Consider the following 144,179-nt stretch of genomic DNA (forward strand, 5'->3'; position numbering starts at 1 on the left):
AAAGTGGTGTTCTTTCATCTGAACTGGGAGTAAAATAGTTGTATCTCAGCATGGATTTCTTGGGTTTATCCTAGTTGGGATTTGTGTAGCTTATTAAATCTGTAGCTTATGTCTTTTGCCAGATTTTGGGATTTTTCAGCCATTATTTTCTCTATTACATTCTGGCTCCAAACTCTCCTCCCCTTCGGACCTTAGAATAAATAAAATGCAGTCTCACCTTAAACACAAGATAATAGTCAGAAGGAGTTTGTTCTCCAAGACTGCAGGTTGATAATACATATTACTTTAGGGAGATTTTAAATAAATTCATGTGTATTAGGTGTTGAGGGAGACAGGAACTTTCGTATGTGGAAAACCACTGGGATGCCTGTGAGATACTGCTATCTGCCTAGCAGTAGGGGCTTGGAGGGCAGTGGATTGAATTTGACCTAAGCTGACATATTTGGGGTAATTTCTAATTACTTTTAAAGCTTAGTTTTAGAAGTGCTATACTAAAATACATTTGTTGAAAATAAAAATTGATTATTCCTTTGAAAGATGCCAACTTTGACCATAAATTTACAGAATTTGAACCCATCTTTACAGTTTTGGCCCCTGTTGTGTTTCACTGTTTTATGTATATTGTGGGGCTAGGTTCTACAGTGGCATTTTAAAAGAAATAAGTTGCAGGAAGAATATAATGTACTAGAGGCCCAGTGGACGAAAATCATGCATAGGGGAGGGGGTGGTCCCTCATCCCAGCCTGCACCCTCTTGCAGTCCACGAGTCCTTGGGAGAAGTCAGCAGTCGGACATCCTTAGCGCTGACACGGAAGCAAGAGAGGCTCCCACCACCTCTACTGTGCTCACCAGCTGTGAGGCTGGTTTCTAGGTGAGCGGTGCTCCCCCTGTGGGAGCACACTGACCACCAGGGGAAAGCTCCTGCACCCAAGTGGTCAGTGTGCATCATAGTGTCCAGTCGTTCCACCGTTTGGTCAATTTGCATATTAGGCTTTTATTATGTAGGATGGGCCTTGAAGAAGATGGAAGCCTGTATCTGAGCTGTTGCCTTGTCTGTCTGAGGGGCAGGTAAGGGGCTATGCGTGAAATGCTCTGACAAGGTCACGTGTCCTAAAAGGTCATTTGTACCCGAAATTTCACTGACTTTTCTGATCAATCCAGTTCAGTTCAGATGTATCTCACTTAATGTAATTTATTACTAGTGTAAAGATCTGAGTCTGGGTTCATTTTATTAGTTCCTTTTCTGTTTTATAAATAAGTCCTGTAAAATTTGTTTTTGTTAATCATTTTTAAAGTGATATATGTACTTGATATTTTTTTTGGCATTGCCTAAATGTCCTTGCCTTTATTTTTAATTATTAGTTAAGGTATTACAAATGTGTCCTCACCCCCCCCCCATTAAACCCCAACCTCCCCCCCTGTCTCCCCCCCCCCTCCCCGCACACTCATGCTCCCATCCCCCTGTTGTCCATGTCCATTGGTTTGGCTTATATGCCTGTATACAAGTCCTTCGGTTGATCTCTTCCCCATACCCCCTCCCTCCCCAACTTTCCTTCTGGGGATTGATAGCCTGATCGCTGTTTCTCAGTCTTTGGATCTGTCCCTTTTCATCAGTCTATGTTGTTCTCTATAATCCACAAATGAGTGAGATCATGTGGTATTTATCTTTATCTGACTGGCTTATTTCACTTAGCATAATGCTTCCAGTTCCATCCATGCTGTTGCAAATGGCAAGAGTCCCTTCCTTTTTACAGCAGCATAGTATTCCATTGTGTAGATGTACCACAGTTTTCTAATCCACTCATCTCCTGATGGGTACTTAGGCTGTTTCCAAATCTTAGATATGGTGAATTGTGCTGCTATGAACATAGGGTGCATATATCCTTTCTGATTGGCGTTTCTGGTTTGTTGGGATATATTCCTAGTAGTGGGATCACTGGGTCAAATGGGAGTTCCATTTTTAGTTTTTTGAGGAAGCTCCATACTGTTCTCCTATGTACTTGATATTAAACGAAAAGGAATCACAGAATTGCACAGAGAAAGAAGTCAAAGACCCTTCTCCCCCTGCCCCAGACAGCATAGTCCCTGTTAACTGTTTGGGGTGTTGAGGTTTCCTGGTGTTTCAGAGAGTTTCCTACATGCTTCAAATGGGAAAATATCATTTCCGGTTCTGAGCATCATTTGTGCAGTCAGAGCCACATGGCAGCCTAGAAAGCCCATGGACCTTTCTCCCCAGGTGAGTCATCTGCTGAATGAATGCAATGGAAGGTGAACTTCTCTTATCTGTCAGTTGATAGGCAATTAATTTCTAAGGCGAGAATGTAAAGTGTATTTCTGAAATGGCATGGTTATGTTTAGAAAATATGGGGTCAGATTCAAATCTTTAGATTATTTAATGTTCTTTGAAGATGTAGATAAAAATTACTCACGTTATTGACTCAGCAAAGTCATAATTCCTATGAATCATCTCATTCAATGCTTTTCAGGGTTCAAGTCTAAGAAATCCCCTCTGATGAAAACAGAAAAATGACATTTCGGAGGTGTTTTTCAAAGATGAAAGCTATGCTTTCTTCAGATAAAATCAAGGTTGACGCCTAAGTCCTGGGACATCATGCCCAGGGACTGTTAATACAGGGATGAAGGGACTGGAGTGAGACGTGGTGGTTTCCAACCCCTGAGTCAGCACTGCATGGCAGCAATGAAGATGAAGGTGTCGGTGCTCTTTTGATAAGATTAGTTTTCTGTGGTTTATTTTACTTTATTTTCTCTTCCCTCACATTTTCATTGCTTTAGTATGTACTTCCCTGCCACACTAGTTCCCGTGTGTCCCTGCACCCTAAGAACCTTCATTAACTCCCTCTTATGGCATCAAAAGACCTTAAAGCAGGATAGTGGTTCAGTGAGAGGGCACCAGGTGTGGCAGAGGTGCCTGCACGCCCTGTGCTGTGTGTGCACACGTGTCTGGAGCACAATTCCTGAAAGGCCCTGTGATCCTCTAAGCTTCCTCCTGCTGATATTTTGGCACAACACTTCATAGTCCTATTGTGGCATGTCTGTGTATGTGAAGTGTTTGGAGTAGAGTTTTCTAATGTTTTCTCAGACATAGAGGTGAATTGTTTGGAAGGATAAGTATGTTGAATGAAATTAAGCATCTGTGAGGTACAAGGCACTCTTCCTAGATATTGAGGGAACTTACATGGTATTAGGGAAGAAACCTATGCACACATAATTAAACACCTGTGTTTATGGAGCTCTAACCATGTGCATTATCTCATGGAATCCTTAGAGCACCCTATGGGGTGGGTACTGTTAGAACTGTCTCAATGGCAGAATGCAGCAGTTATGAGCCCCCTGTGCTGTGGAAGCACAGAGGTGGGAGAACTAGACCTTGAAGGATGGTAGGGTTTTATTGGCAGGAAAGAGGTATGTGGTCGTCCCAGGAGCGGGAGGAGAATGAGCAAAGGGAAATTCACAGGGCTCACATACCAATGTGTGTATGAAGTCTTTAATTTTAGCTCTGTTCACAAGGAACTGTGGCTAGTATAAAGATCTTATATGTGCAAATGACATCCATCACACCTCTGGGCGTGTAGGTGTAGTACTTGTTTTATTTAGCCTCTCTAAGGAAAGGGTAAGTGAACGTAAAGTTATTTCCCTTTAACACAAAGTTAAAGTTTTACATTTCAAATCATTGGTTCAGATCAGACCAGTGCATCTGCTTTTTGTTTCCTGTACGAGACCTTTACTGTGCTACAAGGTCATGAAACATTTACAAGTGAATAGAGCTGAACACTCCCCGCCCCATTTTAATTTTTATTAGTGACTTTAATTTTTTCATTGTTTCAGGTTACTGGCACCTTGCCATGCTTGCTTGATGGTGATTGTTTCATCAGGTCAAATCCTTCATCTCCAGATCTTGGGATATTATTTGACCTTAGAATTTCTTATATTCCCAATGTATGTCAGTTGAAAGTTAAAGCTTTCTAATGTATTAGTTAAAAGAGAAGGTTTCAAAAAAAGCTTGTATTAACAAGTAAAATACTTGATGTTTTTAGTGTAGTAGAATTGTAACCCTTGAGGAATGGGGATGGCAGTGGTTTCACTTTTACATATAGTGCTGCCTATTCTGTAGCATTTAAAATCAAATTATAAGGTCACTAATCACAGGGAAAATGCAAATAAGAACCACAAAATGTCACCTCCCAACTGCCAGAAAGACCATTATCAAGAAGACAAGAAGGGACAAGTGTTTTGAGGAAGTGGGGAAAAGGGAACCCTTAGGCACTGTTGGTAGGATTATAAATTGGTGCAACCACTAGGGAAAAAAAGTATGAAAGTTCCTCAAAAAATTAAAAATAGAACTATGATACGACCCAGCAATTTCACTTATGGTTCTATGAGGAAATCCCAAACACTAATTCAAAAGGATGTATGTGCCTCTGTGTTTATTGCAACATTACTTACAAGAGCACAGCTATGGAAGCAGCCTAAGTGTCCACCCATAGACAACTGGATAAAGAAGATGTGGGGCATATACACAGGAGAGTGTTATTCAGTCATAAAAAGGAATGAAATCTTGCCATTTGCAACAACATAGATGGTCTTCAGGGCATGATGCTAAGTGAACTAAGTTGGACAGAGAAAGACAAATACCATATGATCTGGCTTATATGTGGAATTAAAAACAAAACACCCTCATAGATGCAGAGGACAGACTAGTGGCTGCCATGGTTGGGGGACGGTAAAAATGGTTAAAGGGGTAAAAAGGAAAAACAACATGGTGCATTACTGAGCAACACCAGAAAACCCTACTATTGGCTAGCGATTGGTGACAACAAGCAAACAAAACAACAAATACCATTTTTTTTAAAAAAGAAAAACAATCTCAAATCAGATGTCAGCTACATGTGTTCTGTAACTAAACAAAGCCAGACCTCAGGTTCTAAAGGTTATGTGCCAGGTAATGGACAATTTATACCTTGGGGTTTCTCTCTGTCCTGGAGATAGAGGGAAGTTAACCTTGTGAATGTGGATTCTAATTAAGGGATCTGGCCAAGTGGTGATTTTTTAAAGGGAACACCAGAAACTTGGATTAGCTGAACATCATGTGAAGTATTGAGCCAGCGGGTGTGGGTCTGTGATAGTAGTTAAACCTCTCCATAGTCTAATAGCTTGAAAGATGTGGTATATATTGTGGGCCTCATGGCATCCCAGGGAGCCCACAGTTCTTACATGGATGGTTGTACACCGTCCTTTCATTTCTCTTAGGGAAATTCACCCATCTGTGTAGTGTAGGCAGGACGGGGGGGGGGGGGCGCGGGGGGGGAGCAGGACTCCCAAGTGGGTCCCAGTGGCCTGTCAGTTGACACTTGGACAACGTTCTGAACAGGAAAAGCCCATGAACTGTTGAACTTGCTCTTTTCTCTGTTTCTCTGTCAGGGACACAAGGCTTCCTGAGCCCAGGTGCTGTGGGTGGGATTTGAGCTCATCCTATCGCATTGTCACTCAGGGAACTTGAGGACCAGCTGCCACCTCATCATTCAGGTGCAGGGAGTTTCAGGAGCAATTTAACTGGATGGGGTTTGCGCATGACCTTCAGCTCTGCAAGTACCATACACAGGGACTCCGCTGTGCTTCTGTTTATTTCTTGTGAAGAGTGTTTTATTCTACAGTGAACACTAACGTTGTTCCTTTAAAAGGACCTGGTCTGTGCTTATAAACTGAACTGCTTCAGACTGTCTCGTCTAGGTTTTTATTTCCTAGTCAGCCCGTGAAAGAGGAGAATTAAGCGGTGGCTGTTTCTGAAACATTTTGATGCCAGTGGTATTCCTAATCCCGCAAAGTAAGTTGGTGATATATTCCTTCCAAGGGGGTAACTTTTCAGAAATTCAGTTTTTAGGATCAAGATAACTCAGGTTTTCAGAATGTATGTCCTGTTAGCATTTCAATAACTTGTGGGGAGAGGGCTTTGATTGTTGATTTTCTGTTCCTTTAGGGAGTGTGTGAAAGCAGCATGTACAGTCTCATGCCAGGGAAGGAAGTGACGCAAAGAAAAGGGATTTTGGCAGATGTTTGCACCACTGTCTGCTTAGAATGTTCTTCAGTGGTTTCCTGTGGGATTAGCAGTCATCACGGTGCTGCACCAGCCCAGTTCCCTCCACTGAGGGGGAAGGTGAGTCCTGGTCCCGGGTCCTCAGTGACTCTGCCTTTCCTCTGGAGGTGGGACAGGGACACAGGCCTGGCAGCCACTGTGAGCAGATGTAACCCCTGAGACTGACAGGCACACTGGTACGAGTGTGTGCAAGATGTACCTAACAGAGGGTTCCTATCTTTGATATAAAAAGAGCCCTTAAAATTTGAGAACACAATCTAAATTCTAAAATGAGCACACACACAGAAATCTAACTGTAAAATGGGCACACACACAGAAATCAAACTGTAAAATGGGCACACACCCAGAAATCTAACTGTAAAATGGGCACACACACAGAAATCGAACTGTAAAATGGGCACACACACAGAAATAGAACTGTAAAATGGGCACACACACAGAAATAGAACTGTAAAATGGGCACACACACAGAAATCTAACTATAAAATGGGCACACACACAGAAATCTAACTGTAAAATGGGCACACACACAGAAATCTAACTGTAAAATGGGCACACACACAGAAATCGAACTATAAAATGGGCACACACAGAAATCTAACTATAAAGTGGGCACACACACAGATATCTAACTATAAAGTGGGCACGCACACAGAAATCTAACTATAAAGTGGGCACACACACAGAAATCTAACTATAAAGTGGGCACACACACAGAAATCTAATTGTAAAGTGGGCACACACACAGAAATCTAACTGTAAAGTGGGCACACACACACAGAAATCTGAGTCTAGGATATAAGCAGGAAGTTCACAGAGAGATACAGTTGGGCAGTCAGGAAGAGGATGATGAAGATCCCAGGTTTATAAAAAATTCAGGGCTCTAGTCCCCCTGTGTCTGTGTAACTCAGTTTCCATGTTGCAGAATCCCCCAATTTTAGAACGGGGGATTATCATATTTTCTAACCCCAAAGCTATAACTCAGGTCATACCACCACCCCTCTCCTCCCCTCCCCTGCTCTCCACCTCCTCTGCTGACACCACCAGGTGGATAGGACTTCCTACCACATAAACCCACCCTCGTATGCGCACAAACACAGCTCTGGGTGAACCAAAGTGGACTCACAGTCTGCATACTACCCTGCTATTAGCTTTTTCATGTAATAATACACATTGGATAAGTGCTGACTGCATTAGTCCTCTGACATCATGGGCAGAAGAGGGGGGGCACTTCGTTGTGTCCATCTGTCCTGCCCCCAATACATATCCAAGCCCAGACTTCTTAGGATTTGGTGGTTTTAATAATAATGTTCAGGGGTTTTGTTGTTCTTAGTTGGAGGGAAAGATGTATATTCGATCTTTCCTAAAGTGAAGTCACAGCTGCTTTATTAAAAATTAATCTTAGAGAGAGGAAAGGAGAGAAAAACATTGATGTGAGAGAGAAACTTTGATGGTTTCCTCCCCCATGAGTCCGACCAAGGATCAAACCTGCAACCTAGGTATGTGCCCTGACCAGGAAGCGAACCCACAACCTAGTGGTATGCCCTGACTGGGGGGGCGAACCCGAAACCTTTTGGTGTATGGGAAGATGCTCCAACTAACTGAGCCTCTGGGCGAGGGCAGTCACAGCTATTTTGTTTTAATGAGGTGAAGGCCTGTGCATTGATACAGAAACACTTCCCATGTATATTATTATATAAACAAGGGAAGTAGAGGATAGGATGTGTACTGTGACTCCACTTTGGTCCATGAAGAGCTGCGTTTGTGCACCTTCATGGGTGGGTTTATGTGAACTGTTCCCAAGGCTGCCCCGAGGAGCGGGAGTGGGGACTGGCAGCAGGATTAGAGAGGCCTTCTACCTCCTGCTTCTACACCTCGGCAGTTTGCAACTTTCAAAGAAAAGGTCTTCCTTTTGAGATTCATTGTGGAATGTATTTGTTCGCATTTGCATAGAACAAGATAGGGCAAGGGACTACCAAACTAGAGGGGAGGAAGGTGGCTGTCACTTTTTCCTTATTTCTAGTCATTCAAACTTTTTACAACACTCTACAGGTTACTTTTATATTTTAAAAATAATAAAGTCTTAATTGCTTTATTTCAAATGATGATTTGAAACAACTTAAAAATACTTCTCAAATAAGTCCTTAGAGGCAAAATACTCTAATGACATCAGTAATCTTTCTCACATTATTGTGGGAAAATGTATTTCTACGGTACACAGGTAAGAAAGAGACTTATGCCGTCACTGGTTTGGCTCAGTGGATAGAGCGTCCGCCTGCGGACTGAAGGGTACCAAGTTTGATTCTGGTCAAGGGCATGTACTTTGGTTGCGGGCACATCCCCAGTAGGGGTTTTCAGGAGGCAGCTGATTGATGTTTCTCTCTCATGGATGTTTCTAACTCTCTATCCCTCTTCCTTCCTCTCTGTAAAAAATCAATAAAATATATTTTAAAAAAGAAGAGAAAAGAGACTTATTTACTGAGCTGATGCCCCCACAGAAGGGTCAGCTTCCATTCTCACTCATCAGTGACATAGAAATGAATGCAAAGGTATCTGTGCTGAAAGGGATTGACTCAGGTGTCCACCGCAAATCTAGGTCACAGCACACCCTGCTTTTGTAGGACTTAGGAGCTCCCCCTGAACGGCGGCGCCCCTTGTGGAAAAGGTGTGGAAGTGGATCTTTCAGTCTCCAGAAGGGGTATAGCTTCCAAGGTGCACCTCCCTTCTTGGCCTTAGAGATCAAGCAAACAGGAGGCATCTGAGAAGATGGCCCTGTTCTAACACAAATAGGAAATTCACGTGTTAAAAATGTTTTGCTCGATGCTGAAGTCTTGGTCACTTTATCTGAGTGCTTCTTTTCTTGCCAGCACACCTGAGCCTCTCCTGAAGGAAATGAGCAAGTGTGAGGAGCCTGTCTTTGCTCCTTCTCATTGAGCACTCGGCTAAACTCATAACCAAGTTAATCCAGAGACTATCTATCCCTCGTCCAAGGGTGTAGACGTGCAGTTGTGTTGTATCGGACAAATTGCCCTCCAGAAATATGGAGCACCTTCCAATATGTTCCCTGGCCAGGCCCTGCCGTGGGCAGTGGGCATGGAGAGTCAGACAGGGGTGGTCGTTGCCTCCTGCAGCTCTGAGCCTGACTGCCTTGGACCTTCCCCTCACTCCTTACGCCTCCCCACTGCTGCTGCCTCGGCCGTGCCAGGCCCTCTTCTTGGGACAGAAAGGAGTTTGGGGTCTGGCATGCAGGTGGTTGGACCTAAGGTCAGATATTCTTTTTAAAAAATACTTTAGGGTAATTATTTATTTTTAAAATATTTTTCAATGTATTTTTATTGAATTTAGAGAGAGAGGAAGGGAGAGATAGAAACATCAATGAGAGAGAAACATCCATTGCCTGCATGCCTCCTGCTGGGGATGGAGGCGGAAACTCCAGCATATGCCCTCTTGGTGCAAGGGTCCATGCTCTAGCTACTAAGCCAAAAAAACACCCACAATATCTTTTTCATTGATTTCAGGGAAAGGAAGGAAGAGGAGAGAGAGAGAGAGAGAGAGAGAGAGAGAGAGAGAGAGAGAGAGAGAGAGAGAAGAGAGAGAGAGAAACATCAGTGATGATAAAGAAACATCATCCTGCACACCCCCTATTGGGGATCAAGCCCACAACCCAGGCATGTGCCCTGACTGGGAATGGAAAGGTGACCTCCTGGTTCATGGGTTGACCCTCAAGCCATGAGCTACACTGGCCAGGCCAGATATGCTTTTTAAACTCCCCTCCCCCCACCCGTTTTTTTTGTTTTGTTTTGTTTTCTTTTTTTTTGTTTTGGTTTGTTTTGTTTTTTGTAATCTGGCAACAATGATGAAGCTGCCAGGGATGGCACTGGTGCTGAAAAGACTTTGTTGTGTTATAGCAAAATACCTTGTTTTTTAATTAAAATGAAAATACTTGGTTGCGTTTTACTTAAAGTTGTGACATTTATTAACTTTTTTAAGCACATGGCAGTGCTTTCCCTCAGATGATGAGGAGGCAGCCAGCAGCTTCTGGTAACACTGAGGTCTTTGAACAGAGGATCAAGAGACTTGTGAAGCTGGTGCGGCTCCTGCCTGTCTGGGAGCTCAGGTCACTCAACATGTGGGCCATCTCTGCTCCCAGCTTCCCTGCTTGTCACCTTTTGTTGGTTATTTTTTCCTCATTAACTCATCTGCCCAAGATCGCTAAGGAAATGGAATGGTAATAAAGTTCAGATTAGCTTACTCTTCTACTTACTACTTCGCACAAAGGATAGATTTGGTCAGAAATAGTGTGGAGAACTTCTAAGTGGGCTTACCAATCCATGAGCCTATCTTCAGAGAACTTTTTTAATCCTCACCTGAGGATATTTTTCCCATTGATTTTTAGAAAGAGTGGAATGGAGGGAAGGAAGGCAGGGGAGAGAGAGACAGAAACACTGATGTGAGAGAGACACATTGATTGGTTGCCTCCCATACGTGCCCCAACCAGGGCCCGGATTGAACCTGTAACCCAGGTATGTGCCCTTGACCAGGAATCAGACCCATGACCTTGGGTGCGTAGGCTAACACTGAGCACATGGGCAAGGGCAGATAACATATATATATATGATTTATTTCAGACAGAAAGGGAGAGGGAAAGAGATACAAAAACTTCAATGATGAGAATCATTGATTAGCTGCCTTCTGCATGCTCCCTACTGGGGATCAAGCCTGAAATCCAGGCATATGCCCTTGACCGGAATCGAATCGGAGACCCTTCAGTCTGCAGGCCAATGCTCTACCCACTGAGCAAAACCAGCTAGGGCCAGGTAACTTTTTAATGTTAAGTTTGTTGAGTTTTGACAAATGTATACAGTCATGTAACTGTCCACACAGTCAGATAGAGAATGTGTCCATCACCCAAGCAGCACCTCTGCCTCTTTGTCATCAGTGCCCCAGCCCAGCCTCAGCCCCAGGCAATCACTCCTGTTTTCTTTCCCAATACTTTTGCCTTTTCCAGAATGTCTTATACATCAGATCAAACAGTATGTGGCCTTGTGAGTCAAGCTTTCACTCAGCCTAATGCTTCCAAGATTCATCCATGCCGATGCACATATTAGAAGTTTGTTCTTTTTCATTCTAAACAGTGCAGGCACACCTTGGGGATACTGTGAGCTCGGTATTTATGTCTAGAAAACAATGTATAAACCTTAATTTAAAGTGGACACCTGGCTGGTGTGGCTCAGTTGGGTGGGTGTCATCTCATGCACCAGAAGGTTGCTGGTTCAATTCCCATTCAGGGCACATTGCCTGGGTTTCAGGCTTGATCCTCGTCAGCAGGAGGCATGCAGGAGGCAGCCAATCGATGTTCTGTTCTCACACCAATGTTTCTCTTTCTCTCTCCCTTTCCCTTCCTCTCTCTCTAAAAATCAATATAAATATTAATTTAAAAATGCTTAACATTATATGAGCCTGTAGGAAAAATGGCCAATATACTTTCTCAGTGCAGGGTTGCCACAAATCTTCAATTTGTAAAAAATTCAGTATCTGCGATGCACAATAAAGTGAGGTGGGCCTGTGTTCCATTGGCAGGATGCACCATAGAGTGCTTATCCATACATTAGTTGATGGACATCTGGGTTGTTTCTAAGTTTGGACAATTATGGATAAAACTGTGCTGAGTAGTTGCGTATAAGTTTTTTTTAAGGTGGACATATGTTTGTATTTCTCATGGGTATAGACACCTGGGAGTGGGATTGCTGGGGCATCTGGTGTTTGTTTTTACGAAGCTACCAAACTGTTTTCCAAAATGACCGCACCATTTTACGCGCTCACCAGTCGTGTATGAGCGTTCCAGTTATTCTTGACAACACTTGGGATTCTCCAGGGTTTGGGTTTTTGAGTGGCATTTTCTGCAGGGAGCCTTTATACTAGAAGAATCCAGGTCTATCCATTTCTAACTCAGGAACCTCTTGGACAAGTGAAAGCACTGCCTCCCTGGGGTCTCAATGTCTATATCTTTAAAACGGGCACAGCAGAAATATAACCCCATCAGATATAATGAGCTTTAATGAGAAAATACACATACGACACTTAGCTACTATTTATAGTGCATGGCACACATTAACACACTGAAAGTGTGAGCTCTAAGTATTGACTGCTGTTGTAATTATATCCTATATAATAAAGAGCTATTACCCTAAATAGACCGAACAGCACAACGACCACCTGGACGACCTTCCAGACAAAGCCGGGGAAGAAAGGGCCAGCCGAGACTATGAGGGGCTGCGAGGGCCAAGCCCCTACACAAATTTCATGCATCCGGCCTCTAGTGTGTAAATAAATGCAAATGTAATGACAGGTAGCTGGTGCAGTATGTCATAGCATTCATCTAAGGCAGCGGTTTTCAACCTGTGGGTCGCGACCCCTTTGAGAGTCGAATGACCCTTTCACAGGTGTCACCTAAATACATCCTGCATATCAGATATTTACGTTATGATTCATAACAGTAGCAAAATTACAGTTATGAAGTAGCAACGAAGATAATTTTATGGTTGGGGATCACCACAACATGAGGAACTGTATTAAAGGGTCGCGGCATTAGGAAGGTTGAGAACCACTGATCTAAGTGAAGATGTGTGAGTTGGCTTGTAAGACAAGGGGCGTTTGAAATGGGATTTGAAGGATTGGAGATGTGCCCTGTGAAGACGTCAGGAAAGGGCCTTTCTACAGAGGTGCACGGTGGACGGGTAGAGGGGGCACACAGCACGGGACATGACTGGGACACACCCTGACTGTCCAGCAGTACATGCTCGCTGTGTCAGATTGTCCAGAAGTAGGAAGCCCTGGCCGGTGTGGCTCAGTTGGTTGAGCGTGATCCTGTGTACCAAAATGTCACCAGTTCGATTTCGGTCAGGGCGCATGCCCGGGTTGCAGACTCCATCCCCAGTAGGGGGAGGGCTTCACATCCATCAATGTTTCTCTCTCTCTATCTCTCTCTTCCTCTCCCGTCCTCTCTCTCTAAAATCAATAAAAACATATATTTTTAAAAGTTACAATTTAAAAAAGAAGCAGAGTAATAATGAATGAGAACTTGTCCTACCTCTCTGAGTGGTTGTTTTTGTCATTCTAGAGTCTAGACCATGCTCTGAGTTGAACTTGACCTTGTTCTTAATCTCCAATACTGAAATGTGTCTTGTAATTATAGTATTAACAGTTAAATCTTTCAATCAGTGCAGGTGTTACAGAAGACTGGAGAAAAACCAAGCAACGCTTAGAGAGATGGAGTTACATTTATTATTACACACGGGCCCAGAGAAAAATGACTCTAGAATTCTGGGCGAAGTCACTCAGAAAGTTTCCTGTATTTGTATGTTTTTACCCTCTTTGTCTCTGAAAAATGGGGTTTTCTGGTCCCCTTTGTGAGTCTTAAAAAGCCCCTATGTGCTGGGTCTTTGGCTAAGTCTTGGCCTGGTGCCAGCACTGAAAAGTTTGTCTGGGGAAGACGGATACTTCATTCCCCACTGGTTTTCTATACAGGAGTCAAATCATTGACTCTTTTGGGTCATTGTTGGGGAGGGAGTTATATTGACACCTGAGGACTATAAGCTTAATAGAATTAATTCTCTGCCAAATAAAGTCAGTGGGCTTGCTTATAAGGGCCTGGAATGAGGGCCAGGAATAATCTCTAGAGGGTCCGAAGAGTCCTGGACTCTCTATTTTCCATGGCTGTCTTAAGCCGGGTGTGATGAAGACACTTCAGGATCCCGTCGACCTTGATTGCCGTGGGGGTGGTCCTTTTCATGTAGGAGTCAGTCCTTAAGTGGCAGATTTCTTTATCTAAACGGAGTCACCAGGTTGGAAGGGATGGACCAGATCAGAATTTGGTACAGGCAGAGCAAATTGGACGTGCTTCTGGACTGCTTTCTGGATGGACTGTAAAGCCTGCAAGAACTCGAGAAAAGATTGGTTATGGATTTCAGCTTTTCTAGATTGGGCAGGTCAGCATCTGAAAGAGTCACTAGAATCTGTAGAGGCCCCACTGGTTTTAGGACAGCCTCCCAGGCCGCTTTGTCTGTGGCCCGGTTCCCTCTTGCTTCTGTGGAGTCTCCTTACCTTGTAAATAGCATTATGTACATGAGCCATTGCAAATGAGTACCTGCTATCATTATAAATTGTTACTGATTTTTCTTTTGCCCGCTGGAGCACCTGAAACTGGGTGACTCGAGCGTTTGACATCTAGCACTCCAGTGTGTTCTGTAGTAAAGCCTTGACTGCATGTGGGCCATTAGTTCCTGCCTATGGTTAACTTACTTGCTTTTTTGATAAGCATAGCTATGGCTGCTACTGCCCAGAGGCAAGTAGGTCACCCAAATGTAAAGGGGCCAAGTCTTTTGGACAAATAGCTTACTGGCTTTTTCTAGGGGATGAGACTTTGGGTGAGTACCACTTTGGCTATGCCCCTTGTCTTACATACCCATAATGAAGTGTAACATTGGCACTGCGGCCACTTCTGACAGCTAAATCTTTTGCTACTAAACATGACACATGGTAGAGCTATACAGACATCTTAGGGAGGTGACCTTCTATTTTTGACCTTCTCATACAAATCAAAACTGTCCTTGTCTCTCTGGAGTCAGGTCCATGAAGATGCAGGCATGATTGAGGTCTATTATACAGTTTTCTGGAGGCTACTGTCAGGGATGTGTATGGTGGCCAGTTCCTTTTTTTTCCAGCCACAAACACTGTCTGTCCAATTTCCCTAAAATGTATTCTGAGTTGTTTTGCTATACACAGGCAGCTTAACCACTATACAACTGGGCTTGGACCTCTGTCTAGCAAACTGTAGTTTATAAGTTCAATATGCAAACTCCGGTTCTCCTAACCCAATGGGGTCCCAGCCAGTCTCTCAGTCAGACTCCTCCTCTCTTGGAGAATCTCAAAGTCCTGAAGGTTCCACAGTCCAGGGAGAGTGTCTTTCCTTTGCCCTTAGATTTTAAGCTGCCAGTCCAAAACAGCCAGAGTTGCAGTTAGAAACAGCTTTGCATATTGCAAAACACTCCTGTGGAAGTGACTTGGGTATTAGGCCGCTTCTCTTCCTACCAGTCCCCTTTGTGGCATAGCCGCAAACAGGCCTCTCCCAAGGGAGTGCACTATAAGGGGATATCAGCCCCTCTTCTTCCAGCAGCAACAGGTACTGAACCCTTTCAGTACATTTGCAAACAGGGAACTTTCACTAGCTCTATCTGCTGATTTCACAGATCCTGAGCTCACTGCTCTATTCCTGGGGCTCCAGGAAGGCTAGTGACAGTCACTGGCTTCTGGTTTAAGTGCTGTAGCCAGCAAGCCAAAGGGCTAAGTCTTGTATTGCTTGTTGTAAAACACTCATTACTCATTGGGCAGCAGTGGGGCAGCTCTAGAGTCAGGTAAAATGTCTGCTGTGCCCCACTTTTCTAGCTGCTGCTGCTTCTTCTAGGGCTACTGCAGGCAGCTCACGAATCCAGCCCCTAGCCCCAGTTCTTTCACCAGGATAATCATGTACACCATACCCAGTTTGCCTTATTACTAATATCTTACTTATGTATGGGGCAAATGTAACATGAAGTGATTCATCAGTGAAACACTTAGAATGAAACCTCATTTCTCCAGTATCTCAAATATCCAGCAATGATGTTCTGGACCAAGTTGGTAAAGGAAAAACTGGACCTGATGTGGCATAAAACTTCAGATCTTGAGCTGACCATCCTTTCAATAGTTTAACAATATTCAATATTCTACCATGTAGAAAGGAAATCAAATGAATTATTATACACTGCCAGCACTAACACAACACCCTATTCCTCATGACTGCGACCACCATCCATACCACCCACCCAATCCAAACCTAAATTAAACATCAGCTTCTTGTTTCCTTCCCAGTATTCGAAAGTGCTGAGAAAAAAATCCCCATTCAGACTTCTCCTTGTCCTTATCCAAAGTGTCTGGCTCAGTATGCAACGGCTTGTCTGGTGCCTCAACTAAAGAAATCTACATGACTCCCTTCTCACATGCCTGCCCCCTCCTTAGATCCCTCCGCATCAGTGAAACAGAGTCAACCCTCACTTCTCTAGTATCTCAAATATCCAACAATGCTGTTATAGACCATGATGTTATAGGAAAAGCTATACCAGTTGTGGGATAAAACTTCACATCTTGAGCTGACCATCCTTTCAATAGTTTAACAATATTCAATAGTCTGCCATGTAAAAAGGAAATCAAATTCTTTATTATACATTGCCAGCATTAACACAACACTCTGTTCCTCATGAATGCGACCACCACCATCCATCCCAACCCCCCCCCCACAATACAAACATAAATTCACTTTTGTACTTGCAGTTTCTTCATCCATTCTTCTGTGTAGAGTCTTATTCCTTATCTCTACTAGTCTTCAATATCATCTTATTAATTTTAGCTATCTTTAGGCAATAGACACTACTGAAAGGGTCCTGTCCTCTACATATTCTCTTTAGGTTAAGGAGGAGGCAATCACTTCAGCTCTGTTTGCCCAAATTCAGTGGTTGCCATGGTGTGGCTTGACATCACAAAGCCTCAGATTGACCATCCAGAAGGGGTGGGGGTGGCAGAGGGTTCAGGAATCTCAGACCCTCTGGTTATAGAACAGAGACCTTCATCTTCACTGCTAAAATTTTTTCCTAAACTAACCTCTCCCTCTCAATTCCTCTAGTTCGATTATAGTCCAGCATATGGCAGGGAGGTGGTGTTTCCTCTAAGACAATTCCCATACTCCCCCGTCATTTCAGTCGTACATTCCACTATGTTCAGCTGCAACCATTTCCTAGGATTTTGAGTGTTGTTTTAATGGATGTTTTATTTTAGAATAGTTCCAGATTTACAGAGAAATTGTGAAGATAATAACCATGTACACCATACCCAATTTCCCTTATTAATAATATCTTACTTATGCATGGGGCAAATGTAACATAAAGTGAGTCATCAGTGAAACAGAGTGAAACCTCACTTCTCTAGCTTCTCAAATATCCAGCAATGATGTTCAGGACCAAGTTGTTAAAGGAAAAACTGGACCTGATGTGGCATAAAACTTCAGATCTTGAGCTGACCATCCTATCAATAGTTTACCAATATTCAATAGTCTACCATGTAAAAAGGAAATCACATTCATTATTATACACTGCCAGCACTAACACAACACCCTGTTCCTCATGACTGCGACCACCCTGTTCCTCATGACTGCGACCACCATCCATACCACCCCCCCAATCCAAACCTAAATTTAACATCAGCCTCTTTTTTCCTTGCCAGTATTAGAAAGTGTTGAGAAAAAAAATCCCCATTCATACTTCTCCTTGTCCTTATTCACATTGTTGGCTCAGTATGCAATTGCTTGTCTGGTGCCCCAACTAAAGAAATGTACATTACTCCCTTCTCACATGCCTGGCCCCTCCTTAGATCCCTCCCCATCAGTGAAACAGAGTCAGACCTCACTTCTCTAGTTTCTCAAATATCCAACAATGCTGTTCTAGACCATGATGTTAAAGGAAAAACTATACCAGTTGTGGGATAAAACTTCACATCTTGAGCTGGCCATCCTTTCAATAGTTTAACAATATTCAATAGTCTTCCTTGTAAAAAGGAAATCAAATAATTTATTATACACTACCAGCATTAACACAACACTCTGTTCCTCATGACTGCGACAACCACCATCCATCCCCTCCCCCCCCCAATAAAAACATATATTCACTTTTGTACTTGCAGTTTCTTCATCCATCCATGAGTGTGGAGTCTTATTCCTTATCTCTACTAGTCTTCAATATCATCTTATTAATTTTAGCTATCTTTTTTTTAAATCTTTATTGTTCAGATTATTACATTTGTTCCTCTTCCCCCCCCCCATAACTCCCCTCCTCTCAGTTCCCGCCCCACCCTCCGCCCTCACTCCCCACCCACTGTCCTCATCCATAGGTGCACGATTTTTGTCCAGTCTCTTCCCGCATCTCCCACACCACTTTCCCCCCCAAGAATAGTCAGTCCATTCCCTTTCTATGTCCCTGATTCTATTATAATCACCAGTTCATTCTGTTCATCAGATTATTTATTCACTTGATTCTTAGATTCACTTGTTGATAGATGCATATTTGTTGTTCATAATTTGTATCTTTCCCTTTTTCTTCCTCTTCCTCTTCTTAAAGGATACCTTTCAGCATTTCATATAATCCTGGTTTGGTGGTGATGAACTCCTTTAGCTTTTCCTTATCTGTGAAGCTCTTTATCTGACCTTCAATTCTGAATGATAGCTTTGCTGGATAAAGTAATCTTGGTTGTAGGTTCTTGGTATTCATCACTTTGAATATTTCTTGCCACTCCCTTCTGGCCTGCAAAGTTTCTGTTGAGAAATCAGCTGACAGTCATATGGGTATTCCCTTGTAGGTAACTGGGTTTCTTTCTCTTGCTGCTTTTAAGATTCTCTCTTTGTCTTTTGCTCTTGGCATTTTAATTATGATGTGTCTTGGTGTGGTCCTCTTTGGATTCCTTTTGTTTGGGGTTCTCCGCGCTTCTTGGACCTGTAAGTCCATATCTTTCACCAGGTGGGGGAAGTTTTCTGTCATTATTTCTTCAAATAGGTTTTCAATATCTTGGTCTCTCTCATCTTCTGGCACCCCTATAATTCTGATGTTGGTACGCTTGAAGCTGTCCCAGAGGCTCCTTACACTATCCTCGCATTTTTGGATTCTTTTTTCATTTTGCTTTTCCCATTGGGTGTTTTTTGCTTCCTCGCATTTCAAATCATTGACTTGATTCTTGCGCTCCTCTGGTCTGCTGTCGGGAGTCTGTATAATATTCGTTATTTCAGTCCGTGTATGCTTAATTTCTAGTTGGTTCCCCAATATAACATCGAGGGTCTCATTAGATTTCTTGAGGATCTCACAACATTTATCGGCGGTCTCACCAGTCTTTTCGAGGGCCTTACTAAGTTTATCGGCAGCTTCTAGACAGTTCTTAAGAGACCTTAAAAGTGTGGTTCTGAACTCAATATCCTCCATTGACAGTTTTGTCCTGTTTCTTTGTCTCCGCTTTTTTTATGCTTTCTTGGTACACCCCCTAGTGGTCTTTGTGTGCAATCTTGTTGCCTTTATGCCTTGATTGATGTCGGCAATACTGGGGGTGAGTTGACCTCCAGACTAACTGGCTATGAGAGTCCCCTGGGTCTGCAGTGGGAGTGCTTCTGTGCTGGATCTCTAAGGCAGTGCTAATCTAGCCTTTGCCTGAGGCTATCCAGCAAATGGTTCTGCGCAGGGCTTGGGCGGGGCGGGTCCCAGGGGATCTACAGGGTGGGCCAGAGCGAGCAGTTATGGCTGCTCTCAGTTCCTTCCCCAGGGGCTCTGCCTCTCAGAGTCCCAGCAATGGCTGCAAACCTCGGAGAGAAAGCTGCCTTCGAGTTCCGACCGAAGCCAGACAGTCCCGCTTCTCCCGTTTGAGTCTTGCTCCCCAGAGACTCGCCCGGATCTGGAGCTCAGAGTCTGAAACTCCCTCCAGATTGAAAACAACAACCGCGCCCTCCAACGCCAGCCCGCTCCGCAATCGCACTCCGCACCTGAGTACTTCACTTCAGCACTGCGCTTCCTCTGAGTCTGGGTATGATATTCTCTTTCCTCCTAGTTGTAGAATTTCCACTCAGCCAGCCTTTCTGTGTTTTTTTTTTTTTTAATTTTAGCTATCTTAAGGCAACAGACACTATTGAAAGGGTCCTAGCCTCTATATATTCTTTTTAGGTTAAGGAGAAGCCAATCACTTCATCTCTGTGTGACCAAAATCTGTGGTTGCCATGGTGTGGCTTGACATCACAAAGCCTCAGATTGACCATCCAGAAGGGGTGGGGGTGGCAGAGGATTCAGAAATCTCAGACCCTCTGGTTATACAACAGAGACCTTCCTCTTCACTCCTAAAATTTTTTCCTAAACTGACCTCTCTTTCGCAATTCCTCTAGTTCGATTATAGTCCAGCATATGGCAGGGAGGTGGTGTTTCCTCTAAGACAATTCTCATACTCCTCCGTCATTTCAGTGGTACATTCCACTATGTTCAGTTGCTACCATTTCCTAGGATTTTGAGTGTTGTTTTAATGGGTGTTTTATTTTAGAATAGTTCCCGCTTTACAGAAAAATTGTGAAGATAATAACCATGTACACCATACCCAATTTCCCTTATTACTAATATGTTACTTATGTATGGGGCAAATGTAACATAAAGTGAATCATCAGTGAAACAGTTGAGTGAAACCTCACTTCTCTAGCTTCTCAAATATCCAGCACTGATGTTCTAGACCAAGTTGTTAAAGGAAAAACTGGACCTGATGTGTAGTAAAACTTCAGATCTTGAGCTGACCATCCTTTCAATAGTTTACCAATATTCCATAGTCTACCATGTAAAAAGGACATCAAATTCATTATTATACACTGGCAGCACTAACACAACACCCTGTTCCTCATGACAGCGACCACCCTGTTCCTCATGACTGCGACCACCATCCATACCATCCCCTCAATCCAAACCTAAATTTAACATCAGCCTCTTTTTTCCTTGCCAGTATTAGAAAGTGTTGAGAAAAAAATCCCCATTCAGACTTCTCTTTGTCCTTATTCAAAGTGTTGGCTCAGTATGCAATGGCTTCTCTGGTGCCCCAACTAAAGAAATCTACATGACTCCCATCTCACATGCCTGGCCCCTCCTTACATCCCTTCCCATCAGTGAAACAGCGTCAAACCTCACTTCTCTAGTATCTCAAATATCGAACAATGCTGTTCTAGACCATGATGTTAAAGGAAAAACTATACAAGTTGTGGGATAAAACTTCACATCTTGAGCTGACCTTCCTTTTAATAGTTTAACAATATTCAGTAGTTTGCCATGTAAAAAGGAAATCAAATAATTTATTATACACTGCCAGCATTAACACAACACTCTGTTCCTCATGACTGCGACAACCACCATCCATCCCACCCCACCCCCCCAATACAAACATAAATTCACTTTTGTACTTGCAGTTTCTTCATCCATCCTTCTTCATCCATCCTTCTGTGTGGAGTCTATATCCTTATCTCTACTAGTCTTCAATATCATCTTATTAATTTTAGCTATCTTAAGGCAACAGACACTGCTGAAAGGGTCCTGTCCTCTACATATTCTCTTTAGGTTAAGGAGGAGCCAATCACTTCAGCTCTGTTTGCCCAAATTCAGTGGTTGCCATGGTGTGGCTTGACATCACAAAAAAGGGGTGGGGGTGGCAGAGGATTCAGAAATCTCAGACACTCTGGTTATAGAACAGAGACCTTCCTCTTCACTGCTAAAATTTTTTCCTAAACTGACCTCTCCCTCTCAATTTCTCTAGTTTGATTATAGTCCAGCATATGGCAGGGAGGTGGTGTTTCCTCTAAGACAATTCCCATACTCCCCCTTCATTTCAGTGGTACTGAAGGGACAGAACGGAACTTGAAAGAACTAAGCAGAACTAAGCAGAAATGCACCCTCCTCCCTCTTCAAGGACGAAGCAGGGACATACTCTTCTCCCTCTCCTCTATCTTGTCTTGAAAGGCTGGGCCCTCAGCCCAAGCCGCGCCCCCCCCCCCCCCCCGAGAGTGACCACAAGAATGCTGGTATTGTCCTAACTCTCCAAACCAACCACCTGAGTGGACCAATGAAGCTGCAGAAATGTAGCTAAGGTCCTAATAAGGCTACAGTGGAGGACGGCTCCAACCTTCAGAATGTGATGGTCACTTCCTGACCCTTATGCTGTAAAACCCTGACCAATCTCTGTAACTCACGCCACCGCTCAAGCCCACCCCAAATAGCTAGCCCTATATAACCTTTGTTCTCCTGGGACACTCTCTCTCGCCTCACTGCTGCGCCGGATAGAGGCTGGGAGCCAATTCTAGAATTGATCATTAAAGACTCATTGCTTTTGCATCGGAGGAGGCTCCCTGGTGGTGGATTATTGGGGACCCCGAGCTCTGGGCATAACGTTTTGGGGGCGCGTCCGGGATACCCAAGTAAAACCCACGAGGGACCCCACTCCGAGAGTCTGCTGTCCGCGGTAAGTGTCTATGTGTTATCTGTTCTGTCTTATGCGAGCTCGCTTCTGCAATCTGGCCTGATAAAGATCTAAGTGGACGCACTGGCGTGTCTCGGGCAGGAGGAGGCAAGGGACGCCTTGCACCTCCATCTGGCGGGGTGTAAAAGCCCCCATCTGGTTTTTTTTTTTTTTTTCAGTTTTTCTTCCGCGGGGTCGGAAGGCTGTTCTTAGGTGTCTTTGTTTGTTTGGAGTCTGTGTTCTTTTGTTTGATTTTGTGGACTCACTGGACGGACGCTATGGGACAGACTCAAACTACTCCTTTAAGCATTATGGTTGATCATTTTAAAGAGGTTAAGGGAAGGGCTAATAACCTCAGTGCAGAAGTGAAGAAGGGTCAATGGCAGACTTTCTGTTCCAGCGAGTGGCCGGCTCTCAATGCCGGGTGGCTGCCGGAGGGGACGTTCGACCTCCCCACCATTCGCCAGGTCAGGGAAGTCATATCTCGGCCGAAGGGGGGTCATCCCAATCAACTCCCTTACATTATTACTTGGCAGGACCTCGTGGAGGACCCTCCCTCCTGGCTCAGGCCCTTCCTGGCTCCACGCCCTCCGGAGCTGGCACCCATACTTGCCTTGCAGGACGCAGGAAAGAAGAAGGTGGTTCCCGGCGTAGATGGGAATCCAACTACCAACCAGGCCCAGATAGATGTCTCTTTCCCCTTAACTAGGCTTGAATGGGACTTCAACACGGCAGAAGGTAAGGAGAGGCTCAAAATCTACCGTCAGACTCTGATGGGGGGTCTTCGTATGGCTGCTAGGAAGCCTACCAATTTGGCCAAGGTAGGGAACGTACAACAGGAAAGGGATGAATCTCCAGCTGCCTTTCTAGAATGGATCATGGAGGCGTATCGCACCTATACCCCCATGGATCCAGAAGCTCCTGAAAATAAGGCGGCTGTGGTCATGAGCTTTATAAACCAGTCAGCCACAGACATTAGAAAGAAACTGCAGAGGATAGATAGATTAGGGGAAAAGAGTTTTCGGGACTTGTTGGAGGTGGCTGAAAAGGTGTATAACAACCGAGAATCTCCTGAGGATAGGCAAGCCCGTGCCATGGTGGCTGCCAGTGACAAGCAGACCCGAAACTTGGCCACCACCACGGAGAACCCTGAGGAGCGGACCCGCCACCTTCGCCAGCTTGCCGATGACCAAGAGGGAGGTAAGGGGACCGCCCGGGGCGGGAAGAAGAAGCTGCAACGGAACCAGTGTGCTTACTGCAAGGAGATAGGACACTGGGCCCGGGAATGCCCAAAGAAGGCCGGTAAAAAAGGAAACAAGACAGATCGGGTGGAGGTCTTGGAGCTGGGAGGACTGAGTGATTAGGGGAGTCGGGGTTCGGACCCCCTCCCCGAGCCCAGGGTAACAGAGTGGAGGGGACGCCTATTAACTTCCTTGTCGACACTGGGGCACAACATTCGGTCCTACGCACACCTCAAGGGAAGCTAGCCAGCAAGAAGTCCTGGGTGCAAGGGGCAACTGGCATAAGCCAGTATTCATGGACTACCCGAAGAACAGTAGATCTAGGAACGGGCCGGGTATCCCATTCCTTCATGGTAATACCGGAGTGCCCCTACCCCCTATTAGGACGGGACTTGCTGACCAAGATCGGAGCCCAAATAACTTTCAGACAAGGGGGGCCCCAGGTCACTGATGGCAAAGGCCATCCAATCCAGGTTCTGACTCTGAGACTGGAGGATGAATATCGCCTCCACCAGGGGGCGCCCCCAGGAGAGAACAATATGGACAGATGGCTACAAGAATTCCCCACCGCTTGGGCAGAGACGGAGGGGGGGGTCGGGAAACCAGGGGAAAGTCCGATAAGAGTCAAACAGTATCCAATGCCCCAGGAGGCCCGGGAGGGGATTCAGCCTCATATCCGAAGACTGCGAAGCCTAGGGATACTGGTTCCATGCCAATCTGCCTGGAACACCCCCCTCCTGCCAGTCAGAAAGCCCCACACGAATGACTACCGACCAGTCCAGGACCTCTGAGAAGTAAATGAAAGAGTTATGGATATACACCCAACCGTTCCTAACCCGTACACTCTCCTAAGCTCTTTAACACCCACTAGAGTCTGGTACACTGTATTGGATTTGAAGGATGCTTTTTTCAGCCTGCCGCTCGCGCCTCAAAGCCAACCCCTGTTCGCCTTCGAATGGCACGATCCAGAGGGCGGCTACAGTGGACAATTAACCTGGACGCGGTTACCCCAAGGGTTCAAGAATTCGCCCACCATCTTTGATGAGGCACTGCACGAGGATCTCGGTGAGTACAGGAGAGAACACCCCAGTCTCACCCTCCTTCAGTATGTAGATGACATCCTGGTTGCTGCAGACACTGCCGAGGACTGTGAGCAGGGGACCAAAGACTTATTGACCACCCTAGGGACCTTAGGGTACCGGGCCTCTGCAAAGAAAGCTCAGATATGCCTAGAAAGGGTGAGTTACCTGGGGTACATACTGGAGGGCGGACAGCGGCGGTTGTCGGACGCTAGGAAGGAGACAGTCCTGAAAATCCCTATTCCCACCACCCGGAGGGAAGTAAGGGAATTCCTAGGATCAGCTGGCTATTGCTGCCTCTGGATCCCAAGTTTTGCTGAGATTGCCAGGCCCCTATATGAAGCTACCAAAGAGGGAAAGGCCTTTGAATGGACTGAGACAGAGGAAATTGCCTTTAATCAGATAGAGAGAGCTCTTTTGGCTGCTCCAGCCCTGGGCCTGCCAGACAATACAGAACCCTTCCGCCTCTTTGTAGACGAGCGCAAGGGAATAGCAAAAGGGGTTTTAACTCAGGCTTTAGGCCCCTGGAGCCGCCCGGTAGCGTATTTGTCCAAAAAGCTGGACCCCGTAGCCGCCAGATGGCCACCGTGCCTAAGAATCATTGCAGCAACCGCGCTCTTAGTCAAGGATGCCAACAAATTGACCCTGGAACAGGAAATCTGGATAACAACCCCGCATGCCATTGAGGGAGTCCTAAAACAACCTCCTGACCGATGGATGAGCAATGCACGCATGACCCACTATCAGAGCTTATTGCTCAACCCTCCTAGAGTGCGGTTCCATCCCAGCGCGGCTCTCAACCCCGCTACCCTGCTGCCTGACCCCGACCTAGATGCCCCGCTGCACGACTGTGCGGGGACCCTGGAGCAGGTACATGGACTTCGGAAGGACTTGACCGACCGGCCCCTCCCTGATGCAGAGGCCACCTGGTTCACGGATGGAAGCAGCTTCGTGCGGGACGGATGCAGGTACGCGGGTGCAGCGGTGGTCACCGACATAGACACTGTGTGGGCAGAAGCACTGCCCCCTGGGACATCAGCCCAGCGAGCAGAACTCATTGCTCTCACCAAGGCACTGACACTGAGGGCGGGGAAGCGGCTCAACATTTACACAGACAGCCGTTATGCATTTGCTACGGCTCATGTTCACGGGGCGATTTACCAGGAAAGAGGGCTGTTGACAGCAGCAGGACGAACAGTGAAAAACAAACAGGAGATTCTTGACCTGCTTGCGGGCCTATGGCTTCCCACGAAGCTAGCCATTATCCACTGTCAAGGGCACCAGAAGGCAGATGACCCAGTAGCAAAAGGTAACCAAAAGGCTAATCAGGCAGCCAAGGCAGCGGCCTTCACCTCGGTCCCTGCAATGGCCATACAACCACCAGACCCCGGGGACCCAGTTCTACCAGATCAGCCTAAATACTCTCAGGAAGAGCTGCAGCAGATCAGAAAGCTCCCCCTCGCTAAGGAAGTGAAAGGGTGGTGGTACACCTCAGATGGGAAACTCATACTACCGGACTGGCTTGGGGTCACAGTATTAGAACGCATGCATCAGTCCACCCACTTGGGAGCCCGGAAGTTAAAGGACTTAATTCAGCATGCCAAAATCAAGATTCACCAACAAGACTCAAAAATTAATCAAATTATAACCTCCTATAAAAACTGCCAACTCACAAACGCAAGAGCTGGGTCAGGTGGACAAAGAACCAGGCTCAGAGGCACCAAACCAGGAGCACACTGGGAGGTTGATTTCACTGAAGTCAAACCAGGAAAGTATGGTTATAAATATCTTTTAGTGTTCATAGATACCTTCTCTGGCTGGGTAGAGGCATACCCAACCAAGCATGAGACGGCCCAGACGGTGGCCAAGAAGCTGCTGGAAAACATCTTACCCAGGTATGGTTTTCCTGCTGTGATAGGCTCCGACAACGGGCCAGCCTTTATTTCGCAGGTAACACAGGCAGTAGCCAAAGTCATAGGGGCGGATTGGAAATTGCATTGTGCTTACAGGCCCCAGAGTTCAGGGCAGGTAGAAAGAATGAATAGAACTCTAAAAGAGACCCTTACCAAATTAACCATGGAGACTGGCGGGGATTGGGTGGCTCTCCTTCCATATGCCCTTTACCGGGTGAGGAACTCTCCTTACACCCTGGGACTCACCCCTTACGAGATCATGTTTGGTAGGCCCCCCCTCCTATCATCCCTAACCTAAAAGCTGAACTTCTTATTGAGTTTGAAAATCAGGAGATATCTTCTTTCCTAAGAGAATTGCAGAGGGCACATGAGGACATTTGGCCGCGCCTCCGCGCCATCTACGAGGCTGGCCCCACCCCGACGCCTCATCAGTACAAGCCAGGTGACTGGGTGTTCATCAGAAGACACCGCCGGGAGACCCTCGAACCACGCTGGAAAGGCCCCTACATCGTCGTGCTGACTACACTCACCGCTCTCAAGGTAGACGGCATCGCGACTTGGGTCCATCACTCCCACGTTCGCCCAGCTGACCCCTCGGCAATCCAGGAAGACTTCATCACACAATGGAGCATCGACCAAGACCAGCACAACCCGCTCAAGCTCAAGCTGCAGCGCACTCGACCTACCTGATGTTGGTAACTTTACTCGTGAACACTCCTGCCACCGGCAGCCCGCACACTCCTTATAATATCACCTGGCAGATCATAGACACTAACTCAGGGGTGATCCTTAATCAGACTTCTCAAATCCATCCCAAAGACACCTGATTCCCTGAACTGCGAGTAGACCTCCTAACTCTCCTTCCCAACCCACTCGACACCAGCGATTACTGCCTGGGTGCGGCAATACGCCAGGCTTTTGAGGACTCAAAACCAAGGAGAACCCTCTATTTTTATGTCTTCCCCGGACACTCACAAGCTCGGTCCTGGGGAAATGACCCTTGTGGAAGTGCTGGAGACTACTTCTGTGCTTCCTGGTCATGTGTGTCAACCGGACACATCTGGTGGAAGGCCCCCAAGAAGGGTGACCTAATCACCGTTGGGCGACCGGCTGCTACACCGTGTCCCCAGAGTGGCCGTGTCTACTGCAACCCCGTGAGCATTTCCTTCACAAAAGAGGGGAGAAAGGCTACAGGATGGGACACCGGAAAGACTTGGGGATTCCGAATCTATTCTTGCAGGGGGGCTTTGCGTAGGGCGGACCCTGGGATGTTGTTCACCCTCCGGGTTCAAAATACCCGCCCCCTTCACTATCATTCCCCTGTGGGAATGGGGCCCAACAAAGTACTAGCTCCTCAACCTCAGCTGACCACTCCCCGGGTATCTACAACTGAAGGAGCATGGGCCCCGGCATCGCTACCTAACACCCTACACGCACCTACCATGAAGAACCTGACTGAGTCATACCCCCCCCCCCCCCGCCTGAAGTAGACCCACTTATAAGCATGGTTATAGGAGCTTATTATGTTTTAAACGCCTCCAGGCCTGACCTGACCAAATCTTGCTGGCTCTGTCTAGACGTTGAGCCACCGTATTATGAGGGTATCGCGGTTAAGGGTAACTATACAACCGCCATGATTGTCAGCTCCTGCAGGTGGCAGCAAACTGTTGCAAGGCTAACCCTCCAGGCAGTAATGGGGCAGGGGGCCTGCGTAGGCAACGTACCCCCTGAGCAGTTGCATCTCTGCAACGAAACTCTGACTATCCGTGAAGAGGCAGTATACCTTTTGCCTCCCAAGAATGCATGGTGGGCCTGCTCCAGTGGCCTCGCTCCTTGTGTCCACTCCCTGGTCCTTAATTCCCAGAAGGAGGGCTTTTGCATGCTTGTGCAGTTAATTCCCAAGTTAATATACCATTCAGAGAAAGAGGTCCTTAACAAATTTGGCGCTGCCAATCCCCGAAATAAAAGAGAGCCCATCACAGCCTTAACTATGGCCGCCCTCTTGGGATTGGGACTAGCGGGAGCAGGGACTGGAATATCCTCACTTGTCATACAAGACAAGAATTATGGAGCCCTAAGAGCAGCCATTGACCTAGACACAGAAAGAATTGAAAAATCTATTACCCATTTACAGGATTCTCTCACCTCCTTATCTGAGGTAGTGCTCCAAAACAGAAGAGGACTAGACTTGCTATTCCTGCAGCAGGGGGGCTTATGTGCAGCTTTGGGAGAGGAATGTTGTTTTTATGTTGACCACTCAGGTGTTGTTAAAGAGTCTATGGCCCTCATAAGGGAAGGATTGCAGAAGCGGAAGTTGGAAAAAGAGCGGTCTCAGTCTTGGTATGAATCCCTGTTTAATTGGTCCCCATGGTTAACCACTCTCATTTCTGCCCTCTTTGGCCCCTTGTAATCCTCCTAATGTTGCTAACTTTTGGCCCCTGCATTATTAACAAGCTAGTTCAATTTGTCAAGGAACGCATAGGGGTAGTTAATGGTCTTACAAGCTCAATACCGGCCTCTAGCGATAGAGGGAGAGGTAGAAATGCAGTCCCTCTTGTGATTGAGCCGTGAGTTCCAAGACAAGGGGGGAATGAAGGGACAGAACGGAACTTGAAAGAACTAAGCAGCACTAAACAGAAATTCACCCTCCTCCCTCTTCAAGGACGAAGCAGGGACATAATCTTCACCCTCTCCTCTATCTTGTCTTGCAAGGCTGGGCCCTCAGCCCAAGCCGCCCCCCCCCCCCCCCCGAGAGTGACCACAAGAATGCTAGTATTGTCCTAACTCTCCGAAACATCCACCTGAGTGGACCAATGAAGCTCCAGAAATGTAGCTACGGTTCTAATAAGGCTACAGTGGAGGACGGCTCCAACCTTCAGAATGTGATGGTCACTTCCTGACCCTTATGCTGTAAAACCCTGACCAATCTCTGTAACTCACGCCACCCCTAAAGCCCACCCCAAATAGCTAGCCCTATATAACCTTTGTTCTCCTGGGACACTCTCTCTCTCCCCTCACCGCTGCGCCAGATAGAGGCTGGGAGCCAATTCTAGAATTGATCAATAAAGACTCATTGTTTTTGCATCGGAGGAGGCTCCCTGGTGGTGGATTATTGGGGACCCCGAGCTCTGGGCATAACAGTACATTCCACTATGTTCAGTTGATACCATTTCCTAGGATTTTGAGTGTTGTTTTAATGGATGTTTTATTTTAGAATAGTTCCAGATTTACAGAAAAATTGTGAAGATAATAACCATGTACACCATACCCAATTTCCCTTTTTACTAATATCTAACTTATGTATGGGGCAAATGTAACATAAAGTGAATCATCAGTGAAACAGTTAGAGTGAAACCTCACTTCTCTAGTATCTCAAAAATCCAGCAATGATGTTCTAGACCAAGTTGTTAAAGGAAAAACTGGACCTGATGTGTCGTAAAACTGCAGATCTTGAGCTGACCATCCTTTCAATAGTTTAACAATATTGAATAGTCTACCATGTAAAAAGGAAATCAAAGTCATTATTATACACTGCCAGCTCTAACACAACACCCTGTTCCTCATGACTGCGACCACCCTGTTCCTCATGACTGCGACCACCATCCATACCATCCACCCAATCCAAACATATATTTAACATCAGCTTCTTTGTTTCTTGCCAGTATTAGAAAGTGTTGAGAAAAAAATCCCCATTCAGACTTCTCTTTGTCCTTATTCAAAGTGTTGGCTCAGTATGCAATGGATTCTCTGGTGCCCCAATTAAAGAAATCTACATTACTCACGTCTCACATGCCTGCCCCCTCCGTAGATCCCTCCCCATCAGTGAAACAGAGTGAAACCTCACTTCTCTAGTATCTCAAATATCCAACAATGCTGTTCTAGACCATGATGTTAAAGGAAAAACTATACAAGTTGTGGGATAAAATTTCACATCTTGAGCTGACCATCCTTTCAATAGTTTAACAATATGCAATTGTCTACCATGTAAAAAGGAAACAAAATTCTTTATTATAAACTGCCAGCATTAACAAAACACTCTGTTCCTCATGACTTCGACAACCAACATCCATCCCAGCCCCCCCCAATACAAACATAAATTCACTTTTGTACTTGCAGTTTCCTCATCCATCCTGTGTGTGGAGTCTTATTCCTTATCTCTACTAGTCTTCAATATCATCTTATTAATTTTAGCTATCTTAAGGCAACAGACACTACTGAAAGGGTCCTGTCCTCTACATATTCTCTTTTGGTTAAGGAAGAGCCAATCACTTCAGCACTGTTTGCCCAAATTCAGTGGTTGCCATGGTGTGGCTTGACATCACAAAGCCTCAGCTTGACCATACAGAAGGGGTGAGGGTGGCAGAGGATTCAGAAATCTCAGACCCTCTGGTTATGGAACAGAGACCTTACCCTTCACTCCTAAAATTTTTTCCTAAACTGACCTCTCTCTCTCAATTCCTCTAGTTCGATTATAGTCCAGCATATGGCAGGGAGGTGGTGTTTCCTCTAAGACAATTCCCATACTCCCCTGTCATTTCAGTGGTACATTCCACTATGTTCAGTTGCTACCATTTCCTATTTTGAGTATTGTTTTAATGGATGTTTTATTTTAGAATAGTTCCAGATTTACAGAAAAATTGTGAAGATAATAACCATGTACACCATACCAAATTTCCCTTATTACTAATATGTTACTTATGTATGGGGAAAATGTAACATAAAGTGAATCATCAGTAAAACAGTTAGAGTGAAACCTCACTTCTCTAGCTTCTCAAATATCCAGCAATGATGTTCTAGACCAAGTTGTTAAAGGAAAAACTGGACCTGATGTGGCATAAACTTCAGATCTTGAGCTGAACATCCTTTTAATAGTTTACCAATATTCAATAGTCTACCATGTAAAAAGGAAATCAAATTCATTATTATACACTGGCAGCACTAACACAACATGCTGTTCCCCATGACTGCGACCACCATCGATATCACCCCCCCAAACCAAACCTAAATTTAACATCAGTGTCTTTTTTCCTTGCCAGTATTAGAAAGTGTTGAGAAAAAAATCCCCATTCAGACATCTTCTTGTCCTTATTCAAAGTGTTGGGTCAGTATGCAATGGCTAGTCTGGTGCCCCAACAAAAGAAACCTACATTACTCCCTTCTCACATGCCTGGCCCCTCCTTTGATCCCTCCCCATCAGTGAAACAGAGTCAGACCTGATGTCTCTAGTATCTCAAATATCCAACAATGCTGTTCTGGACCACGATGTTAAAGGAAAAACTGGACCTGATGTGGCATAAAACTTCAGATCTTGAGCTGACCATCCTTTGAATAGTTTAACAATATTGAATAGTCTACCATGTAAAAGGTAAATCAAATTCATTATTACACACTGCCAGCACTAACACAACACCCTGTTCCTCATGACTGTGACCACCCTATTCCTCATGACTGCGACCACCATCCATACTACCCCCCCAATCCAAACCTAAATTTAACATCAGCTTCTTTTTTCCTTGCCAGTATTAGAAAGTGTTGAGAAAAAAATCCCCATTCAGACTTCTCCTTGTCCTTATTCACATTGTTGGCTCAGTATGCAATGGCTTGTCTGGTGCCCAAACTAAAGAAATCTACATTACTCCCTTCTCCCATGCCTGGCCCCTCCTTAGATCCCTCCCCATCAGTGAAACGGAGTCAGACCTCACTTCTCTAGTTTCTCAAATATCCAACAATGCTGTTCTAGACCATGATGTTAAAGGAAAAACTATACCAGTTGAGGGATAAAACTTCACATCTTGAGCTGGCCATCCTTTCAATAGTTTAACAATATTCAATAGTCTTCCTTGTAAAAAGGAAATCAAATAATTTATTATACACTACCAGCATTAACAGAACACTCTGTTCCTCATGACTGCGACAAACACCATCCATCCCAACCCCCCACCCCCAATAAAAACATATATTCAATTTTGTACTTGCAATTTATTCATCCATCCATGTGTGTGGAGTCTTATTCCTTATATCTACTAGTCTTCAATATCATCTTGTTAATTTTAGCTATCTTAAGGCAAGAGACACTACTGAAATTGTCCTGGCCTCTATATATTCTCTTTAGGTTAAGGAGGAGCCAATCACTTTAGCTCTGTTTGCCCAAAATCTGTGGTTGCCATGGTGTGGCTTGACATCACAAAGCCTCAGCTTGACCATCCAGGAGGGGCCGGGGTGGCAGAGGATGCAGAAATCTCAGACACACTGGTTATAGAACAAACCTTCCTCTTCAATCCTACAATTTTTTCCTAAACTGACCTCTCTCTCTCTCAATTCCTCTAGTTCCATTATAGTCCAGCATATGGCAGGGAGGTGGTGTTTCCTCTAAGACAATTCCCATACTCCCCCGTCATTTCAGTGGTCCACTCCACTACGTTCAGTTGCTACCATTTCCTAGGATTTTGAGTGTTGTTTTAATGGATGTTTTGTTTTAGAATAGATCCAGATTTACAGAAAAACTGTGAAGATAATAACCTTGTACACCATACCCAATTTCCCTTATTACTAGTATCTTACCTATGTAAGGAGCAAATGTAACATGAAGTGAATCATCAAAGAAACAGAGTGAAACCTCACTTCTATAGCATCTCAAATATACAGCAATGATGTTCTAGGCCAAGTTCTTAAAGGAACAACTGGACGTGATGTGGCATAAAACTTCAGATATTGAGCTGACCATCCTTTCAATAGTTTAACTATATTCAATAGTCTACCAGGTAAAAGGGAAATCAAAGTCATATTTATACACTGCTAGCACTAACACAACACCCTGTTCCTCAAGACTGCGACCATCCTGTTCCTCATGTCTGCAACCACCATCCATACACGCCCCCCCCCCCCAATCCTAACTTAAATTTAACATCAGCTTCTTCTTTCCTTGCCAGTATTAGAAAGATTTGAGAAAAAAAATCCCAAGTCAGACTTCTCCTTGTCCTTATTCAAAGTGTTGGCTCACTATACAATGGCTTGTCTGGTGCCCCAACTAAAGAAATCTACACTATTCCCTTCTCACATGCCTGCCCCCTCCTTACATCCCTCCCCATCAGTGAAACAGCATCAAAACTCACTTCAGTAGTAACTCAAATATCTGACAATGCTGTTCTAGGCCATGATGTTAAAGGAAAAACTATACCAATTGTGGGATAAAACTTCACATCTTGAGCTGACCATCCTTTCAATAGTTTAACAATATTCAATAGCCTGCCATGTAAAAAGGAAATCAAACAATTTATTATACACTGCCGGCATTAACACAACACTCTGTTCCTCATGGCTGCGACCACCACCATCCATCCCCCCTCCCCCCCAATACACACATAAATTCACTTTTGTACTTGCAGTTTCTTCATCCATCCTTGTGTGTAGAGTCTTTTTCCTTATCTCTACTAGTCTTCAATATCATCTTACTAATTTTAGCTAATTTAAGGCAAGAGACACTACTTAAAGGATCCTGGCCTCTATATATTCTCTTTAGGTTATGGAGGAGCCAATCACTTTAGCTCTGTTTGCCCAAAATCTGTGGTTGCCATGGTGTGGCTTGACATCACAAAGCCTCAGCTTGACCATCCAAGAGGGGCCGGGGTGGCAGAGGATGCAGAAATCTCAGACACACTGGTTATAAAACAGAGACCTTCCTCTTCACTCCTAAAATTGTTTCCTAAACTGACCTCTCTCTCTCTCAATTCCTCTAGTTCCATTATAGTCCAGCATATGGCAGGGAGGTGGTGTTTCCTCTAAGACAATTCCCATACTCCCCCGTCATTTCAGTGGTCCATTCTACTATGTTCAGTTGCTACCATTTCCTAGGATTTTGAGTGTTGTTTTAATGGATGTTTTGTTTTAGAATAGTTCCAGATTTACAGAAAAACTGTGAAGATAATAACCATGTACACCATACCCAATTTCCCTTATTACTAATATCTTACCTATGTAAGGGGCAAATGTAACATGAAGTGAATCATCAAAGAAACAGAGTGAAACCTCACTTCTATAGCATCTCAAATATACAGCAATGATGTTCTAGGCCAAGTTGTTAGAGGAACAACTGGACCTGATGTGGCATAAAACTTCACATCTTGAGCTGACCATCCTTTCAATAGTTTAACAATATTCAAAAGGCTGCCATGTAAAAAGGAAATCAAAGAATTTATTATACACTGCCGGCATTAACACAACACTCTGTTACTCATGGCTGCGACCACCACCATCTATCCCCCCCACCCTCCAATACAAACATAAATTCACTTTTGTACTTGCAGTTTCTTCATCCAACCATGTGTGTAGAGTCTTTTTCCTTATCTCTACTAGTCTTCAATATCATCTTAATTATTTTAGCTAATTTAAGGCAAGAGACACTACTTAAAGGATCCTGGCCTCTATATATACTCTTTAGGTTAAGGAGGAGCCAATCACTTCAGCTCTGTTTGCCCAAAATCTGTGGTTGTCATGGTGTGGCTTGACATCACAAAGCCTCTGCTTGACCATCCAGGAGGGCTCGGGGTGGCAGAGGATGCAGAAATCTCAGACACACTGGTTATAGAACAGAGACCTTCCTCTTCACTCCAAAAATTTTTTCCTAAACTGACCTCTCTCTCTCATTTCCTCTAGTTCCATTATAGTCCAGAATATGGTAGGTTTTTGGTGTTTCCTCTAAGACAATTACCATACTCCACCGTCATTTAAGTGGTACATTCCACTATGTTCAGTTGCTACCATTTCCTAGGATTTTCAGTATTGTTTTAATGTATGTTTCATTTTAGAATAGTTCCAGATTTACAGAAAAATTGTGAAGATAATAACCATGTACACCATACCCAATTTCCCTTATTACCAATATCTTACTTATGTATGGGGCAAATGTAACATGAAGTGAATCATCAGTGAAACAGAGAGAAACCTCACTTCTCTAGCATCTCAAATATCCAGCAATGATGTTCTAGACCAAGTTGTTTAAGGAAAAACTGGACCTGATGTGGCAAAAAACTTCAGATCTTGAGCTGACCATCCTTTCAATCGTTTAACAACATTCAATAGTCTACCATGTAAAAAGGAAATCAAATTCATTATTATACACTGCCAGCAGTAACACAATACCAATATTCAATAGTCTACCATGTAAAAAGGAAATCAAATTCATTATTATATACTGCCAGCACTAACACAACACCCTGTTCCTCCTCACTGCGACCACTCTGTTCCTCATCACTGCGACCACCAGCCAAACCACCCCCCGAATACAAACATAAATTAAACATCAGCGTCTTTTTTCCTTGCCAGTATTATAAAGTGCTGAGAAAAAAATTCCCATTCAGACTTCTCCTTGTCCCTATTCAAAGTGTTAGGCTCAGAATGCAATGGCTTGTCTGGTCCTCCAACTTAAGAAATCTACATGACACCCTTCTCACATGCCTGCTGCTTCCATAGATCCCTCCCCATCAGTGAAACCGAGTCAAATTTATTTCTCTAGTATCTCAAATATCCAACAATGCTGTTCTAGACCATGATGTTAAAGGAAAAACTATACCAGTTGTGGGATAAAACTTCACATCTTGATCTGACCATCTTTTCAATAGTTTAACAATATTCAATAGTCTGCCATGTTAAAAGGAAATCAAATAACTTATTATACACTGCCAGCATTAACACAACACTCTGTTCCTCATGACTTCGACCACCACCATCCATCCCACCCCCCCCATACAAACATAAATTCACTTTTGTACTTGCAGTTTCCGCATCCATCCTTGTGTGTGGAGTCTTATTCCTTATCTCTACTAGTCTTCAATATCATCTTATTAATTTTAGCTATCTTAAGGCAACAGACACTACTGAAAGGGTCCTGTCCTGTACATATTCTCTTTAGGTTAAGGAGAAGCCAATCACTTCAGCTCTGTTTGCCCAAATTCAGTGCTTGCCATGGTGTGGCTTGACATCACAAAGCCTCAGCTTGACCATCCAGGAGGCGCAGGGGTGGCAGACGATGCAGAAACCTCAGACACTCTGGTTATACAAGATAAACCTCCCTTCTAACTCCTAAAATTTTTTCCTAAACTGACCTCTCTAAATTCCTCTAGTTCTATTATAGTCCAGCATATGGCAGGGAGGTGGTGTTTCCTCTAAGACAATTCCCATACTCCCCCGTCATTTCAGTGGTCCATTCCACTATGTTCAGTTGCTACCATTTCCTAGGATTTTGAGTGTTGTTTTAATGGATGTTTTGTTTTAGAATAGTTCCAGATTTACAGAAAAACTGTGAAGATAATAACCATGTACACCATACCCAATTTCCCTTACTACTAATATCTTTCCTACGTAAGGGGCAAATGTAACATGAAGTGAATCATCAAAGAAACAGAGTGAAACCTCACTTCTATAGCATCTCAAATATACAGCAATGATGTTCTAGGCCAAGTTGTTAGAGGAACAACTGGACCTGATGTGGCATAAAACTTCAGATATTGAGCTGACCATCCTTTCAATAGTTTAACTATATTCAATAGTCTACCAGGGAAAAGGGAAATGAAAGTCATATTTCTACACTGCTAGCACTAACACAACACCCTGTTCCTCATGACTGCGACCATCCTGTTCCTCATGTCTGCGACCACCATCCATACACGGCCCCCCCCCCCAATCCTAACTTAAATTTAACATCAGCTTCTTTTTTCCTTGCCAGTATTAGAAAGATTTGAGAAAAAAAATCCCAAGTCAGACTTCTCCTTGTCCTTATTCAAAGATTTAGCTCAGTATACAATGGCTTGTCTGGTGCCCCAACTAAAGAAATCTAAAGTATTCCCTTCTCACATGCCTGCCCCCTCCTTACATCCCTCCCCATCAGTGAAACAGCGTCAAACCTCACTTCTCTAGTATCTCAAATATCCGACAATGCTGTTCTAGACCATGATGTTAAAGGGAAAACTATACCAGTTGTGGGATAAAACTTCACATCTTGAGCTGACCATCCTTTCAATAGTTTAACAATATTCAAAGGCCTGCCATGTAAAAAGGAAATCAAAGAATTTATTATACACTGCCGGCATTAACACAACACTCTGTTTCTCATGGCTGCGACCACCACCATCCATCCCCCACCACCCCACAATACAAACATAAATTCACTTTTGTACTTGCAGTTTCTTCATCCATCCATGTGTTTAGAGTCTTTTTCCTTATCTCTACTAGTCTTCAATATCATCTTAATTATTTTAGCTAATTTAAGGCAAGAGACACTACTTAAAGGATCCTGGCCTCTATATATTCACTTTAGGTTAAAGAGGAGCCAATCACTTCAGCTCTGTTTGCCCAAAATCTGTGGTTGTCATGGTGTGGCTTGACATCACAAAGCCTCTGCTTGACCATCCAGGAGGGCTTGGGGTAGCAGAGGATGCAGAAATCTCAGACACACTGGTTATAGAACAGAGACCTTCCTCTTCACTCCAAAAATTTTTTCCTAAACTGACCTCTCTCTCTCATTTCCTCTAGTTCCATTATAGTCCAGAATATGGTAGGTTGGTGGTTTTTCCTCTAAGACAATTTCCATACTCCACCGTCATTTAAGTGGTACATTCCACTATGTTCAGTTGCTACCATTTCCTAGGATTTTGAGTGTTGTTTTAATGTATGTTTCATTTTAGAATAGTTCCAGATTTACAGAAAAATTGTGAAGATAATAACCATGTACACCATACCCAATTTCCCTTATTACTAATATCTTACTTATGTATGGGGCAAATGTAACATGAAGTAAGTCATCAGTGAAACAGAGAGAAACCTCACTTCTCTAGCATCTCAAATATCCAGCAATGATGTTCTAGACCAAGTTGTTTAAGGAAACACTGGACCTGATGTGGCAAAAAACTTCAGATCTTGAGCTGACCATCCTTTCAATCGTATAACAACATTCAATAGTCTACCATGTAAAAAGGAAATCAAATTCATTATTATACACTGCCAGCAGTAACACAATACCAATATTCAATAGTATACCATGTAAAAAGGAAATCAAATTCATTATTATATACTGCCAACACTAACACAACACCCTGTTCCTCCTCACTGCGACCACCCTGTTCCTCATCACTGCGACCACCAGCCAAACCACCCCCCGAATACAAACATAAATTAAACATCAGCGTCTTTTTTCCTTGCCAGTATTATAAAGTGCTGAGAAAAAATTCCCATTCAGACTTCTCCTTGTCCCTATTCAAAGTGTTAGGCTCAGAATGCAATGGCTTGTCTGGTCCTCCAACTTAAGAAATCTACATGACTCCCTTCTCACATGCCTGCTGCTTCCATAGATCCCTCCCCATCAGTGAAACAGAGTCAAACCTCACTTCTCTAGTATCTCAAATATCCAATAATGCTGTTCTAGACCATGATGTTAAAGGAAAAACTATACCAGTTGTGGGATAAACCTTCACATCTTGAGCTGACCATCTTTTCAATAGTTTAACAATATTCAATAGTCTGCCATGTTAAAAGGAAATGAAATAACTTATTATACACTGCCAGCATTAACACAACACTCTGTTCCTCATGACTTCGACCACCACCATCCATCCCACCCCCCCCATACAAACATAAATTGACTTTTGTACTTGCAGTTTCCTCATCCATCCTTGTGTGTGTAGTTTTATTCCTTATCTCTACTAGTCTTCAATATCATCTTATTAATTTTAGCTATCTTAAGGCAACAGACACTACTGAAAGGGTCCTGTCCTCTACATATTCTCTTTAGGTTAAGGAGAAGCCAATCACTTCAGCTCTGTTTCCCCAAATTCAGTGGTTGCCATGGTGTGGCTTGACATCACAAAGACCAGATTGACCATTCAGAAGGGGTGGGGGTGGCATAGGATTCAGAAATCTCAGAACCTCTGGTTATAGAATAGAGACCTTCCTCTTCACTCCTAAAATTTTTCCGTAAACTGACATCTCTCTCTCAGTTCCTCTAGTTCCATTATAGTCCAGCATATGGCAGGGAGGTGGTGGTGTTTGCTCTTAGACAGTTCCCATACTCCCCCATCTTTTCAGTGGTCCATTCCTCTATGTTCAGTTGCTACCATTTCCTAGGTGTTTGAGTGTTGTTTTAATTGATGTTTTATTGTAGAATAGTTCCAGATTTACAGGTAAATTGTGAAGACAATAACCATGTATACCATACCCAATTTACCAAATTACTAATATCTTACTTATGTACGGGGCAAATGTAACATGAAGTGAATCATCAGTGAAACAGTGAGTGTGAAACCTCACTTCTCTAGCACCTCAAATATCCAGCAATTATGTTCTAGACCAAGGTGTTAAAGGAAAAACTGGACCTGATGTGGCATAAACTTCAGATCTTGAGCTGACCATCCTTTCAATAGTTTAAGAATATTCAATAGTCTACCATGTAAGAAGGAAATCAAATTCATTATTATACACTGCCAGCACTAACACAACACCGTGTTCCTCATGACTGTGGCCACCATGTTCCTCATGACTGTGACCACTATCCATACCACCCACCCAATCCAAACCTAAATTACACATCAGCTTCTTTTTTCCTTGCCAGCATTAGAAAGTGTTGAGAGAAAAATCCCCATTCAGACTTCCCCTTGTCCTTATCCAAAGTGTCTGGCTCAGTATGCAACCGCTTGCCTGGTCCCTCAACTAAAGAAATCTACATGACTCACTTCTCAAATGCCTGCCCCCTCCTTAGATCCCTCCACATCAGTGAAACAGAGTCAAACCTCACTTCTCTAGTATCTCAAATATCCAACAATGCTGTTCTAGACCATGGTCCCTCAAGTAAAGAAATCTACATGACTCATTTCTCAAATGCCTGCCCCCTCCTTAGATCCCTCCAGATCAGTGAAACAGAGTCAAACCTCACTTCTCTAGTATCTCAAATATCCAACAATGCTGTTCTAGACCATGATGTTAAAGGAAAACTACCAGTTGTGGGACAAAACTTCACATCTTGAGCTGACCATCCTTTCAATAGGGTAACAATATTCAATAGTCTGCCTTTTAAAAAGGAAATCAAATTCTTTATTATACACTGCCAGCATGAACACAACACTCTGTCCATCATGACTGCGGCCACCACCATACAACCCAGCCTACCCAATACAAACATTAATTCACTTTTGTACTTGCAGTTTCTTCATCCATCCTTGTGTGTGGAGTCTTATTCCTTCTCTCTACTAGACTTCAATATCGTCTTATTAATTTTATCTATCTTAAGGCAACAGACACTACTGAAAGGGTCCTGTCCTCTACATATACTATTTAGGTTAATGAGGAGCCACTCACTTCAGCTCTGTTTGCCCAAAATCAGCGCTTGCCATGGTGTGGCTTGACATCACAAAGCCTCAGCTTGACCATCCAGGAGGCGCAGGGGTGGCAGACGATGCAGAAATCTCAGACACTCTGGTTATACAAGATAAACCTTCCTCCTAACTCCTAAAATTTTTTCCTAAACTGACCTCTCTAAATTCCTCTAGTTCTATTATAGTCCAGCATATGGCAGGGAGGTGGTGTTTCCTCTAAGACAATTCCCGCACTCCCCCATCTTTTCAGTGGTCCATTCCACTATGTTCAGTTGCTACCATTTCCTAGGATTTTGAGTGTTGTTTTAATGGATGTTTTATTTTAGAATAGTTCCAGATTTACCGAAAAATTGTGAAGATAATAACCTTGTACACCATACCCAATTTCCCTTATTACTAATATCTTATGTATGGGGCAAATGTAACATGAAGTGCATCATCAGTGAAACAGTTAGAGTGAATCCTCACTTCTCTAGCATCTCAAATATACAGCAATGATGTTCTAGCCAGTTGTTAAAGGACAAACTGGACCTGATGTGGCATAAAACTTCAGATCTTGAGTTGACCATCCTTTCAATAGTTTAACAATATTCAATAGTCTACCACGTAAAAAGGAAATCATATTCATTATTACACACTGCCAACACTAACACAACACCCTGTTCCTCATGACTGCAATCACCCTGTTCCTCATGACTGCGACCACCATCCATACCACCACCTCCAATCCAAACCTAAAGTAAACATCAACTTCTTTTTTCCTTGCCAGTATTAGAATGTGTTGAGAAAAAAAATCCCCATTCGGACATCTCCTGTCCTTATCCAAAGTGTCTGGCTCAGTATGCAATGGCTTGTCTGGTGCCCCAATTAATGAAATCTACATGACTCACGTCTCACATGCCTGCCCCCTCCGTAGATCCCTCCCCATCAGGAAACAGAGTCAAACCTCACTTCTCTAGTATCTCAAATATCCAACAATGCTGTTCTAGAACATGATGTTAAAGGAAAAATTATACCAGTTGTGGGAAAAAACTTCACATCTTGAGCTGACCATCCTTTCAATAGTTTAATATTCAATAGTCTGCCATGTAAAAAGGAAATCATATTCTTTATTATACATTGCCAGCATTAACAAAACACTCTGTTCCTCATGACCATGACCACCACCATCCATCTCCCCTCCCCCACAATACAAACATAAATTCACTTTTGTACTTGCAGTTTCTTCATCCATCCTTGTGTGTGGAGTCTTATTCCTTATCTCTACTAGTCTTCAATATCGTCTTATTAATTTTATCTATCTTAAGGCAACAGACACTACTGAAAGGGTCCTGACCACTATATACACTCTTTAGGTTAATGAGGAGCTACTCACTTCAGCTCTGTTTGCCCTAAATCAGTGGTTGCCATGGTGTGGCTTGACATCACAAAGCCTCATCTTGTAGATCCAGGAGGCGCAGTTGTGTCTGAGGATGCAGAAATCTCAGACCCTCTGGTTGTAGAACAGAGACCTTCCTCTTAACTACTAAAATTTTTTCCTAAACTGACCTCTCTCAATTCCTCTAGTTCCATTATAGTCCAGCATATGGCAGGGAGGTGGTGTTTCCTCTAAGGCAATTCCCATACTCCCAGGTCATTTCAGTGGTCCATTCCACTATGTTCAGTTGCTACCATTTCCTAGGATTTTGAGTGTTGTTTTAATGGATTTTTTTTGTTTTTGTTTTTGTTTTTCCTGATCAAGCCTCCAACTTTATTCTCACTGCGGCAGAATATATGCTGTTTTAGGAAAAGGGGGTGGGTAAAGCGGTCTATGGGCAGTAACCTATTACTAGGGATTTACTAGGCTCCTGTTTGCTGTGCTTATCAGCGGTGATTTAGCAGGCTACAAATGGCTATGCGCTTATCAGTGGAGATCTGTGATTTAGCTGCTGTGTGAGGGTAGTTTGTCTTTAACTGCTGACCACTTTGCAAGACACAGGTGGTTTCTGGTAATTAGGAGTTTCTGGAGGAACCAGAAATTTACAGTTCTTAAGATGGCTTTGTCTAAGCCAATATCTCTAATGGCTCCCAACATTGAATCCTAAAATTTTTTCCTAAACTGACCTCTCTCTCTCTCAATTCCTCTAGTTCCATTATAGTCCAGCATATGGCAGGGAGGTGGTGTTTCCTCTAAGACAATTCCCATACTCCCCGTCATTTCAGTGGTCCATTCCACTATGTTCAGTTGCTACAATTTCCTAGGATTTTGAGTGTTGTTTTAATTGATGTTTTATTGTAGAACAGTTCCAGATTTACAGGTAAATTGTGAAGACAATAACCATGTATACCATACCCAATTTACCATATTACTAATATCTTACTTATGTACGGGGCTAATGTAACATGAAGTGAATCATCAGTGAAACAGTGAGAGTGAAACCTCACTTCTCTAGCATCTCAAATATCCAGCAATGATGTTCTAGACCAAGGTGTTAAAGGAAAAACTGGACCTGATGTGGCATAAAACTTCAGATCTTGAGCTGACCATCCTTTCAATCGTATAACAATATTCAATATTCTAACATGTAAAAAGGAAATCAAATTCATTATTATACACTGCCAGCAGTAACACAACACCAATATTCAATAGTGTACCATGTAAAAAGGAAATCAAATTCATTATTATACACTCCCAGCACTAACACAACACCATGTTCCTCATCACTGCGACCACCCTGTTCCTCATCACTGCGACCACAAGCCAAACCACCCCCCGAATACAAACATAAATTAAACATCAGCATCTTTTTTCCTTGCCAGTATTATAAAGTGTTGAGAGAAAAATTCCCATTCAGACTTCTCCTTGTCCCTATTCATAGTGTCTGGCTCAGAATGCAATGGCTTGTCTGGTCCTCCAACTTAAGAAATCTACATGACTCCCTTCTCACATGCCTGCTGCCTCCATAGATCCCTCCCCATCAGTGAAACCGAGTCAAACATTATTTCTCTAGTATCTCAAATATCCAACAATGCTGTTCTAGACCATGATGTTAAAGGAAAAACTATACCAGTTGTGGGGTAAAACTTCACATCTTGAGCTGACCATCTTTTCAATAGTTTAACAATATTCAATAGTCTGCCCTGTAAAAATGAAATGAAATAATATATTATACACTGCCAGCACTAACACAACACCCTGTTCCTCATGACTGCGACCACCCTGTTCCTCATGACTGCGACCACCATCCAAAACGCCCCCTCAATACAAACATAAATTTAACATCACCTTCTTTTATCCTTGCCAGCATTAGAAAGTGTTGAGAAAAAAAATCCCCATTCAGACTTCTCTTTGTCCAAATTTAAAGTGTTGGCTCAGTATGCAATGGCTTGTCTGGTGCCCCAACTAAAGCAATCTACATTATTCCCTTCTCACATGCCTGCTGCCTTCATAGATCCCTCCCCATAAGTGAAGCAAAGTCAAACATCATTTCTCTAGTATCTCAAATATCCAACAATGCTCTTCTAGCCCTTGATGTTAAAGGAAAAACTATACCTGTTGTGGGATAAATCTTCCTACCTTCAGCTAACATTTCCTAGGATTTTAAGTGTTGTTTTAAGGGATGTTTTACTTTAGAATAGTTCCAGATTTACAGAAAAATTGTTGGAAAAATACCATGTAAGGAAAAATATCCTGTAACTAAAATTGCATCTAGAAAATTTTCTTTTTCATTTTGTGATGCTAACTGCAAGACACCCATGAAAAACATATGTTGTGTCAAAATAAGCCAAAGGAAAATCATTTGGGCAAATATAAAAAGAAAAGACTCCAAGTAAAATTTCAATTATTAACCTTTGGTCAAGAATATGTTTGTATACTTTCAGAGAACAACTCCAAGACCATGTGGATTCCTGCAACAAGGGATCCAGGAGAGAAACTGAACAGATTGCTCCAGCCACAAAGACAGGAGAGACAGTTCAGAGATGGAGATGGTGAAGAAGCCTTGCCATGCTAGCAGTCAGCAGCTGTGCGGCGCTGCAGGTTGCCCAGGACCAGACCAGAGAGGACCGGACCTGCATTTGTCCACCATCCAGAACCAGCATTTCATTGCTGGCATGTACACATGAACTGTCAGACATTGAAACTTGGACTCAGAAGTGTTGGACATGGATTTTGGGACTTAAACATTTTTTGTTCTTATATGTTTATTTCTGGTTTTATAAGGAAAAAATAAGGGGGAGATGTGGGAAACTGTTTATTGCCTTCACTATCTGATAAGCATAGACAGAGAACCCCCGAAGGCTGGGTGCCTTTGAAGCCCTCCAAAAGGTCGGAGCTAGGCGCCACCTCTGTTTGTCCATACAGTGGTAGGTGAAACTACTCCCCCATTTATTATTATGTAAATCCTTGCTGATGGGCTAGTCTGCCTGTTGCAGGGGGGCACTTGCCTAGGGCTATGCTATGGGTGCATCCCAGATCAATAAAAGCTTGGTGAGGCCTGAGCACAGGGAGGAAGTCCTTCGGGACTTGCCGCCTGGTCCCCCAATATTGCAAAATTATCTCGTGTCTTTTTCTCTCATTTGTTGTGCAGCTCCTCTTTCAGATACCGAACCCTACTCCACGCGAGTCTTGGAAGGAAACACTCAACAATTGTGAAGATAATAACCATGTACACCATACCCAATTTCCCTTATTACCAATATCTTACTTATTTATGGGGCAAATGTAACATGAAGTGAATCATCAGTGAAACAGAGTGAAACCTCACTTCTCTAGCATCTCAAATATCCAGCAATGATGTTCTAGACCAAGTTGTTAAAGGAAAAACGGGACCTGATGTGGCATAAAACTTCAGACCTTGAGCTGACCATCCTTTCAATAGTTTAACTATATTCAATAGTCTACCATATGAAAAGGAAATCAAATTCATTATTATACACTGCCAGCACTAACACAACACCCTGTTCCTCATGACTGCGACCACCGTGTCCTCATGACAGCGACCACCATCCATACCACCCCTCCAATCCAAACCTAAATTTAACATCAGCTTCTCTTATCCTTGCCAGTATTAGAAAGTGTTGAGAAAAAAATCCCCATTCAGACTTCTCATTGTCCTTATTCAAAGTGTTGGTTCAGTATGCAATGGATTGTCTGGTGCCCCAACTAAAGAAATCTACATTATTCCCTTCTCACATGCCTGCCCCCTCCTTAGATCCCTCCCCATCAGTGAAACAGAGTCAAACCTCACTTCTCTAGTATCTCAAATATCCAACAATGCTGTTCTAGACCATGATGTTAAAGGAAAAACTATACCAGTTGTGGGATAAAACTTCACATCTTGAGCTGACCATCCTTTCAATAGTTTAACAGAATTCAATAGTCTTCCATGTAAAAAGGAAATCAAATAATTTATTATACACTGCCAGCATTAACACAACACTCTGATCCTCATGACTGCGAACACTACCATCCCTCCCACCCCCCTCCAACCCCCAGTACAAACATAAATTCACTTTTGTACTTGCAGTTTCTTCATCCATCCTTGTGTGTGGAGTCTTATTCCTTATCTCTACTAGACTTCAATATCATCTTATTAATTTTAGCTATCTTAAGGCAACAGAAACTACTGAAAGTGTCCTGGCCTCTATATATTCTCTTTAGGTTAAGGAGGAGCCAATCACTTCAGCTCTGTTTGCCCATAATCAGTGGTTGCCATGGTGCGGCTTGACATCACACAGCCTCACCTTGACAATCCAGGAGGGGCGGGGGTGGCAGTGGATGCAGAAATCTCAGACACTCTTGTTACAGAACAGAGCCCTTCCTCTTCACTCCTACAATTTTTTCCTAAACTGACCTCTCTCTCTCAATTCCTCTAGTTCCATTATAGTCCAGCATATGGCAGGGAGGTGGTCTTTCCTCTAAGACAATTCCCATACTCCCCTGTCATTTCAGTGGTCCATTCCACTATGTTCAGTTGCTACCATTTCCTAGGATTTTGAGTGTTGTTTTAATGGATGTTTTACTTTAGAATAGTTCCAGATTTACAGAAAAATTGTTGGAAAAATACCATGTAAGGAAAAATATCCTGTAACTAAAATTGCATCTAGAAAATTTTCTTTTTCATTTTGTGATGCTAACTGCAAGACACCCATGAAAAACATATGTGGTGTCAAAATAAGCCAAAGGAAAATCATTTGGGCAAATATAAAAAGAAAAGACTCCAAGTAAAATTTCAATTATTAACCTTTGGTCGAGAATATGTTTGTATACTTTCAGAGAACAACTCCAAGACCATGTGGATTCCTGCAACAAGGGATCCAGGAGAGAAACTGAACAGATTGCTCCAGCCACAAAGACAGGAGAGACAGTTCAGAGATGGAGATGGTGAAGACGCCTTGCCATGCTAGCAGTCAGCAGCTGTGCGGTGCTGCAGGTTGCCCAGGACCAGACCAAAGAGGACCGGACCTGCATTTGTCCACCATCCAGAACCAGCATTTCATTGCTGGCATGTACACATGAACTGTCAGACATTGAAACTTGGACTCAGAACTGTTGGACATTGATTTTGGGACTTAAACATTTTTTGTTCTTATATGTTTATTTCTGGTTTTATAAGGAAAAAATAAGGGGGAGATGTGGGAAACTGTTTATTGCCTTCACTATCTGATAAGCATAGACAGAGAACCCCCGAAGGCTGGGTGCCTTTGAAGCCCGCCCAAAGGTCAGAGCTAGGCACCACCTCTGTTTGTCCAGACAGTGGTAGGTGAAACTACTCCCCCATTTATTATCATGTAAATCCTTGCTGATAGGCTAGTCTGCCTGTTGCAGGGGGTCACCTGCCTAGGGCTATGCTATGGGTGCATCCCAGATCAATAAAAGCTTGGTGAGGCCTGAGCACAGGGAGGAAGTCCTTCGGGACTTGCCGCCTGGTCCCCCAATATTGCAAAATTATCTCGTGTCTTTTTCTCTCATTTGTTGTGCGGCTCCTCTTTCAGATACCGAACCCTACTCCACGTGAGTCTTGGAAGGAAACACTCAACAATTGTGAAGATAATAACCATGTACACCATACCCAATTTCCCTTATTACCAATATCTTACTTATGTATGGGGCAAATGTAACATGAAGTGAATCATCAGTGAAACAGTTAGAGTGAAACCTCCCGTCTCTGGCATCTCAAATATCCAGCAATGATGTTCTAGACCAAGTTGTTAAAGGAAAAACTGGACCTGATGTGGCATAAAACTTCAGACCTTGAGCTGACCATCCTTTCAATAGTTTAACTATATTCAATAGTCTACCATATGAAAAGGAAATCAAATTCATTATTATACACTGCCAGCACTAACACAACACCCTGTTCCTCATGACTGCGACCACCCTGTTCCTCATGATGGGGACCACCATCAATACCACCACCCCCAATCCAAACCTAATTTAACATCAGCTTCTCTTATCCTTGCCAGTATTAGAAAGTGTTGAGAAAAAAATCCCCATTCAGACTTCTCATTGTCGTTATTCAAAGTGTTGGTTCAGTATGCAATGGATTGTCTGGTGCCGCAACTAAAGAAATCTACATTATTCCCTTCTCACATGCCTGCCCCCTCCTTAGATCCCTCCCCATCAGTGAAACAGAGTCAAACCTCACTTCTCTAGTATCTCAAATATCCAACAATGCTGTTCTAGACCATGATGTTAAAGGAAAAACTATACCAGTTGTGGGATAAAACTTCACATCTTGAGCTGACCATCCTTTCAATAGTTTAACAGAATTCAATAGTCTTCCATGTAAAAAGGAAATCAAATAATTTATTATACACTGCCAGCATTAACACAACACTCTGATCCTCATGACTGCGAACACTACCATCCATCCCACCCCCCTCCAACCCCCAGTACAAACATAAATTCACTTTTGTACTTGCAGTTTCTTCATCCATCCTTGTGTGTGGAGTCTTATTCCTTATCTCTACTAGACTTCAATATCATCTTATTAATTTTAGCTATCTTAAGGCAACAGAAACTACTGAAAGTGTCCTGGCCTCTATATATTCTCTTTAGGTTAAGGAGGAGCCAATCACTTCAGCTCTGTTTGCCCATAATCAGTGGTTGCCATGGTGCGGCTTGACATCACACAGCCTCACCTTGACAATCCAGGAGGGGCGGGGGTGGCAGTGGATGCAGAAATCTCAGACACTCTTGTTACAGAACAGAGCCCTTCCTCTTCACTCCTACAATTTTTTCCTAAACTGACCTCTCTCTCTCAATTCCTCTAGTTCCATTATAGTCCAGCATATGGCAGGGAGGTGGTCTTTCCTCTAAGACAATTCCCATACTCCCCTGTCATTTCAGTGGTCCATTCCACTATGTTCAGTTGCTACCATTTCCTAGGATTTTGAGTGTTGTTTTAATGGATGTTTTACTTTAGAATAGTTCCAGGTTTACAGAAAAATTGTTGGAAAAATACCATGTAAGGAAAAATATCCTGTAACTAAAATTGCATCTAGAAAATTTTCTTTTTCATTTTGTGATGCTAACTGCAAGACACCCATGAAAAACATATGTGGTGTCAAAATAAGTCAAAGGAAAATCATTTGGGCAAATATAAAAAGAAAAGACTCCAAGTAAAATTTCAATTATTAACCTTTGGTCGAGAATATGTTTGTATACTTTCAGAGAACAACTCCAAGACCATGTGGATTCCTGCAACAAGGGATCCAGGAGAGAAACTGAACAGATTGCTCCAGCCACAAAGACAGGAGAGACAGTTCAGAGATGGAGATGGTGAAGACGCCTTGCCATGCTAGCAGTCAGCAGCTGTGCGGTGCTGCAGGTTGCCCAGGACCAGACCAAAGAGGACCGGACCTGCATTTGTCCACCATCCAGAACCAGCATTTCATTGCTGGCATGTACACATGAACTGTCAGACATTGAAACTTGGACTCAGAACTGTTGGACATTGATTTTGGGACTTAAACATTTTTTGTTCTTATATGTTTATTTCTGGTTTTATAAGGAAAAAATAAGGGGGAGATGTGGGAAACTGTTTATTGCCTTCACTATCTGATAAGCATAGACAGAGAACCCCCGAAGGCTGGGTGCCTTTGAAGCCCTCCCAAAGGTCAGAGCTAGGCACCACCTCTGTTTGTCCAGACAGTGGTAGCTGAAACTACTCCCCCATTTATTATCATGTAAATCCTTGCTGATAGGCTAGTCTGCCTGTTGCAGGGGGTCACCTGCCTAGGGCTATGCTATGGGTGCATCCCAGATCAATAAAAGCTTGGTGAGGCCTGAGCACAGGGAGGAAGTCCTTCGGGACTTGCCGCCTGGTCCCCCAATATTGCAAAATTATCTCGTGTCTTTTTCTCTCATTTGTTGTGCGGCTCCTCTTTCAGATACCGAACCCTACTCCACGTGAGTCTTGGAAGGAAACACTCAACAATTGTGAAGATAATAACCATGTACACCATACCCAATTTCCCTTATTACCAATATCTTACTTATGTATGGGGCAAATGTAACATGAAGTGAATCATCAGTGAAACAGTTAGAGTGAAACCTCCCGTCTCTGGCATCTCAAATATCCAGCAATGATGTTCTAGACCAAGTTGTTAAAGGAAAAACGGGACCTGATGTGGCATAAAACTTCAGACCTTGAGCTGACCATCCTTTCAATAGTTTAACTATATTCAATAGTCTACCATATGAAAAGGAAATCAAATTCATTATTATACACTGCCAGCACTAACACAACACCCTGTTCCTCATGACTGCGACCACTCTGTTCCTCATGATGGGGACCACCATCAATGCCACCACCCCCAATCCAAACCTAAATTTAACATCAGCTTCTCTTATCCTTGCCAGTATTAGAAAGTGTTGAGAAAAAAATCCCCATTCAGACTTCTCATTGTCCTTATTCAAAGTGTTGGTTCAGTATGCAATGGATTGTCTGGTGCCCCAACTAAAGAAATCTACATTATTCCCTTCTCACATGCCTGCCCCCTCCTTAGATCCCTCCCCATCAGTGAAACAGAGTCAAACCTCACTTCTCTAGTATCTCAAATATCCAACAATGCTGTTCTAGACCATGATGTTAAAGGAAAAACTATACCAGTTGTGGGATAAAACTTCACATCTTGAGCTGACCATCCTTTCAATAGTTTAACAGAATTCAATAGTCTTCCATGTAAAAAGGAAATCAAATAATTTATTATACACTGCAGGCATTAACACAACACTCTGTTCCTCATGACTGCAACCACCACAATCCATCCCACCCCCCCCACCCCCACCCCCAGTACAAACATAAATTCACTTTTGTACTTGCAGTTTCTTCATCCATCCTTGTGTGTGGAGTCTTATTCCTTATCTCTACTAGACTTCAATATCATCTAATTAATTTTAGCTATCTTAAGCCAACAGAAACTACTGAAAGCGTCCAGGCCTCTATATATTCTCTTTAGGTTAAGGAGGAGCCAATCACTTCAGCTCTGTTTGCCCAAAATCAGTGGTTGCCATGGAGTAGCTTGACATCACAAAGCCTCAGCTTGACCATCCAGATGGGACGGGGGTGGCAGATTCTTCAGAAATCTCAGACACTCTAGTTATAGAACAGAGACCTTTCTCTTCACTCCTAATTTTTTTTCCTATACTGACCTCTCTCTCTCAATTCCTCTAGTTCCATTATAGTCCACCATATGGCAGGGAGGTGGTGTTTCCTCTAAGACAATTCCCATACTCCCCCGTCATTTCAGTGGTCCTTTCCACTATGTTCAGTTGTTCCCATTTCCTAGGATTTTGAGTGTTCTTTTAATGGATGTTTTAATATAGAATAGTTCCAGATTTACAGAAAAATTGTGAAGGTAATAACCATGTACACCATACCCAATTCCCCTTTCCCCTATTACCAATATCTTACTTATGTATGGGGCAAATGTAACATGAAGTGAGTCATCAGAGAAACAGATTGAAACCTCACTTCTCTAGATTCTCAAATATCCAGCAATGATGTTCTAGACCAAGTTGTTAAAGGAAAAACTGGACCTGATGTGGCATAAAACTTCAGACCTTGAGCTGACCATCCTTTCAATAGTTTAACTATATTCTATAGTCTACCATATGAAAAGGAAATCAAATTCATTATTATACACTGCCAGCACTAACACAACACCCTGTTCCTCATGACTGCGACCACCCTGTTCCTCATGACTGCGAGCACCATCCATACCACCCCCCCCCAATTCAAACCTAAATTTAACATCAGCTTCTTTTATCCTTGCCAGAATTAGAAAGTGTTGAGAAAAAAACCCCCATTCACACTTCTCCTTGTCCTTATTCAAAGTGTTGGTTCAGTATGCAATGGCTTGTCTGGTGCCCCAACTAAAGAAATCTACATTATTCCCTTCTCACATACCTGCCCCCTCCTTAGATCCCTCCTCAGTGAAACAGAGTCAAACCTCACTTCTCTAGTATCTCAAATATCCAACAATGCTGTTCTAGACCATGATGTTAAAGGAAAAACTATACCAGTTGTGGGATAAAACTTCACATCTTGAGCTGACCATCCTTTCAATAGTTAAACAATATTCAATAGTCTGCCATGTAAAAAGGAAATCAAATTCTTTCTTATACACTGCCAGCATTAACACAACACTCTGTCCCTCATGACTGCAACCACCACCATCCATCCCACCCCCCCAACCCCCAGTACAAACATAAATTCACTTTTGTACTTTCAGTTTCTTCATCCATCCTTGTGTGTGGAGTCTTATTCCTTATCTCTACTAGTCTTCAATATCACCTTATTAATTTTAGCTATCTTAAGGCAACAGAAACTACTGAAAGTGTCCTGGCCTCAATATATTCTCTTTAGGTTAAGGAGGAGCCAATCACTTCAGGTCTGTTTGCCCAAAATCAGTGGTTGCCATGGTGTGGCTTGACATCACAAAGCCTCAGCTTGACCATTCAGGTGGGGGTGGGGGGGTGGCAGAGCATGCATAAATCTCAGACACTCTGGTTATCGAACAGAGACCTTCCTCTTCACTCCTAAATTTTTTTCCTAAACTGACCTCTCTCTCTCAATTCCTCTAGTTCCATTATAGTCCAGCATATGGCAGGGAGGTGGTGTTTCCTCTAAGGCAATTCCCATACTCCCAGGTCATTTCAGTGGTCCATTCCACTATGTTTAGTTGCTCCCATTTCCTAGGATTTTGAGTGTTGTTTTAAGGGATGTTTTACTTTAGAATAGTTCCAGATTTACAGAAAAAATTGTGAAGATAATAACCATGTACACCATACCCAATTTCCCTTATTACCAATATCTTACTTATGTATGAGGAAATGTAACATGAAGTGAAACATCAATGAAACAGTTAGAGTGAAACCGCACTTCTCTAGCATCTCAAATATCCAGCAATGATGTTCTAGACCAAGTTGTTAAAGGAAAAACTGGACCTGATGTGGCATAAAACTTCAGACCTTGATCTGACCATCCTTTCAATAGTTTAACTATATTCAATAGTCTACCATATGAAAAGGAAATCAAATTCATTATTATACACTGCCAGCACTAACACAACACCCTGTTCCCCATGACGGCGACCACCATCAATACCACCCCCCCAATCCAAACCTAAATTTAACATCAGCTTCTCTTATCCTTGCCAGTATTAGAAAGTGTTGAGAAAAAAATCCCCATTCAGACTTCTCATTGTCCTTATTCAAAGTGTTGGTTCAGTATGCAATGGATTGTCTGGTGCTGCAACTAAAGAAATCTACATTATTCCCTTCTCACATGCCTGCCCCCTCCTTAGTTCCCTCCCCATCAGTGAAACAGAGTCAAACCTCACTTCTCTAGTATCTCAAATATCCAACAATGCTGTTCTAGACCATGATGTTAAAGGAAAAACTATACCAGTTGTGGGATAAAACTTCACATCTTGAGCTGACCATCCTTTCAATAGTTTAACAATATTCAATTGCCTGCCATGTAAAAAGGAAATCAAACAATTTATTATACACTGCCAGCATTAACACAACACTCTGTTCCTCATGACTGCAAACACCACCATCCATCCCACCCCCCCACCCCCAGTACAAACATAAATTCACTTTTGTACTTGCAGTTTCTTCATCCATCCTTGTGTGTGGAGTCTTATTCCGTATCTCTACTAGACTTCAATATCATCTTATTAATTTTAGCTATCTGAAGGCAACAGAAACTACTGAAAGGGTCCTGGCCTCTATATATTCTCTTTAGGTTATGGAGGAGCCAATCACTTCAGCTCTGTTTACCCATAATCAGTGGTTGCCATGGTGTGGCTTGGAGGGGCGGGGGTGGCAGTGGATGCAGAAATCTCAGACACTCTTGTTATAGAACAGAGCCCTTCCTCTTCACTCCTGCAATTTTTTCCTAAACTGACCTCTCTCTCTCAATTCCTCTAGTTCCATTATAGTCCAGCATATGGCAGGGAGGTGGTCTTTCCTCTAAGACAATTCCCATACTCCCCTGTCATTTCAGTGGTCCATTCTACTATGTTCAGTTGCTCCCATTTCCTAGGATTTTGAGTGTTGTTTTAAGGGATGTTTTACTTTAGAATAGTTCCAGATTTACAGAAAAATTGTGAAGATAATAACTATGTACACCATACCCAATTTCCCTTATTACCAATATCTTACTTATGTATGGGGCAAATGTAACATGAATTGAATCATCAGTGAAACAGTTAGAGTGAAACCTCACTTCTCTAGTGTTTCAAATGTCAAGCAATGATGTTCTAGACCAAATTCTTAAAGGAAAAAATGGACCAGATGTGGCATAAAACTTCAGATCTTGAGCTGACCATCCTTTCAATCGTTTAACAATCCTATCTAATAAAAGATAAAATGGTTATTGGCGTAGGACGATACCCTTTTCATTGGCTCATCAGGGCTATATGCAAATTAACTGCCAACTAAGACTGGCAGTTAACTGCCAACATAGGCGCAATGCTGGGAGGCGAAAGGCGAAGGAGGGAAGAAGCTGCCTGCTGCTGACTGCAATCGGAAACCCAGGCGGCACCCAAGAGCCAGAGAACCAAGCTGCCTTTGCTAGGAGAAGCCAGGCCTCCTTTGCCGGCTTCTGTGATAAGAGAACCTGGCCACCTTTGCCGGCCCTGGGCCAGTAATGGGAGAAGCTGGGTGGGGCAGGGAAGAGGCGGATGTCTGCCTGGCTTCTCAGATCACTGATCACCAGTGATGGGAGAACACCCAGAGGCGGGGCCAGAGGCCAGGCTGCATAGCTGCCTGGGGACACCATCTGGACCCCAGGGGCAATGCAGCCAGGCCCCAGAAGGAGACCCATGCGCCGGGGCTGTTTTTGCCGCTGGGGCACGAAATCCGGTGCCCAGGTTGTGGAGACCCAGGGCCCGGGGCTGCGTAGCAGCTGGGGCACGCCATCCCGTCTGGGGGCGATACAGCCAGGCCCCAGATGGAGACCCAGGCACCAGGGCTGTATCGCTGCTGGGGCACGGGATCCAGTACCTGGGCTGAGGAGACCCAGAAGGAGCCCCAGGGGCCTCGCAAGAGGAGAGTCTCCATGGTCAGATGGCGTGGTGTCGGGACAGGAATAAAGACCCGAGGTGACTCAGATGCCTGGCCACAGGGTTAGACCAGCCAGCAGGGCCTTTCAGTTGGGACTGGGGTGGGGGTGGGGCGAGGGAGGTAAGCCGGAAATAGAGAACTACAACTCCCAGGAGGCTTAGCGGCCAGGGCCTGGGTGCCTGGCTGTGAAATCTGATGGGCTGTAGTTTCGCAAGCCACTTTAAACTAGAGGCTTGCAAGGTTGGAAGTTCTGCATCGGGAGCCAGGGAGAAATGGAGCTGGAGCAGAGAGAGGGGTCCATGGCAGCTGTGGGCTTTGAGGAGTTCTCAGCACCTCCCGGCTGGGAGCTGGCGCTGCCTCCGCTGAAGGTGGTCACATCCTGGAGAGCGAGCTTGAGACAGAAGTGGAGTTCCTGTCTGGGGGTCTGGGCAGCTCCAGCCTCCAGGAGCGAGACAAAGAGGAGGAGGCAGCCTAAGTCCAGCAAGGGCGGTGCCAATGGGAACTCAATCGCAGGAAGTACCAGGCACTGGATCGGCGCTGCAGGGAGATTGAGCAGGCGAAGGAGCGGGTCCTGATCAGGCTCCATCAGATATAGAGGATAACATGGAGACTCCAGCAGGAGCAGAGGTTCCTCATGAAGGTGCTGGACTCCTACGGTGACAACTACCGGGCCAGCCAGTTCACCATCTTACTGGAGGACGAGGGCAGCCAGGGCAGAGACGCCCCCCAACCCAGGCAACGCTGAGAACGAGCCTCCAGAGAAAGAGGGGCTGTCCCCGCCCAGGAGGACGCCAGCGCCCACAGAAGCCAGCAGCCCAGCCCCTGGCGAGGGGCCCAGCAGTTGGAAGAGGTGGCGAGTGCCATAGGAAGGGCACTGGGCAGGAGTCCCGCTGACACCGGAGCTGGCCCCTGTGCAGATAAAGGTGGAGGAAGACTTTGGCTTCTAAGCCCTCGAGGCTCTGGACTTAAGTTGGGTTTCTCGGGGGCCAGACAAGCTGCTGCCCTACCCCACCCTAGCCAGCTCCCCCTTTGACTGACCCCCCAATAAATGGACCCGATGCAAAAAAAAAAAAAAAAAGCTTACAGAGGCATGTTTATAGGATCAAATAGTATAAATATAGATGTAACAGGACAATAAAAAGAGAACCTGGCTATGATGATAACCTGAATGCTGCCTCTGTGTCATTCCTTCTTTGGGAACCCCTGGACCTGCTGGGGCTGGACCCCAACATTCCTCTTCTTATAAGGACTTCAGTGAGATGGGCTAAGGGTCCCACTGGAACTGCCACAATTAAATGTGATCCCCTCTTTAAAGATCTTATCTCCATATACAGGTACATTCTGAGGTTCTGGGGATTAGGATTTTAACATATATTTTGTTGATTACCCAAATCAGCCCTTAACAACCAGCATGTTTCAGAAAGTAGATTCCTACAGGGTTATTTACCAAACATTCAGAAGTATTTTTAAAAGAGCTAAGCCCCTCGCCCACCGTGTGGGCCCCTCCCAGCGAAGAGCAAAGGCCTGGGTTCCGGGCACCAGAGGAAAACTGGTGCCAGCAGCCAGGGGAAGGGGCCCCCAAGGTGCTCCATATTGCGAGAGGGCACAGGGTGGGCTGAGGGACCCACCCGAGTGCACAAATTTTTGTGCACCGGGCCTCTAGTATTCAATAGGCTACCATGTAAAAAGGAAATCAAATTCATTATTATACACTGCCAGCACTAACACAACACCCTGTTCCTCATGACTGCGACCACCCTGTTCCTCATGACTGCGACCACCATCCATACCGCCCCCTCAATACAAACATAAATTTAACATCAGCTTCTTTTATCCTTGCCAGCATTAGAAAGTGTTGAGAAAAAAAATCCCCATTCAGACTTCTCCTTGTCCAAATTTAAAGGGTTGGCTCAGTATGCAATGGCTTGTCTGGTGCCCCAACTAAAGAAATCTACATTATTCCCTTCTCACATGCCTGCTGCCTCCATAGATCCCTCCCCATCAGTGAAACAAAGTCAAACATCATTTCTCTAGTATCTCAAATATCCAACAATGCTCTTCTAGCCCATGATGTTAAAGGAAAAACTATACCTGTTGTGGGATAAATCTTCCTACCTTCAGCTAACATTTCCTAGGATTTTAAGTGTTGTTTTAAGGGATGTTTTACTTTAGAATAGTTCCAGATTTACAGAAAAATTGTTGGAAAAATACCATGTGAGGAAAAATATCCTGTAACTAAAATTGCATCTAGAAAATTTTCTTTTTCATTTTGTGATGCTAACTGCAAGACACCCATGAAAAACATATGTGGTGTCAAAATAAGCCAAAGGAAAATCATTTGGGCAAATATAAAAAGACTCCAAGTAAAATTTCAATTATTAACCTTTGGTCGAGAATATGTTTGTATACTTTCAGAGAACAACTCCAAGACCATGTGGATTCCTGCAACAAGGGATCCAGGAGAGAAACTGAACAGATTGCTCCAGCCACAAAGACAGGAGAGACAGTTCAGAGATGGAGATGGTGAAGACGCCTTGCCATGCTAGCAGTCAGCAGCTGTGTGGCGCTGCAGGTTGCCCAGGACCAGACCAGAGAGGACCGGACCTGCATTTGTCCACCATCCAGAACCAGCATTTCATTGCTGGCATGTACACATGAACTGTCAGACATTGAAACTTGGACTCAGAACTGTTGGACATTGATTTGGGGACTTAAACATTTTTTGTTCTTATATGTTTATTTCTGGTTTTATAAGGAAAAAATAAGGGGGAGATGTGGGAAACTGTTTATTGCCTTCACTATCTGATAAGCATAGACAGAGAACCCCCGAAGGCTAGGTGCCTTTGAAGCCCTCCAAAAGGTCGGAGCTAGGCGCCACTTCTGTTTGTCCAGACAGTGGTAGCTGAAACTACTCCCCCATTTATTATTATGTAAATCCTTGATGATGGGCTAGTCTGCCTGTTGCAGGGGGGCACTTGCCTAGGGCTATGCTATGGGTGCATCCCAGATCAATAAAAGCTTGGTGAGGCCTGAGCACAGGGAGGAAGTCCTTCGGGACTTGCCGCCTGGTCCCCCAATATTGCAAAATTATCTCGTGTCTTTTTCTCTCATTTGTTGTGTGGCTCCTCTTTCAGATACTGAACCCTACTCCACGCGAGTCTTGGAAGGAAACATTCAACAATTGTGAAGATAATAACCATGTACACCATACCCAATTTCCCTTATTACCAATATCTTACTTATGTATGGGGCAAATGTAACATGAAGTGAATCATCAGTGAAACAGTTAGAGTGAAACCTCCCGTCTCTGGCATCTCAAATATCCAGCAATGATGTTCTAGACCAAGTTGTTAAAGGAAAAACTGGACCTGATGTGGCATAAAACTTCAGACCTTGAGCTGACCATCCTTTCAATAGTTTAACTATATTCAATAGTCTACCATATGAAAAGGAAATCAAATTCATTATTATACACTGCCAGCACTAACACAACACCCTGTTCCTCATGACTGCGACCACCCTGTTCCTCATGATGGGGACCACCATCAATACCACCACCCCCAATCCAAACCTAAATTTAACATCAGCTTCTCTTATCCTTGCCAGTATTAGAAAGTGTTGAGAAAAAAATCCCCATTCAGACTTCTCATTGTCCTTATTCAAAGTGTTGGTTCAGTATGCAATGGATTGTCTGGTGCCCCAACTAAAGAAATCTACATTATTCCCTTCTCACATGCCTGCCCCCTCCTTAGATCCCTCCCCATCAGTGAAACAGAGTCAAACCTCACTTCTCTAGTATCTCAAATATCCAACAATGCTGTTCTAGACCATGATGTTAAAGGAAAAACTATACCAGTTGTGGGATAAAACTTCACATCTTGAGCTGACCATCCTTTCAATAGTTAAACAATATTCAGTAGTCTGCCATGTAAAAAGGAAATCAAATTCTTACTTATACACTGCCAGCATTAACACAACACTCTGTCCCTCATGACTGCAACCACCACAATCCATCCCACCCCCCCCACCCCCACCCCCAGTACAAACATAAATTCACTTTTGTACTTGCAGTTTCTTCATCCATCCTTGTGTGTGGAGTCTTATTCCTTATCTCTACTAGACTTCAATATCATCTAATTAATTTTAGCTATCTTAAGCCAACAGAAACTACTGAAAGCGTCCAGGCCTCTATATATTCTCTTTAGGTTAAGGAGGAGCCAATCACTTCAGCTCTGTTTGCCCAAAATCAGTGGTTGCCATGGAGTGGCTTGACATCACAAAGCCTCAGCTTGACCATCCAGATGGGACGGGGGTGGCAGATTCTTCAGAAATCTCAGACACTCTAGTTATAGAACAGAGACCTTTCTCTTCACTCCTAATTTTTTTTCCTATACTGACCTCTCTCTCTCTCAATTCCTCTAGTTCCATTATAGTCCACCATATGGCAGGGAGGTGGTGTTTCCTCTAAGACAATTCCCATACTCCCCCGTCATTTCAGTGGTCCTTTCCACTATGTTCAGTTGTTCCCATTTCCTAGGATTTTGAGTGTTCTTTTAATGGATGTTTTAATATAGAATAGTTCCAGATTTACAGAAAAATTGTGAAGGTAATAACCATGTACACCATACCCAATTCCGCTTTCCCCTATTACCAATATCTTACTTATGTATGGGGCAAATGTAACATGAAGTGAGTCATCAGAGAAACAGAGTGAAACCTCACTTCTCTAGATTCTCAAATATCCAGCAATGATGTTCTAGACCAAGTTGTTAAAGCAAAAACAGGACCTGATGTGGCATAAAACTTCAGACCTTGAGCTGACCATCCTTTCAATAGTTTAACTATATTCAATAGTCTACCATATGAAAAGGAAATCAAATTCATTATTATACACTGCCAGCACTAACACAACACCCTGTTCCTCATGACTGCGACCACCCTGTTCCTCAGGACGGCGACCAACATCAATAACACCCCCCCGCCCAATCCAAACCTAAATTTAACATCAGCTTCTTTCATCCTTGCCAGTATTAGAAAGTGTTGAGAAAAAAATCCCGATTCAGATTTCTCCTTGTCCATATTCAAAGTGTCTGGCTAAGTATGCAATGGCTTGTCTGGTGCCCCAACTAAAGAAATCTACATTATTCCCTTCTCACATGCCTGCTGCCTCCATAGATCCCTCCCCATCAGTGAAACAAAGTCAAACATCATTTCTCTAGTATCTCAAATATCCAACAATGCTCTTCTAGCCCATGATGTTAAAGGAAAAACTATACCTGTTGTGGGATAAATCTTCCTACCTTCAGCTAACATTTCCTAGGATTTTAAGTGTTGTTTTAAGGGATGTTTTACTTTAGAATAGTTCCAGATTTACAGAAAAATTGTTGGAAAAATACCATGTGAGGAAAAATATCCTGTAACTAAAATTGCATCTAGAAAATTTTCTTTTTCATTTTGTGATGCTAACTGCAAGACACCCATGAAAAACATATGTGGTGTCAAAATAAGCCAAAGGAAAATCATTTGGGCAAATATAAAAAGACTCCAAGTAAAATTTCAATTATTAACCTTTGGTCGAGAATATGTTTGTATACTTTCAGAGAACAACTCCAAGACCATGTGGATTCCTGCAACAAGGGATCCAGGAGAGAAACTGAACAGATTGCTCCAGCCACAAAGACAGGAGAGACAGTTCAGAGATGGAGATGGTGAAGACGCCTTGCCATGCTAGCAGTCAGCAGCTGTGTGGCGCTGCAGGTTGCCCAGGACCAGACCAGAGAGGACCGGACCTGCATTTGTCCACCATCCAGAACCAGCATTTCATTGCTGGCATGTACACATGAACTGTCAGACATTGAAACTTGGACTCAGAACTGTTGGACATTGATTTGGGGACTTAAACATTTTTTGTTCTTATATGTTTATTTCTGGTTTTATAAGGAAAAAATAAGGGGGAGATGTGGGAAACTGTTTATTGCCTTCACTATCTGATAAGCATAGACAGAGAACCCCCGAAGGCTAGGTGCCTTTGAAGCCCTCCAAAAGGTCGGAGCTAGGCGCCACTTCTGTTTGTCCAGACAGTGGTAGCTGAAACTACTCCCCCATTTATTATTATGTAAATCCTTGATGATGGGCTAGTCTGCCTGTTGCAGGGGGGCACTTGCCTAGGGCTATGCTATGGGTGCATCCCAGATCAATAAAAGCTTGGTGAGGCCTGAGCACAGGGAGGAAGTCCTTCGGGACTTGCCGCCTGGTCCCCCAATATTGCAAAATTATCTCGTGTCTTTTTCTCTCATTTGTTGTGTGGCTCCTCTTTCAGATACTGAACCCTACTCCACGCGAGTCTTGGAAGGAAACATTCAACAATTGTGAAGATAATAACCATGTACACCATACCCAATTTCCCTTATTACCAATATCTTACTTATGTATGGGGCAAATGTAACATGAAGTGAATCATCAGTGAAACAGTTAGAGTGAAACCTCCCGTCTCTGGCATCTCAAATATCCAGCAATGATGTTCTAGACCAAGTTGTTAAAGGAAAAACTGGACCTGATGTGGCATAAAACTTCAGACCTTGAGCTGACCATCCTTTCAATAGTTTAACTATATTCAATAGTCTACCATATGAAAAGGAAATCAAATTCATTATTATACACTGCCAGCACTAACACAACACCCTGTTCCTCATGACTGCGACCACCCTGTTCCTCATGATGGGGACCACCATCAATACCACCACCCCCAATCCAAACCTAAATTTAACATCAGCTTCTCTTATCCTTGCCAGTATTAGAAAGTGTTGAGAAAAAAATCCCCATTCAGACTTCTCATTGTCCTTATTCAAAGTGTTGGTTCAGTATGCAATGGATTGTCTGGTGCCCCAACTAAAGAAATCTACATTATTCCCTTCTCACATGCCTGCCCCCTCCTTAGATCCCTCCCCATCAGTGAAACAGAGTCAAACCTCACTTCTCTAGTATCTCAAATATCCAACAATGCTGTTCTAGACCATGATGTTAAAGGAAAAACTATACCAGTTGTGGGATAAAACTTCACATCTTGAGCTGACCATCCTTTCAATAGTTAAACAATATTCAGTAGTCTGCCATGTAAAAAGGAAATCAAATTCTTACTTATACACTGCCAGCATTAACACAACACTCTGTCCCTCATGACTGCAACCACCACAATCCATCCCACCCCCCCCACCCCCACCCCCAGTACAAACATAAATTCACTTTTGTACTTGCAGTTTCTTCATCCATCCTTGTGTGTGGAGTCTTATTCCTTATCTCTACTAGACTTCAATATCATCTAATTAATTTTAGCTATCTTAAGCCAACAGAAACTACTGAAAGCGTCCAGGCCTCTATATATTCTCTTTAGGTTAAGGAGGAGCCAATCACTTCAGCTCTGTTTGCCCAAAATCAGTGGTTGCCATGGAGTGGCTTGACATCACAAAGCCTCAGCTTGACCATCCAGATGGGACGGGGGTGGCAGATTCTTCAGAAATCTCAGACACTCTAGTTATAGAACAGAGACCTTTCTCTTCACTCCTAATTTTTTTTCCTATACTGACCTCTCTCTCTCTCAATTCCTCTAGTTCCATTATAGTCCACCATATGGCAGGGAGGTGGTGTTTCCTCTAAGACAATTCCCATACTCCCCCGTCATTTCAGTGGTCCTTTCCACTATGTTCAGTTGTTCCCATTTCCTAGGATTTTGAGTGTTCTTTTAATGGATGTTTTAATATAGAATAGTTCCAGATTTACAGAAAAATTGTGAAGGTAATAACCATGTACACCATACCCAATTCCGCTTTCCCCTATTACCAATATCTTACTTATGTATGGGGCAAATGTAACATGAAGTGAGTCATCAGAGAAACAGAGTGAAACCTCACTTCTCTAGATTCTCAAATATCCAGCAATGATGTTCTAGACCAAGTTGTTAAAGCAAAAACAGGACCTGATGTGGCATAAAACTTCAGACCTTGAGCTGACCATCCTTTCAATAGTTTAACTATATTCAATAGTCTACCATATGAAAAGGAAATCAAATTCATTATTATACACTGCCAGCACTAACACAACACCCTGTTCCTCATGACTGCGACCACCCTGTTCCTCAGGACGGCGACCAACATCAATAACACCCCCCCGCCCAATCCAAACCTAAATTTAACATCAGCTTCTTTCATCCTTGCCAGTATTAGAAAGTGTTGAGAAAAAAATCCCGATTCAGATTTCTCCTTGTCCATATTCAAAGTGTCTGGCTAAGTATGCAATGGCTTGTCTGGTGCCCCAACTAAAGAAATCTACATTATTCCCTTCTCACATGCCTGCTGCCTCCATAGATCCCTCCCCATCAGTGAAACAAAGTCAAACATCATTTCTCTAGTATCTCAAATATCCAACAATGCTCTTCTAGCCCATGATGTTAAAGGAAAAACTATACCTGTTGTGGGATAAATCTTCCTACCTTCAGCTAACATTTCCTAGGATTTTAAGTGTTGTTTTAAGGGATGTTTTACTTTAGAATAGTTCCAGATTTACAGAAAAATTGTTGGAAAAATACCATGTAAGGAAAAATATCCTGTAACTAAAATTGCATCTAGAAAATTTTCTTTTTCATTTTGTGATGCTAACTGCAAGACACCCATGAAAAACATATGTGGTGTCAAAATAAGCCAAAGGAAAATCATTTGGGCAAATATAAAAAGACTCCAAGTAAAATTTCAATTATTAACCTTTGGTCGAGAATATGTTTGTATACTTTCAGAGAACAACTCCAAGACCATGTGGATTCCTGCAACAAGGGATCCAGGAGAGAAACTGAACAGATTGCTCCAGCCACAAAGACAGGAGAGACAGTTCAGAGATGGAGATGGTGAAGACGCCTTGCCATGCTAGCAGTCAGCAGCTGTGTGGCGCTGCAGGTTGCCCAGGACCAGACCAGAGAGGACCGGACCTGCATTTGTCCACCATCCAGAACCAGCATTTCATTGCTGGCATGTACACATGAACTGTCAGACATTGAAACTTGGACTCAGAACTGTTGGACATTGATTTGGGGACTTAAACATTTTTTGTTCTTATATGTTTATTTCTGGTTTTATAAGGAAAAAATAAGGGGGAGATGTGGGAAACTGTTTATTGCCTTCACTATCTGATAAGCATAGACAGAGAACCCCCGAAGGCTAGGTGCCTTTGAAGCCCTCCAAAAGGTCGGAGCTAGGCGCCACTTCTGTTTGTCCAGACAGTGGTAGCTGAAACTACTCCCCCATTTATTATTATGTAAATCCTTGATGATGGGCTAGTCTGCCTGTTGCAGGGGGGCACTTGCCTAGGGCTATGCTATGGGTGAATCCCAGATCAATAAAAGCTTGGTGAGGCCTGAGCACAGGGAGGAAGTCCTTCGGGACTTGCCGCCTGGTCCCCCAATATTGCAAAATTATCTCGTGTCTTTTTCTCTCATTTGTTGTGTGGCTCCTCTTTCAGATACTGAACCCTACTCCACGCGAGTCTTGGAAGGAAACATTCAACAATTGTGAAGATAATAACCATGTACACCATACCCAATTTCCCTTATTACCAATATCTTACTTATGTATGGGGCAAATGTAACATGAAGTGAATCATCAGTGAAACAGTTAGAGTGAAACCTCCCGTCTCTGGCATCTCAAATATCCAGCAATGATGTTCTAGACCAAGTTGTTAAAGGAAAAACTGGACCTGATGTGGCATAAAACTTCAGACCTTGAGCTGACCATCCTTTCAATAGTTTAACTATATTCAATAGTCTACCATATGAAAAGGAAATCAAATTCATTATTATACACTGCCAGCACTAACACAACACCCTGTTCCTCATGACTGCGACCACCCTGTTCCTCATGATGGGGACCACCATCAATACCACCACCCCCAATCCAAACCTAAATTTAACATCAGCTTCTCTTATCCTTGCCAGTATTAGAAAGTGTTGAGAAAAAAATCCCCATTCAGACTTCTCATTGTCCTTATTCAAAGTGTTGGTTCAGTATGCAATGGATTGTCTGGTGCCCCAACTAAAGAAATCTACATTATTCCCTTCTCACATGCCTGCCCCCTCCTTAGATCCCTCCCCATCAGTGAAACAGAGTCAAACCTCACTTCTCTAGTATCTCAAATATCCAACAATGCTGTTCTAGACCATGATGTTAAAGGAAAAACTATACCAGTTGTGGGATAAAACTTCACATCTTGAGCTGACCATCCTTTCAATAGTTAAACAATATTCAGTAGTCTGCCATGTAAAAAGGAAATCAAATTCTTACTTATACACTGCCAGCATTAACACAACACTCTGTCCCTCATGACTGCAACCACCACAATCCATCCCACCCCCCCCACCCCCACCCCCAGTACAAACATAAATTCACTTTTGTACTTGCAGTTTCTTCATCCATCCTTGTGTGTGGAGTCTTATTCCTTATCTCTACTAGACTTCAATATCATCTAATTAATTTTAGCTATCTTAAGCCAACAGAAACTACTGAAAGCGTCCAGGCCTCTATATATTCTCTTTAGGTTAAGGAGGAGCCAATCACTTCAGCTCTGTTTGCCCAAAATCAGTGGTTGCCATGGAGTGGCTTGACATCACAAAGCCTCAGCTTGACCATCCAGATGGGACGGGGGTGGCAGATTCTTCAGAAATCTCAGACACTCTAGTTATAGAACAGAGACCTTTCTCTTCACTCCTAATTTTTTTTCCTATACTGACCTCTCTCTCTCTCAATTCCTCTAGTTCCATTATAGTCCACCATATGGCAGGGAGGTGGTGTTTCCTCTAAGACAATTCCCATACTCCCCCGTCATTTCAGTGGTCCTTTCCACTATGTTCAGTTGTTCCCATTTCCTAGGATTTTGAGTGTTCTTTTAATGGATGTTTTAATATAGAATAGTTCCAGATTTACAGAAAAATTGTGAAGGTAATAACCATGTACACCATACCCAATTCCGCTTTCCCCTATTACCAATATCTTACTTATGTATGGGGCAAATGTAACATGAAGTGAGTCATCAGAGAAACAGAGTGAAACCTCACTTCTCTAGATTCTCAAATATCCAGCAATGATGTTCTAGACCAAGTTGTTAAAGCAAAAACAGGACCTGATGTGGCATAAAACTTCAGACCTTGAGCTGACCATCCTTTCAATAGTTTAACTATATTCAATAGTCTACCATATGAAAAGGAAATCAAATTCATTATTATACACTGCCAGCACTAACACAACACCCTGTTCCTCATGACTGCGACCACCCTGTTCCTCAGGACGGCGACCAACATCAATAACACCCCCCCGCCCAATCCAAACCTAAATTTAACATCAGCTTCTTTCATCCTTGCCAGTATTAGAAAGTGTTGAGAAAAAAATCCCGATTCAGATTTCTCCTTGTCCATATTCAAAGTGTCTGGCTAAGTATGCAATGGCTTGTCTGGTGCCCCAACTAAAGAAATCTACATTATTCCCTTCTCACATGCCTGCTGCCTCCATAGATCCCTCCCCATCAGTGAAACAAAGTCAAACATCATTTCTCTAGTATCTCAAATATCCAACAATGCTCTTCTAGCCCATGATGTTAAAGGAAAAACTATACCTGTTGTGGGATAAATCTTCCTACCTTCAGCTAACATTTCCTAGGATTTTAAGTGTTGTTTTAAGGGATGTTTTACTTTAGAATAGTTCCAGATTTACAGAAAAATTGTTGGAAAAATACCATGTAAGGAAAAATATCCTGTAACTAAAATTGCATCTAGAAAATTTTCTTTTTCATTTTGTGATGCTAACTGCAAGACACCCATGAAAAACATATGTGGTGTCAAAATAAGCCAAAGGAAAATCATTTGGGCAAATATAAAAAGACTCCAAGTAAAATTTCAATTATTAACCTTTGGTCGAGAATATGTTTGTATACTTTCAGAGAACAACTCCAAGACCATGTGGATTCCTGCAACAAGGGATCCAGGAGAGAAACTGAACAGATTGCTCCAGCCACAAAGACAGGAGAGACAGTTCAGAGATGGAGATGGTGAAGACGCCTTGCCATGCTAGCAGTCAGCAGCTGTGTGGCGCTGCAGGTTGCCCAGGACCAGACCAGAGAGGACCGGACCTGCATTTGTCCACCATCCAGAACCAGCATTTCATTGCTGGCATGTACACATGAACTGTCAGACATTGAAACTTGGACTCAGAACTGTTGGACATTGATTTGGGGACTTAAACATTTTTTGTTCTTATATGTTTATTTCTGGTTTTATAAGGAAAAAATAAGGGGGAGATGTGGGAAACTGTTTATTGCCTTCACTATCTGATAAGCATAGACAGAGAACCCCCGAAGGCTAGGTGCCTTTGAAGCCCTCCAAAAGGTCGGAGCTAGGCGCCACTTCTGTTTGTCCAGACAGTGGTAGCTGAAACTACTCCCCCATTTATTATTATGTAAATCCTTGATGATGGGCTAGTCTGCCTGTTGCAGGGGGGCACTTGCCTAGGGCTATGCTATGGGTGCATCCCAGATCAATAAAAGCTTGGTGAGGCCTGAGCACAGGGAGGAAGTCCTTCGGGACTTGCCGCCTGGTCCCCCAATATTGCAAAATTATCTCGTGTCTTTTTCTCTCATTTGTTGTGTGGCTCCTCTTTCAGATACTGAACCCTACTCCACGCGAGTCTTGGAAGGAAACATTCAACAATTGTGAAGATAATAACCATGTACACCATACCCAATTTCCCTTATTACCAATATCTTACTTATGTATGGGGCAAATGTAACATGAAGTGAATCATCAGTGAAACAGTTAGAGTGAAACCTCCCGTCTCTGGCATCTCAAATATCCAGCAATGATGTTCTAGACCAAGTTGTTAAAGGAAAAACTGGACCTGATGTGGCATAAAACTTCAGACCTTGAGCTGACCATCCTTTCAATAGTTTAACTATATTCAATAGTCTACCATATGAAAAGGAAATCAAATTCATTATTATACACTGCCAGCACTAACACAACACCCTGTTCCTCATGACTGCGACCACCCTGTTCCTCATGATGGGGACCACCATCAATACCACCACCCCCAATCCAAACCTAAATTTAACATCAGCTTCTCTTATCCTTGCCAGTATTAGAAAGTGTTGAGAAAAAAATCCCCATTCAGACTTCTCATTGTCCTTATTCAAAGTGTTGGTTCAGTATGCAATGGATTGTCTGGTGCCCCAACTAAAGAAATCTACATTATTCCCTTCTCACATGCCTGCCCCCTCCTTAGATCCCTCCCCATCAGTGAAACAGAGTCAAACCTCACTTCTCTAGTATCTCAAATATCCAACAATGCTGTTCTAGACCATGATGTTAAAGGAAAAACTATACCAGTTGTGGGATAAAACTTCACATCTTGAGCTGACCATCCTTTCAATAGTTAAACAATATTCAGTAGTCTGCCATGTAAAAAGGAAATCAAATTCTTACTTATACACTGCCAGCATTAACACAACACTCTGTCCCTCATGACTGCAACCACCACAATCCATCCCACCCCCCCCACCCCCACCCCCAGTACAAACATAAATTCACTTTTGTACTTGCAGTTTCTTCATCCATCCTTGTGTGTGGAGTCTTATTCCTTATCTCTACTAGACTTCAATATCATCTAATTAATTTTAGCTATCTTAAGCCAACAGAAACTACTGAAAGCGTCCAGGCCTCTATATATTCTCTTTAGGTTAAGGAGGAGCCAATCACTTCAGCTCTGTTTGCCCAAAATCAGTGGTTGCCATGGAGTGGCTTGACATCACAAAGCCTCAGCTTGACCATCCAGATGGGACGGGGGTGGCAGATTCTTCAGAAATCTCAGACACTCTAGTTATAGAACAGAGACCTTTCTCTTCACTCCTAATTTTTTTTCCTATACTGACCTCTCTCTCTCTCAATTCCTCTAGTTCCATTATAGTCCACCATATGGCAGGGAGGTGGTGTTTCCTCTAAGACAATTCCCATACTCCCCCGTCATTTCAGTGGTCCTTTCCACTATGTTCAGTTGTTCCCATTTCCTAGGATTTTGAGTGTTCTTTTAATGGATGTTTTAATATAGAATAGTTCCAGATTTACAGAAAAATTGTGAAGGTAATAACCATGTACACCATACCCAATTCCGCTTTCCCCTATTACCAATATCTTACTTATGTATGGGGCAAATGTAACATGAAGTGAGTCATCAGAGAAACAGAGTGAAACCTCACTTCTCTAGATTCTCAAATATCCAGCAATGATGTTCTAGACCAAGTTGTTAAAGCAAAAACAGGACCTGATGTGGCATAAAACTTCAGACCTTGAGCTGACCATCCTTTCAATAGTTTAACTATATTCAATAGTCTACCATATGAAAAGGAAATCAAATTCATTATTATACACTGCCAGCACTAACACAACACCCTGTTCCTCATGACTGCGACCACCCTGTTCCTCAGGACGGCGACCAACATCAATAACACCCCCCCGCCCAATCCAAACCTAAATTTAACATCAGCTTCTTTCATCCTTGCCAGTATTAGAAAGTGTTGAGAAAAAAATCCCGATTCAGATTTCTCCTTGTCCATATTCAAAGTGTCTGGCTAAGTATGCAATGGCTTGTCTGGTGCCCCAACTAAAGAAATCTACATTATTCCCTTCTCACATGCCTGCTGCCTCCATAGATCCCTCCCCATCAGTGAAACAAAGTCAAACATCATTTCTCTAGTATCTCAAATATCCAACAATGCTCTTCTAGCCCATGATGTTAAAGGAAAAACTATACCTGTTGTGGGATAAATCTTCCTACCTTCAGCTAACATTTCCTAGGATTTTAAGTGTTGTTTTAAGGGATGTTTTACTTTAGAATAGTTCCAGATTTACAGAAAAATTGTTGGAAAAATACCATGTAAGGAAAAATATCCTGTAACTAAAATTGCATCTAGAAAATTTTCTTTTTCATTTTGTGATGCTAACTGCAAGACACCCATGAAAAACATATGTGGTGTCAAAATAAGCCAAAGGAAAATCATTTGGGCAAATATAAAAAGACTCCAAGTAAAATTTCAATTATTAACCTTTGGTCGAGAATATGTTTGTATACTTTCAGAGAACAACTCCAAGACCATGTGGATTCCTGCAACAAGGGATCCAGGAGAGAAACTGAACAGATTGCTCCAGCCACAAAGACAGGAGAGACAGTTCAGAGATGGAGATGGTGAAGACGCCTTGCCATGCTAGCAGTCAGCAGCTGTGTGGCGCTGCAGGTTGCCCAGGACCAGACCAGAGAGGACCGGACCTGCATTTGTCCACCATCCAGAACCAGCATTTCATTGCTGGCATGTACACATGAACTGTCAGACATTGAAACTTGGACTCAGAACTGTTGGACATTGATTTGGGGACTTAAACATTTTTTGTTCTTATATGTTTATTTCTGGTTTTATAAGGAAAAAATAAGGGGGAGATGTGGGAAACTGTTTATTGCCTTCACTATCTGATAAGCATAGACAGAGAACCCCCGAAGGCTAGGTGCCTTTGAAGCCCTCCAAAAGGTCGGAGCTAGGCGCCACTTCTGTTTGTCCAGACAGTGGTAGCTGAAACTACTCCCCCATTTATTATTATGTAAATCCTTGATGATGGGCTAGTCTGCCTGTTGCAGGGGGGCACTTGCCTAGGGCTATGCTATGGGTGAATCCCAGATCAATAAAAGCTTGGTGAGGCCTGAGCACAGGGAGGAAGTCCTTCGGGACTTGCCGCCTGGTCCCCCAATATTGCAAAATTATCTCGTGTCTTTTTCTCTCATTTGTTGTGTGGCTCCTCTTTCAGATACTGAACCCTACTCCACGCGAGTCTTGGAAGGAAACATTCAACAATTGTGAAGATAATAACCATGTACACCATACCCAATTTCCCTTATTACCAATATCTTACTTATGTATGGGGCAAATGTAACATGAAGTGAATCATCAGTGAAACAGTTAGAGTGAAACCTCCCGTCTCTGGCATCTCAAATATCCAGCAATGATGTTCTAGACCAAGTTGTTAAAGGAAAAACTGGACCTGATGTGGCATAAAACTTCAGACCTTGAGCTGACCATCCTTTCAATAGTTTAACTATATTCAATAGTCTACCATATGAAAAGGAAATCAAATTCATTATTATACACTGCCAGCACTAACACAACACCCTGTTCCTCATGACTGCGACCACCCTGTTCCTCATGATGGGGACCACCATCAATACCACCACCCCCAATCCAAACCTAAATTTAACATCAGCTTCTCTTATCCTTGCCAGTATTAGAAAGTGTTGAGAAAAAAATCCCCATTCAGACTTCTCATTGTCCTTATTCAAAGTGTTGGTTCAGTATGCAATGGATTGTCTGGTGCCCCAACTAAAGAAATCTACATTATTCCCTTCTCACATGCCTGCCCCCTCCTTAGATCCCTCCCCATCAGTGAAACAGAGTCAAACCTCACTTCTCTAGTATCTCAAATATCCAACAATGCTGTTCTAGACCATGATGTTAAAGGAAAAACTATACCAGTTGTGGGATAAAACTTCACATCTTGAGCTGACCATCCTTTCAATAGTTAAACAATATTCAGTAGTCTGCCATGTAAAAAGGAAATCAAATTCTTACTTATACACTGCCAGCATTAACACAACACTCTGTCCCTCATGACTGCAACCACCACAATCCATCCCACCCCCCCCACCCCCACCCCCAGTACAAACATAAATTCACTTTTGTACTTGCAGTTTCTTCATCCATCCTTGTGTGTGGAGTCTTATTCCTTATCTCTACTAGACTTCAATATCATCTAATTAATTTTAGCTATCTTAAGCCAACAGAAACTACTGAAAGCGTCCAGGCCTCTATATATTCTCTTTAGGTTAAGGAGGAGCCAATCACTTCAGCTCTGTTTGCCCAAAATCAGTGGTTGCCATGGAGTGGCTTGACATCACAAAGCCTCAGCTTGACCATCCAGATGGGACGGGGGTGGCAGATTCTTCAGAAATCTCAGACACTCTAGTTATAGAACAGAGACCTTTCTCTTCACTCCTAATTTTTTTTCCTATACTGACCTCTCTCTCTCTCAATTCCTCTAGTTCCATTATAGTCCACCATATGGCAGGGAGGTGGTGTTTCCTCTAAGACAATTCCCATACTCCCCCGTCATTTCAGTGGTCCTTTCCACTATGTTCAGTTGTTCCCATTTCCTAGGATTTTGAGTGTTCTTTTAATGGATGTTTTAATATAGAATAGTTCCAGATTTACAGAAAAATTGTGAAGGTAATAACCATGTACACCATACCCAATTCCGCTTTCCCCTATTACCAATATCTTACTTATGTATGGGGCAAATGTAACATGAAGTGAGTCATCAGAGAAACAGAGTGAAACCTCACTTCTCTAGATTCTCAAATATCCAGCAATGATGTTCTAGACCAAGTTGTTAAAGCAAAAACAGGACCTGATGTGGCATAAAACTTCAGACCTTGAGCTGACCATCCTTTCAATAGTTTAACTATATTCAATAGTCTACCATATGAAAAGGAAATCAAATTCATTATTATACACTGCCAGCACTAACACAACACCCTGTTCCTCATGACTGCGACCACCCTGTTCCTCAGGACGGCGACCAACATCAATAACACCCCCCCCCCAATCCAAACATCAGCTTCTTTCATCCTTGCCAGTATTAGAAAGTGTTGAGAAAAAAATCCCGATTCAGATTTCTCCTTGTCCTTATTCAAAGTGTCTGGCTAAGTATGCAATGGCTTGTCTGGTGCCCCAACTAAAGAAATCTACATTATTCCCTTCTCACATGCCTGCCCCCTCCTTAAATCGCTCCCCATCAGTGAAACAGAGTGAAACCTCACTTCTCTAGTATCTCAAATATCCAACAATGCTGTTCTAGACCAAGATGTTAAAGGAAAAACTATACAAGTTGTGGGATAAAACTTCACATCTTGAGCTGACCATCCTTTCAATAGTTTAACAGAATTCAAGAGTCATCAATGTAAAAAGGAAATCAAATAATTTATTATACACAGGCAGCATTAACACAACACTCTGTTCCACAGGACTGCGACCACCACCATCCATCCCACCCCCCCACCCCTAGTACAAACATAAATTCACTTTTGTACTTGCAGTTTCTTCATCCATCCTTGTGTGTGGAGTCTAATTCCTTATCTCCACTAGACTTCAATATCATCTTATTCATTTTAGCTATCTGAAGGCAACAGAAAATACTTAAAAGGTCCTGGCCTCTATATATTCTCTTTAGGTTAAGGAGGAGCCAATCACTTCAGCTCTGTTTGCCCAAAATCAGTGGTTGCCATGGTGTGGCTTGACATCACAGGCCTCACCTTGACAATCCAGGAGGGGCGGGGGTGGCAGTGGATGCAGAAATCTCAGACACTCTTGTTATAGAACAGAGCCCTTACTCTTCACTCCTACAATTTTTTCCTAAACTGACCTCTCTCTCTCAATTCCTCTAGTTCCATTATAGTCCAGCATATGGCAGGGAGGTGGTGTTTCCTCTAAGGCAATTCCCATACTCACAGGTCATTTTAGTGGTCCATTCCACTATGTTCAGTTGCTCCCATTTCCTAGGATTTTGAGTGTTGTTTTAAGGGATGTTTTACTTTAGAATAGTTCCAGATTTAAAGAAAAATTGTGAAGATAATAACCATGTACACCATCCCCTATTTACCTCATTACTAATATCTTACTTATGTATGGGGCAAATGTAACATGAAGTGAATCATCAGCGAAACAGTTAGAGTGAAACCTCCCTTCTCTAGCACCTCAAATATCCAGCAATTATGTTCTAGACCAAGTTGTTAAAGGAAAAACTGGACCTGATGTGGCATAAAACTTCAGACCTTGAGCTGACCATCCTTTCAATAGTTTAACTATATTCAATAGTCTACCATGTAAAAAGGAAATCAAATTCATTATTATACACTGCCAGCACTAACACAATACCCTGTTCCTCATGACTGCGACCACCATCCATACCACCCCGCCCCCAATCCAAACCTAAATTTAACATCAGCTTCTTTTATCCTTGCCAGTATTAGAAAGTGTTGAGAAAAAAACCCCATTCAGACTTCTCATTGTCCTTATTCAAAGTGTTGGTTCAGTATGCAATGGCTTGTCTGGTGCCCCAACTAAAGAAATCTACATTATTCCCTTCTCACATACCTGCCCCCTCCTTAGATCCCTCCTCAGTGAAACAGAGTCAAACCTCACTTCTCTAGTATCTCAAATATCCAACAATGCTGTTTTAGACCATGATGTTAAAGGAAAAATTATACCAGTTGTGGGATAAAACTTCACATCTTGAGCTGACCATCCTTTCAATAGTTAAACAATATTCAGTAGTCTGCCATGTAAAAAGGAAATGAAATTCTTACTTATACACTGTGAGCATTAACACAACACTCTGTCCCTCATGATTGCAACCACCACCATCCATCCCACACACCCCCCAATACAAACATAAATTCACTTTTGTACTTGCAGTTTCTTCATCCATCCTTGTGTGTGGAGTCTTATTCCTTATCTCTACTAGTCTTCAATATCACCTTATTAATTTTAGCTATCTTAAGGCAACAGAAACTACTGAAAGTGTCCTGGCCTCTATATATTCTCTTTAGGTTAAGGAGGAGCCAATCACTTCAGGTCTGTTTGCCCAAAATCAGTGGTTGCCATGGTGTGGCTTGACATCACAAAGCCTAAGCCTGACCATTCAGGTGGGGGTGGGGGGGTGGCAGAGCATGCAGAAATCTCAGATACTCTGGTTATCGAACAGAGATCTGCCTCTTCACTCCTAAATTTTTTTCCTAAACTGACCTCTCTCTCTCAATTCCTCTAGTTCCATTATAGTCCAGCATATGGCAGGGAGGTGGTGTTTCCTCTAAGGCAATTCCCATACTCCCAGGTCATTTCAGTGGTCCATTCCACTATGTTTAGTTGCTCCCATTTCCTAGGATTTTGAGTGTTGTTTTAAGGGATGTTTTACTTTAGAATAGTTCCAGATTTACAGAAAAATTGTTAAGATAATAACCATGTACACCATACCCAATTTCCCTTATTACCAATATCTTACTTATGTATGGGGAAATGTAACATGAAGTGAATCATCAGTGAAACAGTTAGAGTGAAACCTCACTTCTCTAGCATCTCAAATATCCAGCAATGATGTTCTAGACCAAGTTGTTAAAGGAAAAACTGGACCAGATGTGACATAAAACTTCAGACCTTGAGCTGACCATCCTTTCAATAGTTTAAATATATTCAATAGTCTACCATGTAAAAAGGAAATCAAATTCATTATTATACACTGCCAGCACTAACACAACACCCTGTTCCTCATGACTGCGACCACCCTGTTCCTCATGACTGTGACCACCATCCATACCACCCCGAAAATGCAAACCAAAATTACACATCAGCTTTTTTCCTTGCCTGTATTAGAAAGTGTTGAGAAAAAAATACCCATGCAGATTTCTCCTTGTCCTTATTCAAAGTGTCTGGCTCAGTATGGAATGGCTTGTCTGGTGCCCCAACCTAAGAAATCTACATTATTCCCTTCTCACATACCTGCCCCCTCCTTAGATCCCTCCCCATCAGTGAAACAGAGTCAAACCTCACTTCTCTAGTATCTCAAATATCCAACAATGCTGTTCTAGGCCATGATATTAAAGGAAAAACTATACCAGTTGTGGGATAAAACTTCACATCTTTAGCTGACCATCCTTTCAATAGTTTAACAGAATTCAATAGTCCTCCATGTAAAAAGGAAATCAAGTAATTTATTATACACTGCCAGCATTAACACAACACTCTGTTCCTCATGACTGCGAACACCACCATCCATCCCACCCCCCCCACCCCCAGTACAAACATAAATTCACTTTTGTACTTGCAGTTTCTTCATCCATCCTTGTGTGTGGAGTCTTATTCCTTATCTCTACTAGACTTCAATATCATCTTATTAATTTTAGCTATCTGAAGGCAACAGAAACTACTGAAAGGGTCCTGGCCTCTATATATTCTCTTTAGGTTATGGAGGAGCCAATCACTTCAGCTCTGTTTACCCATAATCAGTGGTTGCCATGGTGTGGCTTGACATCACAAAGCCTCACCTTGACAATCCATGAGGGGCGGGGGTGGCAGTGGATGCAGAAATCTCAGACACTCTTGTTATAGAACAGAGCCCTTCCTCTTCACTCCTACAATTTTTTCCTAAACTGTCCTCTCTCTCTCAATTCCTCTAGTTCCATTATAGTCCAGCATATGGCAGGGAGGTGGTATTTCCTCTAAGACAATTGCCATACACCCCTGTCATTTCAGTGTTCCATTCCACTATGTTCAGTTGCTTCCATTTCCTAGGATTTTGAGTGTTGTTTTAATGGATGTTTTGTTTTAGAATAGTTCCAGATTTACTGAAAAATTGTGAAGATAATAACCATGTACACCATACCCAATTTCCCTTATTACTAATATTTAGTTGCATGGGGCAAAAGTAACTTGAAGTGAATCATCAGAGAAAGAGTTAGAGTTAAACCTCACTTCTCTAGTGTTTCAAATATCCAGCAATGATGTTCTAGACCAAGTTGTTAAAGGAAAAAATGGACCAGATGTGACATAAAACTTCAGATCTTGAGCTGACCATCCTTTCAATCGTTTAACAATATTCAATAGTCTACCATGTAAAAAGGAAATCAAATTCATTATTATACACTGCCAGCACTAACACAACACCCTGTTCCTCATGACTGCGACCACCCTGTTCCTCATGACTGTGACCACCATCCATACCACCCCCAAAATGCAAACCAAAATTACACATCAGCTTTTTTCCTTGCCTGTATTAGAAAGTGTTGAGAAAATAATACCCATGCAGATTTCTCCTTGTCCTTATTCAAAGTGTATGGCTCAGTATGGAATGGCTTGTCTGGTGCCCCAACCTAAGAAATCTACATTATTCCCTTCTCACATACCTGCCCCCTCCTTAGATCCCTCCCCATCAGTGTAACAGAGTCAAACCTCACTTCTCTAGTATCTCAAATATCCAACAATGCTGTTCTAGACCATGATGTTAAAGGAAAAACTATACCAGTTGTGGGATAAAACTTCACATCTTGAGCTGACCATCCTTTCAATAATTTAACAGAATTCAATAGTCTTCCATGTAAAAAGGAAATCAAGTAATTTATTATACACTGCCAGCATTAACACAACACTCTGTTCCTCATGACTGCGAACACCACCATCCATCCCACCCCCCCCCACCCCTAGTGCAAACATAAATTCACTTTTGTAGTTGCAGTTTCTTCATCCATCCTTGTGTGTGGAGTCTTATTCCTTATCTCTACTAGACTTCAATATTATCTTATTCATTGTAGCTATCTGAAGGCAACAGAAACTACTGAAAGGGGCCCGGTCTCTATATATTCTCTTTAGGTTAAGGAGGAGCCAATCACTTCAGCTCTGTTTACCCATAATCAGTGGTTGCCATGGTGTGGCTTGACATCACAAAGCCTCACCTTGACAATCCATGAGGGGCGGGGGTGGCAGTGGATGCAGAAATCTCAGACACTCTTGTTATAGAACAGAGCCCTTCCTCTTCACTCCTACAATTTTTTCCTAAACTGACTTCTCTCTCTCAATTCCTCTAGATCCATTATAGTCCAGCATATGGCACGGAGGTGGTGTTTCCTCTAAGACAATTCCCATACTCCCAGGTCATTTCAGTGGTCCATTCCACTATGTTCAGTTGCTCCCATTTCCTAGGATTTTGAGTGTTGTTTTAAGGGATGTTTTACATTAGAATAGTTCCAGATTTAAAGAAAAATTGTGAAGATAATAACCATGTACACCATACCCAATTTCCCTTATTAACAATATCTTACTCATGTATGGGGCAAATGTAACATGAATTGAATCATCAGTGAAACAGTTAGAGTGAAACCTCCCTTCTCTAGCATCTCAAATATCCAGCAATGATGTTCTAGACCAAGTTGTTAAAGGAAAAACTGGACCTGATGTGGCATAAAACTTCAGACCTTGAGCTGACCATCCTTTCAATAGTTTAACTATATTCAATAGTCTACCATGTGAAAAGGAAATCTAATTCATTATTATACACTGCCAGCACTAACACAACACCCTGTTCCTCATGACTGCGACCACCCTGTTCCTCATGATTCCGACCACCATCCATACCACCCCCCCAATCCAAACCTAAATTTAACATCAGCTTCTTTTATCCTTGCCAGTATTAGAAAGTGTTGAGAAAAAAAAACCCATTCAGACTTCTCCTTGTCCTTATTCAAAGTGTTGGTTCAGTATGCAATGGCTTGTCTGGTGCCCCAACTAAAGAAATCTACATTATTCCCTTCTCACATACCTGCCCCCTCCTTAGATCCCTCCTCAGCGAAACAGAGTCAAACCTCACTTCTCTAGAATCTTAAATATCCAACAATGCTGTTCTAGACCATGATGTTAAAGGAAAAACTGGACCTGATATGACATAAAACTTCACATCTTGAGCTGACCATCCTTTCAATAGTTTAACAGAATTCAATACTCTTCCATGTAAACAGGAAATCAAATAATTTATTATACACTGCCAGCATAAACACAGCACTCTGTTCCTCATGACTGCGAACACCACCATCCATCCCACCCCACCCACCCCCAGTAAAAACATAAATTCAATTTTGTACTTGCAGTTTCTTCATCCATCCTTGTGTGTGGAGTCTTATTCCTTATCTCTACTAGACTTCAATATCATCTTATTAATTTTAGCTATCTGAAGGCAACAGAAACTACTGAAAGGGTCCTGGCCTCTATATATTCTCTTTAGGTTATGGAGGAGCCAATCACTTCAGCTCTGTTTGCCCATAATCAGTGGTTGCCATGGTGTGGCTTGACATCACAAAGCCTCACCTTGACAATCCATGAGGGGCGGGGGTGGCAGTGGATGCAGAAATCTCAGACACTCTTGTTATAGAACAGAGCCCTTCCTCTTCACTCCTACAATTTTTTCCTAAACTGACCTCTCTCTCTCAATTCCTCTAGTTCCATTATAGTCCAGCATATGGCAGGGAGGTGGTCTTTCCTCTAAGACAATTCCCATACTCCCCTGTCATTTCAGTGGTCCATTCCACTATGTTCAGTTGCTCCCATTTCCTAGGATTTTGAGTGTTGTTTTAATGGATGTTTTATTTTAGAATAGTTCCAGATTTACAGAAAAATTGTGAAGATAATAACCATGTACACCATACCCAATTTCCCTTATTACTAATATCTTACTTATGCATGGGGCAAATGTAACTTGAAGTGAATCAGCAGTGAAAGAGTTAGAGTGAAACCTCACTTCTCTAGTGTTTCAAATATCCAGCAATGATGTTCTAGACCAAGTTGTTAAAGGAAAAAATGGACCAGATGTGACATAAAACTTCAGATCTTGAGCTGACCATCCTTTCAATCGTTTAACAACATTCTATAGTCTACCATTAAAAAGGAAATCAAATTCATTATTATACACTGCCAGCACTAACACAACACCCTGTTCCTCATGACTGCGACCACCCTGTTCCTCATGACTGTGACCACCATCCATACCACCCGCAAAATGCAAACCAAAATTACACATCAGCTTTTTTCCTTGCCTGTATTAGAAAGTGTTGAGAAAAAAATACCCATGCAGATTTCTCCTTGTCCTTATTCAAAGTGTCTGGCTCAGTATGGAATGGCTTGTCTGGTGCCCCAACTATAGAAATCTACATGACTCCCTTCTCACATACCTGCTCCCTCCTTAGATCCCTCCCCATCAGTGAAACAGAGTCAAACCTCACTTCTCTAGTATCTCAAATATCCAACAATGCTGTTCTAGACCATGATGTTAAAGGAAAAACTATACCAGTTGTGGGATAAAACTTCACATCTTGAGCTGACCATCCTTTCAATAGTTAAACAATATTCAATAGTCTGCCATGTAAAAAGGAAATCAAATTCTTTCTTATACACTGCCAGCATTAACACAACACTCTGTCCCTCATGACTTCAACCACCACCATCCATCCCACACCCCCCCAATACAAACATGAATTCACGTTTGTACTTGCAGTTTCTTCATCCATCCTTATGTGTGGAGTCTTATTCCTTATCTCTACTAGTCTTCAATATCACCTTATTAATTTTAGCTATCTTAAGGCAACAGACACTACTGAAATTGTCCTGGCCTCTCTATATTCTCTTTAGGTTAAGGAGGAGCCAATCACTTCAGCTCTGTTTGCCCAAAATCAGTGGTTGCCATGGTGTGGCTTGACATCACAAAGCCTCAGCTTGACCATTCAGGTGGCGGTGGGGGGGTGGCAGAGGATGCATAAATCTCAGACACTCTGGTTATCAAACAGAGACCTTCCTCTTCACTCCTAAATTTTTTTCCTAAACTGACCTCTCTCTCTCAATTCCTCTAGTTCCATTATAGTCCAGCGTATGGCAGGGAGGTGGTGTTTCCTCTAAGGCAATTCCCATACTCCCAGGTCATTTCAGTGGTCCATTCCACTATGTTCAGTTGCTCCCATTTCCTAGGATTTTGAGTGTTGTTTTAAGGGATGTTTTACTTTAGAATAGTTCCAGATTTACAGAAAAATTGTGAAGATAATAACCATGTACACCATACCCAATTTCCCTTATTACCAATATCTTACTTATGTATGGGGCAAATGTAACATGAAGTGAATCATCAGTGAAACAGTTAGAGTGAAACCTCCCTTCTCTAGCATCTCAAATATCCAGCAATGATGTTCTAGACCAAGTTGTTAAAGGAAAAACTGGACCTGATGTGGCATAAAACTTCAGACCTTGAGCTGACCATCCTTTCAATAGTTTAACTATATTCAATAGTCTACCATATGAAAAGGAAATCAAATTCATTATTATACACTGCCAGCACTAACACAACACCCTGTTCCTCATGACTGCGACCACCCTGTTCCTCATCACTGCGACCACCAGCCATACTACCCCCCCAATCGAAACCTAAATTTAACATCACCTTCTTTTTTCCTTGCCAGTATTAGAAAGTGTTGAGAAAAAAATCCCATTCAGACGTCTTCTTGTCCTTATCCCATGTGTCTCGCTCAGTATGGCATGGCTTGTCTGGTGCCCCAACTATAGAAATCTACATGACTCCCTTCTCACATACCTGGTCCCTCCTTAGATCCCTCCCCATCAGTGAAACAGAGTCAAACCTCACTTCTCTATTATCTCAAATATCCAACAATGCTGTTCTAGACCATGATGTTAAAGGAAAAACTATACCAGTTGTGGGATAAAACTTCACATCTTGAGCTGACCATCCTTTCAATAGTTAAACAATATTCAATAGTCTGCCATGTAAAAAGGAAATCAAATTCTTTCTTATACACTGCCAGCATTAACACAACACTCTGTCCCTCATGACTTCAACCACCACCATCCATCCCACACCCCCCCAATACAAACATGAATTCACGTTTGTACTTGCAGTTTCTTCATCCATCCTTATGTGTGGAGTCTTATTCCTTATCTCTACTAGTCTTCAATATCACCTTATTAATTTTAGCTATCTTAAGGCAACAGACACTACTGAAATTGTCCTGGCCTCTCTATATTCTCTTTAGGTTAAGGAGGAGCCAATCACTTCAGCTCTGTTTGCCCAAAATCAGTGGTTGCCATGGTGTGGCTTGACATCACAAAGCCTCAGCTTGACCATTCAGGTGGCGGTGGGGGGGTGGCAGAGGATGCATAAATCTCAGACACTCTGGTTATCAAACAGAGACCTTCCTCTTCACTCCTAAATTTTTTTCCTAAACTGACCTCTCTCTCTCAATTCCTCTAGTTCCATTATAGTCCAGCGTATGGCAGGGAGGTGGTGTTTCCTCTAAGGCAATTCCCATACTCCCAGGTCATTTCAGTGGTCCATTCCACTATGTTCAGTTGCTCCCATTTCCTAGGATTTTGAGTGTTGTTTTAAGGGATGTTTTACTTTAGAATAGTTCCAGATTTACAGAAAAATTGTGAAGATAATAACCATGTACACCATACCCAATTTCCCTTATTACCAATATCTTACTTATGTATGGGGCAAATGTAACATGAAGTGAATCATCAGTGAAACAGTTAGAGTGAAACCTCCCTTCTCTAGCATCTCAAATATCCAGCAATGATGTTCTAGACCAAGTTGTTAAAGGAAAAACTGGACCTGATGTGGCATAAAACTTCAGACCTTGAGCTGACCATCCTTTCAATAGTTTAACTATATTCAATAGTCTACCATATGAAAAGGAAATCAAATTCATTATTATACACTGCCAGCACTAACACAACACCCTGTTCCTCATGACTGCGACCACCCTGTTCCTCATCACTGCGACCACCAGCCATACTACCCCCCCAATCGAAACCTAAATTTAACATCACCTTCTTTTTTCCTTGCCAGTATTAGAAAGTGTTGAGAAAAAAATCCCATTCAGACGTCTTCTTGTCCTTATCCCAAGTGTCTCGCTCAGTATGGCATGGCTTGTCTGGTGCCCCAACTATAGAAATCTACATGACTCCTTTCTCACATGCCTGCCCCCTCTTTAGATCCCTCCCCATCAGTGAAACAGAGTCAAACCTCACTTCTCTAGTATCTCAAATATCCAACAATGCTGTTCTAGGCCATGATATTAAAGGAAAAACTATACCAGTTGTGGGATAAAACTTCACATCTTGAGCTGACCATCCTTTCAATAGTTTAACAGTATTCAATAGTCTGCCATGTAAAAAGGAAATCAAATTCTTTATTATACACTGCCAGCATTAACACAACACTCTGTTCCACATGACTGCGACCTCCAGCATCCTTCCCACCCCCCGCAATACAAACATAAATTCACTTTTGTACTTGCAGTTTCTTCATCCATCCTTGTGTTTGGAGTCTTATTCCTTATCTCTACTAGTCTACTATATCGTCTAATTAATTTTAGCTATGTTAAGGCAACAGACACTACTCAAAGGTCCTGGTCTCTATATATACTATTTGGGTTAGTGAGGATCCATCCACTTCAGCTCTGTTTGCCCATAATCAGTGGTTGCCATGGTGTGGCTTGACCTCACAAAGTGTCAGCTTGACCCACCAGGAGGGGTAGGGGTGGCAGGGAATGCAGAAATCTCAGACACTGTGGTTATAGCACAGAGACCTTCCTCTTATCTCCTAAAATTTTTCCCAAACTGACCTCTCTCTCTCATTTCCTCTAGTTCCATTATATTCCAGCATATGGTAGGCAAGTGGTGTTTCCTGTGACACAATTGCCATACTCCCCGTTATTTCAGTGATCCATTCCACTATGTTCAGATATTAACGTTTCCTAGGATTTTGAGTATTCTTTTAATGGATATTTTATATTAGAATAGTTCCAGGTTTACAGAACAATTGTGAAGATAATAACCATGTACACCACACCCAATTTCCCTTATTACTAATATCTTACTTATGTATGGGGCAAATGTAACATGAAGTGAATCATCAGTGAAACAGAGTGAAAACTCACTTCTCTAGTATCTCCAATATCCAGCAATGCTGTTCTAGACCAAGTTGTTAAAGGAAAATCTGGATACCCCTCGCCCTCTGGCACGAGTCACACATAGGTAACCGAGGGCAGGTCCTTTCAGCTCACACTTGGGCGCCAACTGAGGGTCACACCTGGGGAGCCCCACACCTCTTACCCCTCATCCCGTGTGTGTGTGTGTGTGTGTGTGTGTGTTTGTTTGTGTTTGTGTGTGTGTGTTTGTGTCCGGGATGGTGAGGGGAAGAAAGCTGGAAATGAGGGATGCTCTTGCTGGGCTCAGGAGCAGGTTGGTAAGTGTCAGAATCCTGAAGGGTGTTGGAGGGTGTGTCATGTTCATTGCCCAGGTCATGGCTCACAGGAAGGGAAGCCGAGTGCTGGGGTCAGAGCTCTGCTACTAACTTGTTAAATCGCAGGGGTGCTCAATGGGTCATCAACTTCACTCCCTGCCTGGAGGTCTTTGCAGTTGCCCCTCTCTACCTGATCTGGGGAGCAGAATGGGTGGTGGGCATCGTCCCCACTGGTAATGCCCGGGGCGCCTGTTGCCTCCTGGCACGGTAGCGGGCTCTGTCTTTGCAGAGCTCCAACAAGGGCAGCGCCGGGGACCTGGCTGAAAGGTTCACTTATGCCCTCAACGGGTACAAAGAACAAGTGCGTCAGGACAGGAAAACCATCCAGTGCCAAACTGAGGTGAGAGCTGGCCCACGCCCAGGACCCTGAGGTGACTGGGGTGGGACCAGAAGTCAGAGTCAAATCTGGGGCCTCAAAGTTCTCAGAGGCCCACTCCCAAAGTGATCTGCACCTTCAATCCTCCCGACCAGCTCCCTGGTAGGGGAGAAAAGCAGTCTTTCTTCCTGTGCTTCTTGGGATCAGAGAGAAGGCATCTGTTGCTGTCTTTGCCTCATGCTCCTTTCATCTGATGAACTCCCTGCCCCAAGTATCCTGTAGACCAGCCCCAGCCCGACTGTCCTTGTAGACCTTTTCCAAGCCTTACACATCATCCCACTTGATAGTGCTGTGTATTTGAAAAAAACAAAACAAAAACCAAGGGGAAGCGGGGGGGTGGTGTTTAGGGGGATAGGAAGGGATTAAGGTCTTGAATACTTTTCTCTGCAACCTATCACCTCACAGAGGACGACAAACCATTGCAGCGCACCCAGCTCAGGTGCTGTGGTCTTACCCAACTCCATATCATGCCAACAAGGACAGAGTTTTCCTCAGTGTTTCAGGCTTTCACTGTGGCTACACCTTGACACAAATCAATTGTTGCTAGCTCAGCAGGGCTGCCAGGAACATCCTCACCATGCCCTCACAGACTAGGTCTGCCATGACACAGGACCACAGATTGGGTGGAAGGTTCCTGATGCCTCCTGGCTCAGTACCCACTCTGTCTTTGCAGAGCTCCAAGGAGGACATCATTGAGGTGCTGGCCCATGGACCCGACTACACAACCTACGGGGTCAGGGTGCAGGTGCACCAGGCTGATGACACAGATCATTGCCTGTCTGAGGTGAGAGCTGGCCTCGAGGGTCTCTACACCCACAACCCCAACACAAGCTGGCAGTGCCCAGACCCACACTCAAATCTGGGGACTCCCCGGGCACCCTCCCAGGACTCTCCCCAGTGTCCCACAGCCCCAAGACAAAGAAATGGGGACCCCCCCCACGCCCCTGTCCAGCTGTATGGGACGGTAGAGAGATGCTCCTCACATATTTGTAGCAATATCAGAGAGAGAAATGTCGTGTGACTTCACAGTGGACCATGAGCACTTGGTCATTTCGCTGTTTGTGTTGCTTAAACTACACTTGCCACATATCCTCTGGAGCACTCAGCTCCACTGTCCTTGCGGACCTGGTCCAGTCGTGGAGGTCATTTGCCCAGCGATGCGGCCTTTCAGTGCTGATGGACATGGGCCTAATGCAGTTCAGCTGCATTATCAGCAGTACTGTCTGGAACACTGATGTGTGTCAGAACAGACTGTGTTAGGTAACTTGCTTGCGCTGCCATAACATAGGGCCACACTGGGTGGTGTTAACAGCAGACATTCATTTCCTCACAATTCCGGAGGCTAGAAGTGAGAGATGGTGCTGTCAGTGGGGCTGGTATCTCCTGAGGGGGTCGCTCCTCAGCTTGTAGATGGCTGCCTTCTCTCTGTGTGTCACATGGACTCCCCTCTGCACTGCCACGTGTCCTACCCTCCTCTTCTAAGGACACTGATCAGATTCGATGAAGACCCACACCACTGAATTCACGTCACCTGAATGACTTGCTTGAAGACTAAAACTCAAATGCAGACACATAATCAAGTTCGAGGGGTTGCAAAGTCATGGGATTAGGGGTAAACAATTCAGGCCACAGTACATGTAATGTCCCCAGCTGGAGGTAGACGCCCACTGCTGGGGGAAGAACAAGCACGTGTAATATTTTAACGGCTGCAGGCAGATTCCAAACCCAAAGGGCTGTGGCAGGGACTTTGCCAACAGCACTTTCTGATGATGGCTGCTGCCTTGCTCCCAGCCTGGCCCGGGAAATCTCACTCATTGAAATTTTCACCTGGCCAATGTCAAGGTGTCCAACTCAAACACAGTGTTCCGTCCCTGGCAATTGCCTCATGGGGACACTGAGGCACCTGTCACTTTACACCCACCACATGGATCACCTCCTCCCCGAGTCCTCTGGTCAGATTCCTGCCCCGTGATCGCCTTTCTCCCATCTGCAGTCTCCAGGCACTTGCCACCTTGCGGAATCTGCCATCTCCATAATGAGGGTCTTAAAATGCCCTTTAATGTAAAAGGATAAAACATAACTTTCTCTTTTGAAGTCAAAGGCTTTCACAGGCCATATCTACCGTGTACACTGTTCCCACGCTGGGGAGGGACAAGGTTCCCACACCCTTTCCACCCATGTCAGTAGCAGGGAAGTCTCTGGTACCTGAGAGGGAATGTCATGCAGGACAGTACCCAGTTCTGACCTGCATGCCCTTGAGCAGGCATTTGATATTTCCTAAGCCTCTGTGTTCTCATCTCTATAACAAGGACCTTTCTTGAGGACTCACAGGGCCCGGGCTCTTCATATACACTATTACTACAAGGAGGTTGGTTGATCCACAGCTAAAGGGAAGGGGGTGGGGGGGAAGATGCCTAGAAGGTGGCAATTGTATGAACATGTACGGAACTTCAGGGGCACTTTGAAGACCTAGAACCTCGTCCAGCCGGGGCACTCCTGTCCCTCCTCTTGTACACGTCACAGTAGGGCTGGGACCTCCCGATTGAGCTCCGAACCTCCATCCTTGTGGGGTTCACGGTCATGCCGCTGACATGGATATCCTTCCTTCTCCCACCCAGTGTGCAGCTGAGCGAACTGGTAACCTGCATGAGTCCTGCAGGATGCAGGCCCTCCAAGAAGGCATCTCGGAGAAGGTGGCCATGGCCATGGTGCCAGCTTTCCCGGGAGGAATCGTCCCCCACGTCTCCACGCTGGCCTTCTCCAGAGCCCAACGGTTCGTGGAGGAGCTTCTATCTAGGTGAGCACACACTTGTGACTCTGCCCACTGATAGCTGTGAGGCATGAAAACGTCACCACATCTTCCCGAGTCTCATGATGCTCCTCTGAAAAGTGGGCTGCTCGGGGGGAAACCTCATAGCACTGCTGTGGGGACAAGCCATGGCAGGTCTCACCTGCTCCCTGGCTCTGCAGACAGGGTAGCTGGATGTGCGGCGGTTGTTGGTGGCAATTCTTTCACTCTGTCCCATGGAAAGAACTCTGACACACCCATCAGCGGCCTGTGGCATCGGAGGTTGGAAAAGCACATGCAAAGCAACCTGTTAAGCAGTGTGAGGTTTCACCTAGCCGGTCCTGGTCCTTGGTGGACCACACTGGGGATTTCTGGGGAGAGCAGGGGCCCAGGACCACTCAGATGTATGGCATGCTTCTGGTTGGAGTTTCTTTACTCGACAATGTGCACGCAATTTTGGAGACACTTAGCCTGACTCAAGGAATGAAGCAGACACAATCCCTGGGCCTCATTTCTGGGCAATGGGTCCAAGCAGTCACGCTGTCCATCATTCGCAGGTCGTGTCCACCATCCATCAGGGCTGATGCGATCAGAGTGATTTTTCCATCTGGAGGCACACCTGCTTACAATGCCCGGGCTGACACACCGCAGGACCAAGTCATAAAGTGAGTGGTCTCCGGGTCCAGAGGGAGGGCCTCCAGAGTCAGCATTGTGAGGACTGTGGTGGGTGGAGGGTGGAGAGTGCCTGGCAGAACCCTAATCTTATACATCATCTGATTCCCAAGAAAGGCCTGGGCTCTGGAGTCTTCTATTCCAGGAGGATAGGAGTCAAAGATGACAGTGGGTGGGGTGCCAGGCCTTGTAGACCCAGAGGGGATGCTGTGCTGAGTTGTCCCTCACAGTCCCCTCCCACTCCCCACAGACCCACCCCACTCTGCCTGCCCCCTCCATATCCATCTCCCCTGACCACGGTGGCCAGGCTCAGAACAGGACTGTGGTGAGCAGGCTGCTCACAAGTCTGTCTCAGTCCTCAGCCCAGATGCCCAGGGCCTGGAGGGTGGGGGAGGGCAGTGCACTGGACCTTCAGGAGAGCTGCCAGTGGGAAGAAGAGTCTGACACAGACTCCGTGTTGAACCTGCTGGATCCCACAACTGCTACAACCAGGACAGCCACACAGGGGCCGGGGGTGGCATGGGGCTGTCCCCTGGGTGCACAAGGGGGGCCTGCACAGAGGCTCAGATCTAAACAAGTGTGCCATGGGAGGGCAGAGTGCAAGGAAAGACCAGGACTCAGACTCTGCTGCCCACCTGCCTCTCCCCAGGGCCTTTGCTGCGATGGTGGGGACCTGGCTGGACCACGTCCAGGGTTTGGAGCAGCCCCTTCCTTTCGCCTGCTTCGAGGTAGAGCAGGCCTTGCTGCCCGTCAACTCCCCCGCCTCACACCTGGTGGGCCACGCCCAAAATCTATGGTTGGCGCTGCAGCACCTTGAGCCCACCAAGGCAACTCAACAAGGTGAGGGGGAATGATCATCTGGACAGATCATCGGGGGAGGGCAGGCTCATGGGCTGGAGTTCCCTTAAAGGCGGTGGCATCTTTCCTGTCTGCACTAAGTCACAGGAAAGCCAGGAGTGTGAGTCAATCTGTCTCTTTCTCCTGCTCCAGGTCCACGCCCAGAGCTCCAGAGCTCTCCGGAGGCAGAGGAAGGGTCTGCTCAGGGGCCAGAGCCTGGTCCAACGAGAGGCCCTGCCCTGGCCAGGCCTGGCCCGAGGCAGTACCTGAAGCCATTATGGAGCCAGCTACTGGCTGCGCTGGAAGCCTTCTCTCATGCTGTCAGAAGAGTTCTAGGCGATTATCTTAAATAATTCAGAGGAATACATCCCAACTGTACATTTATAATAGTAAATAAGGATAATTTCTAAAAGTACCTACCTATTTATGAAGACTATGTCCCATTAAGTTAAATACTCCTTTTGATTAAATAAGGTTGTTTATTAAAAACACGTGTAGACCATGTCTTCTCATGTACATATACATAATTCCATACACACACACACACATGTACACATATATGCTGACATGGAAGGTGCTCACTGTATCATACAGTTTTAAAATAAGTTTTGAAACATTTAATTTCTTCTGATAACTACGTATACACTGATAAAATGGGGACATAAAATCTGGAAATATATACACCAAAATGTTCACACTAGTGGACTGTCAGAAGTGAAACTACTAGAAGTGACAGTTTCTTCTCATTTTGCTTTATGTATAGGTTCTGGTTGACACAAGGATCATACCTCCAATATACAGATAGACAGTGGAGAGAGGAAGGGAGAGGCAGAGAACATAGATGAGAGGTGAACCAGCCGCCTCCTGCCCACCCTCGCCATGGAATTGACCGCAAAACCCTGCCACGTGCCCTCCCTGGGAACTGATCCGGAAACCTTTCAGTGCAAGGGGAGATGCCCATCCAATGAGCCCCATCAACCGGGGCTAGACTCAGTATATATTTTAAAAAATACACTTTGATTGATTTCAGGGAGGGAGAAAGGGCGAGACAGAAACGTAAACCATGAGAGAGAAGCATTGATCGGTTTCCTCCTTCATGACCCCTATTGGTGATCCAGTCTGCATCCCGGGCCTGTGCCCTGACCCGGAATCAAACCAACTGTGCACTCCTGCCTGCTTCACAGGCGGACGCTCCACCACCGTGCAACACTGGCCAGACTCAATCATATCTTTCTAAACTTTCCCAAGTGCCAACTTGTCTCTTGAAATGGTCTCATGAAAGGAAAAATTACTTAATGGGGGGCATTCTACTTCCCTCGCCGTTTAGCTGGATTTGCTATTTGGCCAGAAACAACCAGTAGACTAGCTCTCAACCATACTTAAAATCACTAGGGATAGCAAGAGCATTGCTTTGGTTGCAACAGGAGTAACTCAAAACAACTCCCCCCACTAAACACTTCCTGAATCATTTCCCTTCCTCCATGAGCCCAGAATTTAACTCACCAGTCAGACTCAGCTTAGGGAGAGGCAATGGTTCCACTGGAACAGGACGGTATGGAAACAAGGTACACAGCCCTGGTTCTACCGGAGGGGCCATAGTTCACTGACACCACTACTGGAACAATCTATAATTGAAACGAAAACCATCATGTCAGAAAATTCTAAGCAGAAAGGACAAAGGAATGCCACTGGTGAGTATTTCAAAAGGAGGCACACTGTGCAAGAGGGATTCATTCAGTGCTGTGGCCCAATCATCCAAAGCTCATCGTTCTCATGTGAGCAGCACTCTTGCTCTGAGAGGAGACACACTTCCTTTCTTTCATTTCATATTTGCTTTCAAGGCAAACAAGCTACCTGGTCAATACACCAAGCCAACACTCCTCAGGTATCCAACAAGAAAAACCTAAACGTCTCAGTGAATTTTAAGTTTTACTAAATTAGAATTAAAAAAAAATTTCACTTTAAATTGATATGTGGCTGCCCGGCTGGGATGGCTCAGTGCTTGAGCGTGGACCCCAGAACCAAGAGATCCCCATTAGATTCCCAGTCAGGGCCCGTACCGGGGTTGCACCCTAGGGGCTATGGGACCGATGATGCTCTCTCATAATTGACATTTTCTCTCCCCTTCCCAGCCTCCTCACCGCCCCCACCCCCACACCCCACTCTCTCTGTTCCCTTTCCCTTCCTCCCTCTGAGATCAGTAGAAACATATATGTTTAACCAGTTCTGTGTGGATAATATGGACCCTATGAGACAGGGTACTTCAAAACACTAGGCAACCGTTGTGAAACAGTCATCCCTGTATCTCAGGACGCCTTTCCTCCACAAGTCCACACAGAAGAAATGTACGGGGCCCTTAGTGATCACAGTACAAACAGGAAGCTCACCATCCCACATGTCCCCACTGCCCTTCCCCTCACCACCTCCTCCTGGGCTTAGGCACCTCCTTCAGGAGCAGATTGACACTAAACTGCCCCATGTCCCTTGCAATTCGGCCCGTTCTGCCCAAGGGTTCACGAAAGACTCTCAGAGTTGATTTATGAGACACAAAGTTCCTCCCTGATATAAAGCACAATAGCGAGGAGAGGATTTTTTTCCTCTCGTTGATGCTGGGAGCTTACCATGACATCACTGAGCAGCTGAATTCAATATTGGATCCCCCTACCTGTGGACTTGTTCTTTTGTTAGAAAGACAAGGCCCTACTGTTAGCTTCATCACTATTCTGCTGCTTATAATTCTCAGCTGCCACACTGAATGAGATCGTTAAAACCCCTGAGCGTGGACAAGGTTGTAGCATTTCATGGTATTGCAAAAAAAAAAACAACAACAAAAACGAAAACAAAAACAAAAAAACAAAAAACGATGGGAGCAGAGAGCAGGACAGGGGAAAGATGGGAGATGCCGGAAAGAACACCAGCCTTCCACGGACTCCAGAGGGAGACGTCAGGATACAGGGCATGGCACAGCTCTAAGCTGGGCTGGCAGAGTGTGATGCCAATGAGGATCTCAAAGTGTGACCACAAAAAAGGGGTGAGGGAGAGAAAAGACTGCAAAGGAAGCTAAGGTCGGGCCATGGAGGGCCTGAACGGACACGCTAAGGATTTGGGACTCATTTCTAAAGGCCATAGGAGAGCACTGTCAGTTTTCAGAAGAGACATGATCATATTGACATTTTCAAAAGATCCTTCGGGCTGCCGGTAGAGAATCCTTAGGGACCTGGCGATACTAGAGGTTGACAGGTCACAGAGAACACATGGGATCAGGAGGCCCTGAAGTCAATGTGGCTTAGTACTCTTGCTGCTCACCTTGATGGCTTCACACTAGAATCGTCGTATCAGGAATGTCAAGGTGGAAATCTATCCCACTCATGGGACTTGACAGCTTATGTCTAGAAGTTACAATAAAGTAGCACGATATGCCCTATCTTTTCTCAGACCAAGACACTCTCAGAACAAAGTGAAGAACATAGCAAAACCAAGATTTGCTAAAGCGGTAAGGAAAAGGCTGTGGACTCAGCTTCCAGACAGAACAACAGGTCAGTGGCACAGACAGAGAAAGGGAGAGAGAGGCTGAGAGGAAGGAAGGGACCTCAAGAACTAGAGTACCAGAGAAGTGACAGGACCTGACACCCCATCAGCTGGGCTGTACTCTATGTTGTTTAGAAGCGAGTTTATGACATAGAGTCCAAACATAACAGAAATACAAGCAAATGTCACCATACTGTTCACAAAACTTTTAATGAAAAAGATGCTTACCTTGATGAAGTGTGCATACTTCTTCAGTTGTTCTGAAAAGCATTGTGTAATCCTTGCAGTAATGATCTAAGTAAAACTCCAATTTTAAGTCCCTACAACAACAAGAACATATAAAATACAAATAACTAGGAAGGTATTACAATATTCACCCCCAACAGTTAGCATTCCTCAGTAGAACTTTCCCATTTAAAAACATACTCATGAGAAAAAAGGTAATCAAATCCAGAGCCCCTTTATTCTATTTCTGGACTTTCCTGTGCCCAGTATTGTAAGTGCAACCTCATCTACTTTTGCTAGACAAATTTTATGTAGGTGAAACTACTGTAAAAATACTGTGATCTAGGTTCTCTTCCATTACCTATTAGTTGTTGATTTTCAACAAACCATCTCTATAGCCTCAATATTTTCTTCCAGAAAATGGGGAAATACCAGTTAATTCACTGTGAAGTTTTAAAACTAAATAAAATATGTGAAAAATACCAGAGCCCATTATTAGGGTTGGAAATCATTTCATTATAAAACAGTTTTCATCATAGTAATGATTTGTCCTAAGAGAAATAAAAAATTAAAAGTGCCATGTATCAGAATGCAACTTCTTTATCTCAAGGAAGATCACAAAAATTAGAAAATGTTCTGTAATATTAACTCAGACGTTGATAATTTTATTCAATTCAATTTTATTATCAAGGGTCACAATACCCAAGTGTGTGACCTTTAGAATTCGGTGTTTAAACAGAGTGCTGGCAAGGCTGTGAAAGTGCAGTGTTAGCACCATTTAAATGTAGATCCACTAGGAACCAGAAAGACACAGAAGGCGACAGCACAAGTGCATTAGAGAGCCCACAGCTAACCAAGCGTCATGGTCTTGGAAACACACTCTGACAGGTTTTCTCATCACTAATGGGGATCATGATTCCCTGGCCTTGTTGACAATTTATGTAGCTAAACTGCAATTCTCTGAACTGTAAGCACTACTAGAAGGTAGATATTGTTACAGCATAGCAGGTATTGTTATAGACCTTCCACCACAGTGCAGGCAGTCAGCCTGTCAAAATGAAATGGTCTTCGGGTCACACCCAGTGTTTACCATGTTTCCTGACTTCCTGCTGATCTTGGGACAAAGATGACTCACAAGCCCTTACATAGCCAGTATCTTCAAACAAGTCTGTGTTTTGCAAAAAATGCTCTGGGTTCTTAAGGCCAATTTCTAAGTCACCTGAGCACTCCTGGAAGTTTTCACTCTACACACAGTATTTACCTTGCCAACTGAACAAGGGGGGTCAACAAGTGAATGAATTCCTTCTCCCATCAGAGTATTCCATTTAGGCTCCTCAGAGACCCAGTGAAGTAGGAAAAAGATTGCAGGTATGTGAGAGAAGTGTAGAAGAATCCAGACTGAGATTCTGTGACAAGTCTTCATCCTTCATCTGAGAAACTTTCCAAAGGATTCAGACATAAAGATCTGTTCAAAAGGTGAGACTCAACCTTCTGGTGGTGGTCTGAATTCAGTAAATACTCCCAATCCCGAGAAGAAGAAACAGATATTGATTTTTAAGTCATGCCTCCTTGTAATTAGGGCGGTGGGAGTGATCAAGGAGGGGTCGATGGGGGAAAAGGAGACATATGTAATACTTTAAACCAGTGTTAAACTCAACCTTCCTAATGCTGTGACCCTTTAATATAGTTCCTTATGTTATGTTGACCCCCAATTTCACTGTTACAAATTAAACATAATTAAAGCATAGTGACTAATCACAAAAACAATATGTAATTATATATGTGTTTTCCCATGGTATTAGGCGACCCCTGTGAAAGGATCATTCGACCACTAAAGGGCTCACGACCTACAGGTTGAGAACTGCTGCTTTAAACAATAAGAAAAATTCATTTAAAGCAATTCAAGGGAGCAAATGGAGTGAGCAGCTGAAACTAATAAAACCCACCCCGAATTGGCGAAATTTCTCAGCTGGTGAGACCATTTGCAGCCGGGAAGGGCAGAACTCCCCTGGAAAGGTAAAAAAAAAAACAAAACACAGGGATTTGGGCAGGAAAGATTGCCAGACCTCTGAGCCCAGAGGGTCAAAGGGAGATAGCGTGGCAGACAGCCACGTCCCTTGGGACAGGCAAAGCCCCTGACTGGGGAAAGGAGATCCGCGGGATTCCTGGAACAGCCAGGAGATTTGAGAGATGGGTTCTGTGTTCACGGAGGACTGAGCCTAAAGGGGGCAGCCTGAAGAGCTGACCAGACCATGCCGTGCCGGTAAGAAAAGAGCTTACAGAAACCAAGCCTTCCCCGTTTCCGCAGCCAGCATTTGTTTGTTTGTTTTCACTGAATCCTGTTCATAAGATATTTCGGGTACAGACACTCACCTGTGCTGAGGAGAGGGAGAGGGTGCGGAGGAGTGGAATCTGGGGAGAGACTGAGGAGAGAAGGGGAGCCGGGAGAGGTGGCAGCGAATTGAGTGCTGAGATACCCCTTAGCCCAGGACTGGGGCAGCCATTCTCTCTGAAGAGTGAGACTCCTCCCCAAAGCCCCCAGACAAGGAGCACAGCCACACACAGATTCCACCCTGAATGAGATTAAGGATTAAAATAATCTGATCAGTCCCTGGGAGTTAACAGCGTCTGGCCTATAGAGGGATTTTCAATCCCAGCAAGAACACAGAGCAGATAACTATTAAGGAACCAGCTCTGGATAGTTGACCTATCCAAATCAGTTTTAAATGCGATAGAGAAGCCTTATATCCTCAGAGGCCAACCCCAGAACACTGCCACCCAGAGGCTGAGCCACAAACTGAGTCTTTGCTAAACACAAAATAAGGCAGTCTGGGAAACAAATACGGCCTGCTTTAAAATAAGGACTGTGGTTTACAACACAGAGGAACAGTGTATCGCAGGGAAACTCAACACATTCCTGAATAACTGGCAGGACTAAAGGCGAGCCAGACTGAAGAATAGAAGAACCGAAGGACCTTCACTACTGCAAATTTTTTTTTTCTTTTTTCACCTTTTAACTAAGAAACCATTTTTTTTCTTTTTTTCCTTTTTTTTCTTCTTTTTCCATCACCTGATTTTACGCTTTTAATTACTACCTTCTTATTTTTAACCAGTATTATTACTGCTACTATTTTACCATTTTTTAAAGTGCCATTTTATTTTTTCTTTATTTTATTTTGGGATTAGTGTCCTCCATTCTATTTTCAGTGGTATATTATCAGTTGTTTCTAGTTTGCATCCATCTCTAGGGAGCTGTTGCTGGAATTTGTTGGGATTAGTGGCGGTTCTATAGGAGTATTCTCCTCATATAAAAAGTCTCTTCCCCTCTTCCACTTCATTCTCTCTTTTCGCTCTTTTTTTATCTTTTCTATTCTCGCTTTTATTTTCCCCCCTCCTTTTTCCCAATTTCATTTTTGCACTCTTTTGGTCCCTACTTTTCTTTTCTTTTTTCTCTTTTATCTTTTTCTCTTCCTTCTTCCTTATCCCCTAATTCTCTGAATTCGGGTGGTCACCTTTATTTGGGGTTATTAATATCGTGAATATATTTGTGTTTAGTGCCTGGTACGTGGTGCCTTGTGTTGTATTTTGTGCCTTTAAATCAACGCAGCAGATCCGAGGAACAACAGCCTCCTGAGCACCACACCCTCTGCTGAGGAACAGCAGCTGTACGTGAAGCCTCCCCCACCATCCAGAAGAGCCACCACAGCTGTAAACAGCACCCACCAGAGGAGCTGCTGCCAACTGAGGAGCAGCTGCTACCGCAACCGCCCGAAGAGCAACCACAGACCAAGGAGTCACTGCCACCCAGGGAGCAGCCACTGAACGACTCAACGTTTAGATATGTCAGTGAGATCAAACATGGGTAGACAAAGAAACCCCCAAAGGAAAGAGAAGGACTCTCCTGAAAAGCAGCTAAGTAATACAGAGGCATGCAACATGACAGAAAAAGAATTCAGAATAAGGGTCCTTGAGTGCATAAACTGGATGGCAGAAAAAAATCAACAACTTCTACAAGAAGCAAGAAGAAACAGATGAAAAAGTCAACTACCTATGCAAGAAGCAAGAAGAAACAGATGAAAAAATCAATAACATATGGAAGAAGCTAGAAGAAACAGATGAAAAAATCAACACCTTAAGTAAGACCCAAGAAGAAATGAAGAGTGATATAGCTGCAATAAAAAACACCATTGAAAGTATCAACAGTAGACTAGGAGAAGCGGAGGACCGACTTAGTGAATTAGAAGACAAGGAAGCAAAGCACACCCAAACTGTACTGCAATTGGAGAAAAAAATTAAAAGACAGGAGGTGAGCCTAAGGGAGCTTTGGGACAACATGAAACGATACGACGTACGATTAATAGGAGTACCAGAACAACAGAAAGATGAACAAGGATTAGAAAACCTATTCAAAGAAATAATATCAGAAAACTTCCCTGAGGTGGGGAAGAAAAAAGTCACACAAGCCCAGAGAGTCCCAAACAAGGTGAACCCAAAGAGACCCACAACAAGACACATCATAATTACCATGGCAAATGTTCAGGACAAAGAGAGAATCTTACAGGCTCCAAGAGAGAGAGAGAAAGTCACATACAAGGGATCTCCCATTAGATTGTCAAATGATTTCTCAACAGAAACACATCAGGCCAAAATGAATGGACAGACATTTACAAAGTGATGCAAAGCAAAGGACTGAATCCAAGAATACTCTATCCAGCAAGGCTATCATTCAAACTTGAAGGGGAAATAAGAAGCTTCACAGACAAAAAAAGGCTAAGGGAGTTTCTCACCACCAAGCCAGCAATGCAAGGAATGCTAAAGGGACTGGTATAAAAAGAAGAACTAAAAAGCTCAGAAAGAAAACAGCCACACAAAAAAAAGAAATGACTACAAACAAGTACCTTTCAATAATAACTTTAAATGTAAACCGACTAAATGCTCCAACCAAAAGACATCAAGTGGCTGAATGGATAAAAAAACATGACCCATACATCTGCTGTCTACAAGAAACCCACCTCTTTAGAAGGGACTCACACAGACTGAAAGTGAAAGGATGGAAAAATATCTTTCAGGCAAATGGAAAGGAAACGAAAGCTGGGGTAGCAATACTTATATCGGAAAAAATAGACCTCAAAGTGAAGGCCATAACAAGAGATAAGGAAGGCCACTTCATAATACTAAAGGGATCAATACAACAAGAAGATATTACCCTGATAAACATATATGCACCCAATGCAGGAGCACCCAAATTCATAAAAAATCTCCTGGAAGATATCAAAGGAGAGATCAACAACAATACAATCATAGTAGGGGACTTTAATACACCACTGACAGCACTGGATAAGTCCTCTAGACAAACAATCAGCAAAGATACAGCAATCCTAAATGACTCACTAGATCAGATGGACTTAATAGACATCTTCAGAACACTTCACCCCAAAGCCTGGGAATATACATTCTACTCATGTGCTCATAAGACATATTCTAAAATAGACCATATATTGGGTCACAAGCAAAGTCTCCCCAAATTCAAGAAGATTGAAATCATAAAAAGCATATTTGCAGACCACGAAGGCATAATATTAGAAATAAACTACAATGAAAACAACCCAAAATACTCAAACACCTGGAAGCTGAATAGCATGCTATTCAATATTGATTGGGTTACCAATGAGATCAAAGAAGAAATTAAAAACATCCTGGAAACTAATAGAAATGAAAACACAACAATCCAAAACCTATGGGACACAATGAAAGCAGTCCTGAGAGGGAACTTTATAGCTCTACAGGCCTACCTCAAAAAACAAGAAAAAATGGTAGTAAATCATCTAACTCTACACCTCAAAGAATTAGAAAGAGAGCAACAAGAAAACCCCAGAGTGAGCAGAAGGAAGGAGATAATAAAGATTAGAGGAGAACCAAGATGGCGGCATAGGTTAACGCCGGAGTTTGCTGCTTTGAACAACTACTTCAAAAGTGAAACCAAAAAACGGAAGGGACATCACCCAGAACCACAGGAACGCTGGCTGAGTGGAAGTCCTACAACTAGGAGGAAAGAGAAACGCATACGGACACTCAGAGGAGGCGCAGTGCTGAAGTCAAATTCTGAGGTGCGGAGTGCGCGGAGCAGGCTGGCGGCGGAGGGCGCAGTTGGCGTTTTCAATCGGGAGGGAGTCGCAGACTCTGAGCACCAGATCCGGGCGAGTCTTTAGGGACCCAGACTCAAACGGGAGAAGCGGGACTGTCTGGCTTCGGTCAGAGCCAGTGCAGCTTTCTCTCCCAGCTTTGCAGCGGGTGCTGGGACTCAGAGAGGCAGAGCCCCTTGGGACAGGACTGAGAGCCGCCATAACTGCTCTCTCCAGCCCACCCTGTTGATCCTGTGCGACCCGCCCCGCCCAAGCCCTGCACACAGGCATTTGCTGGATAGCCTCAGGCAAAGGCTAGATTAGCACCTCCCTAGAGGACAGAAGTTCTCTCACTGCTGACACAGCTGATTCTCATAGCCACTTGGCCTGGAGGTCAAACCCTCCCTGGAATTAGCTACAACAATCAAGATTTATCTATAAGACTGCAAACAAAGACCACTAGGGGGTGCACCAAGGAAGCATAACAAAATGCGGAGACAAAGAAACAGGACAAAATTGTCAATGGAAGAAATAGAGTTCAGAACCACACTTTTAAGGTCTCTCAACAACTGTTTAGAAGCTGCCGATAAACTTAATGAGATCTACACGAAAACTAATAAGACCCTCGATCGTATATTGGGGAACCAACTAGAAATTAAGCATACACGGACTGAAATAACGAATATTATACAGACGCCCGACAGCAGACCAGAGGAGCGCAAGAATCAAGTCAATGATTTGAAATGCGAGGAAGCAAAAAACATCCAACCGGAAAAGCAAAATGAAAAAAGAATCCAAAAATGCGAGGATAGTGTAAGGAGCCTCTGGGACAGCTTCAAGCGTACCAACATCAGAATTATAGGGGTGCCAGAAGATGAGAGAGAGCAAGATATTGAAAACCTATTTGAAGAAATAATGACAGAAAACTTCCCCCACCTGCTGAAAGAAATGGACTTACAGGTCCAAGAAGCTCGGAGAACCCCAAACAAAAGGAATCCAAAGAGAACCACACCAAGACACATCATAATTAAAATGCCAAGAGCAAAAGATAAAGAGAGAATCTTAAAAACAGCAAGAGAAAGAAACTCAGTTACCTACAAGGGAATACCCATACGACTGTCAGCTGATTTCTCAACAGAAACTTTGCAAGCCAGAAGGGAGTGGCAAGAAATATTCAAAGTGATGAATACCAAGAACCTACAACCAAGATTACTTTATCCAGCAAAGCTATCATTCAGAATTGAAGGTCAGATAAAGAGCTTCACAGATAAGGAAAAGCTAAAGGAGTTCATCACCACCAAACCAGGATTATATGAAATGCTGAAAGGTATCCTTTAAGAAGAGGAAGAGGAAGAAAAAGGTAAAGATACAAATTATGAACAACAAATATGCATCTATCAACAAGTGAATCTAAGAATCAAGTGAATAAATAATCTGATGAACAGAATGAACTGTTGATTATAATAGAATCAGGGACATAGAAAGGGAATGGACTGACTATTCTTGGGGGGGAAAGGGGTGTGGGAGATGTGGGAAGAGACTGGACAAAAATCGTGCACCTATGGATGAGGACAGTGGGTGGGGAGTGAGGGCGGAGGGTGGGGCGGGAACTGGGAGGAGGGGAGTTATGGGGGGGAAAAAAAGGAACAAATGTAATAATCTGAACAATAAAGATTTAATTTAAAAAAAAAAGATTAGAGCATAAATATATGACATAGAGACCAAAAAAACAATACAGAAAATCAATGAAACCAAGAGCTGGTTCTTTGAAAGGATCAACAAGATTGACAAACCTCTAGCCAGACTCACCAAGAAGCAAAGAGAGAGGACCCAAATAAACAAAATCAGAAATGATAGAGGCGAAAGAACAACAGACCCCACAGAAATACAAACGATTGTTAAAAATACTATGGACAGCTCTACTCCAACAAACTAGACAACCTGGAGGAAATGGACTAATTCCCAGAAAAATACAACATTCCAAAACTCAATCAGGAGAATCTAAAAATCTCAATAGGCCAATAACTATGGAAGAAATTGAAGTAGTCATCAAAAAGCTTCCATCAAACAAAAGCCCAGGACCAGACGGCTTCACAGGGGAGTTTTACCAAACATTCAAGGAAGAACTAAAACCTATCCTCCTCAGACTACTACAAAAAAATCAAGAGGAAGGAACACTTCCAAGCTCATTCTATGAAGCCAGCATCACCCTAATACCAAAACCAGGTAAAGACAACACGATGAAAGAGAATTACAGGCCAATATCCCTCATGAACATAGATGCCAAAATCTTAGCGCATCGGACCCAGCAGTACATCAGAGAGATCATACACCAGGACCAAGTAGGATTTATCCCAGGAAAGCAAGGATGGTACAATATCCTCAAATCAATAAACACATAAACAAATTGAAAGAAAAAAAACCACATGGTCATATCAATTGATGCAGAAAAAGCATTTAACAAAATTCAACACCCATTTTTGATAAAAACTCTCAGCAAGGCGGGAGTAGAAGGATCATACCTCAACATAATAAAAGCCATATATGACAGGCCCACAGCCAACAGCATACTCAATGGACTGTTCTCAAAAACTAACACCATTTCCCCAAAGAACAGGAACAAGACAGGGATGCCCCCTCTCTCCACTCCTGTTCAACATAGTACTGGAAGTGTTAGCCATTGTAATTAGGCAAGAAGGAATAAAAGGCATCCAAATTGGAAAAGAGGAAGTAAAACTGTCCTTATTTGCAGATGACATGATATTATACATACAAAACCCTAGAGACTCCATCAAAAACCTACTAGACTTAATACATGAATTTGGCAATGTAGCAGGATACAAAATTAACCCCAAGAAATCTGAGGCATTTCTATACACCAATAGTGAACTTTCAGAAAGAGAGATTATAAAAACAATCCCGTTTACAATCGCTCCAAAAAAATTAAGCTACCTAGGAATAAACGTAACTAAAGAGGTAAAAGACCTCTACTCACAAAACTACAGGATGTTGAAAAAAGATATAGAGGAAGCCATAAACAGATGGAAGAACATACCGTGTTCATGGATTGGTAGAATCAACATCATTAAAATGTCCATACTACCCAAAGCAATCTATAAATTCAGCACACTTCCCATTAAAATACCAACAGCATACTTCATAGATCCAGAATGAACTCTCCAAAATTTCACCTGGAACAAAGAAAGACCCTGAATAGCTGCAGCAATCCTGAAAAAGAACAAAGTAGGTGGGATCTCAATACCAGACATCAAGATGTATTACAAAGCCACTGTTCTCAAAACTGCCTGGTACTGGCACAAGAATAGGCATATAGATCAATGGAATAGAATAGAGAGCCCAGAAATTGGCCCGTACCAATATGCTCAATTAATATTTGACAAAGGAGGCAAGAACATACAATGGAGCCAAGATAGTCTCTTCAATAAATGGTGTTGGGAAAATTGGACAGATATATGTAAGAAAATGAAACTAGACCAACAACATACACCATACACAAAAATAAACTCAAAATGGATAAAGGACTTAAATGTACGACAGGAAACCATAAAAATTCTAGAAGAATCCAAAGGCAACAAAATCTCAGACATATGCCGAAGCAATTTCTTCACTGATACAGCTCCTAGGGCACTGGAAACTAAAGAGAAAATGAACAAATGGGACTACATCAAAATAAAGAGCTTCTGCACAGCAAAAGAAACCATCAACAAAACAATGAGAAAACCCACTGTGTGGGAAAACATATCTGCCAATGTCATATCTGATAAGGGCCTAATCTCCAAAATTTGTAGGGAACTCATACAACTTAACAGAAGGAAGATAAACAATCCAATCAAATAATGGGCAAAGGACCTAAATAGACACCTTTCAAAAGAGGACATTCAGAAAGCCAACAGACATATGAAAACATGCTCAAGGTCACTAATCATCCGAGAGATGCAAATCAAAACAACAATGAGGTACCATCTCACACCTGTCAGACTGGCTATCATCAACAAATCAACAAACGACAAGTGCTGGAGACAATGTGGAGAAAAAGGAACACTTGTACACTGCTGGTGGGAATGCAGACTGGTGCAGCCACTATGGAAGACAGTATGGAGTTTCCTCAAAAAACTGAAAATGGAACTCCCATTTGACCCTGTGATCCCACTTCTAGGAATATATCCCAAGAAACCAGAAACACCAATCACAAAGGATATATGCACCGCTCTGTTCATAGCAGCACAATTCACCATAGCTAGGATCTGGAAACAGCCTAAGTGCCCATCAGTGGATCAATGGATTAGAAAACTGTGGTAAATCTACACAATGGAATACTATGCTGCTCTAAAAAGGAACTCTTACCATTTGCAAGGCATGGATGGAACTGGAGAGCATTATGCTAAGTGAAATAAGCCAGTCAATGAAGGAAAAATACCACATGATCTCACTCATTCATGGATAATAGAGACCATTATAAACTTTTGAAAAATAATAGGTACAGAGGCAGAGCATCCTCAAACAGATTGTCAAACTGCAGCGGGAAGGCCGGGGGAGGGTTGGGGGGCAGGAGGGAGGGGGGTAAGAGATCAACCAAAGGACTTGTATGCATGCATATAAGCATAACCAATGGACATAAGACACTGGGGGATAGGGGAGGCTAGGGGACTGTCTAGGGCGGGGGGCAAAAAATGGACACATATGTAATACCCTTTGTATTATTTAAGCAATAAAAAAAAAAGAATCAGATATTATGAATGAGAGAGGAACCTTTAAGATCCTCCAGTCCAGAGTCCTCATTTTAACCTGTTATCTTCTCTGAGTCCATGTATAGTGCCCTTTTATTAAAAATATTGCTAAATACTACAAAATAAAAATCATGTCCTACACTGTGGGCTCCTTGAAGTCAAGGGCAGTATATAAAAAAAATAAAAAAATAAAGCAATTCAAGTTCCATTTTCACATTAAGTTGATCTAAGAATATGAAAAAAAAATCCCAATGCTGGCCCAGCAGGTGTGGATCAGTGGTTGAGCATCAATCCATGAACCAAGAGGTCATGGTTCAATTCCTGACCAGGGCACATGCCCAGGTTTCTGGTTTTATTCCCAGGAGGGAGTTTGCAGGAGGCAGCCAACTGATGATTCTCTCTCATCAAGGATATTTCTATCTCTCTCCCTCCCCCTTCCTGTCCCTAAAATCAATTAAAACATTTTAAAAATTAAGTAATCACAATGCTGGAAAATGAAAGGAATATCAAAACACCTAAATGACTTTAGTGATCTTCTAAATCCTCTGTTGTCATTTCCAGTCTCCAAAGCACTTTCTCCACGAGATTTGAGGCTCTTTGTTGTCATTTCCACAGTCTCCACAGCACCTTCTCCAGAAAGAGACCTGGGACTCTTCCTTTAATGAATAATATAAAAATGCTTAGACAAAACCACAATTATTCATTTTGTTTTGAACAAGAAAAAAAGAGGTATACATTTGGAATCAAAAAGTTCAATAAAATTCCAAAAAGAAACTTATTGTAGGCTTTTTCCCACTTACCCTGTGATATGATAAATGCCTAAAATTAGAACAAAATGCTTATCTAAGAATTGCATCTAAATAATAGCCTATTAACAAATAATATCTAAATAAGAATTGTGGTGAGCTAGAAGGGGACAATAAAAAAGGGGGGACATCTATAATACTTTCGAAAGGAAAGATTTTAAAAAAATAATAATTATGACATATAGCTATATACTATCTTCTCACCAGCTCAACCCATGCACCATGGGAACTAAAAAAGGTAAAATAAAATTAAACAAATGAATGATAAATATTATAAGAAAAGATAAACTATGTGTGTAAATAAATTTTAAGAAAAGAGTAGACAAAAATTTAAAAATCTACTAGATAGAAGCCTTGCCACAAAAGTGACATCAAACCGTGGCTCAACCAGTATTGACCTTATGTCCTTTATAAAACTAGAGATTACCAGAAGAGCTATTCAGAACCTACAGGTTTGAATGATGTTATCATTTTTAGACAGTCAGAAAAAAATCTTTAGAAAAACTAAACTTTCCCGTTCATCTTGCAAAACAAAAACTCGGAAATGCCATTCAACTTTCACTAGCATGCCTAACAATCACTTGAAATTATTTAATGGTATTTTATGGGTTTTTTAATTGTGGTTAAATATACATAATGTAAAATTTACCATTTTAACCATTTTGTGGTGTACAAATTCAGTACCATTAAATACATTCATTCATAAAGTTGTGTAACCTCAATGCTATGCATTTTCAGAATTTTTCCATTATCCCAAACAGAAACTGCCAATTCAACAACTCCCCCTTTCTCCCTCCCTCAGCTTCTATTATATTTTCTGTCCTTATGAATTTACCTATTCAAAGCAAAGTACCCCATGAAGGTGGAATTATACAGTATTTATGTTATGTTGGGTATAACATCCTCAAGGTTCATCCATGTTGTAGCACATCTCAGAATTTCCTTCATTTTAAAGGCTAAATATTTCATTGTAGGCATATACCACATATTGTATATCCAGTCATCTCTCCATACACACTGGGGTTGTTTCCAATTTCAACTATTGTGAATAATGCTGCTATGAACACTGGTGTTCGACTGAGTCCTTGCTTTCAAATCTTTTCATTTCAACATTTTTTTATTAAGCTATTACATATGTCCTTATCCCCCCCATTGCCCCCCACCCAACTCCCGTTCATGACCTCACTCCCCTGGGTCCGCGTCCATTGGTTATGCTTATATGCATGTATACAAGTCCTTTGGTTGACCTCTATCCCTTACCCACACCCTCTCCTATGTTCCCTCTGAGGGTTGAGCATCTGATCAATGCTTCTGTCTTTTGTGTATATATACTCAAAAGGGAAATTGTTGGATCATATGGTAATTCTAGGTTTAACTCCCCCCCCCGCTAATTTATCTTGAAATTTATTGTTGAAATTATTATAGATGTCCATTTCTATCCCCCATTGATCCCCTCCACCGTGCCTAGGTTTAATATTTTGAGAAACAGCAAATGGTTTCCCGTAGTGGCATTTTTTTTACTTTTCCACCAGTAATCACAGGGTTCCAGTTTCAACATCCTCACTTATTTTTTTCATTGTTTAATATATCAGTCCTCTCAGTAGGTATGACATGGTATCTCACTGTGGTTTTGATTTGCATTTGCCTAATGATTAAACATGCTGAGCACTGTTTCATGTGCTCATTGGCCATTTAGAGAAATGTCCGTTCAAGCCCTCTGTCCAGTTTTAAATTGAATTGTCTGACCTGTGGTTGTTGAATTTAGGAAAAACCGGCATTAGAGCTGCACTCCCACCTGAAATGTCCCAAATCTACGCTGTACCAATTATTGACTCAGCTTCCTTTTATGAAATCCCATCCTCCCAGTCTCTAAAAGCAGATAGTATTTTATTTTTATTTTTTAAATCTATATTGTTGAAAGTATTACATAGGTCCTCCTTTCCCCGCATTAATCTCTTCCGGGCCACTCCCATCCCCACCCCAATAGTATTTTCATACTCTCCCTTACTCCTGATGTCTCAGGACTTGCACATTCCCTCAGGTCTGTCTCTCATCTCTGTCTTCTCTCTTCAGAGCCAATCTTTTTCCCCTGAACTATCATAGAACAGTATCCTTGACAACATTCTCTCTACTCTCCAGCCAATCCGACAGATCCTACACACTGCCACCAAAGTCATATCTTCTCAAAATACAGAACTGAAGATGTACTTTCCATTTTAACATCCTTGACAGGCTCCTTCTGTATACAGTTTAAATTTCAAGTTCCCAGGTACAAACAAGGCCCTTCAGTTTGGATCCACTCAGCACCTGCAAGCATCTCTCCACACCCAAACCCTGTGTACATCCATTCTGAACTTAGAAAACATCATGTTTTTCCATAAATCATTTGGCTGATTCGCTCTGCCTAGAATGCCCTTCTTTTCCCAACTTCCAGTTCAAACAGAAACTTCTTTGAGAAATCTTTCCTTCAGAGCCAGTCCCCTGACTCTCACCACACTGTGGACACAAAGGTATTATATGGCATTTTAATTTATCTGCATACAGCATTGTAGTTATCTGTTTATTTGTTCAACTAAATCTGAGTCACATACACCTGGTATTGATTCCTAACCAAAATATAAAATATCTTCCCCCATATAGTAAGAAGACTAAAGAACAATATGTTTTCCAGACCAAAAGACTGAAATTAAAAATCTTATCATTCTATTTACAAACAATCTTAAGATAATGGAGACAAAAGAGACAATTCATCTAATTGCACATCCATCAATCTAGTAAACATGCAATCATCCTTTGGAGAATTTAAGATGGAAACATAGAAGCAAAGAATTAGTTTGAGCCCGGCCAGCAAGGCTCTGTGGTTAGGCATCGACCAATGAACCAGGAGGTCACAGTTTGATTCCAGGTCAGGGCATATGTTTGAGTTGCAGCCTCGATCCTCAGGAGGCAGCCAATCAATGATTCTCTCTCATCATTGATGTTTCTATCTCTCTCTCCCTCTCCCTTCCTCTCTGAAATATAAAAATACATATTTAAAAAAAACAAACACTTGTTGGATATTGTCATGTCACTTTCACAACTACACTAACCATATGGTTACATGGGGTGGGGGTGGGGGGTGGAAATATCATCAAAATGGTCACTGGCGTCCTACCTGGTTTGGCTCAGTGGATAGAGCGTTAGCCTCTAGACTGAAGGGTTCCAGGTTCGATTCAAGTCCAGGGCACATGCCCGGGTTGCGGGCTCAATCCCCAGTAGGGGGCGTGCAGGAGGCAGCCAATCAATGATTCTCTCTCATCATTGATGTTTCTATCTTTCTATCCCTCTCCCTTCCTCTCTGAAATCAATACAAATATATTTTTTAAAAAATGGACAATGGCTTCAATACTCCTGGACAGAAATGCTTTTACACATGCCCTCAAGTTTAGGAATAATTCAGTTTATCGTTCCCAGTATATTGTCAGAAGGGTACAATGTTCATCAGGAAACAGTTAATGGGGGAACACACAAAAAAGCAATATCCAGGTACCAAGATTGCAGTGCTTACCACTAAGGAATTTAACATTAGTCAAAAAGTCTTGAAATCTCTTGTCAATAGCCCAACAATTAATTCAACTGCCTTAAATATATTCTCCCCCGCCCCAAAACTTTTTATTCTGAAAATATTCAGTAAGAAAAGTTGAAATAATACAGTGAACACCTGTTTCATCTAAATCTAACAGTTGTTAAGGCCTAGCCGGTTTGGCTCAGTGGATAGAGCATCGGCCTGCGGACTGGTCCTGGGTTTGATTCCAGTCAAGGGCACATACCCAGGTTGGGGGCTCAATCCCCACTAGTGGGCATGCAGGAGGCAGCCGATCAATGATTCTCTTCTTACCATTGATGTTACTGATGTTCCTCTCTCTCTCTCTCTCTCTCTCTCCCTCTCCCTTCCTCACTAAAATCAATAAAAAATGTTTTAAAAATAAACAAATAAATCTAACTGTGGTTACCATTCTGCCAAATCTGCTTATGTGCATGTGAGGGATTTGAGTGGGGGCTGCTGACTACCTGAAAATCCCCCACATCATGACTTCCTCATGCATTTCCCCATAATAAATAGTCTCTCCTATACACCACAAAACCATCATCTTGCCTAAGAAAAAATTTTTCTAACATCACCTAATATTCAGTCCATTTGCGACTTTTTCAAATTTTCCCCAAAATGTTTTTTTAAGACAATTTTCTAGAACCAGGACTCAATCAAACTTCATTCAAAATGGTGCAAAAAATATTGCATTTGGTGATGTCCTTTAGTCTCTTTTAACCTAGAATAGGCCCCACCTTTTTTCCCCCTCCATGACTTTTTTTTTTTTTTGCTTTTAACTACTGTTCTTTCTTTTCTTTTTTTATTAATTAAATCATTATGTTCAGATTATTACATTTGTTCCTCTTTTTCCCCCCCATAACTCCCCTCCACCCAGTTCCCACCCCACCCTCCTCCCTCACTCCCCATCCACTGTCCTCATCCATACGTGCACGATTTTTGTCCAGTCTCTTCCTGCATTCCCCTCACCCCTTTGCCCCCCAAGAATAGCCAGTCCACTCCCTTTCTATGCCCCCTGATTCTATTACAATCACCAGTTCATACTGTTCATCAGATTGTTTACTTGATTTTCAGATTCACTTGTTGATAGATGTGTATTTGGTGTTCATAATTTGTATCTTTACCTTTTTCTTCTTCTTCCTCTTCTTAAAGGATACCTTTCAGCATTTCATATAATATTGGTTTGGTGGTGAACTCCTTTAGCTTTTTCTTATCTGTGAAGCTCTTTATCTGACCTTCAATTCTGAATGACAGCTTTGCTGCATAAAGTAATGATGGTTGTAGGTTCTTGGAATTCATCACTTTGAATATTTCTTGCCACTCCCTTCTGGCCTGCAAAGTTTCTGTTGAGAAATCAGCTGACAGTCGTATGGGTACTCCCTTGTAGGTAACTGACTTTCTTTCTATTGACGTTTTCAAGATTCTCTCTTTGTCTTTTGCTCTTGGCATTTTAATTATGATGTGTCTTGGTGTGGTCCTCTTTGGATTCCTTTTGTTTGGGATTCTCGGCGCTTCCTGGACTGGTAAGTCTATTTCTTTCACCAGGTAGAGGAAGTTTTCTGTCATTATTTATTCAAATAGGTTTTCAATATCTTGCTCTCTCTCTTCTTCTGGCACCCCTATAATTCAGATGTTGGTATGCTTGAAGCTGTTCTAGAAGCTCCTTACACTATCTTCGTATTTTTGGATTCTTTTTTCATTTTGCTTTTCTGGTTGGGTGTTTATTGCTTCTTCGTATTTCAAATTGTTGACTTGATTCTTGCAATCCTCTAGTATGCTGTTGGGAGTCTGTATACTATTCTTTATTTCACTCAGTGTATGCTTAATTTCTAGTTGGCCCTTTATCAAAACCTCGAGGGTCTCATTATATTTCTTGTAGATCTCATTAAGTTTATTGGCAGTTTCTGGAAAATTCTTGAAAAACCTTAAAAGTGTGGTTTTGAACTCTGTATCCAGTAGTTTGCTTTCCTCCATTTCTGTCATTTGTGTCCTTTTTCTTTGTCTCTGCATTTTTTATGCTTCCCTGTGTTGATAAAGTGGTTTTCTGTGCTGAGTGTCCACTAGGGCCCACTGGTTCAGCCTCCTCAATTACCTGAGGAGGACACTCTTGCTGCACCCCCTTGTGGTCTTTGTGCACAGTCTTGTAGTTAAGCCTTGATTGTTGTAGTTATCCCTGGGAGGAATTGACCTCGAGGCCAATTGGCTGTGAGAATCAGCTGTGTCTGCAGTGGGAGAACTTCTGTGCTGGACACACCCCTCTGGGGCAAGACTTGCTTCGATGGGGCTTTGATGCTCACTGAGTCTGCCCCCTGAGTGTGTCCTTTATGGTTCCATGGAGCTGCAAACTAGATGGTCCCACTCTGACCTCTGGGTTTCCTGGCTCCTGGATCTCGAGGGAGGTACTAATCTAGCCTTTGCCTGAGGCTATCCAGCAAAAGCCTCCCTGCAGGACTTGAGCAGGGTGGGTCCCACAGGATCAACAGGGCGGAGCTAGCAGTTATGGCTACTCTCAGTCCAGCCCTCAGAGGCTCTGCTTCTCAATGTCCCGGTAATCACTGCAAGCCCCTCAGAGAGAAAGCTACCCTCTGGTTCTGACCTATGCCAGACAGTCCTACTTCTCCTGTATGAGTCTGGGACCCTAGAGACTCGCCTGGAACTTGAGCTCAGAGCCTGAGACTCCCTCCTGATTGAAAATGACAACCGCGCCCTCAGCCGCTAGTCCGCTCTGCATGCACCTCCGCACCATAGTATTTTACTGCCATACTGCGTATCCTCTGAGTCTCGGTATGCTTTTCTCTTTCCTTCTCCCTTCTAGTTGTAGAATTTCCATTCAGCCAACCTTCCTGTGGTTCTGGACGATGTCCGTTCCGTCTTTTAGTTGTATTTTTGAAGTGGTTGCTCGAGGCAGCAAACTCCAGTATTTACCTATGCCGCCATCTTGGTTTCTCTCTATGACTAACTCTTTAAGAAGACCAGAATGTAGACTATCCCATATTCTGGATTTGTCTAATTGTGTCTCATAGTGTTTTTCTCTTTAAGTCTTTATTATAGAAAATTTCAAATATATACAAAGTAAACAGAGTAACACAATAAATCTCCAACAGCCAGCTTCAATAATTCTCAATTTCTGGTGGTTCTTGTTTCATCTATACCTCCACCCATTCCTCATCTCATTTTACAAACTGACCCTCTAGCCCCCATACTTCCTATAACTGGAAGTTAGGTCTACATTCATGTCAAATATTTTGGGGAAGAAAACTGAGTAGATGGCATCATGTCTCCATGCCTCATTATAGCTGTAGGTATAAAAGAGTCCTCTGTCCCCTATCAGTGATGGTAAACCCACCAGGTTGTGGAGGTGGAGAACAACATGCAGCTTCAAAGTAGAGATGCATTTGTTTCTTCACTTTGGGTGACACCTTGGTGCCATGCTAACACCTTTCATGCAATGGCATTACTATCCCATTTACAATCCTTGTCTGAATCAGAGGTTACACTGGAGTAAGAGGTTACACAGAATAGCGATTTTCAAATTCTACCATTCCTTCTATAATTATTAGCTGGTATTCTTCTTTAAATAAGGGTTTTCCTTTATTAACTGGAGATGAACTGCAAGGCTTCCTAAAAAGGCAGGGCAAATGCTTAATTCTGTCCCTTTAGTTACTAATTTTTATTTGTTTCTATTCTTTTTTTATAATCAGTTACAAATATATGTAGTTTACATATAAATAAATATACATATAAATTTATATATAAATTTATTAAATATAAATACATATATAAATGTATTTTCATTGACTTCAGAATGGAAGAGATAGATAGAAACATCAATGATGAGAAACGCTGATTGGCTGCCTCCTGCATGCCCCCTACTGGGGATCAAGCCAGCAACCCAACCATGTGCAATTACAGCAAATTAGATTTTTTTTTTCCTTTCCCTTACTCTCTGAGTATTTTTACTATGAACCTGATTTTTATTTATTCAACACTTTGCAACCAAATATAATCATGTGCTAATATATTTTTATACCCTTAAATTTAAGTCTTATAAAATTTTTTGGCAATAACTAATTGAATTACTCAAGTGTTTAAACATTACCATGAAATTGACAAAGAACAGTGCAAAAAAAATGATGATACAGAAAATAAATGAAATGTTTATTTCCCTACCATTATCTTCAATACATGTTAAAACATATATCTAGCTACTGGGATCATTATATATTTTTTATCATTTCTGTTTCATTTTAGGATAAAAGCTTTGTTTTTTTAAAAAATTACTCAATAATCAATCAAATACTAAAATTCAAATCAACTCACCTGTTGAACAGGACTATCAACTGTAAAGGCCTTGTAAAGAGCCAATGCCTGGCTTTTACTTCCTTTGCTCCAGATCACCATATTTCCAGCCACACAGAGTTCCTCGTCATAATCCACTTCTCCTATTTCACTTCCGCCTCTCCTTAACTGCCAGCTTTCCTTAAAAATTTACATATGTAAGACATGTTTAAGCGGTTTTTATTTCTTTTGCAACATTATGGAGCAAGATTTATTAATTAAAATTGAACATCAATCCAGATACAAGTCTCCTGCTCTGTCTGTGGAGTAAGACTCAGTCCAAGCCCAACTCTTAGGTTTGGTGCCACTGATTACCAGAGGAGGGGGTGTGGGTGCATGTATCATACTGTATCTTACAGGATTTCAAAAATGGGAATTTACCTCAAGAATTCTCTATATTAAGTATCTTATTATTACATTACCATTTTATGCTGCCAAAAACATAAATAAACAAAAATTAGACCTTATCTGTATTTACAAAAATTAAACCAACATTCTTGGGAGACTAAAGACATATTAAGCATATGGGGGGTAAAGCAGAGGGGGCAGTGAAGTGCACATGGGACACTGGGGGAGCTTACCCACCATGCAGACTTCCCTGCTTCACAACTGCATATACATTCACCTTCCTGCCCTTGTGCCAACCATCAAAATGAACAGGGCAGAGAAAGGTTTGGATTCCTAACTACAGACCTCCGCTCCTGGAAATTTTGGTATCCCAAAAGGGATACAGAAATGGAATTAAGATGAGAAAGACTGACTGTTTAACATGCACTTACTTCTCATTCCCCTATTTGAAAACTAGTACTGTATCTAAGTTTTTGGCAGCAGGGACCATTGCTAACTCGACTATCTAACCATCAAATAACATGAAATCTGGTCCCACATACTAAGTGAGAAAAAGAGATTTAAATGGACCATAATCATAGTGACTCTCATTATAAATGCTGAGTTATATGTCTAAACAGCCATGACACTATAATACAATTAAGGTCATTATTTTTAGCTTGATAAAAATTACCAAATCTTAACCTATACCCTAGAAGTAGCATCATACTCATTTCTCAGTTGCTTCTGGGTAGCCTTAAATTACAAGTAGATCGAATCTCTCTACATTTCAAAAGCAAACTGAGAATCTTGATAAAACCTTCTGTTTTTCGTGGATTGTAACGTCCTGCAAGGATCCCACCAAGCCAGCAGCACCATTAGACGACCACAACTCAGAGGCTGGCTGCAGCTGTCGAAGCTGAAGGTTCAAAGCATTAGGGTGGTGTCTGCAGTGGTCTCGACCAAAAGGAACAATTTCCTGAAAATCCCCAGCTGCAATCAGTGTTGCCCTTTCTTCAGAGAAGTTCAACATGGCTTTCAGATATCAATATTATTTCTGTATGAATTCAAACACATTCTGGCCAGCTGTTGGAATCAAAATGAGAAGACAATTATCAGAAGTTTACAGAAGAGCCATTAATCCTTAGATGAGTGTCATACAATCCTACCACATTGTAGGTATACAAGTAATCATAACGTAAAGGGCATTCCAGATCTGATTCTTTCAGGTAATTAGTTACCATTTCATAGTTACCTTACACTATCAGTACATAATTAACATTACAGCTACATGTTAGTTGCTGACAAAATCAACTGTAGGAAATCACTGGGGTGAGAGATAAGCACTTATGTCTGACAATATTGATCCTACATTTCCTACTACTACTCACTAATTTCTCCACATTTCACATTTAAGGATTTAGACAAGTTTTACTTTATAGTAAATGGCTCTCAACATTTAAGGGCATTTCTGTTCAAATGCTGGAACAACATTTAAAAAGCACACCTAACAGATCACTGGCATATTGAAATGAAACAAACAGAAACAACATATCATTTCTAATTCATCAAAAGTTGAACCACTTGGTGCTTTAAGAAACTATTAAATGTCATCATTAATTTTGAGCCTCAATCCACCTAAACATATAATTGCAAGCAATTCCAATTTCTGGTGCAAACCCAAAAGACCAAGGCATGAATAAAATTACTGGCAATGGAACATTTATGCTTGTTTATAAACTTAACAGTTCTAGCTTTGAAAGAACATAATCTACTACAGTTCAGCTTATTACTACAAAGAAGTGGATGAGCTGTGGGTGGAAAGAGCCCTCACCCATTACTTCCAGAACATTTCTACGAACAGTAACTGACAGCCAGTCAAATTTGGCCACTGTAGAAGGTGGATGACAGTTCTGTCTCAGACAACTCTTATATGAAAAACGGTTTTGTGGCATAGCGGTTAAGCTGCAATCCTCAAATACAGGAATCAAAACAAACATTCATGTCAGCACTAGACAACCTTTAAAAACAGTGTTTGAAATGGCTTTCACATCACAAACAGTTTAATTTGACATCGTTTCTCCTCTGAGGTCTTTTTGACACCAGCAGCTTTCTTGGCTGAAATATCTGAGCCTGTGGTTCCCATGCAGCTCCTCTAGGGTTGCAGTTATGTTTTCTGTGAATTAAGTGTTATTCCTGAGATAACGGTCACATTCATGACACTTTTTCCTCCTTCTGATAAGTCAGTTTTTAGAACACTTAAACTTGGGCCATGACTGAGATAGTGCCTGTGGGAGCCTCATCAGAGTACGCCGGATGTTCAAGGCCAATCTGAGCAGAAGAATCCTAATCAGGATGTTCAAGGCCAATCTAAGCAAGGACACAGAGATTGTACTGTACACACTGGGCAGGGGTACCTTACTATAACCCAAATACTGATGTCACTGTTGGGCAGGAAGCCTTTGTGTCTAAGTTAGTATAAACGTGTTACTAACGAGCTGGTGCGTGGCTGCTTGGTATGGCTCCTGTTTGCTACTGTATTAGCAAGGGCTGCTTGGCTCAGCCACTGTGTGAAGCTACTTTGAAGCACTGTTTTGTCTGATGGCTCCTTGTTAGCAATGGCTACGTGGCCTGCAAAAAAAGGCTCTCCTGCCCTAACCGGTTTGGCTCAGTGGATAGAGAACAGCCTGCGGACTGAAGGGTCCCAGTCCAGGGCATGTACCTTGGTTGCAAGCACATCCCCAGTAGGGGCTGTGCAGGAGGCAGCTGATCGATGTTTCTCTCTCATGATGTTTCTAACTATCCCTCTCCCTTCCTCTACGTAAAAAAATGAAATTTTTTTGTTAAAAAGACTCTCCTATATGCCTCTGTCTTCTCATGTCCTCTTTGTCTACTACCTGGCGTTCACGTGGGTACAGCCCCTGGTAGAGAAGGACTGTGCACCCCACAGTGGCTTATAAAACTTACACCAAACACCCACAAAATCCAGGTGGCCTTCCTATGTTCTAGTGAAGTCAACGGTTTAACCAACTTACTAACTCTGAGAGGAAGCCACAGAATCGGTAATTAAAGAATCGCCTGCACAGAACAATGACCACTTTGTGCTGATCAGCATATTTAGTTCTTTGCAGCCCCAGCTGTGTACGCGCTTCCCAGGGCCCTATAACAGCACCGCATTGAACTGATGTGCTAGCATGGAGACCTCGGCCTCGCTTCCTGGGAACACGGACCTGCGGACCTGCCAAGAGCACTTGAGGAGGCTGGCGGGGACCGGAAGGCACAGGAGGCACCAGAGCCAGGTCTGGGCGGAAGGGCCGCGTCCAGGGCCTCAGGGTCGGCGAGACCCGCGGGCGGAGCCTGGGCCTCAGCAGCGCCGGCCACTGGGCGGGCCCGCCCTGAGCTGAGGCCTCAGGGACACCGCGCTCAGCTGGGAAGGAGGCCTGGGGCGGCGCGGGGAGGGGCAGCGCGGAGCCCAGGCCAGGCCACGCAGCCCGGGGCGGTCGGGTGCGGGGTCAGGGACACGCGGCGACCAGCAGCGCTGCCGGCCCGGGCTCGCCTGCGTCACTCGGGACGCGTGAGGCGCGGGAGCCTGGCTGCGCCCCCGGGGCCACTGCAGAGTCGGTCACGGGGACTCCGCCGCCGCTGCAGCGTTTCCTCCCCCTCCGCCCCCCGCTTCCCAGAACCGGCGAGCAGCAGCCAAGGACCGCGGGCATTAGCTCCGGATCCAAAACCAAAGGATGGGACCCAGCTGAACTTCCCGTCCTGCTTCGCGCGGGGCCCGGGGGCGGGGCCTTGAAGCACCAGGTCTCGCGGGAGGCGCCGCAGTCCGCGGTCTGGCTCAGCTTGCCTCGGGGAGGATGCTGGGTCCGCCCACCGGTACCGCCTCCATCCCCGGCGCTGCGTGGAGCCCGGAAGCAGGACCCGGTCAGCTGGAGTCTGAGCTGTGACCGGACCATCCCGGCCTCTCCATCTGCGCCAGGTCCTGTCACTATGAGCCTGAGCTGCCTCCACCGGGAGCTGCCGCACTTCCAGGCCAGTTCTGCTCGCTCCCCCGTGGGACTGGGGCGGTGAGGGGCACGCTGATTTCCTCTCTGCCGGTGCTCTTTCACCCTGTAGGGCCAGACCCTGTGAAAAGTGCAGGGGAGACAAGGAGGTCCTCACAGAAACATGGCGTGCAATTTCTGAGCTTCACAGACACACCCCCAGGTGACCCCTACACCTGGATGAAGCACCCCAGCTTTACCGGCCCTCCCTCTCCGTGGACTTAGCTGTACAATCTCACACTGATGGAAACTAGAAAACTTTCCTGAGCTCTGCTCTCCCACTGCATAGGATGTCTAGGTTAAAAATGTCAATGGAGCCCTAGCCGGCTTGGCTCAGTGGATACAGAGTCAGCCTGTGGACTGAGGGTTCCCAGGTTCGACCCAGGCCAAGGGCATATGCCTGGGTTGCAGGCTCCATCCCCAGTAGGGGGTGTGCAGAAGGCAGCTGATCAATGATTCTCTCCATCATTGATGTTTCTATCTCTCTCTCCTCCCTTCCTCTCTGAAATCAATAAAGAAATATATATTTTTTAAAAATATCAATGGAGCTCTGACCCCATTGTTCAATTGGTTGAGCGTCCTCTTGTAACCAAAAAAAGGTTGGGAGTTTGATTTCCAATCAGGGCACATACCTAGGTTGCAGTTTGATCCCGGGTGAGGGGCATGCAGGAGGCAATTGATTGAAGTGTCTCTCTCACATAGATGAATAAATAAATCCTCAGGTGAAAACTATATATATATATATATATATATATATATATATATATATATATATATATATATTAAATAAACAACTTATGGCCTAAGAAATCAAGTTCAAATTCTTTATCCAGAAATATAAAATTGGCTGAAACCTATGTCTGCACTAAGATCATCTCCTGAGCGTCCCCAAACACACCTTGCACTTTGTGGTCTTGGGATCTGGGTACACCCTCATTTCTTTATCTCGAATACCAACCCTCAGGGTTTAGCTCAAATGCCTCTTCTCAGAAGACTTCAATACAAGTATGAGCGCGCTGAGAGGACTGAATACTTGTGCCCCCCCTCCCCGCCCCAAAATTCCCATGTGGAAACCATATGCTGTATGTGATGGTGTTTGGAGGAGATGCTTAGATCATGAGAGTGGAGCATTCCTGACTGGTATTCGTGCCCCTTCCACAAAGTGAGGACCCAGTGAAGGGAAGGTTGGCAATGAGTGAGAAAGCAGGCCCTCAGCAGACACTGAAACTACCAGCACCATGATCTTGGACTTCCCAGCCTGCAGAACCATGAGAAATAAATTGATGCTTATAAGCCATGCGGTTTATGGTATTTTTGTCATAGCAGCCCAAACACTAAGACAGAGTCACTCTTAGAATTTAGAGTGGCCTGCCGTTCTCTACGGTCATTTCCCTAAAAGCAAACTATCCCCGTATTTCCCTGGCCTGAGGATACAGGGGGCAAAGTTTGATCTGTAGGAATAAGGCAGGAAGGAGCCAGTGAAGTCTCATTTCTTCTCTCTCGGGTGCAAGGAGATTGTCCTGTGTGACTGAGTGGGCACACCTGCCACACAGGTTCTCACCCACTGCCTTACAAGGGCATGGGAACTTCCCTGCGGTGGCCCCCAGGGCCCTGGGCTGGGCTGCATGAACCAGTGCCTGCACCTGTGCACGGGGCAGAGGGTGGAAGTCCCTGAAGGGCCTGGTCAGGGACGGCTAGTTTGGGTGCTAGAGTGGTAGCTGGAGGAAACACAAACCCGGAACCCACAGCTGCAGGACTCCTGCCCCCAAGAATCACAGATGCAGCCCCAGCTCTCAGGAGAGCACGCCTCCTCCCTGGTGTTTCCATGGATGGTAAAGCTGGGCTTCCAGCCGAGGCCTTTGGGGAAAAGCCCAGTTAATGCTTCCTGTCCTGGGACCCTGCTCCACTTGCTGACCATCAGGGCCTTGGGTCAGGGAATGGTCAGGCTGTGGGACACAGACACACCCAGTCAGATCATTCAATGACAATTCAGCGGCCACTTCTCTCGTTTCTAAGTCCACAGGCACCTCGTGCCCACACCCTCCTCACACACACACTGTCACTCAACCCCAATGGTGGCTTTTGGTAGGACACCCTGGCATCCACCCCACTGATTCTGATCCCATCCAGTCCCATCCAGGAACACATCTGAAGACAGCAGGAGAGCACATGTCCACCGTGGTGGCACCGACACATTGACGGATTCCTCACAGACTGCAGTGCCCATTCAGCTGGAGTTGCTGGCCCTTTGCTCTGTGGGCTCCGCAGCAGCAAGTGACCCACGGGTCAAGAAGCTCCCTGTGGCCTCTCGGAGCTGAGGACGCCTGCAGCCGCAGCCACAGGAGATCCACCCCTCAGTCCAACACCTGCAGGAAACCGAATTCTGCCCACAACTGGGGTGAGATTGGAAGCATCTCCTTTCCTCCTGGACACTCAGGGGAGACCACAGTCTCAGCCAAAACCCTGGTCTTCTGAGCCCCAAATCAGAGGGACTGCTTACACCAGGGGTGGGCAAACTTTTTGTCTTGAGGGCCACAATGGGTTCTTAAACTGGACCGGAGGGCCGGAACAAAAGCATGGATGGAGTGTTTGTGTGAACTAATATAAATTCAAAGTAAACATCATTACATAAAAGGGTACGGTCTTTTTTGTTTGTTTTATCCATTTCAAATGGGTCGGATCTGGCCCGCGGGCCATAGTTTGCCCATGGCTGGCTTACGCCATGCGCTGCTCCTGACTGCAGAAGCTGTCAGATAGCCAGGAATGTGTACTAGGTTAGTGATAACAGCAAGGAATATACGCCATGTCCTTCATCAAATCAGGTTCTCTGTCCTTAGTTGAATTGTATAGAAGAACCTTCCTATTGGAGAGGGTGCTCGTTCATAACACAATTTCCTGAAAGTGAAAGTTACATGTTGCCTGATGGGAGACAGTCCTCTGGGGCTCCCCCATGGTTCTGCTTGTCTTGCACGGGGCACTGTCTGCCCTTGTTCCTTGGTGTGTAGGGAACAGTTTTGGAAGAGCGTGTCAGCCTCTGGAACAAAGGGCAGGCTTGCTTTCAGCCCTAGGAGATGCAGATGAGGTCTCCCTTTGAGATGTGGCTGGTCAAGGAGAATGGGTCCTGTCCATGGTGCTGATGTACACTTTGGTCAGGACACTGAAAGCAGATAAGCTCAGAAGGGGTTGGTGTGTTTTGCTTAGCTTATCCTGGTAGACATCTAACTCATGATTCAAGAAAAGTGGTGTTCTTTATCTGAACTGGGAGTAAAATAGTTGTATCTCGGCATGGATTTCTTGGTTTTATCCTAGTTAGGGTTTGTGTAGCTTATTAAATCTGTAGCTTATGTCTTTTGCCAGATTTTGGGATTTTTCAGCCATTATTTTCTCTATTACATTCTGGCTCCAAACTCTTCTCTCCTTGGGAACTTAGAATAAATAAAATGCAGTCTCCCTTTAAACACAAGATAATAGTCAGAAGGAGTTTGTACTCCAAGAGTCCAGGTTGATAATACATATTACTTTAGGGAGAGTTTAAATAAATTCATGTGTATTAGGTGTTGAGGGAGAAGGGTACTTTCATATGTGGAAAACCACTAGGATGCCCATGAGATACTGTTAACTGCCTAGCAGTAGGGGCTTGGAGGGCAGTGGATTGCATTTGACCTAAGCTGACATGTTTGGGGTAATTTCTAATTACTTTTAAAGCTTAGTTTTAGAAGTGCTATACTAAAATACACTTGTTGAAAATAAAAATTGATTACTATTCCTTTGAAAGATGTCAATTTTGACCATAAATTTACAGAATTTGAACCCATCTCTACAGTTTTGGCCCCTTTTGTGTTTCATTGTTTTATGTATATTGTGGGGCTAAGTTCGACAGTGGCATTTTAAAAGAAATAAGTTGCAGGAAGAATATAATGTACTAGAGGCCCAGTGCACGAAATACGTGCACTGGGAGGGGGAGGGTCCCCTCAGCCCAGCCTGCACCCTTTTGAAGTCCAGGAGCCCTTGGGAGAAGTCAGCAGTTGGACATCCTTAGCTGCCATGGAGGTGAGAGAGGCTCCCACTCCCACCGCAGTGCTCACCAGCTGTGAGGCTGGTTTCTGGGTGAGGAGTGCTCCCCCTGTGGGAGCACACTGACCGCCAGGGGGAAGCTCCTGAATTGAGCTTCTGCCCCCAGGTGGTCAGTGGGCATCATAGCGTCCAGTTGTTCCAACATTTGATCAATTTGCATATTAGACCTTTATTATGTAGGATGGGCCTTGAGATCTTGAAGAAGATGGAAGCATGTATCTGAGCTGTTGCCTTGTCTGTCTGAGGGGCAGGTGAGGGACTACACATGAAATGCTCTGACAAGTTCACGTGTCCTAAAAGGTCATTTGTACCTGAAATTTCACTGACTTTTCTGATCAATATAGTTCAGTTCACATGTATCTCACTTAATGTAATTTATTACTAGTGCAAAGATCTGAGTCTGGGTTCATTTTATTAGTTGCTTTTCTGTTTTATAAATACGTCCTGTAAAATTTGTTTTTGTTAATCTTTTTAAAAGTGATATATGTACTTGATACTAAACGAAAAGGAATCACAGAATTGCACAAAGAAAGAAGTGAAAGACCCTTCTCCCCTTGCCCAAGACAGAATAGTCCCTGTTAACTGTTTGGGGGTATTGAGGTTTTCTGGTGTTTCAGAGAGCTTCCTACATGCCTTAAATGAGAAAATATCATTTCTGGTTCTGAGCATCATTTGTGCAGTGAGAACCACATGGCAGCCTAGAAAGCCCATGGACATTTCTCCCCAGTGAGTCATCTGCTGAATGAATGCAATAGAAGGTGAACTTCTCTTATCTGTCAACTGATAGGCAATTAATTTCTAAGGCGAGAATGTAAAGTGTATTTCTGAAATGGCATGGTTATGTTAGAAAATATGGGGTCAGATTCAAATCTTTATTTAATGTTCTTTGAAGATGTACATAAAAATTACTCTCATTATTGACTCAGCAAAGTCATAATTCCTGAATCATCTCATTCAATGCATTTCAGGGTTCAAATCTAAGAAATCCCCTCTGATGAAAACAGAAAAATGACATTTAGGAGGTGTTTTTCAAAGATGAAAGCTGTGCTTTCTTCAGATAAAATCAAGGTTGTCATCTAGGTCCTGGACATCATGCCCAGGGACTGTTAATACAGGGATGAAGGGACTGGAGTGACACCTGGTGGTTTCCAACCCCTGAGTCAGCACTGCGTGGCAGCAATGAAGATGAAGGTGTCGGTGCTCTTTTGATAAGATTAGTTGTCTGTGGTTTATTTCACTTTATTTTCTCTTCCCTCACATTTTCATTGCTTTAGTATTTACTTCCCTGCCACACTAGTTCCCGTGTGTCCCTGCACCCTAAGAACCTTCATTAACTCCCTCTTATGGCATCAAAAGACCTTAAAGCAGGACAGAGGTTCAGTGAGAGGGCACCAGAGGTACCCGCACCCTGTGTGCTGTGTGTGCACACATGTCTGGAGTACAACTCCTGAAAGGCCCTGTGATCCTCTAAGCTTCCTCCTGCTGGTATTTTGGCACAACACTTCATAGTCCTGCTGTGGTGTGTCTGTGTATGTGAAGTGTTTGGAGTAGAGTTTTCTAATGTTTTCTCAGACATAGAGGTGAACTGTTTGGAAGGACAAGTAGCTGGTGCAGTATGTCATAGCATTCATCTAAGGCAGCGGTTTTCAACCTGTGGGTCGCGACCCCTTTGAGAGTCGAACGACCCTTTCACAGGGGTCACCTAAATACATCCTGCATATCAGATATTTACGTTATGATTCATAACAGTAGCAAAATTACAGTTATGAAGTAGCAACGAAGATAATTTTATGGTTGGGGATCACCACAACATGAGGAACTGTATTAAAGGGTTGCGGCATTAGGATAAGTATTTCATTTAATAAAATGAAATTAAGCATCTGTGAGGTACAAGGCACTCTTCCTAGGTATTGAGGGAACTTACATGGTGTTAGGGAAGAAACCTATGCACACATAATGAAACACCTGTGTTTATGCAGCTCTAACCATGTGCATTATCTCATGGAATCCTTAGAGCACACTACGGGGTGGGTACTGTTAGAACTGTCTCAATGGCAGAATGTAGCAGTTATGGGCCTCCTGTGCTGTGGAAGCACAGAGGAGGGAGAACTAGACCTTGAAGGATGGTGGGGTTTTATTGGCAGGAAAGAGGTATGTGGTTGTCCCAGGAGAGGGAGGAGAATGAGCAAAGGGAAATTCACAGGGCTCACATACCAATGTGAGTATGAAGTCTTTAATTTTAGCTCTGTTCACAAGGAACTGTGGCCAGTATAAAGATCTTATATGTGCAAATGACATCCATCACACCTCTGGGTGCGTAGGTGTAGTACTTGTTTTACTTAGCCTCTCTAAGGAAAGGGTAAGTGAACGTAAAGTTATTTCCCTTTAACACAAAGTTAAAGTTTTACATTTCAAATCATTAGTTCAGATGAGTCCAGTCCATCTGCTTTTTGTTTCCTGTAAGAGACCTTTACTGTGCTACAAGTCACGAAGCATTTACAAGTGAATGGAGCTGAACACTCCCTCCCCCCACCCCCCATTTTAATTTTTATTGATGACTTTAATTTTTTCATTATTTCAGGTTACTGGCACCTTGCCATGCTTGCTTGATGGTGATTGTTTCATCAGGTCAAATCCTTCATCTCCAGATCTTGGGATATTATTTGACCTTAGAATTTCTTATATTCCCAATGTATGTCAGTTGAAAGTTAAAGCTTTCTAATGTATTAGTGAAAAGAGAAGGTTTCAAAAAAAACCTTGTATCTACCAGTAAAATAATTGATGTTTTTAGTGTAGTAGAATTGTAATCCTTGAGGAATGGGGATGGCAGTGGTTTCACTTTTACATATAGTGCTGCCTATTCTGTAGCATTTAAAATCAAATTATAGGAGATGCTCAAGGTCACTAATCACAGGGAAAATGCAAATAAGAACCACAAAATGTTACCTCCCACTGCCAGAAAGACCGTTATCAAAAAGACAAGAAGGGACAAGTGGTGTGAGGAAGTGGGGAAAAGGGAACCCTTGGGCACTGTTGGTAGGATTATAAATTGGAGCTCCCCCTGAACAGTGGCGCCCCTTGTGGAAAAGGTGTGGAAGTGGATCTTTCAGTCTCCAGAAGGGGTATAGCTCCCACAGGGCACCTCCCTTCCTGGCCTTAGAGATCAAGCAAACAGGAGGCATCCGAGAAGATGGCCCTGTTCTAACACAAATAGGAAATTCACGTGTTAAAAATGTTTTGCTCCATGCTGAAGTCTTGGTCACTTTATCTGAGTGCTTTTTTTCTTGCCAGCACACCTGAGACTCTCCTGAAGGAAATGAACAAGTTTGAGGAGCCTGTCTTTGCTCCTTCTCATTGAGCACTCGGCTAAACTCATAACCAGGTTAATCCAGAGACTGTCTATCCCTTGTCCAAGGGTGTAGACATGCAGTTGTGTTGTATCGGGCAGATTGCCCTCCAGAAATACAGAGCACTGTCCAGTATGTTCCCTGGCCAGGCCCTGCCGTGGGCAGTGGGCATGGAGAGTCAGACAGGGGTGGTCCGTGCCTCCTGCAGCTCTGAGCCTGACAGCGTTGGACCTTCCCCTCACTCCTTAGGCCTCCCCACTGCTGTTGCCGGGGCTGTGCCAGGCCCTCTTCTTGGGACAGAAAGGAGTTCGGGGTCTAGCATGCAGGCGGTTGGACCTAAGGTCAGATATGCTTTTTAAAAAAATTCTTTAGGGTAATTATTTATTTTTAAAATATTTTTCAATGTATTTTTATTGATTTTAGAGAGAGGAAGGGAGAGATAGAAACATCGAGGAGAGAGAAACATCCATTGCCTGCACGCCTCCTGCTGGGGATGGAGCCCGAAACAGAAACATCATCCTGCACACCCACTATTGGGGATCAAGCCCGCAACCCAGGCATGTGCCCTGACTGGGAATGGAAAGATGACCTCCTGGTTCATGGGTTGACCCTCAAACCCTGAGCTACACTGGCCAGGCCAGATATGCTTTTTAAACTCCCCTCCCCCCAACCCTTTTTTTTTTTTTTTTTGTAATCTGGCAACAATGATGAATTTGCCAGGGAAGGCACTGGTGCTGAAAAGACTTTGTTGTTTTATAGCAAAATACCTTGTTTTTTAATTAAAATGAAAATATTTGGTTGTGTTTTACTTAAAGTTGTGACATTTGTTAACATTTTAAGCACATGGCAGTGTTTTCCCTCAGATGATGAGGAGGAGGAGGCAGCCAGCAGCTTCTGGTAACACTGAGGTCTTTGAACAGAGGATCAAGAGACTTGTGAAGCTGGTGCGGCTCCTGCGTGTCTGGGAGCTCAGGTCACTCAGCATGTGGGCCATCTCTGCTCCCAGCTTCCCTGCTTGTCACCTTTTGTTGGTTATTTTTTCCTCATTAACTCATCTGCCAAAGATCGCTAAGAAAATGGAATGGTAATAAAGTTCAGATTAGCTTACTCTTCTACTTACTACTTCGCACAAAGGATAGATTTGGTCAGAAATAGTGTGGAGAACTTCTAAGCGGGCTTACCGATCCATGAGCCTATCTTCAGAGAACTTTTTTTTCTTTTTTAATCCTCACCTGAGGATATTTTTCCCATTGATTTTTAGAAAGAGTGGAATGGAGGGAAGGAAGGCAGGGGAGAGAGAGACAGAAACACTGATGTGAGAGAGACACATTGATTGGTTGCCTCCCATATATACCCCTTCCAGGGCTCTGATTGAACCTCCAACCCAGGTATGTGCCCTTGACCAGGAATCAGACCCATGACCTTGGGTGCGTAGGCTGACACTGAGCACATGGGCGAGGGCAGATTATATATATATATATATATATATATATATATATATATATATATATATATATATATATATATATATATATAAATTGATTTCAGACAGAAAGGGAGAGGGAAAGAGATATAAAAACTTCAATGACGAGAATCATTGATTAGCTGCCTTCTGCACGTCCCCTACTGGGGATCAAGCCCGCAATCCAGGCATATGCCCTTGACCAGAATTGAATCCGAGACCCTTCAGTCTGCAGGCCAATGCTCTATCCACTGAGCCAAACCAGCTAGGGCCAGGTAACTTTTTAATTTTAAGTTTGTTGACTTCTGACAAACATATACAGTCATGTAACTGTCCACACAGTCAGATAGAGAATGTGTCCAAGCAGCACCTCTGCCTCTTAGTCATCAATGCCTCAGCCCAGCCTCAGCCCCAGGCAATCACTCCTGTTTTCTTTCCCAATACTTTTGCCTTTTCCAGAATGTCTTATAAATCAGATCATACAGTATGTGGCCTTGTGAGTCAAGCTTCCACTCAGCCTAATGCTTCCAAGGTTCATCCATGCCGATGCACGTATTAGAAGTTTGTTCTTTTTCATTCTAAACAGTACAGGCACACCTTGGGGATACTGTGAGCTCGGTCTTTATGTCTAGAAAACAATATATATACCTTAATTTAAAGTAGGCACCTGGCTGGTGTGGCTCAGTTGGGTGGGTGTCATCCCATGCACCAAAAGATTGCTGGTTCAATTCCCATTCAGGGCACATTGCCTGGGTTTCAGGCGTGATCCTCATCGGCAGGAGGCATACAGGAGGCAGCCAATCGATGTTCTGTTCTCACACCAATGTTTCTCTTTCTCTCTCCCTTTCCCTTCCTCCCTCTCTAAAAATCAATAAAAATATTAATTTAAAAATGCTTACCATTATATGAGCCTGTTGGAAAAGTGGCCAATATAATTTTTCAGTGCAGGGTTGCCACAAATCTTCAATTTTTGTAAAAAAAATCAGTATCTGCGATGCACAATAAAGCGAGGTGGGCTTGTGTTCCATTGGCTGGATGCACCATAGAGTGTTTATCCATACATTAGTTGATGGACATCTGGGTTGTTTCTAAGTTTGGGCAATTATGGATAAAACTGTGCTGAGTAGTTGCGTACGAGTTTTTTTTTAAGTTGGACATATGTTTGTATTTCTCATGGGTATAGACACCTGGGAGTGGGATTGCTGGGGCATCTGGTGTTTGTTTTTACGAAGCTACCAAACTGTTTTCCAAAATGACTGCACCATTTTACACGGTCACCAGTAGTGTATGAGTGTTCCAGTTATTCTTGACAACACTTGGGATTCTCCAGGGTTTGGGTTTTTGAGTGGCATTTTCTGCAGGGAGCCTTTACACTAGGAGAATATAGGTCTATCCATTTCTAACTCAGGAACCTCTTGGACAAGTGAAAGCACTGCCTCCCTGGGGTCTCAATGTCTATATCTTTAAAACAGGCACAGCAGAAATATAACCCCATCAGCTATAATGAGCTTTAATGAGAAAATACATATATGGTACTTAGCTACTATTTATAGTGCATGGCACACATTAACACACTGAAAGTGTGAGCTCTAAGTATTGACTGCTGTTGTAATTATATCCTATATAAAAAAGAGCTATTACGCTAATTGGAACAAACAGCAGAACAACCGTCCGGACAAACTTCCAGATAAAGCCAGGGCAGAAATGGCCAGCCGAGGCTATGAGGGGCTGCGAGGGCCAAGCCCCTTGCACAAATTTCATGCATCGGGTCTCTAGTGTGTAAAAAAATGCAAATGTAATGACAGGTAGCTGGTGCAGTATGTCATAGCATTCATCTAAGGCAGCGGTTTTCAACCTGTGGGTCGCGACCCCTTTGAGAGTCGAACGACCCTTTCACAGGGGTCACCTAAATACATCCTGCATATCAGGTATTTACGTTATGATTCATAATAGTAGCAAAATTACAGTTATGAAGTAGCAATAAAGATAATTTTATGGTTGGGGATCACCACAACATGAGGAACTGTATTAAAGGGTCGCGGCATTAGGAAGGTTGAGAACCACTGATCTAAGTGAAGATGTGTGAGGTAGCTTGTAAGACAAGGGGCATTTGAAATGGGATTTGAAGGATTGGAGATGCGCCCTGTGAAGACGTCAGGAAAGGGCCTTTCTACAGAGGTGCACGGTGGACGGGTACAGGGGGCACACAGCACGGGACATGACTGGGACACACCCTGACTGTCCAGCAGGACATGCTCACTGTGGCGGATTGTCCAGAAGTAGGGTGCCCTGGCTGGTGTGGCTCAGTTGGTTGAACGTGATCCTGTGTACCAAAATGTCACCAGTTTGATTTCGGTCAGGGCGCATGCCCGGGTTGCAGACTCCATCCCCAGTAGGGGGAGGGCTTCACATCCATCAATGTTTCTCTCTCTCTATCTCTCTCTTCCTCTCCCCTCCTCTCTCTCTAAAATCAATAAAAACCTATATATTTTTAAAGTTACAATTTAAAAAAGAAGAAGCAGAGTAATAATGAATGAGAACTTGGCCTACCTCTCTGAGTGGTTGTTTTTGTCATTCTAGAGTCTAGACCATGCTCTGAGTGGAACTTGACCTTGTTCTTAATATCCAATACTGAAATGTGTCTTGTAATTATAGTATTAACAGTTAAATCTTTCAATCAGTGCAGGTGTTACAGAAGAGTGGAGAAAAACCAAGCAATGCTTAGAGAGATGGAGTTACATTTATTATTGCACGCAGGCCCAGAGAAAAATGACTCTAGAATTCTGGGCGAAGTCACTCAGAAAGTTTCCTGTATTTGTATCTTTTTACCCTCTTTGTCTCCGAAAAATGGGCTTTTCTGGTCCCCTTTGTGAGTCTTAAAAAGCCCCTATGTGCTGAGTCTTTGAGACCTCAGCCAAAGTCTTGGCCTGGTGCCAGCACTGATAACTTTGTCTGGGGAAGATGGATACTTCATTCCCCACTGGTTTTCTATACAGGAGTCAAATCATTGACTCTTTTGGGTCATTGTTGGGGAGGGAGTTATATTGACACCTGAGGACTATAAGCTTAATAGAATTAATTCTCTGCCAAAAAAGTCAGTGGGCTTGCTTATAAGGGCCTGGAATGAGGGCCAGGAATAATCTCTAGAGAGTCCGAAGAGTCCTGGACTCTCTATTTTCCATGGCTGTCTTAAGCTGGGTGTGATGAAGACACTTCAGGATCCCGTCGACCTTGATTGCCGTGGGGGTGGTCCTCTTCATGTAGGAGTCAGTCCTTGGGTGGAAGATTTCTTTATCTAAACAGAGTCATCAGGTTGGAAGGGATGGACCAGATCAGAATTTGGTACAGGCAGAGCGTCTTGGACGTGCTTCTGGACTGCTTTCTGGATGGACTGTAATGCCGGCAAGAACTCGAGAAAAGATTGATTATGGATTTCGGCTTTTCTAGATTGGGCAGGTCAGCGTCTGAAAGAGTCACTAGAATCTGTAGAGGCCCCAGTGGTTTTAGGGCAGCCTCCCAGGCTGCTTTGTCTGTGGCCCAGTTCCCTCTTGCTTCTGTGGAGTCTCCTTACCTTGTAAATAGCATTATGTACATGAGCCATTGCAGATGAGTACCTGCTATCATTATAAATTGTTACTGATTTTTCTTTTGCCCACTGGAGAACCTGAAACTGGGTGACTCGAGCGTTTGACATCTAGCGCTCCATTGTGTTCTGGAGTAAAGCCTTGACTGCATGTGGGCCATTAGTTTCTGCCTATGGTTAACTTATTTGCTTTTTTGATAAGCATAGCTGTGGCTGCTACTGCCCAGAGGCAAGGAGGTCACCCAAATGTAAAGGGGTCAAGTCTTTTGGACAAATAGGTTACTGGCCTTTTCTAGGGGCTGACACTTTGGTTGTGTACCACTTTGGCTATGGCCCTTGTCTTACATACCCATAATGAAGTATAACACTGGCACTGCAGCCACTTCTGACAGCTAAATCTTTTGCTACTAAACAAGACACATGGTAGAGCTATACAAACATCTTAGGGAGGCGACCTTCTATTTTTGACCTTCTCACACAAAGCAAAACTGTCCTTGTCTCTCTGGAGTCATGTCCATGAAGATGCAGGCATTATTGAAGTCTATTATACAGTTTTCTGGAGGCTACTGTCAGGGATGTGTATGGTGGCCAGTTCCTTTTTTTTCTAGCCACAAACACAGTCTGTCCAATTTCCCTAAAATGTATTCTGAGTTGTTTTGCTATACACAGGCAGCTTAACCACTATACAACTGGGCTTGGACCTCTGTCTAGCAAACTGTAGTTTATAAGTTCAATATGCAAACTCCGGTTCTCCTAACCCAATGGGGTCTCAGCCAGACTCCTCCTCTCTTGGAGAATCTCAAAGTCCTGAAGGCTCCCCAGTCCAGGGAGAGTGTCTTTCCTTTGCCCTTTGACTTTAAGCTGCCAGTCCAAAACAGCCAGAGTTGCAGTTAGAAACAGCTTTGCATATTGCAAAACACTCCTGTGGCAGTAACTTGGGTATTAGGCCCCTTGTCTTCCTACCAGTCCCCTTTGTGGCATAGCAGCAAACAGGCCTCTCCCAAGGGAGTGCACTGTAAGGGGATATCAGCCCCTCTTCTTCCAGCAGCAACAGGTACTGAACCCTTTCAGTACATTTGCAAACATGGAGCTTTCACTAGCTCTATCTGCTGCTTTCACAGATCCTGAGCTCACTGCTCTATTCCTGGGGCTGCAGGAAGGCTAGTAACAGTCACTGGCTTCTGGTTTAACTGCTGTAGCCAGCAATCCAAAGGCCTAAGTCTTGTATTGCTTGTTGCAAAACACTCATTACTCACTAGGCAGCAGTGGGGCAGCTCTAGTATCAGGTAAATGTCTGCTGTCCTCCACTTTTCTGCAGGCAGCTCACGAATCCAGCCCCTACCCCCGCTTCTTTCACCTGGCTTTCTGGGGCTGAGTCTGCCTAGCAACCAGTTCTAAATCACCAGGGCAGCTGTGGACTTCAGCTCCATTTCTCCTCCACTTGGCTCTTGGGAATTTAGTGTGTGTGTGTGTGTGTTTAATGTATTAGAATTCTTTATTCTTAGAAATGTCAATCCTTTAATGATTACCAAAAGTGAATTGTCAGCATTTTTATTTATTTATTTATTTATTTATTTAAATCTTTAACTTCTTTATTAGTTAAGGAATTACAAATGTGTCATCATCCTAGTCAGCATTTTTAGATTAATATTTATGAACTTATAGTATATTGTATTGGTCTAATTTAGTATTCGAAGGGTTAAAAATAAGAAACCCGGGCAGAGAAAGATTAATTGTACTTGCAGAAAACTTGTGACCTTGAATCTAGTGAAGTTCTGATAAGACACCTAGTAGGCTACGGACCAGACCCCTACACCAGCAGAGTGGTCTGCAGCCAGTAAAAATCAACAAAAACCTACCTTTCCCTGCTTCAAATTTAACAGCCGACACCCCCCCTTGTCCCCCAGCCCAGGGCCCGTTGCTTGTCTCCCTCTCCTATTGTGAGTCAGAGGAAGACAATTCCTACAGAGGGGGGAAATAGAAACAGTGGGAGTTGTGGAGAAAACCACAGACTACCACTGTAGTAGTCCTCCCTCCTGGAGGCTGGGGTCCACCCTGTGGAGAAAAATGACTTTTAGTCAGCCTGGAAAGATAGCAGATGAGAATAAGGGTGTGTAGGGAGATCTTGCAACTGAAAGCCTGGAGGGCCTCCTGAAAGAAAAGATCTTTAGTCCAGTTACAGATGTTGTCAGAATCAGGATGAAGGAGGAAGGGAAATACCAGGTTATGTCCTCTATGAGGAGCCTAATAAGTAACTGAAAACAGCAAGTCAAACAAAAACACAACCACGAAGACAACAGACTGCACAAGACACACAAACAAGGTTAATGGTGTCCATAGACAGTTAATAATAACTTCAGACTTAGTTCCGCCTCAGGTGGCTCATGTTGGACTATGATGTCACAGGCAGGGGCAGGGCCCTTAAATCTCTCTGCCCTGCGGAGCTGTAAGCCCTGCCCCTGGAAGTCTCTGTCCACCAAAAGAGATAAGAAAAGCCATAAATAACAAGTTTTTGTTTTTTGAAGTTTACTACTTTGTTGCAAATAGTTAACTTGAAAACAATTCACTCTTGCTTTTCTTACAAGCAATCTCAAAACCAAGCAATCTTGGAACCTAGCTGGCCTTTGTTTAAGCCTTTAAATTTACCCCAGAACTTCAAAATTTCCTATTTAATACAGCAAATTCACAACTCAGGGAAGAGCAACCACTAGACAGAAATTTTTATTAGCTAAGTGGGCTGATTCCCTCTGTGATAGAGAGCAAACGTCTCTGAGAAAAATAACTCAGCAGCACTGCTTAAGACTTTTGCAGATTATCATGGGTTCATCCTTTAATAAATCAAACGTTTAGCCAGACGAATCAACAGAAATGTAGAATAAATCAAAGTAGCTTTCTCTTTTACACAGGCTTTCACACTTATATTTTTACACCAGACAATCCAAGTTTTTTACTTTACCAGATATTTACTCAGAGTTTAATAATCCATCTGATTCCTGATTAATTGCCTAAGGAAGCTGTAGGCAATTAATGGCTTCTGGGGAGGTGATCAAGCTCCCCCTTCCACTCACTTGGAGTGGGCCTGACTGATAGGGGCCCCTACCTTACCAATTCTGTCGACAGGTCCAGAGGTGTCTGTCCACTCTCTCCAGATGCTGGCCAGGTCCTGGGCTGAGGTGCGGGAGTGCTCAGAGTCCCCAGGTTTAATTCTGCTAAGATCAGCAGTGTGCATGCCTCTCAGAGGCCTGTTCGACACCCCTGGGTCCCCAACCTAGTCCAATCAGCGGAGGCCAAAAGGCCAAGCATGGGTTGGTTTTCTTGGTCAGGGAACCAATAATGTTACAGAAGACCGGAGAAGAACCAAGCAATGCTTAGAGAGATGGAGTTACATTTATTATTACGTGCGGGCCCTGAATTCTAGAGACATTTTTCTCTGGGCCCACGCATAATAAAAAATGTAACTCCATCTCTCTCAGCATTGCTTGGTTCTTCTCCAGTCTTCTCTAACAGGTATCTCCTAGGTGAAGGCCACCAGGAGAAGAGGAGAGAGAAGGAGGGCATGTGAAAGGTGAATCAGGGTTAAGACCCAGGCCACCAGACTGTGTCAGGCAGAATCAGTCTAAAGGATAGCTCAGCATCCTAGGAGACACCTCCACCTACGAACTCCCTGGCCCATGAAGACATCTGGATGCTCAACTGGCCAGAGACACAGCCTGCTGTTTCACATGCCAGTTAGGAGTCATATACCCTGGGAGTTTGTCCAGGAAGACCTGCGGTCAATAATACAATAGGTACCGTGTATCACCTGCTTCCCATGTGCCAGGCACCATGCTAGAAACTATAGGTGCAATTGCAAAAGAACAAAACAAAAACAACACCCCCCCACTCATTCAATTATCAAAGCAATCTTGCAAGGTTGTATTAAGGTAACCTTCAACAGTGAGGCCACAGTCCAGCAGGTCTCACATCTAGAGAGTGGCAGGTGGGGGTTGAACCCACAGCTGCCCGGCTCTGCAGCCGTCTTTCACACCACCCGGCCCCTCTCTGCACAGTTCTACATCTTTGACACCCATCTTCATGAGTGCACCCTCCCTGGCCACCCAGAGGAGGTGGCCAGGGAGGGTGCAGATGTTGTCAGAATCAGGATGAAGGAGGAAGGGAAAGACCAGGTTATGTCCTCTATGAGGAGCCTAATAAGTAACTGAAAACAGCAAGTCAAACAAAAAACACAACCACGAAGACAACAGACTGCAGAAGACACACAAACAAGACACCCTCACCCAGCACCAAGACTCAGGGAGCGGAGGCAGTGGCACGGTTGTGAATTCCACTTCTTCAGGCCTGCTCAGGGGTGTCAGGTTAGTGGGGTGAGCACACTGGGAAGTGGGAGCGAAGTGGCTCTCAGGAGGGAGTATCAGCTTCCACAACCAGCTCCTACAGCGAGGCTGCTTTGGTCTCACTGAGGCTGAAAAGGACCAGGTGACCTCTGGGCACTTGGTGGTGATGCAGATTCTCAGGGAGCCCCAACCCCGGCCCCTGAGCCAGAAACCCAGGGTCCGTCCTGTGTCCAGGCAGCCCAGGTGAGCATGAGGCAGGCCTCAGTCTGAGAAGCACGCATCAGACCATGGACTTTAGGGCAGGGCTTTGGTTTCTCTCCAGCCCCGGCGCACAGTGCTCTGTAGACAGAAACAGAAATGATGGGAGACAGAGACCATGTACATATTGCCTTCAGGACTGCCCACCTGACTAGGCACCTGGTTTACTTTGTTTTTTGGGGGGAGCAGGAATCATGCGTGCTGCCTAACACAGAGTACACGCTCAGTACATATCTACTGAACAAATAGTCTGTATTCCGTGTCACCAGGATCCATTAATGCAGGCCAGAGAATTCGCTATGTGGCCGGAGAGAGTTCCACTGTGTATGCTTAAGGGGAGGGAGACAATTACTAAAATCCTCCAAGGGTCTCAACTGTCAGGCAGTGACCTTCATCTGTGCATGGAGGCAACAGCTCAGTAACAGGTGCACGTGCAGGTTCAGGAAAGCTACATGGTGACTCGAGGGTTTCCTAAATCCGCTGATGTCCAGGGGTCAGAGCTACAGAGCAGCGCTCAGCAAACTGGTGCTGCAGGCCGACTCCAGCTCGCCACCCTTCTTTTGTTTGTGTTAATCCTGACCCAAGGATATTTCTTTCATTGATTTTTATAGACAGTGGAAGGGGTTAAGGGAGGGGCAGAGAGAGAGAAACATCAATGTGAGAGAGACACAATGACTGGCTGCCTCCTGCACATGCCCTGACCAAGACTGGTGGATCAAGCTTGCAACTGAGGTACATGCCCTTGACTGGAATCGAACTTGAGACCCTACAGTCCACAGGCTGATGCTCTAACCACTGATCCAAGCCGGCTAGGACTTGCCACTTGTTTTTGTATGGCCTGTGAGTTAAGCAGTCTTTACATTTTTTAATGATTAAAACAAAATATTTTTAAAGAACAGACTTTTGTAAAAACTCTATAGAATTCAAAGGACAGTGTCCATAACAAAAGTGTCATTGGAGCACAGCCTTCCCTTTTATTGACAGATGGTCTAGGACCGCCTCCTGCCCAGGGGCAGCGTAGAGTAACTGCACAGAGACTGCATGGCTCAGGCCCTCCATGCTGGCCTTTCTGCCCGCTCCCTGCACAGATGGAGAAAACAGCCTCCCAGGTCTGGGTGGGCTGCCAGCACAGTCACTTTCTGGCTAGTGATTATGTTCCCCATCCAAGCCAGCTCTGCAGCCAGGTGGCACCAGCCCCACCCCATCCCTCTCTGTGACTTTGCTGTCCAGGTCTCCCCTCTGGTCCAGGTCCATCTGAGGGGAGAGAGGAAAGAGCACTCCCAGGCCTCACACAGCATAGGGGGAGCGCAGTCATGCTCCTCCAGGAACTCCTCCAGGGTGACCATCCTCTGCTCTGGGGGACCCAGGGCTACCCCAAGGCCTGGGGCTGGGCCCCACCCCTCTACTGGATGCCTCCTGGTGGAGAGGCCCATCCTGGGTGGCGGGTACGCCTGGAGGCTGAGGGTAGTGTGGCCTGGGGTGCTGGCATCGCGGGGCGGGGCAAAGTGCTGTGTCCCTGCTGGGCATCAGGTCCTCACTGCTCTTGGGTTTGTGGTGGAGCCAGCCGGGTTGGAGGAACCTGGTGTCAGGGCGAGGGGACACAGAGGGACACACGTCAGTCTCTCACTCTCACTCACCTACCTCCAGTGGGCTCTGTGCTGCCTCCGACTCACGGAACACAGGGAGCCCCGCTGGGGAACCCAGAGCACACTTCTCCCAGGCTGGCACTGGGATGTCAAGGACATGCTGGGATTCTCTAGAAGTTCACAGTGGGGTTTAAAAACAAAATAACGTGGGAGGGAAGCACAGAGCTCCTGCTAAAGCTGAAATTAGCAACAGCTGTGAGGCACCACTCTCCTTAGCCCTTGGGACAGCGTAGACAGACCATCTTCTGCACCATTAACAAACTTAAACGCTGTAAAGGAATCACACTCACCCGTGTCCTCTGACCACGATGGACCGGAACTCCCAGCCCTGTCCCCATCTGGAAGCTGCAGGAACCCACACTTGGAGGATGGGTGGCTCGCCCAGGTGCCCAGAGCTGGTCAGTGAGGAGAAGGGATCTGGATCCAAATCCATGAAAACTCTCAGGTCTGAGCCTGAAACTGCATGATGTGCCCTATGGAGGCAAACCCATCATGCTGTGAAGAACTTGCGAATTGTCTTCTTTAAATCACACAAATAACATAAAGCCCAGAGCCCAGATCCAAGGGCACTGGAAAGTGCCCAGAAGGAAAGCCGACTTACCCCTCAGGCCACGAGGTGATCTGTCACTGGACGCATCACTAGGGCTCTCCAAGATGCCTGGTCGATACCCTGAGAGGAAAGGACAATTCTTTTATTTATTTATTTATTTATTTATTTATTTACTTATTTATTTATTTATTTATTTTTTTATTGCTTATAGTATTACAAAGGGTATTACATATGTGTCCCTTTTTTCCCCCCCGCCCTTGACAATCCCCTGGCCTACCCTACCCCCCAGTGTCTTATGTCCATTGGTTATGCTTATATGCATGCATACAAGACCTTTGGTTGATCTCTTACCCACCTCCCTCCTGCCCCCCAACCCTCCCCCGGCCTTCCCACTGCAGCTTGACAATCTGTTTGAGGCTGCTCTGCCTCTGTATCTATTATTGTTCAAAAGTTTATAATTTTCTCTATTATCCATGACTGAGTGAGATCATGTGGTATTTTTCCTTCACTGACTGGCTTATTTCACTTAGCATAATGCTCTCCAGTTCCATCCATGCCGTTGCAAATGGTAAGAGTTCCTTCTTTTTTATAGCAGCATAGTATTCTATCCTGTAGATGTACCACTGTTTTCTAATCCATTCATCTACTGATGGGCACTTAGGCTGTTTCCAGATGCTAGCTATGGTGAATTGTGCTGCTATGAACATATGGGTGCATATATCCTTTCTGATTGGTGTTTCTGGTTTCTTGGGATATATTCCTAGAAGTGGGATCACACAGTCAAATGGGAGTTCCATTTTTAGTTTTTTGAGGAAACTCCATAGTGTCTTCCATAGTGGCTGCACCAGTCTGCATTCCCACCAGCAGTGCACGAGTGTTCCTTTTTCTCCACATCCTCTCCAGCACTTGTCCTTTGTGGATTTGTTGATGATAGCCAATCTGACAGGTGTGAGATGGTACCTCATTGTTGTTTTGATTTGCATCTCTCGGATGATTAGTGACTTTGAGCATGTTTTCATATGTCTCTTGGCTTTCTGAATGTCCTCTTTTGAAAGGTGTCTATTTAGGTGCTTTGCCCATTTTTTGATTGGATTGTTTACCTTCCTTTTGTTAAGTTGTATGAGTTCCCTATAAATTTTGCAGATTAGGCCCTTATCAGATATGACATTGGCAAATATGTTTTCCCACGCAGTGGGTTTTCTCATTGTTTTGTTGATGGTTTCTTTTGCTGTGCAGAAGCTCTTTATTTTGATGTAGTCCCATTTGTTCATTTTCTCTTTAGTTTCCAGTGCCCTATTAGCTGTATCAGTGAAGAAATTGCTTCGGTATATGTCTGAGATTTTGTTGCCTGTGGATTCATCTAGAATTTTTATGGCTTCCTGTCGTACATTTAAGTCCTTTATCCATTTTGAGTTTATTTTTGTGTATGGTGTAAGTTGGTGGTCTAGTTTCATTTTCTTGCATATATCTGTCCAATTTTCCCAACACCATTTATTGAAGAAACTATCTTGGCTCCATTGTATGTTCTTGCCTCCTTTGTCAAATATTAATTGAGCATATTGGTTCGGGCCGATTTCTGGGCTCTCTATTCTATTCCATTGATCTATATGCCTGTTCTTGTGCCAGTACCAGGCAGTTTTGAGAACAGTGGCTTTGTAATACATCTTGATATCTGGTATTGAGATCCCACCTACTTTGTTCTTTTTCAGGATTGCTGCAGCTATTCAGGGTCTTTTTTTATTCCAGATGAGTTTTCGGAGAGTTCGTTCTAGATCTGTGAAGTATGTCGTTGGTATTTTAATGGGAAGTGCGTTGAATTTATAGATTGCTTTGGGTAGTATGGACATTTTAATGATGTTGATTCTACCAATCCATGAACACGGTATGTTCTTCCATCTGTTTATGTCTTCCTCTATATCTTTTTTCAACGTCCTGTAGTTTTCTGATTAGAGGTCCTTTACCTCTTTAGTTAAGTTTATTCCTAGGTAGCTTAATTTTTTTGGTGCGATTGTGAATTGGATTGTTTTTATAATCTCTCTTTCTGAAAGTTCACTATTGGTGTATAGAAATGCCTCAGATTTCTTGGGGTTAATTTTGTATCCTGCTACATTGCCAAATTCATGTATTAAGTCTAGTAGCTTTTTGATGGAGTCTCTAGGGTTTTGTGTGTATAATATCATGTCGTCTGCAAATAAGGACAGTTTTACTTCCTCTTTTCCAATTTGGATGCCTTTTATTTCTTCTTCTTGCCTAATTGTGATGGCTAATAGTTCCAGTACTATGTTGAACAGGAGTGGTGAGAGTGGGCATCCCTGTCTTGTTCCTGTTCTTAGGGGAAATGCTGTTAGTTTTTGTCCATTGAGTATGATGTTGGCTGTGGGTTTGTCATATATGGCTTTTATTATGTTGAGGTATGATCCTTCAATTCCCACCTTGCTGAGAGTTTTTATCAAAAATGGGTGTTGGATTTTGTCAAATGCTTTTTCTGCATCAATTGATATGACCATGTGGTTTTTTTCTTTCAATTTGTTTATGTGATGTATCACGTTTATTGATTTGCGGATATTGTACCATCCTTGCATCCCTGGGGTAAATCCTACTTGGTCATGGTGTATGATACTTCTGATGTACTGCTGGATCCGATTTGCTAAGATTTTGTTGAGGATTTTGGCATCTATGTTCATGAGGGATATTGGCTTATAATTCTCTTTCACTTTGTTGTTTTTACCTGGTTTTGGTATTAGGGTGATGCTGGCTTCATAGATTGAGCTTGGAAGTGTTCCTTCCTCTTGAATTTTTCGTAGTAGTCTGAGGAGGATAGGTTTTAGTTCTTCCTTGAATGTTTGGTAAAACTCCCCTGTGAAGCCGTCTGGTCCTGGGCTTTTGTTTGATGGAAGCTTTTTGATGACTGCTTTAATTTCTTCCATAGTTATTGGCCTATTGAGATTTTTAGATTCTTCCTGATTGAGTTTTGGAATGTTGTATTTTTCTAGGAATTTGTCCATTTCCTCCATGTTGTCTACTTTGTTGGAGTAGAGCTGTGCATAGTATTTTTTTTTTCTTTCTTTTTTTTTTTTTTTTATTTTATTGCTTAAAGTATTACAAAGGGTATTACATATGTATCCATTTTATCCCCCCGCCCTAGACAGTCCCCTAGCCTCCCCTATCACCCAGTGTCTTATGTCCATTGGTTATGCTTATATGCATGCATACAAGTCCTTTAGTTGATCTCTTACCCCCCTACCTCCTGCCCCCCAACCCTTCCCGGCCTTCCCGCTGCAGCTCGACAATCTGTTTGAGGCAGCTCTGCCTCTGTATCTATTATTGTTCAAAAGTTTATAATGGTCTCTATTGTCCACGAATGAGTGAGATCATGTGGTATTTTTCCTTTATTGACTGGCTTATTTCACTTAGCATAATGCTCTCCAGTTCCATCCATGCCTTGCAAATGGTAAGAGTTCCTTTTTAGAGCAGCATAGTATTCCATTGTGTAGATTTACCACAGTTTTCTAATCCATTGATCCACTGATGGGCACTTAGGCTGTTTCCAGATCCTAGCTATGGTGAATTGTGCTGCTATGAACATAGGGGTGCATATATCCTTTCTGATTGGTGTTTCTGGTTTCTTGGGATATATTCCTAGAAGTGGGATCACAGGGTCAAATGGGAGTTCCATTTTCAGTTTTTTGAGGAAACTCCATACTGTCTTCCATAGTGGCTGCACCAGTCTGCATTCCCACCAGCAGTGCACAAGTGTTCCTTTTTATCCACATCCTCTCCAGCACTTGTCGTTTGTTGATTTGTTGATGATAGCCAGTCTGACAGGTGTGAGATGGTACCTCATTGCTGTTTTGATTTGCATCTCTCGGATGATTAGTGACTTTGAGCATGTTTTCATATGTCTCTTGGCTTTCTGGATGTCCTCTTTTGAAAGGTGTCTATTTAGGTCCTTTGCCCATTTTTTGATTGGATTGTTTATCTTTCTTTTGTTAAGTTGTATGAGTTCCCTATAAATTTTGGAGATTAGGCCCTTATCAGATATGTCATTGGCAAATATGTTTTCCCACACAGTGGGTTTTCTCGTTGTTTTGTTGATGGTTTCTTTTGCTGTGCAGAAGCTTTTTATTTTGATGTAGTCCCATTTGTTCATTTTTTCTTTAGTTTCAAGTGCCCTAGGAGCTGTATCAGTGAAGAAATTGCTTCGGCATATGTCTGAGATTTTCTTGCCTTTGGATTCTTCTAGAATTTTTATGGTATCCTGTCGTACATTTAAGTCCTTTATCCATTTTGAGTTTATTTTTGTGTATGGTGTAAGTTGTTGGTCTAGTTTCATTTTCTTACATATATCTGTCCAATTTTCCCAACACCATTTATTGAAGAGACTATCTTGGCTCCATTGTATGTTCTTGCCTCCTTTGTCAAATATTAATTGAGCATATTGGTTCGGGCTGATTTCTGGGCTCTCTATTCTATTCCATTGATCTATATGCCTATTCTTGTGCCAGTACCAGGCAGTTTTGAGAACAGTGGCTTTGTAATACAACTTGATATCTGGTATTGAGATCCCACCTACTTTGTTCTTTTTCAGGATTGCTGCAGCTATTCAGGGTCTTTTTTTATTCCAGATGAATTTTTGGAAAGTTCGTTCTAGATCGCTGAAGTATGCTGTTGGTACTTTAATGGGAAGTGCGTTGAATTTATAGATTGTTTTGGGTAGTATGGACATTTTGATGATGTTGATTCTACCAATCCATGAACACGGTATGTTCTTCCATCTGTTTATGTCTTCCTCTATGTCTTTTTTAAACGTCCTGTAGTTTTCTGAGTAGAGGTCTTTTACCTCTTTAGTTAAGTTTATTCCTAGGTAGCTTAGTTTTTTCGGTGCAATGGTAAACGGGATTGTTTTTATAATCTCTCTTTCTGAAAGTTCACTATTGGTGTATAGAAATGCCTCAGATTTCTTGGGGTTAATTTTGTATCCTGCTACATTGCCAAATTCATGTATTAAGTCTAGTAGCTTTTTGATGGAATCTCTAGGGTTTTGTATGTATAATATCATGTCGTCTGCAAATAAGGACAGTTTTACTTCCTCTTTTCCAATTTGGATGCCTTTTATTTCTTCTTCTTGCCGAATTGCAATGGCTAACACTTCCAGTACTATGTTGAACAGGAGTGGTGAGAGGGGGCATCCCTGTCTTGTTCCTGTTCTTAGGGGAAATGGTGTTAGTTTTTGTCCGTTGAGTATGCTGTTGGCTGTGGGCCTGTCATATATGGCTTTTATTATGTTGAGGTATGATCCTTCTACTCCCACCTTGCTGAGAGTTTTTATCAAAAATGGGTGTTGAATTTTGTCAAATGCTTTTTCTGCATCAATTGATATGACCATGTGGTTTTTTTCTTTCAATTTGTTTATGTGATGTATCACGTTTATTGATTTGCGGATATTGTACCATTCTTGCATCCCTGGGATAAATCCTACTTGGTCATGGTGTATGATCTTTCTGATGTACTGCTGGATCCGATTTGCTAAGATTTTGTTGAGGATTTTGGCATCTATGTTCATGAGGGATATTGGCCTGTAATTCTCTTTCATTGTGTTGTCTTTACCTGGTTTTGGTATTAGGGTGATGCTGGCTTCATAGAATGAGCTTGGAAGTGTTCCTTCCTCTTGAATTTTTTGTAGTAGTCTGAGGAGGATAGGTTTTAGTTCTTCCTTGAATGTTTGGTAAAACTCCCCTGTGAAGCCGTCTGGTCCTGGGCTTTTGTTTGATGGAAGCTTTTTGATGACTGCTTCAATTTCTTCCATAGTTATTGGCCTGTTGAGATTTTTAGATTCTTCCTGATTGAGTTTTGGAATGTTGTATTTTTCTAGGAATTTGTCCATTTCCTCCAGGTTGTCTAGTTTGTTGGAGTAGAGCTGTCCATAGTATTTTTTAACAATCATTTGTATTTCTGTGGGGTCTGTTGTTATTTCGCCTCTATCGTTTCTTATTTTGTTTATTTGGGTCCTCTCTCTTTGCTTCTTGGTGAGTCTGGCTAGAGGTTTGTCAATCTTGTTTATCCTTTCAAAGAACCAGCTCTTGGTTTCATTGATTTTCTGTATTGTTTTTTTGGTCTCTATGTCATTTATTTCTGCTCTAATCTTTATTATCTCCTTCCTTCTGCTCACTCTGGGGTTTTCTTGTTGCTGTCTTTCTAATTCTTTGAGTTGTAGAGTTAGATGATTTACTACCATTTTTTCTTGTTTTTTGAGAGAGGCCTGTAGAGCTATAAACTTCCCTCTCAGGACTGCTTTTATTGTGTTCCATAGGTTTTGGATTATTGTGTTTTCATTGTCATTACTTTCCAGGATATTTTTGATTTCTTCTTTGATCTCATTGGTAACCCAATCAATATTTAATAACATGCTATTCAGCTTCCAAGTGTTTGAGTATTTGGGGTTGTTTTTATTGTAGTTTATTTCTAATATTATGCCATCATGGTCTGAGAAGATGCTTTTTATGATTTCAATCTTCTTGAATTTGGGGAGACTTTGCTTGTGACCCAATATGTGGTCTATGTTTGAATATGTCCCATGAGCATCAGAGTGGAATGTATGTTCTGTGGCTTTGGGGTGAAGTGTTCTGAAGATGTCTATTAAGTCCATCTGATCTAGTGAGTCATTTAGGATTGCTGTTTCTTTGCTGATTGTTTGTCTAGCGGACTTATCCAGTGATGTCAGTGGTGTATTTAAGTCCCCTACTTTAATTGTATTGTTGTCGATCTCTCCTTTGATATCTTCCAGGAGTTTTTTTTATGAATTTGGGCTCTCCTGCATTGGGTACATATATGTTTACCAGAGTTGTATCTTCTTGTTGTATTGATCCCTTTAGTATGATGAAGTGGCCTTCCTTTTCTCTTGTTATGGCCTTCACTTTGAGGTCTATTTTGTCTGATATAAGTATGGCTACCCCAGCTTTCTTTTCCTTTCCATTTGCCTGAAAGACATTTTTTCAACCCTTACTTTCAGTCCGTGTGAGTCCCTTCTAATGAGGTGTGTCTCTTGTAGACAGCAGATGTATCGGTCATGTTTTTGTATCCATTCAGCCACTCGATGTCTTTTGGTTGGAGCATTTAGTCCGTTTACGTTTAAAGTTATTATTGAAAGGTACTTGTTTGTAGCCATTTCCTTTTTAATGTGGCTGTTTTCTTTCTGAGCTTTTTATTTCTTTTTTTACACCAGTCCCTTTAGCATTTCTTGCATTGCTGGCTTGGTGGTGATAAACTCCCTTAGCCTTTTTTTGTCTGTGAAACTTCTTATTTCCCCTTCAATTTTGAATGATAGCCTTGCTGGATAGAGTATTCTTGGATTCAGTCCTTTGCTTTGCATCACTTTGTAAATTTCAGTCCATTCTTTTCTGGCCTGATGTGTTTCTGTTGAGATGTCATTTGATAATCTAATGGGAGATCCCTTGTATGTAACTTTCCGTCTCTCTCTTGCAGCTTGTAAGATTCTCTCTTTGTCCTGAACATTTGCCATGGTAATTATGATGTGTCTTGGTGTGGGTCTTTTCGGGTTCACCTTGTTTGGGACTCTCTGGGTTTGTGTGACTTTTTTCTTCCCCAGCTCAGGGAAGTTTTCTGATATTATTTCTTCGAGTAGGTTTTCTAATCCTTGTTCCTCTTTCTTTTGTTCTGCCACCCCTATTATTCGTATGTTGTTTCGTTTTATGTTGTCCCAGAGCTCCCTTAGGCTCTCCTCCTGTCTTTTAATTTTTTTCTCCAATTGCAGTACAGTTTGGGTGTGTTTTGCTTCCTTGTCCTCTAATTCACTAATTCGGTCCTCCGCTTCTCCTAGTCTACTGTTGATACTTTCAATAGTGTTTTTTATTGCAGCTATATCGCTCTTCATTTCTTCTTGGGTCTTACTTAAGTTGTTGATTTTTTCATCTGTTTCTTCTAGCTTCTTGCATATGTTATTGATTTTTTCCTCCGTCCAGTTTATGAACTCTAGGACCCTTATTCTGAATTCTTTTTCGGTCATGTTGCATGCCTCTGTATCACTTAGCTGCTTTTCTGGCGAGACCTCTTTTTCTTTCCTTTGGGGGTTTCTTTGTCTACCCATGTTTGTTCTCACTGACATATCTAGAAGTTGAGTCGTTCAG

The sequence above is a fragment of the Myotis daubentonii genome, chromosome 12 (genome assembly GCF_963259705.1).
Source record: "Myotis daubentonii chromosome 12, mMyoDau2.1, whole genome shotgun sequence".
Classification (NCBI taxonomy): domain Eukaryota; kingdom Metazoa; phylum Chordata; class Mammalia; order Chiroptera; family Vespertilionidae; genus Myotis; species Myotis daubentonii.